General features: G+C 44.3%; 5 long non-coding RNA genes and 2 pseudogenes across 13 annotated transcripts; 4 read left to right on the top strand and 3 right to left on the bottom strand.

Moving 5' to 3' along the window:
- Window positions 1-61,323: 61,323 nt before the first annotated feature.
- On the bottom strand, window positions 61,324-64,102 carry Gm34150. Of its 4 annotated transcripts, none has more exons than XR_383933.4 (4): window positions 63,379-64,102; window positions 62,989-63,253; window positions 62,228-62,403; window positions 61,324-61,783 (listed from the first exon to the last, which is right to left on the bottom strand). It is a non-coding gene; the product is annotated as a predicted gene, 34150 (long non-coding RNA). The 4 variants fall into 4 exon arrangements; XR_383935.4 differs by having other exon boundaries at window positions 63,786-64,102; XR_383934.4 differs by lacking the exon at window positions 62,989-63,253.
- Window positions 64,103-69,926: 5,824 nt separating this feature from the next.
- Window positions 69,927-96,493, top strand: Gm33936. 2 transcript variants are annotated; one of them, XR_383927.2, is made up of 8 exons: window positions 69,927-71,485; window positions 83,300-83,529; window positions 84,046-84,290; window positions 84,746-84,834; window positions 88,737-88,877; window positions 91,888-91,993; window positions 95,613-95,732; window positions 96,035-96,493. It is a non-coding gene; the product is annotated as a predicted gene, 33936 (long non-coding RNA). The 2 variants fall into 2 exon arrangements; XR_383926.2 differs by lacking the exon at window positions 84,046-84,290.
- Window positions 96,494-97,527: 1,034 nt separating this feature from the next.
- Window positions 97,528-116,353, bottom strand: Gm38600. Of its 4 annotated transcripts, XR_875142.3 has the most exons (6): window positions 114,784-116,353; window positions 113,840-113,946; window positions 111,862-111,969; window positions 108,207-108,292; window positions 104,328-104,408; window positions 102,346-103,992 (listed from the first exon to the last, which is right to left on the bottom strand). It is a non-coding gene; the product is annotated as a predicted gene, 38600 (long non-coding RNA). The 4 variants fall into 4 exon arrangements; XR_875141.3 differs by lacking the exons at window positions 102,346-103,992; window positions 104,328-104,408 and adding an exon at window positions 97,528-98,235; XR_875144.3 differs by lacking the exons at window positions 102,346-103,992; window positions 104,328-104,408 and adding an exon at window positions 97,528-97,870.
- Gm33826 lies at window positions 107,548-113,973 on the top strand. 2 transcript variants are annotated; one of them, XR_875139.2, is made up of 3 exons: window positions 107,548-108,437; window positions 111,314-111,590; window positions 113,857-113,973. It is a non-coding gene; the product is annotated as a predicted gene, 33826 (long non-coding RNA). The 2 variants fall into 2 exon arrangements; XR_383925.3 differs by lacking the exon at window positions 107,548-108,437 and adding an exon at window positions 109,995-110,023.
- A 3,109-nt stretch (window positions 116,354-119,462) lies between the features above and the next one.
- On the top strand, window positions 119,463-121,058 carry Gm41294. Its single transcript, XR_875138.2, has 3 exons — window positions 119,463-119,741; window positions 120,558-120,696; window positions 120,801-121,058. It is a non-coding gene; the product is annotated as a predicted gene, 41294 (long non-coding RNA).
- Window positions 129,489-130,352, top strand: Rpl7a-ps3 (ribosomal protein L7A, pseudogene 3; annotated as a pseudogene).
- Window positions 137,979-138,830, bottom strand: Gm9501 (predicted gene 9501; annotated as a pseudogene).

Raw genomic sequence — 144,179 nt, 5'->3', positions numbered from 1 at the left:
CTAGGTGTAATTCATGGTGTATGTCACAAAGCTCAAGTCTCAAGTGTAGTCAATGACTGTGGGAGCAGACCTGGTTACTCATGTACAAGTCAGAAAAAACTGTTGTATCCTGAGAGAAATGGAATCCAGGTCCCTGGAACTTCAGGGGCAAGGGCAGAAATCCTGAGAGAACTCTGACCACAGGTTGGTGACCTCTATGTAGTCCTGACTGCCTCAGACTCATAGAGATCCTCCTGCCTCTGCTCCTGAGTGCTGGGATTAAAGACATGAGCTACTACGTTTAGCTTTCAGAAAACAACCTTAATTGAAGGTGGTGTCATAGGGTGAGGACTCTGATGGCACACATATGGTCTCTTTACTCTAGGTCCTGTGTTGTCCTATATTGGGGTCTGAGCAGCTATGTGTAGCAGGACTACAGTTTAAAGAAAGGGAGAGCTTGCTTCAGGGCACAGTGCAGGGGTTTTGGTCCATGGTGGTGGGAGGATGCAGTGGGGTAGAGCAGTTAACACGTGGGCTGGAAACAGAATAGGTCTGCTCTAGCTGCTGTCGACTCTTTCACGTTGCGTTCCTTCCTTCTGGGTTCCTGAACTTTGGGGATCATACCACCGGCATTGAGAACAGATCTCCCAGTGCCTAGTTAATTCTCGCTCTGGAACTGGCCTCTCACACTCAGAAATGGCAGTACTATTCACACCACTCCATCCCGAGTTCTTCCCTTTTCACAAGACCCAGTATTGGCTTCCTGTTGTCACAGTAACACATTTCACAAACTTGATGGGATTAAAAATAAATGTATTTCTGTCAGAGTTCTGGAGGCCAGAAATCTTGAGGTTGGTTTGAGTGGACCAAACCAAGGCTGCCAGGATGCTCCTTCTGGAGTCCCTGGGAGAAAATCTATTGGCTTCTCAGGTGGGCTGTACTCCCTGCTTGAATTTCCTTGCTCCTTTGTTACCACACAACACTTCGATCTCTGCATTTGAGGCTGACTTTCCTTCTCTTTTGCTCTAGACAGATCCTTTCCTTCTTCCCTTATGATGTGTATGTGTGTCCCAGCCCCATTGTGTGTGCATGTATGTGAGCATGTGTGTGAACATGTGTGTGCACATATATGAGTATGAGCATTTGTGTGACAATGTGCTTGTATGAACATATGTATGAGTGTGTGAGCACATGAGTGTGTGAGCATGTGTGTGACTATTGTGAGTTTGTGTGTGCATGTGAATATGTATGTGAGAGTGTGCATATGTGAATGTGTGAGCATAAGTGCATGAGTGTGTGCATGAATGATGCACACACAAGCATGTGCATGTGTGTGTGTGTTTTTATTGAATTTTGCATCACAGTAACAAAAATACCTGACAGAGGGGCTAGAGACATGGCTCTGGGTGTTCTTCCAGACAACCTGGGTCTGTGTTCACAGGCCAGCTCACAGCTGCCCCTGAGGGACTAGACTCCTGCTTCTGGCTTCTGTAGACATTAGGCACTTGTATGGTGCACAGACAGACATGCAAGTTAAACACTCATATACATAAAATGATGATAGTGATGAAGAAGAAGGAGCAGGGGAAAAAACTGACAGAAAGAATGGAGGGAGGTGTTGCGGATAGCTCTAGGACTAATTGTATTTGATGTTAATTCTGTTCTCCTGTGAGGGGATTCGAACAAGGAATAAGTCAACACTCAGGTGATTTCCTGTAAACCTCCTTCCCACCTTAAATTATAAATAAAGGCTAGAGCCAGTGATTGGGGAGAGAAAGAGGAAGGGAAGGTGGAGCTGAGAGTTGGGAGAGAGAGAGGACGGAGAAGGAGATGGAAGAAAAGTGGAGCAGAAGCACGTGGCCTGGAGAAACTGCAAGCCGTAAGGGGTCTCATAGATGGGGAAGATGGCAGTGTAGGGGTAGATCTGCCCACTCTAGGCTCACAGCATGTATTCATATTAAGTGGGTTGTGTTTTCATTGCCAGGGCCTGTTTGGTTGGAGATTTACCGCAACAGGGAGGAGGTTTATTTTACCTCATGGTTCCAGCTCATCATGGTGGTAAAGACAAGACAGAGTTCCTGGCAGTGCCCGAGGCTCCCCACATCACAGGGGACCAGTGAGTAGAATTGTTAGGACCAAGGACTAGGCTACAGCATTCAGTGTCCCACACCTAGCAACCCACCTAGCAACTGCCTATCAACTAAGCCTGTCTCCTTAAAGTTCCAAAGCCTTAAAGACAGCACCATTGATGGCAGCATAGAGAACCAGTGTTCAAAGCACAAGGCTGTGGGGACAGTTCAGCTCTAACCCGTGACACTGTAGTTACACTAAAGAGACGTTGGATAGTCCAGGATAGCCTCTCATTTCATTTAACCACACCATCAAAATCCTGCAACCTAGTCACTACATAGGTCTTCGTGTCTTTGGAAACCAGTATTCGGCACAACCACACCCCTAACCTGGCAAACCCCCATCTCCTCTTTTTCTTTTTAATCCTGTGTAACCCTGGTTGTCTTAGGACTCCTTCTGTAGGGCCTTCCTAACCTCCATGGCTGTGCTGGTCCATCTTCTCTCTCTCACAGGCTCCTATGCAGATCCTGTTGTAGCAGGGTTGTAATTAATTTCCCTGTCTTGCCCTTTTCTTGACTAGAATCGGCAACTGAGGACTGGGATTTCACAGAACCCCCCCTCTCCCCACTTGCTCAAGGTCAGATACATTTGGACACATTTGCAGGGGTGTCTCTGGTCATGTGATCTCCCTATGGTTGGACTCTAACTCTTGGCAAAATGAGGGACAGACAACCAGCGACAGCCCCAGGGTCCTTCTGGCCACTTTCACAGTTCACTGTAATGTTCCTATTGCTCTATTCAGAGACCTGGCCCTTGGGGACGAGACTTTGGAGTCTAACCTTTCCCTTCACTGTGGTGGGCTGTAGCTAGCCCTCTAGACATTGATTAACTTTTTCTGGGAAACACAATCATTAGGCAAATTCCATAACCTATCCAGGAAGATATAAACAGATGCAAACATTAACCTGAACCTGTAGCCTTACAACCCCCATTTGCCCTTGGGGACTGGCAATGGCTACTTGCCTTTAGTTAGGCAGCTGCTTGGTTGAAGGGAATAAAAGGCACAATAAAAAGCTTCCAGTTTGTGCCAGCAGAGATGGAACGTGACCCCTGGAGTGTGGACTTATGCACCAGCAAGGTTTATGAATCAGCAAGAGATGCAAACAGTCATACCTCCCAAGGTTGTATGCCTACCTCTGATGAGGTTAACCTGGTTTAAATCATTTACACTAAACCTTAGAAGCTGCTCACATTCCTGCAGAGCGGGATACAGAGGAAGGGGAGCTGAGAGCTGGGTACGGAGGGCAGTCTTTCTTGACGTTTGCTGCCCACAGGCTTGGTGTCTCCTGGGGTGTCCCCTTGCTGTGTGGTTGAGGTGGACTGGGTATTGGAGGTGCCTGTGCTTCTGTTGGGTGGTTAAGGGCGGAAACAAGCTAAGGTGGGTTTAACCAGTCTGCGAAGAGCTTAGAGTCTTTATAACTGCAAATGCCAAGACAGTGTATTCTGACCCAGGCCTGCATGGGGTCCTCAGCTCTCCCTTCCTCTGAAGGCAGTGCTGATTGTTGGATAGTCTCTAAGTCACCGTCAAAGCAATGGTCCCACCTCATTAACCGGTTCTCTCTGGTCCCCTGTGTCCCCTTACAGAGTCCTCCACCCTTCCCATTGTCCTTCACTTCCCCCCACTCTGACTTTCTGCCCTGGAGTTGTGTCCCACCAAAGCTTGAGCAGGGGAGGAGGAGCAACTGGAAATGAATGAGAACCAGCACTTGATTACAGGATGCCATGTGGCTACTGTTGGTTGGAAAGCTTAGAATTCTGGGGGCCAAAGAGTGGTTCAGAGTTTGCTGCTCTTGCAGAGGACCCAAGTACAGTTCCCAGCATCTTCCTCACTGCTTCACAGCAGATCACAACAACTTCAGCCACAGGGGACTCTGACAGCCTCTTCTGGCCCCTTCAGGCAGCTGAGCTTGTTTGCATACACCCTAAACACAGACACAAACACACATACCATAAATAAGAATAAAAATTTTAATTAATAAATAAAACATAGGATTTTTTTTCTCACTATCATCAACTCTGATTTGACAGGTAATTTTGGGCCAGAAGTAAGAACATGGGTTTTGAGTGAGATAAAATGGACTACAGCTGGCTCTGCCATCTATAAACTGCCTGCAGTTTGGCAAGCTATTTTACCTATCATCTTCTTACTTCCTCCATCTGTAAAATGAAATTACAGTGATGTCTAACTCACAGTCATGAGAGTGGTCATGAGGTCATATGTGTGAGAAGCACCACAGTTCCTGCATACATGATCAATAAATATTAGCTGTTGTTATTATTGACAATAATAAGTGGCAGAGGAGGGCTGGGCATATAGCTCAATGGTAGTAGGATTGCCTGGTATGATTAAGGCCCTGGGTTTGCTCTTCAGCACCACATAAACCTGATGTGATGGTGTTCTTCGGTAACTACATCACTCAGGGTATGGAGGCAGGAGGATGGTATATTCAAGACCATGCTGGACAGACTACCTTGAAGGCCATCTAGGATGAATAAGTGAGAGAGCTTGTTTTGAAAAGCAAATATATATATACACACACACACACACACACACACACACACACACACACACACACACATACACATACACATACACATATATATATATATATATATATATATATATATATATATACATACATATATATGGATCATGTATATGTTGAGATGAGAACAATATGTAGGAAACTTAGTTAGAGAAAGTTGCTGGAGTACCAGCCAACTGTATGCTGTCTTCATCTTTCAGGCAGGGTAGACCTTCCCAGGCATTCCTAAGAGATCTGGCCTATATTGATGGAATTCTAGAATCCTACCCCCAGATGCCTCTTGGGTCTCTAAGCAAATGGAAAGAATCATATTCTGTGCCTGAATTGTTTTTGTTGCATACCTAGCCCTAAGAAAAGCATTTTAGTAGAAATGGTCATAACTATGTTTCCCACTGCAAAGGAGCCAGCCGCCAAACTCTACGTGTAGCACAAGAAAAAGAAGGAAATAAATTATGGACAGCTTTGACTTGGTAAGCCTAACAATACTTCCTGGTCCAACAATACTTCCAACAATATTTCCTGGTCCAACAGTACTTCCTGGAGATCTCAGGTTAAATAGGAACTGTCCAGGGCTGAAGTAACTGGAGACAGTTCCAAGGGATTTGGGTGGTGGGTTGTGTTTGTTTTGCATTATGTCCGGATTCCTAGATTGTAAGACACACACTGCTAGCATCAAACAGTGTTGAGCTTTTTGGTCTTAGTTGAGCTTCATCACTGGGTTAGGTACAGACAAATTGAAATGAGATCAAATCAAAATCCCCACCCTTGTAAGGCAGGGATGGGGTCAGTCCCAAGTTTCAAAGACCAATGCAATCAGATGAGCAGGCAGGACTTGCCCAGTGTTCTTGGCTACTTTTCAACTGCAGGCAAGTGCTAAGTTGTACACATGGCAAAGTTGTCATGGCTGTTCCTAAGCCCTGGTTTCCTAGAGGAGCTCAGGACAGAGAGAAGCCCCTCCCCAGAGACAGGTGGCTGGACGTTTAAGGAGACATCCTGATGATCTCACCTTGCCCATATGGAAGGCGAATATCCACTCCTCAGAACTGACCTTGGCTGTGCTGCAGTGTCCTTTGCTGGCCTTTCTATAGAAGGTACGCATTAATATCATCTATTTGGCACGACTTCCTGTTCTGGCAAAGAACACACACTCTGGTGTTGTCTACAACCTCAAGTCTGTATTTTTAGGTTTGACTTTGAGTATCAGGACAGGGCACAAAAGCTCCAATATCCGATCAAGTCAGGACGATAATAGCTTTGCTTCTTGGATTTGTGTTCTGTGGATTGTTCTAAAGAATAAGATCTCCACAGAAGCCATTCCTGTGAGCAGAAGAAGGTGGAGGCAAGAGACTTTCAGATAGGAGCCTTCATCACCTAACTTGAGCTCAGGAAAGGGTAGCCTGGCCCTCAGAGTGGAGATACACTGGAGGAGTCTGAAAACCCTTGTATCGGCAGCAGCTTAGCATCAGTTCTAAGATGATAACGACCAAGAGGCCATTATCTTAGCTTGATGAACAATGGGGAAAGGAGTTGGAAAACAGAGGTGAAAATTCACCAAAAATGGATCCAGCAGTACTTGGAGCAGCTTGAGACAACAGGATAGGCGCTAGGCTTGAGGATGGTAGAATACCTGCCCACCATGAAGGAAGCTCTCTGTTCAGTCACATACAAACTGGGTGAAAGGACACACGCCTGTAATCCCAGTCACATACAAACTGGGTGAAAGGACACAGGCCTGTAATTCCAGTATTTGAGGTTGGGGGTTGGAGGATCAGAAGTTCAAGGTCATGCTAGATTGTGTAGGGAATTTGGGGACAGCCTGGGCTAGATAACCTCTTTTGGGGGAGAAAATACAGAAGAAAGAAAAACAAAACAAAACTAAGATAAACAGAAGCAAGCACACAAACAATAAAATTAGAAAAACAAAGAGAAAAAGCAAAGGATATTTGACCCAAAAGATAAGATAGGAAATTGTTTATTTTCTTTTTTTTTTAAATTAGGTATTTTCTTCATTTACATTTCCAATGCTATCCCAAAAGTCCCCTATGCCCTCCCCCTCACTCTCCCCCCCCCCCACTCCCACTTCTTGGTCCTGGTATTCCCCTGTACTTAGTCATATAAAGTTTGCAAGACCAATGGGCCTCTCTTTCCACTGATGGCCAACTAGGCCATCTTCTGCTACATATGCAGCTAGAGACACGAGCTCTGGGGGTCCTGGTTAGTTCATATTGTTGTTCATATTGTTATAGGGTTGCAGACCCCTTTAGCTCCTTGGGTACTTTCTCTAGCTCCTCCGTTGAGGGCCCTGTGTTCCATCCAATAGCTGACTGTGAGCATCCACTTCTGTGTTTGCTAGGCCCAAGAATAGCCTCACAAGCGACAGCTATATCAGGGTCCTTTCAGCAAAATCTTGCTAGTGTATGCAATTATGTCAGCGTTTGGAGGCTGATTATGGGATGGATTTCCGGATATGGCAGTCTCTAGATGGTCCATCCATGTTTATTTTCTCTTGACAGAACACACAGAGAATCTTCTAGAGATACTTGGTTACAACGTATAGTCAAGACTGATGGCATGCATCGCTCCAAACTCATGTATCTAAGGGGCTATAATTTGCTTTCCTTTCTCTTTTCTTTAAAAGAAAAGGAGACAAGACAAGAAAAAAGATTTTCTCTGAAGGTTAAATTATGTATATGTGTTTGTACCTATGTGTAAGTATGTGTGTCTATGTGTCCATGAGAGCCAGAAGGGAGTGCTGGATTTACAGGTGGCTGGGAGTTGTTAGATTATGGATTCTAGAAGCAGAACCAAGGTTCTCTTTGAGAACAGAAGGTGTCTTTAACATCCTTCCATGTCCCCTACCTACAGCCAACTTCCAGCCCCACAGTTTGCTTTCTTTATGATGTAGATTTGAGCATCTGGGAGGGCTGAGACAGGAAATGAGTTCCAGGCCAACCTCAGTGGTTTAGTGACATCCTGGCATTTTTTGTGTTATTGGCATTATTGTTTATGTGAAGGTGGCATGGTAAGCAATGGCTGTGCCCTGGGCTGCTTAATTCTCACAGTACCTCTCATTGACTCAGAGCTGGGGATGGCTAACTGGGGGTGCAATGCACCTTTATTACTTTCTCCTAAATACAAAGCTCAGGCATCCGTGCCCTGCCACCTGCGGGATGGCCTCTGGTTCAGCTAGACCAAGTTAGAATCTTGGCTCTGCATCCACCATCAAGTACTATAATGTCTTGTATCCCCCACCCCTTTCCATGTCTATTCAAGTGAGATTATCATGTGGCTAGCACCTTTCTAAGTCCTTAAAGGATACATGAGGTGGTATGGGAAAAAGCTGACCATGACATTAGCCACAGACTAAAATAAACTTGGCAGAAGAGACCCTCTATATCTCTTGAAAGGCAAAGGCGAAAAGTGCACTATCTGTCAAAGACCACATGTTGCCCTCATTACAAGGCTTGTTTTTAATCTATACAGACATTAATAACCATACTCACAGAGACATAAAACTGTAGGGGAATTGTCCCCTAATTAATTGATTCGATAATAAAGACAACAAGAAGCCAATCACTGGGTGAAAAGGAGGAGGCGGTCATTCCAGGTCGGAGAGAGGAAGGGGGGAAGTAGTAGGAAGTAACGGCCCTGTTTTAAAATGGCAAGGCAGGGAGCGAGAGGAAGCAAGATGTAGACCAGGAACTGTTAGACCGTGTGGCAGCTTCCACTACCAGAAGATTTCCAACATAGAAAAGCTGATGAGTTTAGGACGATAGATTCTGTGCTCAACGGTTATGTCATCTGTTGATTTTAAACTAAGATTTTCTGGTGTTTTCCATTCTCGGAGACTCAGATGGGCTGTAGAGAAAGAACACAGCTGGGGCAGAATTTAGTGCGGCTTTCAAATGAGAAGATTGTGCAAGGATGGAGCTCCAGGGAAGAGGTAACCACAGCGGAGCACAGGCTGGTGAGAGCGCACCTGTAGCTGGGTTCCAGGACCGAGAGGGAGTGATCTTGGAGCTCTGGAGAGACAAAGCCAGCATTTGTGGGAGAAACATTGGCTAAGAGAAATACACGGTCTCAGTTTTGAGCTATACACTGGGCTAGGAACAGAGACCTCTGATGCCGGGTACTTAGCCGGTTTAGCACGGATTTTTTTTTGTGATAAAACACCACAACCAAAAGCAATTTGGTGAGGAAAGGGTTCATTTCACTCACAGTTCTATGTAACGGTTCATCATCAAAAGCAATACTGGCAGGAACTCAAGCAGGGCAGGAACCTGGAGGCAGGAGCTGATGCAGAGGGATGCTGCTTACTGACTTGCTGCCTACTGGCTTGCTCCTCGGGGCTTGCTCAGTTTGCTTCCTTAGAGAAACCAGGACTACCAGCCCAGGGATGGCTCCACCCACAATGGGCTGGGCTACCCCCCATTGATCACTAATTAAGAAAGGTCTTAGAGTGGGATCTTCTAAGATCCCATTAATGGAGGCATCTCCTCAGTTGATTTTCTCCTCTTTCAGATGACTCTAGCGAGTGTCAAGATGAGATGAGACTAACCAGGACAGATATCAATGCAGCTGCCACTTCAGTTTTTTCAAGATTGTAAATGTCGATGATGCTACATAAAACTAAACCATTTCAAATGTCAAAAAATTCTAACTGTATCTAATACATCAAATATATAATGCTCAACTACCTCAAAGAGGTTATTGAACTTTATCCAATAAGGCCTTAAACAGGTCTCTCTGTGGCCACAGGCTTCTGGAACAAATGGATAGAAACGTATAATTTTAAGTTAAAAGACATTTTTAGAAGATTTATTTATTTTATGTGTATGAGTATTTACCCATTTGTGTGAATATGTACCACAAGCATGGCTGGTGTCCTGGGGGTGAGGAGAGTGTCCGGTGCCCTGGAAGTGGAATTAAGGATGGTTGTTGGCCACTCTGTGAGTGCTGGGGCTGAGCATCTCTGCAGAAGCTGCAAATGCTTTTAACCACTGAGCCAAACTCTGCAGCTCTGAAAGTCTCATGACACAAACATTCCAAAGTCATGATGTTCGTTCTTCTCTCGGTAAGTTTTAGGCTGTTACCTATCAGAGAGTCTACAATTAAAATAACCTCACACATGCAGTCAGACTTTCTCAATACTGGTTTATTTTAGTGCCCACTATGGGGGGGGGGTGGTCTGTCCTTGTAGATTTCAGTGTTATAAGTTCTCTATCTGAGCTTGGGGTGGTGGCGTAGGCCTTTAATCCCAGCACATGGGTATCAGAGGCAGGTGGATCTTTGTGAGTTCAAGGCCAGCCTCAAACTATTTAGTCTGGTCTATTTTGTGAGTTCCAGGATAGCCAGGGATATACCAAGAAACCTTGTCTCAAAACAAAACAACGAGACAACAACAACAACAAACAAACAAACAAAAAACACCACAACCACCGCTACCACCACCAAAAACCTACAAACAGACAAACAGGCAAGTACATTACTTACAGAACATTTTCTTGGGCGCTGTCTTTATGTCGTTTGCTCTGCTTATGGCAGCCTCTAGTGCACGGCAAGGCCAGCATTTACCACGGTCAGACACACGACTACAATCACGTTTTCCTCCCCAATAACTCTGCTTTCCTAAAGGCAAGCTAAAAAGATCCTTCCTCTACCCGAAGTGGGGCAAATCACACTCGGGACTAGTGAGACTTCAGGGACAAAGCAGACTGAAAAAAAAAAAACAAAGACTTTTCAGCTTTGATTGACAAGTGCATGGTGTAAAACTTCTGGGGAGCAATTACTTGGTGGTTAAGGAATTACTGAGTACCCAGTGAACGTGTGCCCTTTTGAGCTAACTTACCTCTTAGTGCAGTGCAGGAAAGAGGAGCTGTCCCAGAGCTCTCTCCCACTCCCTGTCACAGGACACAGGGCTTGGGTGTGAAAACTGGTAGCCTCTTCAGACAGTCTCACGATGCATTTGGTTATCCTAAAGGCAGCTGTGGCCTTTGAACTTCTAGTCTGGGCTTTGTGGGCCAGACAGCTAGGCTGTTATGCTCTCTGTCAAGGCCCAGAATCCCACAGTTCCTTCCTGCCGGCTTTTTCCTGTTAGCTGATCTCTAGAAAAGGATTATCAACTGTGGAGGGATGCTCACTCTTCTCTCTGCTTTAATATCCTGGCAGATGAGGAAGTCCCTTGTCAATGGCTTCCTGGGGCCCACAGCTTGAGGTTCAAAGGAGGCTGAAGTGCCACTTATAGTCTCCCAGGAACAGCAAACAGACAAGTACTAAAAGCTGGTTCTGTGCTAAAATTCAGTCCACATTCTCCCATTCCATTCTCCCCGCTCCCACCAGAGCACCTTTCGCTGAAGAATGTTTGCATTTTATAGAAGAAAACTTAAGCCACAGGAGCAGGTTTCTTGCTGTGAAATAGTAACACGCAGCCCCACCCCACCCATCCCCTCACCCCACTAGGCCCTCTGCTAAGGACTACTGAGGATTTCAGGGTTTCCTATGAAGACATTTGCAGGTGGCAGGACAGTCTCAGATGCACACTGCTTCCCACAGCAGTGAAAGGGCAGCACGCACACACCTCACTGAGCCTCCACACTGCCTGCCGGTGCTCAGAGACACCAGGTAACTCCTCGTTGGTCAGCCTGTGTTGAAGGATGGTACTCTACAGGATAGAGGGAGTTCATGACCAGTGTGGTATCCGACCCCAATTGATACATCAACACCCCTATGCCTAAGGTTCAGGGAAGACCATGGAAGAAAGAGTAGGAAGACAGTCAGAGCCAGGGGATCAGGATGTCCGTTGAGAGACAAACAGACATGCCAGTGTGGATGACGATAATCTCTCAAGGTCCTACCTCAGGGGAACAGTTACAGGCAATAAATGGATGAAGAGAGAGGGAGAGGGAGAAGAAGAGGGAGAAGGAGAGGGAGGGAGAGGGGGAGAGGGAGAGGGGGAGGGAGGAGAAGGGGAGTGGAGAGGGAGAAGAGGGAGAGGGAGAGGGGGAGGGGACAGGGAGGGGGAGAGGGAGAGGGAGAGTAAACCCCCTGAGAAATTGTTTAATTCCAAGTAGCCAGCCTAAACACACATGCATACCAGTAACACTAAATGGACTCAGTGGTGTGTGTGTGTGTATGTGTATATATGTGGTGTCTATGTTCATGTATGTATGTATGTATGTATACATGCAGGTGTGTATGTATGTGTATGTCTTTGTGAGTATATGTGTGTATGTATGTGTGTTTCTGTATGTGGTGTGTATATGTATGTATGTATGTGTGTGTTTATATATATATAAACATGTGATATATATATATATATGTATGTGTGTGTGTTTATATATATAAACACAAACATATATATGACAATAATTAAAGGAGAAGAGGTCATGAATTTAAATGGAAGTTGGAGGAGAGGGAAGAAGATGGAAGGAAGAGAGGGAGAGGCTGTGGTGTGAATTTAGCATACAGTACTGATGATTGTGATTCTTAAATAAATAAATAAATTAAAAAAGAAAATCGGAGGAGTGTCGTGGTGTTTAAATCCTCTGTGATCCGAGCCTCTGTCACTGAGGAGCCTTGCAAACAGACCAGTCAGGGGCTCATAGTTGTGAACTGATCTGGATTCTCATCAGAACCTGAAATGGGGCCGACAGTTCTCAGACTTGGCATCACTCACGGGGACATCTGTCTTGTGTCATCTGTTCATCCTACCCACTCAGCATTCGACAGGGTCGACACCAGGGTACAGTGCTGTGCTTGTATCTTGGAATGCCCTAGTCTGGCCTACTGTTCTTGTGCCCTGTCACCTCTACCTCCAGGGTTCCCTGGTCCTGTCACAAGGGAATAAATGCTGCTGGGTGAACATCGCTTTTAAAAATAAGCTTCTGAATCTGATAATAGAGCGAATATTTACATAGGCAAAATGTATATGTATAATATATGCCGTCTGTCCTTACTCAGAGGAAGCTCTGGGAAGACACAGGAGGCTGGTCCGCTTACAGGGAAGCAGTTGAAACGACTTATGTTCTGTTGAGACAGACCTCACTACGCAGCACTTGGCTTAGAACTTGCTGAATAAACCAGCTGGCCTTCATCTCAGATATTCACCTGCTTCTTCTTTGTCCCTTCCTTCCTTCTTTCCTTCTTCCTTTCTTTTTTCTCCTTCTCAATCTTTGCGTGTCTGTATATATGCATGCATGTGTACAGTATGTTTGTGTTCATGTGTATGAAAGTGGACACTTGCATGCCGTGGTGCATGTGTGGAGGTCAGAGGACAACCTCAAATGTTCTTACTTTCTACCTTGTTTGAGATAGAGTCTCCTATGTTTTCCACTGAAAAGGTCAAGCTCGCCAGCCGATTCTCCTCCCCACCCTGCATCTCCCCATGGGAGAGTGTGGGTTACGGACCTGTGCACTGCCAGCTTCACGTGGCTTCTGGAGACCAACACAGAAAATGCTTTCCTCACAGAACTGTTTCTTCAGCCCCACTTTGTACTTTACACCAGCTGCCAATTAGTGTCCACAGGGAATCTCCTCCAGGATGTCCTGTCCTTCACGGACACCAAACCCAAGAGCCATCAAAGTCCTTATATAAAATGGCTCTTTGCCTGTGACCCGTCAGAGCCTCCTTTTCATTTTGTCACCTCTAGATTACTTATGGGACATCATGGAATGTTATGCCAACAGTTGTCATAGCTTGTTGCTTTGGGAATAACAACAAGGTAAGAAGTCTGCGCAGGAAGGGCTGAGGCACTGTTATTCTCTCTCGTCCTTTCTGTCTGAGCTCAGCTGAGGCTGCAGATGCGGAGCCTGTGAGTCCAGAGGGCTGATTATCTACCACCAGCTGGACATACATCTCATGACCCCTCTCCTCTTCCTTCCATTCCTTGTTACCCAACAAATGCTCTGAATTCCTGGAGAGTCCTCTCTGTACTGGTCTAGGTGGTTCTTAACGTTCTATCCTGGGGTTTTCAGCAATATCAAAGCACTTGAGTATGGGCCAGTGACACCAAGCCTTGTGGGGAACTAGTAGGAACAGAGCTGGCACATCAACACATGATGGCTCACCAGCAATCATGCAGGCTCAGATCCATCCACAGTATCTTTCTGAAACAGACCTGCACATTTCAAGACAGTTGTAATACCTCAGATAAATACTAGAAGGTGGAGGACGGAGAACAAAGGAGCATGGCCTCTTCTGAAAGGAAGCCGCTATGGATTATTGGCTGGAATTACTGAAGAGAGAAGGAGGAGTGGGCAGGCCATGTGCCGATTGGCTGTTGCCAGTGTGGACACTTGTTATACTGGCCCAGTAGTTCCTATAGGCAATGTTACCAACATGTACCACGCTGATCGCCTGCTGCTTTACACCGAATCTGCCTTCTAGCTTCACCGTCAGGCTGGGAGATGTTCTCCCTGGATTACCGAGTGGAAGCTTAAAGCGCAGAGAGGAGTCGTTAGCTCAAGGACTCATGTCAGTCAGTGGTGACGTTGGCATCTGGACTCTGACTCAAACACAAAGCTTTCCACTTCTACTTGTGCTCACAGCCTCTTCACAAAGAGAGGCTTGACAGGGAGGGTAGGAGACACACACCCAGAGGGATTCAGGCAAAGCCACAGGGAAGGAACATAGAGGACTGGAGTGCTCTGCTGAGATGGGAGAGTCCCTCCTGGGAACATGGTGAACTGGAGTGCGCTGCAGAGATGGGAGAGTCCCTCCTGGTGAGATGCACAGCCTGGTATCACTGAGCAGGCATGACTCAGTCAACCCAGGCAAATGCTACAACAAACAGCTTTTCTGTCCCAACAGCTGAATTACAGGCCTTATTCCCTGTACACACAGACTTGAACCAGACAATTCTGGTCTGACAGTCCTCCTGGACTCCTTTTCTACACAGTGACTTAGGGGCCCAGGTTCCCTGTCCCTTAGTGACACAAGGTGGGGAAGAAAAAAAGATGAGACAAGGTAGATACAGGCCACCTCAGCTAAAAAGTAAAATAGTACCCAGCTCTAACTTCACTGGTCCATACCAATAATGGGGTATGGGGCCGGAAAGATAGACCCCCAGAAGTCAATAGCCAGAGCAAGTCTATGCTCTGGAGATCAGAGAGGGAAGGTACTCATGACCCTTCAGTGGTCAGCTAGACATTTACATCATAATCACACTTGAGATGGAGTGGAAAGTCACATGATAGCCTAGCTGAGGCTGGGGAATAGCATATAGGTGTTGGGCTGGACTTAGACCAACACTCTCCTACAGAGCAGATTCTACAAGTCAAGCCCGGTCCCCAGGCATCTGTGACCAGCTGAGTCTTGGCATAAGTACATCGACTGGGGTCTCTTCAATGGCACTGAAATCTTATCTAAAGTTGAACCAGGTCTCTAAGATCTGGTCTTTGATAACAAGGGCATCCTTCCTGGGGCTTTAGCAAAGATCAGCTATGTTTGGTCATGTGACTTATTGAGCGAGCATCTGTTGACTGGCTGGGCCGTATAGTTCAGGCGAGGAGTATAGAATCTCAGTGTCTAAGTCTGCAGACTTAGACATTTACAGAGAGAATTTGAATAAATGTGGCAGTTAGAACAAAGAAGGGGCCAAGAAGGTAGAAGGGTTCTGAGCAAGAGAGAAGCCATGAGTCTGTTCTCTGGGTCATGTTTCAAATTTCAAGTTTTTATGGGCTTTTTTCCCCCCAATTGACATTAATTATGGATTGTGTGGCTCTTGGGTACTTGCTAATGTTCTTAGCTTTGGAACGGCATTTCCTGCTTCCTCTCCATCCTTGGCTGTTTATTTAGTCAGCTGGCTTTCATGTCTGAGTGTAGGCTCAGTGATCCAGCTGAAGGACTGCGGTCTAAAATATCCCAAACAAGGCTCAAATAAAGACAAGACTGACTTGTGTTTTCCAGGAGTGGATGAAGACAGCATTCATCCTTGCGGACTAACCTGGCCTCTCTTTAGGAAAATGCCATTTGAGCTCCATCTGAGCTGCATATTTTCTGAAGAGCCACAATCTCCTGATTGTGTGATGCTGTTTATGGAAAATGGCTTGTACTTCCCCTTTGGAATGTTCCTCAGAGAGAAGCTGAAAAAGTTCTTGTGGTTCCCAGATGAAGAGACAGAATGGCCACAGAGGGCATGAAACGTTGCCACTCTGACTTCTGGCTTCCAGACAAGCCCCATTTCGTGGACCCTCTTTCCCCACTCAGTGGACAGGTGTGATGTTATCAATGCCCCCCCCCCCATATTAGACTCACACCGGCCAGCAGAAGACAATTGAGGGGCATTTCCACTTGACATCAGGGTTGGGGCCTTCATTGCTTAAACAATCCCATTTAGAAGTGTCTCCAAAGCCACACTTGACTTTTACATCTCTTGTGTACCTTCCATCCAGTGCTCCATTTGCCTCCTCTTCACCACCTTCCACCTTCCCGTATTTCTTGGGTTAGCATCCTAGCTCCCCTGGTTGACTCCCTGAGGCTTCCCTGCCCATGAAAACTCTTCAACTAACCTGTCTCCCTGTCTGAAAAGTCAAAGCAGGCCTGAGTACTCTAAATTGAGGCCAGGAATGGTCTTAGGAGCACAAACTCCAAGTGTGTGTTTTAGCCCAGATGTGGACCAACTGGGTGAGACTGGCATCAGCTACTTCAGCATTTCAGTGGGACACAGCTAAGGCTAGGGTGACAGGACATTGTAGGTCAGGATGAAGGGGCAAGTGGAAGGCTGAAATGCCATGAAAGGGAGACTCTGCTCCAGGATAGGCTCCTGCACCTGAGGTGGACTGCTTGCTATGACATAACACCACGTAGTAGGATCCCACATTAGAGCAATAAGGAAGAGTACTTGGGCAAGCAGCCTTGCTGTAGGACAGCGAGTCTCACAGAAGCTTATTCAGTCTCACGAGACCCAGCTCATTCCCAAGAGACCGAACCTCATCTCTCAAGAAAGGCATGAATGTATACACAGAGGTAAATCCCTCATGCCTCAGATGCCTCCTAAAGGCCTCGCCTCCTGACACTGCAGTACAGGGAAATGAAGACTCAATGTGAGTTTTGCTGGGGACAACCCCTATCCCACCGTAGCGGGAAGTTGCCCACTATCAGCTAACACTCACATAGTACCAGACCATGGCGGGATCCGTTCTGAGCACACTCAGATGCTAACTTACTCCAGCCTCACTCTGACAGTTTTTTAACTTGCTTGCCCAAACTCTCAAAGCTGGCAGTGGCTCAGCTGGAGTTTGAACGCTGGCAGTCTGGCACCACCATCTCATAGGGTTGGTATGAGACAATCTTTGTAGAGATCCTAGCTCAGAGTCAATGCTCTAAAATAAGATATTGAAAAACAAGAGACTTGGTGCGGAAGGTAGACAGAAAAGGGGTCAACAAGAGAGGTTCACAGAGTGGCACGTGTTCAAAGCTGGACAGAGACAAGAAGAAACTGCACGGACAAACTGGGTGGGTATCCAGGGTTTAAACAGCACCAGATCTCGGCTTCCCTGTCTTCCCTCCACAAAGCTATTGTTGGTCTTGTGTGTCTGATTTAGGTAGTCCTCTCTTAGAACATGGCCCATACTGTACAGAGCAAGACATCATCCTCTTCATACTGCATTGTCGTTATGTTTGCTTTGTCCCCACTCCCTGCCCATATCAAAGGTAATGCCAGGCTCTTCTAGTTCTGTCCCCAGGGCCTGGCACCCAACCCAAGTTACAGCAATACATTGTAGTAGCTGCATTTATGTAAATGAATGTTACAGCTGGACAGTAACATCCCTGCCTGGGATGTAAGCATTTCTACACCTGCAGCTCTGAGTCCTAGTGGAAGCATGCCCAACCTTCATTCACACTCCAGATATGCGTAGATCATGGTGCAGACCTGCAGGGGTCTGTGAGGATGACAACAGTTAGACCACCCCAGGGCCTGAGGAACTGCTATGGAAGTCTCACCTCCAGCTCCGTCTCCTTGGCCACCTGCAGCCTAGACCTTGGCAGTCGCCTTCTGTAGCCCACAAGGAAACCACCCATGTGGAGCAGGCTTTCCTCCTGCTAAGACCTCTAGATCTCAAAAGTAAGTTTCCATGAGGTCTAGAACAGAGCCCCACAAAAAGCCCCTTTTCAGGTAACAGCTTTTCTTCCCCAGATGCATCCAAGGCAGGTTCCTGAGGTCACCCAGCCCCAACTCCAATGGAGCCATCCCTAAGACACTTCTCTCTTCAGTTCCTGATCAGAGATGCTCACACAGGGAGGCCCAGGGAACCTCCAGGGGGGATTCCAAGCCCACAGGACAGCCTGCCATCTGGACCTGACTCCTCCAGCAGTTGCTTAAGAATGTTGGCACTCAGACTGGGGTGGGGGTAGGGTGGGGTTCATCATAAAAACCCCTATATTTGTTTGAGTTTCTATCCCTAACACTGTCATCCTGGCCAAACCCCAGGAGTCAGAAATTAGCTTGGTTGTGTAAGCTGGAAGCAGGCAGACCAAAGTATAAAATGTTCTAGCCACAAGTAGAAGATCAATATGTGAAATGGCTGGCCAGCCCAAGGTCATCTTGTCTTCTAAGTCGAAGGTCCGTCAGGCAAGCTGCTTTTGTGAAGCAAAGACAGAGGCAGCTCGGTCGAGAGCAGGGCTCTGGGCACCATGTGGCACTGGGAAAACGCTGTGCTCTTGGCTTGTATCTCTCACCTGCATTCCGCATACCTTTCCTGTGTGCAAGCGAGAGCAAGAAACCCAGCCAATGCTATCTTTGTGCCAGAAAGTCAGATAACTCCTGGTGACAGAAAGTAAGGGAATTTCTGCTAATCCATTCTCTGGAAAGGGCAGTACCCAGAACATTCCAGGTACCCTGCAGATCTCCAGCAATAGTAGAAACTCTCCACGAATGGAATTGTTTGTGCGAGATAGAAGAGGCAGTGAGCCAGAGGTTGGCCCAGCTGTCTGTGCATGCTAAGTTTGCTGAACGTGTCCCGTTTTCCCAATGCTTTGATTCATCAGGCCCGCCCGCCCATGGCTCCCTTGAGTGGGCAGCTGCCTCCTAAGCCGTGACCTAAGGGACAAGGTACAGGATGGTACTCAGAAGATTTGGGAAGCCCAGCCTACTTTCCCAGGACCTCAGCAAGACACCGAGCAGAGTAAAGGGAGGCTTCAACAGTGCTGGCTCAAACTCTCAGGGTTGTGCGAGGTTGAAACCAAGAGGCAGAGCGTGTTAGTTGGTGGCTAGTAGGCCAGCACTTCTCAGCTTTGACCCCCTCTCTCCACTGTGTTGCTGGGACACGGGTATGCACCAGCCTTCTTGCTAGCTGGTCCCTGTTAAATGCTGGCAGTCACAGGAAGGAGGAAATCCCCCGGGATGTCAAACTCCTGGAAGCAGCAACTCACTTGAAAATGTCAAGATTAGGAGTAAGTGCCATCCCTTCTTACCTTCATTTTTTTTTCCTTTTTTCAATTTTTATTAGGTATTTTCTTCATTTACATTTCAAATGCTATCCCAAAAAATTTACAGCACAAATCTCACGTTACACTCCACTCACATAGAGACCCAGAGATAGAAACCCGACAGGCAGCTCAAGGAGAGGTGCGCTGAGAACCGCAGTTCCAGAGCTGTCCTTGGCTCAAATGCTCTGGTTTCTTGTCTCTGCCTAAATGAGCACCCTTGCCTAGAGGCTCTGTGTGAAGGTGGGGACTGGAACTCCAGTGCAGACATCAGTCATTCGGGTAAAAATCTTTGGAGCTGGATCTCCCTCTTGATTTTCATAAAACATGAGTTCTATTAAGTTCCAATTTCACCCCATCTCTTAAATGATTTTAGGTTTACCTTTTCAGTAGGGAGTGGTCATAGTAAGGAATGGAATCCACCTTCAGGTGGAGAGAAGCCATTGTCTTTTGCAGTAAAAGTTAATCCAGTTGGACAGGTCAATTACCTTTACTGCCACCCAGGAAGATGGGCCCATCTTAAACCATGCTAAAGAGTTGGTAGGAATAACTGTTCTTTCAATAAGATAATATACTTCTCTTTCCCAGAATCCCCTCTGCTCCCGAAGTATCTACAAGCTGCTGTGCAATTCTGTTGGGTCTGCCCACCTTTCTGTCCCTATTCCTTTTTCTTTTCCATCTGTTTTTCAGTTGCCAGTCAGAGTCCACGTGTGTTTTATTTTTTGGTACTTTTAGTTTCTCTAAGGTTCCCCTCTGTGCCATAGGCCTTCTTGTTTGCTGTGTGGCTGACCTCCATGCCACTTAACTCAAACTTATGACTTTTTTCCATCTTTTCTTCATTTTCCTCCTCCAAGTAGCTGTCAAGATTTATAACATCCCTGCCCTGAGATTTTGCTTTTAAATTAACCCAATTGTCCTTAAGCCTCCACTTATAGCCCACATTTAAAATTCTTTTAATCATGAGACTAAGAACTTCAAGAGAGGACCCCATTTCCCTGGTAATAGAACCTCTATGATGGTTGTTCAGTGATTTCAGTCTTTGTGTTCCCTCCAATGACAACAGATACAGAATTTTATTCTAGAAGGAAAAGTCAGGGCGTCATGTTGGCAGCAGAAATGTCAGAGGAAGTGAGAGGAAGGGGAGGGCTCGTTCCTTGTCTCCAGGACTGATGTGCCTGGACTGAATGAAGAAAAGAAAAAAGTGACTCCTGTCTGTGGCTTCCAGAGCTTGCCTGTCCCTCAGCCCAGCCAGGGACAGTTGAAATGAGGGAAAGTTACACAAAGGGTGACTGAGTAGCCAGGAAGAATGGCCTTGTAGACAACAGTGACAGTGTAAATTGCCGAGAAGAAAAGGTCCCTAGGAGTGGTCTGTCAGTTGCAATTTGTGTGGCAACTGTCACCCCCATACCCGCTTCAGTGAAATCATGACCCTGTCTGGCGTTAGGAAGAGAAAGTCTATAGACTTTAATGTTTAATGTGTTTAGTGTTTAATGATTTTGTTCCTGTGACACTAAATGAACAAGCATGTTTACCTCTGCCTGGAGGAAAGCACAAATATTCTAGCTGTGATATTTAAATATAAACTCCCTCTGATTGACGGCTGCCTCTCTTACTCAGTGCTCTAACTGGTACTGACAGGACAGGCTCTAAGTCCTTAGCCTGTTGATATTAGCTCTGGGGCATGTTAGCTATGCCACCCACCACATGATCTTTTCGTCTGTATTCCATCTAAGGCTCCACTCCTGCTCGCCAAACCCCACAGATGGCAGCTTAGGGACAGAGAACAGAACATGCAGCTTAGAGTTATTTTTTTTCCTCATGCAAGAAATTGGTAGAAACAGACCAAAGGCAGTAGCCTACAGGAACATTCCTTATCTTACAGTGTTTAACATGCAATTTAGAAATAAACTCTTTCTGTCCCTTACACTCTCTTTTTAAGGACTGCTGTAGTAGAATACCACAGACTAGGTGGCTTAAACACCAACAATTTATATTTTATATTTCCAGAGCTTGGAAGTCCACATTCAGTTTATCAGAACCTTGATGCCCTTCTCCTAATCTTGAGGTTAGACACAGCTCTCCGAGTGTCTTCCTGCGGTTTTCCTTCATACGTGTCTATATCCCAATCTTGTTTAATAGGGATGCCAGCTACAGGAAATGAGGATCTAGCCCTAAACACCCCATGTTACCATGACCACCCCCGAAAGTTGTTATCTCCAAATACGGTCACATTCTGAGTTATGTGAGTTTTAAACATCAGAAGATGGAGGAGCCCACATCTTAGCGGTTTAGCAGGGGACGGTGATGATGACTGTCTGATGGGTTTCATACCACGTGGGCTTCGTGAGCATTTGACTTTGGACTGAACACTCAACTTGAACTTAAGTCCTAAACCTAACCCCACATGACGGTCACCGTCCTTTTTTCACCCTATGAACTAGTAACAAAGGCTTTGGGGGTTAAGTGACTTGCTTAAGGTTGCACAACTATGGAGGAGAAGGTTGGAAATACAAACCATGACACAATTTGAATTCAGGTCTGTCCAACTCCAAAGAGACCCAGGCACTGGAAACTCCTGTAGCCGTTTTCCTTCCTAGAAAATGTTGTTCCAACTCTCAGCATATGGACAGAGGAGAATGAGGGGAATATGTCTGGAGAAGAAAGGCTGCCTTAGCTACTCAGGTTCCAAAGGAAGAACGTGAAATGTGTCGTTCCTCGGATAGGCCTATTTTTACAATTATAAAGCAATCTTCAGATGAGGCTAAAGGAGAAGAGAAGCAATGAATAATTAAACTTTGTTACCGATGTTCTTGGCACTGTGTTAGCGAGCCAACAATGACTCTCCATTTTGGAGAAAACCCCAGCTTTCAAGAACACATTTTGTGCTAAGAAATTTGAGCTTTACACAAAGACAGGACTGTGAGCTAGACTGCGTTAGTAATAATCATCTATCTTGCCCCTTCTCTGTTGAGTACACAGTCACATAATTTCTTCTTACTGATAGATTGGACCTGTCACTAGAGTATTTGGCCTATTTACTTCGTTTTCAGTAGATATTTCCTAATTCCTGTTTATTCAAAACGGTGTATCCATTACCCCAGCCCCCTTCTGCACACCCCTCCTATGCTAGGAATCAAATTCAGGCCTTGCACATACCAGACAAGTGTTCCACTACTGAGCTACATAGCTACCTTTGAGGCAGCGTCTAGTTTGTAGTGTAGGCTGGCTTGGAACTCGTGGTTTTCCTGCCTCTGCCCCTCGAGGAGGGAGTTGTAGGTGTGCAGCATACAGCATGCAGCACTGTAGTTAGCACCTCTAGTGTCTGCCTGGTCTTTCTTCTAGGCTACTCCACTTACCTCAGCCAGGTAATCTCAACAGGAAGCAGAATAAGCAACCACAATTTGAAATGATTCCTAAGCTAGACATTTAAAAAGTTCCAGATGAACATAGACTCCTGCCTTCTCCACAACAGAAGACTGTAGTTTGAATTAATTAGTTAATATTAGCCATAATTCTGAAGTTAGCAGCAATGAAAATGTCACTATTATCATAAAAAGATGTACTTCCAGCTTCTCCTTTAAACAGTTTCATCAAAGTCATAATGAAACTTGACAGCATGCCAGCTGTGGGTGTTTACTTTGTGCCTTTAAAGATGCGATCGATATATTAAGAACAATCATCTAGGCTTTTTTTGTTTGTTTGTTTTTGTTTTTTTTTTTATTATGGTTAAAACCTCAAACTGTCATAAACTAATGTTAACTGGGAACTTTTAAATTAACCACAAAGAGTGGCTGATAGTCATACAGAAAATACACACCATTTTAAACACAAGCCTTCAATCTAATCTCAACATAAATCCACTTAACACCAAGTTTCTGAACCCATAATTCATATAGTTAACAAAAGCATTTGATGCAAGGATTTGATGACCAAGATCAGCAATGACTCTATTGAAACCTAATTGCAATAAATGAAAATCAACAAAGTAAGTCCAAGGAAAGATAGTTCCTCCATAATAAAAATCAATAGTGCATAAATAATGCAAAGCAGGGCCAGTGCCAACAGCAAATTTCCCATAATGATATCAGGCTCACAATTTTAACCACAAAATAGCATCTTGTACCGCTTCTACTGGTAGATGAGGCATCCTGCCGCTGAGATTGGCTTTTAGGAGTGCCCTGCGGTGTACTGTGTGCCTCCTTGGCACCCTCTGACTTGCAGAAGCCCTTCCTCAATCACACTCCCATCTCCAGACTCTCTCCCAGTGTCAGTTTCTCCTTCTGCATGCTGCGATTCCCTCATACCCGTTATATTTTCCTCATATTTGGGTTATCCTAGCTCCTTGTGGACACAATGAGCTTTAGGGAAGCCAGTAGCAGATATTTTGTTAGCTTTTCTAGCTGTATAATTTAGCGTTATAATAATTTCATACATATTTGCCTAATAAATGAGCAATGATACATTCACATGTCATGGGGAGCCGTGTGGTGGTGCCCAATCCTTCCACTCTGTTGTTAAAGGCTGCATCTCTATGTGTATGTGTGATTTCTCTCCTTGGTAACAAAACAAAATATATTTCCAAAATGCATTATACACAGCTACTTTATGGAATATAGCCTTGTAATGGTTAATAGTGCTTGTTAACTTGACTAAAATAAATTGAAGAGACAAAGGCTCTGCGCATGACTTCAAGAGATCATCTATATGAAATTAATTGAGGTGGAAAAACCTATCCTAAATGTGCATGGCACCATTTCCTGGACTGAAGAGATGGCTTAGAAGCTGAGCAGACCTGGCTTCAGTTCTCAGCACCCACATGGTGGCTCAAAAAACTCTGTAACTCCAGTTTCAGGGGATCTGATGCCTTCTTCTGATCTCCATGGGAACCAGACGCACACAACACATATAATTCATGTAAGCACTCATACACATAACATAAAATACATTCTATTTCATTTTAAAGAAAGCAAGCAAATGTTTCTCTGTCTGTCTGTCTGTCCTCTCTCTCTCTCTCTCTCTCTCTCTGCTTTCTGACTGTGACTATGGTGTGGCCAACTCCCATGGCCTTGCTTCCCAGTCCATGACGGACTGAGAGCCCAAGTAAACCTTTTCTCCCTTAAGTTGCCTTTGTCAGGGTGTTAACCACAACGACAGGAAAGAAAATTAATGCAAGTGTGGATTAAAGCAAGACACAAGCTAAGTTAGCTGCTTTCCATCATCTAGGGTACTGAACTCTAGTGTCTAAAGAAAGCAAATCAGCAAATGTTCTTTGTAATTTTTAAAGATGATTTGGGGACGCACTTGCTGAACTATTTATATTGTATCTGACCATGTGACTCAGAGTGTAGGAACAAAGTGAAAGAGTAAGAAAGACTGTCATCTGGAAATTCTTCACAATGCAACTCTCTCTGTTTCCAGAGCTGTGCCCAGCCAAGCAAGCTTGATGGCAGAGCCATGACTGCCTCCGGTCAGCTATGCCGCCTTTGGTTAGCTCTGCTGCAGTGTGGCATAGAGCAGTGCCCAGCCAAGCAAGCTTGATAGCAGAGCCATGACTGCCTCCGGTCAGCTATGCCACCTTTGGTTAGCTATGTTCCAGCCCAGGTGGATGACCCTGCGACTCTAAGACAACAAGGGCTGCAAATACACTTTCAGTCAGCTCAGAAATTCTTTCATTTCCATCCTTGGAGAGTACACAGTGCTTTCTTGCTGGTGAATTTTCTATTTGAAGTAAAAGGAGATGTACTTGCAAGATGGGAGACCACAGGCTATCTGACCTTCCGCTCTTAATGTTCAGAAAACAGGATGCTTGTTCTGTGCTTGAGTGCTTGTTGTTTTTCTTTTGTATCCAGGTGAGGAATCCTGAATGCATGGTCAGCTACGACTCATGCCTTTTCTCTGCCAGAATCCTAAAGGGTAGATCTTAGATGTTGGACTCCTAGGGACTGAGTTGTCAAGTTGTCTGCATTCCCAAAAGCTGTTTTGAATAATTCTCCAAGAAGCCAGAAAGTTTATGTGCACATACCTCCACACAGATACACATGCACACATAAAATCAAAAATAAAATAAATCTTAAAAAAAAAGTTTAAGTGTGGAATGATGTCAGCAATATGGTGGGGTAGCTAGCTCCAAATAAGATAATGTGCAGGCAAGATACACACACACACACACACACACACACACACACACACACACACTCACACGCACAGAGCTGAAAAATTTAGAATTCTGATAGTTAAAGGTTTAAGGCAACCCTGTGAACACTGAATCAAATCAAGGCAACTTGAAAACGGGAAAGCCCTGTGACAGGTTTACTTGTCTCTGTCCCACCCCTCTCAGCTTGGTAACAATCTTGACGCAGAAACAGCATGTGTTTCTAGGGTAGGACTCTGGTCCTTGGTTCTGAGGTAGCAAAGCAGACCACACTCCCACATTATATCACATGTGTCCAAAAGGTTACCCAAAAGCCTGATGTAAGATGATGGCTTTAATTTTCCTAAGACCTTAATACAAAGAAGCAGAGGGCATTGTCCAAAAAACACATAGGAGGAATTGACAACCCGCCAGGGCCTGGAGGGAAGAGTCTGACACAGGCATTCAATAGACTGTCCACGAGGGAAGCTGGAGCAAACTCTCTGTGACATTACACCTGGCAGGCAGAGGCATCTGAGCTATGCTCAACGCCAAGTGCATCCTGAGCAAAGACCCAAGAAGACCTCATGGTGCTTTGAGAGGTGACTGGTTCACAAGGACACCAATGAGTTCTCATGGAACGGGCTGTGAGCAGGTGGGACCTGGATGGAGAAAGCAGACCGTGCTATCAACTGCTCAGCTCCCCAGATGCCATGACGATGGCACCTTAGCTCTGCCCTGTGACTCCTTCACGATGCTTTAGCCTCACCCCAGGCTCACAGCAATGGAGTCAGCCAACCAGGGATGGAAACTTCCAAAGTGCATCTTTCCTCCTGTCAGTGGCTTTTCTTGAGTATTCTGTTGTTCTGAGGAGAAACAGCTAAGGGCATTTGGCAAAGGCTGAGGGTTTCCTTGATGAGCTACCAGCAAGCCCTACAAGAACTGTTAACGGGAGTCCTTCCAGCTAAACAGAAGAACCCAAGGCAACAGCATGAGTCATTATGAAGAAATACAGATGAACATAAAAAGAAGCTACATCCCACTCTGCAGCATCTGGAAAGTCAACTTAAAGTGGATCTGGGAGCTAACCTCAGGAGCCAGCACTATATTTCAGCTAGAGGAAAACACAGCAGAGACTTTTACGACAGGTTTGACTGTAGTTTTACGGTTGGGCCTCCAAAAGACAAAGCAACATCAATAAAAAAACAGACAACAAGATCTTCAAAAGTAAGAGCACTTGTGCAACAAAGAGCATTCTTAATGAAAAGAAAAGGAGGCTTAAATAACGACAACAAATATCTGCAAACCATATCCGATGAGAAATTAACGTTGCGCACGCACATATGTACCCCACGTAGTGACTCCCAACAATGACAAGAACAAACACTCTAAAGTATGATGACAGGGTAGTGGGGGGTGCATGGGGGTAGGTATGGTGTAATTCCAGAATCTGAGATGTTGAAGCATTTCTGCATCATTCAGGAGTTCAAAGATAGCCTTAGCTACATAGTGAGTTCAAGGTCAATCTGAGCCACACGAGACCCTGACAAACAAAATAAACCAGAGAAATAAAGGAGGGGCAGCGAATTAAATATTTCTAAAGAAAGTACACAGTGGGCTGGAGAGGTGGCTCAGCAGTTAAGAGCGCTTGCTGCTCTTCCCAAGGACCCTGTACCTGCCTATTCCTCCAGCTTGAACTGGTGGAAACTTCTTTTAACAGGGTAAACAGCTACATTCACATATACACACAACTTAGATTAAAATCTCGAAAAAGCGGCAGGGCGGTGGTGGCACATGCCTTTAATCCCAGCACTTGGGAGGCAGAGGCAGGTGGATGTCTGAATTCGAGGCCAGCCTGGTCTAAAGAGTGAGTTCCAGGACAACCAGGGCTACACAGAGAAACCATGTCTCAAAAAAAACAAAAACAAAAACAAAAACAAAATCTTGAAAAGGACACACACAAAAGCCAATATACATATGACTTTCTCAACTTAAATGAATGAAAATCAAACCCCCAATGAGATAGCCCTTCACATGCATTGGGACAGCTAATAATAGGTTTTGTTTGTTTGTTTGTTTGTTTTAAAAATTTTTATGGCTTTTCCCTTATTTATTTATTTATTTTTAATTTATTTATATTTCAAGTGTTATCCCCTTACCCAGTTTTCTCCCTCCTGGAAACCCCCTATCCCATCCCTCGTCCCCCTGCTTCTATGAGGGTGTTCCTCCACCCCACCCACCCACCCACTCCTACCTCCTCACCCTCGATTTCCCTACACTGGGGCATCTATTGAGCTTTCATAGGACCAAGGACCTCTCCTCCCATTGATACCTGACAAGGCCGTCCTCTGCTACATATGCAGCTGGAGCCATGGGTCCCTTCATGTGTACTCCTTGTTTGATGACTTAGTCCCTGGGAGCTCGGGGGGCGGGGGTTCTGGTTGGTTAATATTGTTGTTCTTCCTATGGGGTTGCAAACCCCTTCAGCTCTTTCAGTTCTTTCTCTAATAGTTTTTGAAAAGCAAATAATATGAATTAACAAGAACATGGTGAAATCAAACCCCCCACCCATTGGCTAGTTGAATGGAAGTATATACCCCAGTTATTTACAGATCTTTGTTATGCACTTCCATATATGGGTCAGTTGTTTTCAGCTCTGGGCTGCTGTGAGCATTGGTGTTTAAGTATCTGAGTCTTGATTTCAGCTCTTTGGGGCACATTCCCCCGAGTGAGGGGCACCTGGGTGTATTAAGATCCTATCAAAAAAAGTAGGCCCTAAAACTTAGCAGCCATATCAGAGGAAAGGTGTAACTCCCTCTTCTGAGCTCCGTTTTGGGATGAACACCTAATTCTCCGATGTCGTGGATAGCAGCCTGTCCCCTGATACCTGTCCTGTGCATGGTAAAGGCTGAAGCTCCCTGGCTGTTCCCTGCACTTTGGCTCTGCTCAGTCCCCTGCTGCTGCGACCCACTCACTTGCCTTTCTATCTACCTGCTCATCTATTTGAACCGGCTGTTTCCTGCTCTTGACTTAACTTGACTTTTCATCTAACAGCTCAGCTCTACAGCTTCTCTCAAACCCAGCTTCAACAACCCCAACACGGCCCAAGCAGCAATTCCCTAGATTCCCTGTACATCATGTTATATGAAAGTTGATGTTAATAATTAAGATTGGCATAAAAGAACTCGAATTCACCAAAGTAGGCAGATTATGTCATTGAAGCCATCAAACAGTGTGAATGTGTTGTTATTCAATCATCTCTGACATTGTGGACAGATGTGCTTGCCTAAGTTTCTGGCCTAGTGTACTCACGTCAATAATCCCCACATTAGTGAGTGGGTCAAAGAAGGCCTGGCAGCTTCTGCTTTCCAGTCAAGAAAAGCAAAGATCAAAGAGAGGGTAGGGATATTGTCCAGGCAGACATCTAGGAAGTGGATTTGCTCCAGAGAACTAAGACTCCAGCTGCAAGAGAAGGTGGACAGTCACCTGCCAGGGAAACACAGAAGTTCTGCAACATTTTGTCCCCGACCCTTGCTGGATTGAGGGGTCTCACATGGAGGAAGAGCCATTACTGGTGGCTTCACAATAGCTACCACTACCTGTGAGCTTTGGGTAAGGTGGTTTCTTAATTCTTTTACACACCCCACGCCGCTTTTATTTTTTGAGATAGTGTTTCTCTAGGTAGCCTTGGTTGTCCTGGAACTCAATCATGTAGTCCAGCCTGGTCTCAAACTCACAGAGATCTGCCTGCCTCTCCCTCCTGAGTGCTGGGATTAAAGATGTGTTCCACCACTGCCCAGCTGGTTTCCCTGTCTTAACTGTAAGAATTGAGGTCAATCTGACATAGCATATAGCTAGCCGCAAAACACTCCTGCTAGGAACATATTCTCAGAGATTTTGGTAAGTCACGAGATAGAAATTCCTCCAGGCCAAGTATTCTATGCTGTTCTTTCCCTGGGTGTCTAAACAGCAGTTAAACCTGGACCACTAATATCAAAAGCAAGAAACATCTCAACACATAATCCAGACACCTGGAAAATCTCCACAAGGCCATGGACCATATGGGAGACTCCAAAGGCAGCAGTTTGCTTTTCATAATTTTTGCAATGGTTCTTGGCTTTGCTATTTTTGATGATTGCTCCCAAAGGCAACGTTATAATTTGGGGAAGGGGAGAGGGTGTTTGTTTTAAACACTAGACTAAGAGAAAGATTTTTTTTCTTGCAATCATAAACACTTGCTGGGAAGTCCCTGGATCATCTTTGTGAGAAAGTTCTTCCCCAACTAACTCTGCATATCTTCCAGGGGCCCTTAGCCTCTGTGTACAGTCTACAGAAAGGTTGCTCAGTTTCTTATGCTAGTGAAACATGCTGGCTTTGGGCGTATCTCTAATTTGTCTTTCCTCTAAAACTCTTAAAGCCACATGTGGGCACAGAAAAGATGATTTTACATTTAAAACCCACCCTTAAAAGTTGCCTTACCCATCCCATAATCAGCCACCAAATGCAGACACTATTGTACATGCCAGCAAGATTTTGCTGAAAGGACCCTGATATAGTTGTCTCCTGTGAGGCTATGCCAGTGCCTGGCAAATACAGAAGTGGATGCTCACAGTCATCTATTGGATGGAACACAGGGCCCCCAATGGAGAAGCTATAGAAAGTACCCAAGGAGCTGAAGAGGTCTGCAACCCTGTAGGTGGAACAGCAATATGAACTAGCCAGTACCCCCAGAGCTTGTGTCTCTAACTGCATATGTAGCAGAAGATGGCTTAGTCGGCCATCATTGGGAAGAGAGGCCCCTTGGTCTTGCAAACTTTATATGCCTCGGTACAGGGGAATGCCACGGCCAAGAAGTGGGAGTGGGTGGGTAGGGCAGCAGGGCGGGGGGAGGGCATAGGGGACTTTCAGGATAGCATTTGAAATATAAATGAAGAAAATATTTAATAAAAAATTGAAAAAAAGTTGCCTTACCTTTCCTGGCTCGTAGAATCACCAGTAGAGAAAAATCTAGACCTTGTAGCTACAGGTTGAGCACATACAACCCCTACTCCTTCTGCTGCAGTGGACGGGACTCTGACTAATCTTCACTGATCAGTGATTCACAGGCTCCGGAGATTTGCACAGTTTGCCGCCTCCAACACCAGAGTTCGTCCCAGAGACTCTTCTCTGGCAATGGTACCCCATTACCTGATCACCTGCCCTGCCTCCCACCTTTTCAGGGCTCAGAAGATCCAATGCATGGAGAGCACCATTCCGGGACCCACTCGGCAGGTTGTTGGTGCTAACAGACAGTAGGGTGGTGTTTTCAGAACAAGGGCCTTGGAATCAGACAGGTTATCACGCAGGGTCCGTGCACAGGTTTCTTTGTTTTTAATTTTCTCAACCCTTGTTTTTGTCACATGAAAAGTGGGGGAGATAATTCCTTAAAAGTATTGTGAGGATCAAATCACATGGGCCACATGAAGTGTGTTATACCTAGAAAGGGGCTTACAAAGGAGGTCATTATTATCAATAGTGCTGTCATTAGTGCCCGGAGACTCAGCGCCATTCAGCTTGGTGGCTGCAGCCCCCCTGTGAGCAGCCCCAGATTTGTACACAAACAACTCTCCCCAGCACATTCCTTTCTTGCCTTTGTGACTTGACATTGGCATTTCCATGTACTTAGAATCCTCTTCCTCTCTCCATACCTTTGCCTGACTATCTTCTCTTCCTTTAGATCTCAGCTTAGATGTCATATCTTGCTGAGCCTGCTCCCTCTCAGACCTATTTAGATTTCCCCAATGTTTATAAGTATTGTACCTCTCTGTAACATTGTTCACAATCACAATTAGACTCTTAGGAATTTTATTATTGTGGTGGTGTGAATGGAGATAGTCCCCATCGGCTCATATGTTTGATGTTGGTCTCTAGTTGGTGGAACTGTTCGGGAAGGATTAGGAGGTGTGGCCTTGTTGGAGGTATTGTCATTGGAGGGGGGCAGTCTTTGGGGTTTTAGAAGACTTGGGAATTCCCAGTGTACCTCTCTCTGTCTCCTACTTGTGGATCAAGATGTGAGCTCTCAGTTGTCACATGCTTTTGCTCAGATATCATGGACTCTAACCCTCTGTCTTAGTCAGGGTTTCTATTCCTGCACAAACATCATGACCAAGAAGCAAGTTGGGGAGGAAAGGGTTTATTCGGCTTACGCTTCCATTCATCACTTGAAGGAAGTCAGGACTGGAACTCACGGAGGTCAGAAAGCAGGAGCTGATGCAGAAGCCATGGAGGGATGTTCTTTACTGGCTTGCTTCCCCTGGCTTGCTTAGCCTGCTCTCTTATAGAACCAAGACTACCAGCCCAGAGATGGTCCCACCCACAAGGGGCCCTCCCCCCTTGATCACTAATTGAGAAAATGCCTTACAGTTGGATCTCATGGAGGCATTTCCTCAACTGAATCTCCTTTTTTCTTTGATAACCCCAGCTGTATCAAGTTGACACAAAACTAGCCAGTACACCCTCTAAACAGTAAGTCCAATGAAACAACATCTTTTATAAGATGCCTTGGTCATGGTGTTTTGTCACAGCAATAAGAACTCTAAGACAAGCATTATGATGTATCTACAACACAAGAATAAGAATGATATTGACCATGACAACCTCATTGCCCAGGAAATGGCTTATCAGATGAGAGTTACTGAATGAGGAGGAGAGAGGGAAAGGGAGGGAAGAAAAGGAAGGAAAAGAGAAGAGAAGGGGAGGGAGAAAAGGGAAGAAAGGGACTTGGGGGGGTCTTTATTGACCATCTAAAAACGAACCAGTGTACACTTGAGCTACACTAATTTAGCTCAGAGAAGTGGCTTCTGGATCAACTTGCTTACATAGCGTAACGTAAAGCCTCTTCCTTAATCTTGGTGAAGCCCAACGTTTACACCAAGCTCTTCCAGAGTCTTTCTTAGAAGACCTGTGGCTACTTCAGCACCAACCAGAGATTGCTTGAGATCTACTTTGTGAATCCTTGACTCTCAGCTAAGCCCTAAGCTTTAAGGACATTAGAGCAATATCCCACTGCCCAGATCTTCCTGCTGCTGAGTGATGGAGGGAGGGCCTTTGCTAGAGAAGAGCATGAGGCTCCCACCAGTACTTCTGAGATGACCTGGAAACCCACATTTCAGGGCCACACCAGGGCAACACTTCTTGTCAATTCCTACCAAATGCCTTGAATCTAATTTAAACAGTGCTAATTATTCAGGAAGTTTCTTGCTTGCTTGAGGTCTACCTACCCAAACACATATGGCCTTGACTCTTCCCGGGCTGCACTAATCACCAGGTGTAACTGTTTTTGTGGAAAAGCTCATGCCAAATTCAGAACAGTTTAAATAACAGCTTTGAAAACTCAGCCCAACATTGAAGTTCTGGTCACTTCTCACCCCATCTGCCTCCCATATCCAGGTCTCTGACATCACAGGAAAGTAGGGAGCATAAACTAAAGCCATCCCAGAGCTCTCCAAGATCATATGTAAACCAAAAATGTGGCTATTTACAGTAGCTTGTGGCTCAGCTCGTGGTGGGATAGCCACATGCTTTCTAGGACGGACAGCCTCTTACCCCAGCAGCTGGGTTGTGTGTGAGGGATGGGGAGCAGACAGGCCCAGAAGGCAAGGGAAGATGGGATTACCTTGCATCCTAGTTGATAGGGATGCCCCAGGGAAGCTAACAAAACAGAAGCTGAAAGTGGAGGGTGCAGCCACCCAGTGAGGCCACAACTTGAAAGAGGAGAATGGAAATGGGACACGGTGACAGTGGGGGTGAGGAGGGACAGGTGGACTGGCCATTGCCTGGGGAAGCACTTGGTGCTGTGTGCCAGTATGCATGTGACGATACATGCTTACTTCACCAACCTTGAAATCTTCAGTAAAGTCTGAATTGTGTTTTGGGATCATTGTTTTCATGGGCCAATGTGTTCCAGATTTCTCTAGGTAGCTACGGGGTAAACAAACAGACCTCCAAGGAGGCCTAGATGAGAGCATGTGATGCCTTATGTGTTAGTCTGTGTGGAAGGGGTCGGAGGCATTTTGATTTTTCAGAAAAGATGTGTATTGGGGGGGGGGGTGCACACTTGAGTAAGTTCAAGTATCTGAGGAGGCCAGAAGAAGATGTTGGATCCTCTGGCGTTACCTGTGGTTGGGAGTCAGATGCTACGGCTGCTGGGAGCCAAACTCTAGAAGGAATAGCAAGCACTGACAACCACAGAGCCACCTCACCAGTCTCATCAGAGACAGTCTTATTGGCACAAAAGCTGAATAAGAAAAACATGAAATCTTAACGTCAACATGACTACCATCCAGTGATCATCACTCTTCCCTTTTTATGTTTACCTGTAAAATATAGTGACTCTAGTGTGAAGCACAGCTTTAAGACCTCTCTCTATTCTAAGATGACTTAATTTTTATTTTACGTACATTGGTGTTTTGCCTCCATGTATGTCTGTGTGAGAATGTCAGACCTTGGAGTTACAGATAGTTGTGAATTGCCTTGTTGGGAATTGAATCCAGGTCCTCTGGAAGAACAGTCAGTGCTCTCAACTGCTGAGCCATCTCTCCAGCCCCATAAAGACTCCCTCATTTCATTCTCTCTCTTCACACACACACACACATACACACCTCTTTAACCTTTGTGTTATACTTTGCTTGTGGAATGTACCTCCACAGACTCGACAATTTGAATTCCTAGTCCACACATAGCCCTGCTCTTTGAGGAAGGTCTAGAAATCTGGAAATGTTTGGAGGCTGCAATTATACAAAAGGAGAAGGCTCCTGAGGGTAGGACTTGGGGTATCTTGTCTCTGCTCTCTTCCTATCTGAACTCCATTGCTTCCTGTCCACTGAGACACAAAAGACGTCTACCACCTGCTGCTTGCATCTATGCACAGGGCCAGGCCACCTTGGACTGAACCTTTAGAAACAAAAACCTTCTTCCCTTAAGTTACTTCTGTCCCATATTTGGTCACAGGGATGAGAATAAATTCTACGTTGTATATGCATATTCTTTACCTGTAACTACTCACATCTATCACCAGCTTAACCTCTTCCCCACTTTAAGCTGAGATCTGGGGAAACATCTGAGAAAAGGGAGAATCTTGGTCTTTGCTAACTCGTGCCACACCTACGGACAGCTACTGTTGCTTCCTTGTGCCTCAATGAAGGGGGAGGAGGGATGAAATGAATGATCCAGCTATTCTGAAGAATGTTTTTATGTCTTTTCTTGGGAAGACAGAGGGGTCAGAGGGAGTGTTCTGTCTTGGTGGGAGAGCCCTGGCCAGAGGCACACCCTGTGGGCTACATTCCACATTCAACCTTATAATTTAATTCAAGAAACCGAAGCTCCCAGCCAAGAATAACAGCTTGTGATTTTTAAGTGTCAAACACACCAGAAATTAGCCAGGGTACAGGGACAGATGCAGGGAAGGTATTCCTCTGTCTACAATACTGGAAGTCTCTTCCACTTTAGAACATGTGGTTTTTCTCTGCTTGGGACTGACGGCCCTGATCAGAAAAGTGAGTCTGCAGGACTTCAAGCCTGAACAACAGCCATAGTCACTTTAAAAATAAACTCTGTGACTGTAACCCTGGCTGAGTGTGTGCATTTGTGGCCTTGGACTGAAGACACTGGTGTAGCCAAGATTTGCATTCACCAAAAATAGTCATTTCAGTGTCTGGAAAGACAGCCAAGGCCAAGTTCTCACCCCATTGCGGTGTTCTTCTCTAGGAGACCAAATAGTCTTCTTGGTCCTTGGAATCTTTATTCAACAAAAACCATATTGAGGACTATTTGTGCAGCAGATTCAACAGGGAACAAAACAGACCAGATCCCTGCTCTGGAGGGCTTTATTGAGCCTCATGGCTACTCTAACAAAGGCCCATCGGAGGGTAGGTTAGAAAAAATGGCTGGGGCTAGTGATTTGGTTCAGTGGAGGTCACTGCCAACCCCAGTGACTTGTGTTTACTCTCTTGATTGTGTACGGTGGAAGGAGAAACCTGTCTTCTGAAGACTATCCTCTGATTTCCACATGGTGTACACACACAAATGCACACACCCAACATGTTTCTTTGTTTTTAAGAAATAACAGAAGACTTTGGTCTTATGGCTTGAAGAGGAGTCTGAAATCTTAGGGTCCACGGGGTTGCTCCCTCCAAATGCTCTAAGGAAGAGTCTCCCAGGCATTCTTGGTGCTCCTGCCTCCCGTCTTTGCCTCTGTCACCACATGGCCTTTCCTCTGTGTGTCTACATTTTAAATTTCTCTCTTCTGAGGACCCCAGTCATACTGACCTACCCATATCCACTGACCTCATCTTAGCTAAGTGCATCAACCAAATCTGTATTCCTTAAGGTCTTTGGAAGGTCCCAGGTGAGCATCAATTGGAGGAAGGGCTTATTCAGCCACATAGGTGAGAAACGGTAAACTGGTAAACAGGAAACAATTAGATATAGGGCAGGGTGTTATGGCAAGTATAAACATGGCTCTTTGCTATGAGTTTTCACCTCTATTCTCCTCACTGGTACTCTGGCTCAAGATACACTGAAGAAGAAACAAAGATTTAAAAAAAAAAAAAGTACCTCTCCTCTTGCTGTGGGAAGATGTTAGGCGCATGAAATGCACTGAAATTCCTTTTGTCTCTCAGAGACCAGAGAATCTGGAGCCTGAATTGAAGCATGTGAGAAGTCTGTGTACCAACTGCAACAGAGAAGAGAGAAGAAAGGCATAAAGATTCGCCAAAGGGGAGGGAGCAAGCAAGGGGAGGGGTCTGTACCCCCAGATCCCACACATAGCCCTCCATTTCATCAATAGTTCTGAGTCCTACTCAATGGCTTTGGCCAGCTCTGTGGAGACAGAGCAACAGATGGAATGAACTCAAGCCAACTGGAATGTTCCTTTGAGGTCAGGGTATGGAGGAAGCAGCACCACCATGCTATATCATGGTGAATGGTGGCAAATCATGGGTTCACTGTCTGAAATAGCAGGGTTGGGGTAAAACTTTCAAACGAGGGCTACAAAAGACCTCCCTGAAGAGGTGGCTGCAAAGATGTGGTCTGCAAGATGAGAAGGTGTGCCCAGGTAGATGGGTAAGAGTCTTCAAACTGAAGAGAGAACAGACCTGGTGGGTCTCTGGTAGGAAGGCCAATAGTCAGTCAAGTGGATACATCAGGAAGGAGCATTCATCTGGGGACTGGCGAAGTTAGTGAGTTGCCCAGACTGTTGTGTGGAAATCCCAAGTAAGCCATTGAATGGTTGGGTCCACCAAGAAAGAAGTTGGAGGCTGTTAGCAAAATGAGGGAATTCTCTCAGGGGTTCAAGAATCATAGTCAGGGTATATCCATCCCACTCGGTACATCCATCAGGGTTGGGGTATACCCATTATAGTTGGAATATACCGATCACAAGTGGGGTACACCCATCACGGTTGGGATACACCCATTACAATTGGGGTATACCCACTACAATTGGGGTATCCACATTACAGTTGGGATATACACATCACAGTTGGGTATACCCATCACAGTTAGGGTATATCCATCACAGTTGGCCAAGAAGCATGGAGGTTTTACTTCTATAAAGCAACATTTTCCCTAAAAACTAACACAAATGTTAATTTTTTAATTAACATTTTTAGAAATCCATCAGCAATGAAGAGTGGTACAATTGCACATAATGTTCTAGAAGCATGTCTCCCAGTTCTGGTCCTGCAGCAGCGCTCACAGGGTGTTTTATTCGAACTGCCACCTTGTTCTGAGTAGAGTGATAGATGGAGTTACAGTTATGGGTCAGCTGACATGAAGATGAGGATGAGGATTCTGGGTAACCCAAGAGGAGCTCCAGTACTCAGAGGAGGAGAGGGATGCAGAAGGTTGGGGCTGACATCTGAAGAAAGATCCAGAAAAACGGAGCACTGAGGAGGGAGGAAGACATAAGCCGAGGAGCGCAGGCAGCCTTCCCAAGCTGACAAAGACCCTGTGGATTTCCCTCAGAGCCCCTGGTGGAGAACACAGCCAACGCCTTAATTTTAGCCCAGTGAGCCTGGGCTGGGCTCCTGGCATTCAAATATAATTATGCATTTGTGTAAGACACTGAGTTTGTGGTAATTTAATGTAATAAGCAATACAAAAACCAACATACTTACATCATGGGTCATTGTGACATTTTCAAGGCTGATCTGTAGCAAATGGATTGTTGCTGTTATTGTTTATAGAAAGGAACCAAGAGTGATGATCTACTCAATATTAATGACACATCTGCGCCCCACCCCTGGCGGTTTGAGAGTCTGGGAATGGGGAGCAAAATTGTAGCCTTTAGAAATGACCCAAGAGATTGTTGAGTATAGCCACTCCTTTGAGGTCAGGTGATAACTTGTGGTCTCTAGCACCACAAGTTGGGGTGCTACCCTCTGGCCCCATGGTCCCTTGACCTATCCCCTGTGTCAGGCTGCCTTAGCACCCCAAAAGCACTCCACAGCCCGAGACAGCAGCCACATTGTCTGATCTGAAGATTTTTTTTTTCCTGCCAAGTGAGCTCTTTTGTTATTGTGAGTACTTTCAAAGCACAAAGGAGTGCGTTCGGGCATGCTGATAGTCCGTGCCACACTCTCAAAGCAGCTGGCAGAGCCTTAAACATGTCAGAAATGTGCCTTGTTGTCTACCATGTCCCAGCCTTGCCCAGCAGGAAACTTGGGGTGTGGCAGAAGAAATGTGCCTCTACTCCGGGGCTCATGGATGATCCCGAGCACTTTCAAGTTTGATGATCTCTGTACACTGCACTGGGCTGGGTACCGAGCATCAAATGCAGCTGGATAGGCTCCTCTCGCTGGACTAGAAATATCCTGTCTGTTCTTGATGTCCTATGGGGCAATCACGCAGAATGTAATTAAACAAATACCAAGAAAGCCCACTCTATAACAGAACTGAGAGCCTAGAGGTGGGACAGCAGAGATAATACAGGCTGGGGCTTGACCTCACTGAGCAAGCAAACAAGACCAACATTCTACGATCATTAGCCATCGATACCCTCCCAGGTTGTGAACTATAGCTTTTAAAAGTCTCACTGCTTTGGAGTCTAATTTGTACATCATTTCCCCTGGAGGTTAGCATGCAGATTCTGGGAAAGGACACTGCAGCATTTCTGATGAGCGTCCAGTGTTAGAGGCTGTTGGAATAAGGACCAAACTGAGTGAAAAGGTGACAAACCTCTTAAGGCAATTCTGTATCCATTCTAGCCTAGGATTGGAACAGGCGACAGGGCCCATCCTTCTCACAGGAGAGAAAACCTGAGACTTTGAGGGTCACAAGCAGACCTGGGCTGTCAGCCAAGGACTTCTGTGGGCCTCTCCCACTTTATCGAAGCCTGAGGCAGCTGCCTAATTATCTCTGGCTTTAAAAGCATAGACACACACAACCCATGCAGACTCCTTACACGTAAGGGAGCTCCCTCTGGTCCAGACTTCGATAGAGGAACAGCTGTCAGTCTGGGGTGCCTCTCTGTGATAAGGAAAGGGCACACTCACCTTGCTGGTGAGGGCGAGAGGGAGGTGGCTCTGGATGTTTGTAGCCCCTCTCAAGTTTCTCTTTAACAATAATGTCCTTCCAATCTCTTACAACCAAGAAGAAATGGGAAGCTGGGTTTTCTTGGATTTGTTCCAGTCTGAGCAGCTGGAATCTACTGGACATGCTCGGTCACTCTCTCCTGAGACAGGACAGCTGGGTCAGGGCAACCACTACATTGAGAAGCCTCACTCCCACCCTGCTTCCCACCTCATGTCGGGGCAGGCTCCCTGGCAAGGCAGGCCTTGCCCCCTATGCCCTGCTCCCCTTCTTGCTAAGGCTGGTATAATTTCCCAACACTTAAGAGTTTTTGGTTTCTTTGTTTGTTTGTTTTTGGAAAATCTTCACACCATATCAAACATATTAAAGGCATCCACATCAATTTTATTTTGTGTTTGGCCAATGTGAACAAGCAGTAGTTGTTAGTAATCTAGCTATAAAAAAAAATGATGTCTATAATTCTGCCTTTGAAATAATTTGTTACAAATTCATTTTATGAAGGGCTAGGCTTTCTTCATAATTGGTCAGCAAGCTGTAAAGAAAAGGACTTATTGTTTTAAGCATCATGATTTTGTTTATGAAGTCCCAACTTATTCATGAAACTAGCATGCCATTTTTTGTAGGTATTTAATTGAGTCTACTTAAATTCAATTGGGCTGTTTTCTTTCTCTGCTTTGTTTGGAGCTCCTCACAAATTTTACAGGGACCTGAAATGTTTCCTTAGACTGGCCAGGTCTAAAAAATGTCAGGCGATGCCAGAGCAGGCTGTATAGAAGCTGCCCGGGGACCCTTACCAGCCGTCTCCACACTTTGCTTCCTTCCTGCATTTTCTTACCTCCAGGGACCCAGTTTTAACCAGCAATTGGTTTCCATGGTGACAGGGAATGTCCATCTAGGGAAAAAACTTGGCAGAAACATCAGGTCTAGGAGCTTTCTTAAAATGACTAAAATTTAAATGTAGGAGGTGGAGTACATAATGAGTAAAGCAGGGAAATTATGTAGAGTAGTCAGGATTGAAGAAAGGTGTGTGTGTGTGTGTGTGTGTGTGTGTGTGTGTGTGTGTGTGTGAGAGAGAGAGAGAGAGAGAGAGAGAGAGAGAGAGAGAGAGAGAGAGAGAGAATAGATGGTGGGAGCACGGTAGCTATAGCTATACACAAGTGCCAAATGGTCCTTCCTCCCTGACAGCACTGCTCCTTATCGGGGCCCTCTGGACAAATCATTTCACATCCATGTGCCTGCATTTGGGTTGGTATTCTAGCCACTGCTAGATTAAGTTGGCTGCTTGAGTCGAGTGTTTAGCACAGGGCTTGGCACAAGTTGGACACTCAGTGTATGTGTGTGTGTGTGTGTGTGTGTGTGTGTGTCGTACATATGTGTATATGTGCACACTTGTGCCCTAGTGTGAAGGCCAGAGGAGTGTGTCAGGTGCCTATCACTGTGTTCCCTATCCCGTAAGACAAGGCCACTCACTTGACCTAAAGCTTGCTGCTTTGTTTAGACTGACTGGCCAGTAAGCTCCCAGGATCCACCTGTCTCTACTCAGAATTGGAATTACAGGTGCTTGTGGCCGTGCCCCAGTTTCTCACATGGGTGCTGGAGATTGAGCTTGTCTTCATAGTTGTCCTATAAACATGTATGTACATACATGCATATACATGTATGTATATAATACATAAATAAAACTCAGTAAGCATATATATATACATATCAAAACAACAGGTATTATTTAATTATAAAAAGCACAGGTCTAAGGTCTCCCTTGGTGTCTCTGTCTCATGAAGTATGGAATGACTGACCCTCTCTTCTGTTTGTTCTATGGGACAGTGTCTCACTATGTAGCCTAGGCTAGCCTTAGACTCACACCCACCTGTCTCGGGCTCCCAACAGCCTGAGATAATGGAGATTATAGGGATGCACCAACACGTACAGTTTTCCAAATGGTTAAGGTGAAAGTGAGAGCCCTTAGTATGCACAGCTCTCAGACACAGAGCCAGGAGCGGACACTAAAGAAAAGTTGAGGGATGCAAATAGCAGTCTGTATTGGAATGCCATCTAGGAGGCCCCAGGGCAGGTGACCATGCAGCAGTTAGAACCAATGTATTGAACTTGTCATTCTCAAACTGACCTGTGCACTGAACCCCTGCCCCAGAGTCCTCCACTAGATGCTGGAATCCCTTAAGGGACAGAGAGAGGGTAGATTACCCGAAAGATGAGTCAGGCTACGTGCGAGGTGTCAGGCACAGACATTGCTTCCAACTCTACATTGGCCTGACTTAGCACATGCAACCTCTGAATGTGAGGAACTTTGGAATGGGTACAGAAACTAGCAGGATGCTCCTAGGACCTTGCCTGTCCACCCAACACTGTCTTCACAACACTGGGGTTACAGTCAATTCTGGCCCTGCCCCTTTTTATACTGGTGTGGGGACTCAAACTCAAGTCCTCATGCTTGCGCCGTAAGAGCTCTTACCCATTGAGCCATCTTCCTAGTTCCACCCTTAAACATACAGAGACAAAATAGTAGGCACAGTCAAGTTTAAAGTCTGCTCTTCTGGGGCAAACGAGGAAGAAATAAAAGTTTCAAAACCAAAGAAAGTGACAGAGGAAGCAGAGACCATCATCTGTTCCAGTGGAAGAAAGACTGTGGGTTTACCCAGCACTATCACGCCCACCCACTCAGACGCCACAGTAGGCGGCACAGGCTCCCGCTTGCCCTTCCAAGTCTGCCCACAGTGCCTTGCTCTGGCCTCCCTTCCTGGCCCACCTATTCCCGTCTGCTGGGCTACAGGAAAGACTTTCAGTGAACTCATCTTTGACTCCCAAGTGCATAACATAGTGTCCAGCACAGAAAGAGTTGTTGGTAGAACTTGATCCAATCAGAGTTATTCTGAAACGAAGAAAATAAGAGATAGGGAAGAGAAAGCCCCCCGTGGCTGGGAGTACAGTGACTGAGTGACCTTGGACAGGTGGTAGCTTAGCCTCTCCAAACTTTCTGTTTCCTTGTCTGTGAAATGGGTACATGATTGCTCTGACCTGAAATGCTTGTTGTGAGTGTTCCCTGAGTCAAAATATTCAAATGCACTTAGACTGCCCCCATTCATAATAAGTCTAGAGGAAGTAATCTACTGCTTACCCAACGGGGCAGGAGGAGGAACCTGTTGGAGACAGGCAACTTTTGCCATGTACTGTGGCCAAGGGACTTCAAAGTCAGCAAACATCAGAGGGTGACATTTAACTTTTACAGAACAAACAGAGCATCAGGTGCTGGCCCTTTACAAGCCAGAGCAGGAAATGGGCGAGTTGACATGGTGACTTAAGAAGTCCCACAGTGGCAGGTGGAAGCTGGTGTTTTGAGGGGAAATCTGATGATCTGATGTGTGTGTTGATGTCAGGAGGCCAGGGGAAAAGTGTGGGTGGGTGTGTTTGTGGGAGAAGAGAGTAGAAATTTCTTGGTGTATCACAGAGCTGCCTTGTAGTATATGACTCAGTGTGTGAGCAAGAAGTGACTGCTTTGTTGCATTAAAGCTTCCATAATTCAAAAGATTCAGTGCAGTGGCCGTGTGGTGAGATTTCAGAGATTTAGAGGAAACTGAGATTTTTTAGTGGACAAGACCCAAAAAAACCTGCCAGATAATATCAAGAGGAGACAGACAGTGGAATGAGCTTTTTGGCTTTATCGCTCAAAGTTCATCTTCCTTTCTTATGGAAATGGAACACAGACCAGTTCTGATGGCATGAGATTGGGGGCTGACTTGTGAGTAACCTAGACCTGTGATTGGTTCTCATTAACCACTCTCAGAAGGTGGTCAAGAAGTGGAAAACAGGACAGGTTGTCAATTATGCAAATGTTATGACCGAAAGGGAAACCACTCTGGCCCGGCCCTCCCTCTAGGTGATTATAGACTTCGGTGCAGAAAGCTCAGCTCCCCTCCCTTCTGTTGGGAGTACTCTCTATAGGACCAAGACTGACTGGAACTCACTATCCCCCTGCTGCTGCCTGCCAGGCGCTGGGATCGAAGGACAGTTAAACGGCAGTAAGGGCTGCTCTCACACTCTTCCTCTCCTGGAATGCCATCCTCTCCCTGGCCTTTGCCTAGAAACTTTTCTGCCGCTCCTCAAAAACTGACTTCTGCTCCTGCTCTCTTGGTTTCTCTTGTTCTTGCTTTCCCTTCCACCTTCTCTCTCCATTCCCTTCCCCCTCTCTCGCCACGTGCTCATGGCCAGCCTCTATTACTCTTCTCTATTCTCTCTGCCTTTCTCTGCCTCTACTACCCTCTTAACTTCCCTCCATATGCCCTGAATAAACTCTATTCTATACTAAAAAACAAACAAACAAAACAAACAAAAACAAACAAACAAAAAACCCAAAGAAACAAAGAAACAATCACCTGACTCCCTAGGGCTTACTACTTGCTACTCTTCTGAGAGAAAGGGATTTTTGTCATCAGAAGGAGTCTTGTTATTGTGGGAACCACTGAGCTCTGATAGCTGACCCACAGGTATGATCAGCATTGAACGAATACTCAGTGTTGCACAATTGGTTGGGCAAGCCCTGTGGCTTGGATCAGTCTGGGTTTGTACAAATGTTCCCCAACCAGATTCTAATGCTGATGAAACCATCTTTGTGGACACAGAAGAATGTACTCAGCACTCTTGACTCATGTCCCCAGTTATCCAGCTGTGGACACATGTTCACTTTTCATCCCTTTGGCCTCAAGAGCCACGGGACCACCAAGCAAGAAGCCTCAAGAAGAAGGCATGTGAAGACAGTTAGGACCTTTTAACATTTGGGTGTTTGAGGGGATCCTTAACCAATGCTTTGTGGTGTGTCTGGAGTTCTCAAGTTAGAATCTGAGAGATGAGGAAAGAAATGAAGAGACAACTAGCCCGTGTGCTTGTTAGCATCTTTTGATCAACTTCATACAATCTGGAGTCATCTGAGAAGAAAGAAAATGCCTCCATCAGATTGGCATGTGGGCAAGTCTGTGAGGCATTTTCTTAATTTATGAGTGAAATGGAAAGACCCAGCCCACCATGAGTGATGCCTCTGGGCAGTTAGCCCTGGGATGTATACAAAAGCAAATTGAGCAAGCCAGAGGAACAAGCCAGTAGGTAGTATTCCTTCATGGCCTCTGCTTTGGTTCCTGTCTCCAGGTTCCTGCCTCGAGTTCCTGCTCTGGGTTCTCTCAAAGATGTAGAAGTGTAAGCTGAATAAATCCTTTCCTCCCCAAATTGCTTTTTGTCATGGTGCTTATCATACCAATAGAATATAAATTAGTACACCTTCTCTTGAGAAGTGTTTCCTCTTCTCTGATCCATTCAAACTTTTCACCATGTGACCCTTGAAAGCAGGAGAGGAGTCTTCTATTTGAGGTAAAAAATGCAAACCTCAGAGGTGCAGGTGTAGCTTGTGCTGAGCACTGGCCTGCCTGCCTGTCTGGCCTGCCTGCAGTTCTAGATTAAAGCCTGAGTCCCACAGAACACACGAGCAAATGAACAAATAGGAATGATCACCATGAAAATGCTTGTAAGAGCAGGTAGGAAAAAACCTCAGGAGCCAGAGGGCAGTGAACCTGCTCACCTGTCTGGGGCACTCTGGGGACCAGATTTTCACAATGCTTTCAATTTCTCAGGTATGCTCAAATACAAGAGGATTTGCAGTGTTTGGTATTGTTTTTTCTGAGATTTTGGATTTTTGTTGGAGATTGGTTCTAACGCTTTAATTTCATGGGGAATCTGTATGTCCAAATGCTGAAGGTCCTTGTCCCCAGTTGGTTTTTGATTGATCAATAAAGATGCCAGCAGCCAAGAGCTGGGCAAAGGGAGACGGGGTAGGCTAGGATGAGGGAGAGAGGAGAGAAAACTAACCAGCCATGTAAAAATTTGAGTGAGTGGCCACCGGACACTTCCCTGAGTGGGTCTTGGGTAGCAGGGTAGGCTTAGGAGTACCCAGCCTTTGAGGTAGCCAAGGAATTTTAAAACTAACTGGGGTGTGTGTATGTGTGTTCCATTCATGAATCCAGAGAGCGCCTTGTACACCTACCAGAGGTCAAAGCAGTGTAGCTAAACTCACTGCTACAGGTTTGTTGTTTTGTTTTGTTTTGTTTTGTTTTGTTTTGTTTTGTTTTGTTTTGGTTTGGTTTGGTTTGGTTTGGTTTGGTTTGTTTTGGTTTTGAGATAGATTTACTTTTTGTCTTAACTGATTTTCTAGTCTCCTAAGCAAGTGGGTTTACATACATCTCTACCATGGAAAGGTAATCCCAGCCCGACTTTATTCACTTATTAAAAGAAATTTTCACAATATTTTGACTATGTGCCCACATGTGTGGAAGCCCAAGGACAACCCACTGGACTCAGCTCTGCTCTTTCCGATACGGAGCTTCAGGAACTGAACAGCCACCAGGCTTGGGGACACTGAGATAATTCCATAGCTCCGCCTCCCAGTCCAGGGTTTTGTTTGTTTGTTTGTTTTTGTTTTTGTTTTCCTTCTGATTAAAGAAAAAAAAAAGAGCAAAGTATGGAAAAAAGCATGAAGTTGGAAAACTGTTAAAATCAATTACTAGGTTGATATATATTGACCAGTTAGTATATCCATAACAGTATTGTTTCTTTTTACATAAACAACATCCTATCTTAACTTTTTTAGAGTCATACTATGTACAAAAAATTTAGTTGGGTTTTTAAACTTATTATAGTTGTATTCCATGGTGTTTCTTGGTCTTCTTGGCTTTATTTTAACACAGAGATAACGTTCTATCTGCTAAAGAAATGTAGCTTGGCTCAATCTCTGTGTCCAGGAGGGATATGACCATTCTTTAGTATTCCATGACTATGGGGCCTATAGACAGCATGCTGTACTGTAGAGTTCAGCTCTCATCCTGAAAACAATGAGAAGGCACAGAGAGTTTAACAGGCTGGGTGATAAAATCCACTTTTTATTTGAAAAGTTCATCTGGCCCAACATGGAGAATGACATGGCTAGGGTGAAGCAGAAGGTGGGGAGACAGATCCAGCTAAAACTGGAATTGAGCCTCTCAACACCCATTTCACAGAAACCCAGAGTCTCAGCTTCTCTTTGCTTGGCATTGAGAAGTGTTTGAGAGCTATGGATATTTTGAAATCTAATTCTTCTACCCTACAGATGGCCAAACAAGGCTGGTACCTTAAGTGACTTCTGGGGTAATATACAGATAGTGGAGGGTCTCAGTCAGAATATAGCTTCTAAGCCCAATCTCCTACCCTTGTCTACAGTAGATCAGATAGCCATCCTGAAATAGTGTTAATTATATGTCCTTTGCATGCTCAGTGTTAAACTGAAGAGGGATTTATAATTGATGATGATAGTAATGACAATGGTAGTCATAGTGATTAGTGGTAATGGAGACAGTCATGGTGGTGGTGGTAATGGGACAGTCATGGTGGTGATGGTGGTGGTGATGGTAATGGGACAGTCATGGTGGTGGTGGTGGTGGTGGTGGTGGTAATGGGGCAGTTGTAGTGGTGGTGGTGGCAATGGGACAGTCATGGTGGTGGTGGTGGTAGTGGCAATGGGACAGTCATGGTGGTGGTGGTGGTAATGGGACAGTTGTAGTGGTGGTGGTGGTAATGGGACAGTCATGGTGGTGATAGTGGTGGTAATGGGACAGTTGTAGTGGTGGTGGTGGCAATGGGACAGTCATGGTGGTGGTGGTGGTAATGGGACAGTCATGGTGGTAGTGGTGGCAATCAGGACACAGTTGTGGTGGTGGTGGTGGTGGTAGTAATCAGGACAGTCATGGTGATGGTGGTAGGGGTCATTCTTCACAAATGAGAAATTCCTTTCACAACTATGATCTCATTTCTTTTTAGAACAAATTCAAAGCACAGTGAACATTAACTTATTGCCAGTTAGACATCATATAAAATTATATATGCACACACATTATTTTACTTCATTGACACTACAGTCTTATAAAATTGCCATTGCTGCTCTCCCCATTTAACAGATGGGGTGAACACTGGAATTAAAACTCAGTTTGGGAGTTTCATGGACTATTTTCCAGGATTAACCATCTAGACAATACTTAGCTTTGAAGGACAACTTAATCAAACTGCTGAAGTGCACAGCTATAGATGAAGAAAAGCAGACGACCAGTTAGTCCTGTTGAAGATGACTCTTCTACAGGACAACAGAGAGCTCCACAGGCAACAGTAAAAGTGGCCATGGCCACAGGTCACCATCAATTTGCTATTGCCACACATTATCACTAGGATGTCATCTTGGGACCTATAGATGGCTCAGGAGAGAAAGGTTCATTCCACTAAGCCCGACATCTTGGGTTTAGTCCTCATACATGTGGTAGGAGAGAAATGATTCCTGCAAGTTGCCCTCTAACACCCTGCCCTTCCCAAGATAAATAAATGTCATACATTCTTTTAAAAAGACTATCATCTCAGATGTCTCCCCACAGGTTATTGGTCAGGGAGGCTCCAGAAGGTCCCTCCCGAACAGCACAGGCTGCTGTCACTATTATTGGTTGCCCAGGGTTGCACACACACACACACACACACACACACCAATGCCATCTCATCTTGAAGAGCTCAGATGTGATAGGCACCTGTGCTGCAGAAAGTGTTTAATCCCAGCCGAGGTTACCCTGCCTTAGCTATTCAAGTTCCCAGATGAAAGACACACATAGCCTTTATATTTACAATTAAGCTTTAAACAGTACAGTAACTGAACAGCTGGCTAGCCTCTATGCTATTAGAATCAACCTTCCTATTGATACCCCAAGTTATTATTTCTTATGTTTTATCTGGGCTGCCCTTAACTCTAACCAGCCAGCCCTCAGAGCCACATTCTCTTGACTTTTAGCCCATGGGGGCTTCTCCTTCCTCCTCCTGCACTTTTCTGACCCCAAGCCTGTGAAACCTAAACCCCACCACCTATGTCTCTTCCACCCATCTATTGGCTATTGGCATCCTTATTTACCAAACAGAAATAACTTGGAGCCAATGTGTACTTGTAGACTTTCTAGTCTCTGGGACAATCAGGTCTTGGGGGACCCACACTTAGCATTACAACAGATAGCAAAAGACCAAACCTTAACAATTCTTCTTTTTTTTAGTCCAATAAAAGGCTCTTTCCTTTCAGATATAAATTGAATGCAGTTATAACAATTGCTAGAGGACAGAATTGCTTTCCAACCTTAAAACCCTCTGAATACCAATGCCCCCCCCCCCACATCCTATCAGCTTTTGAATCTCAACTGATGCTGAGAAAGGCATCAGCTTGTGCACCAACAAAGGTGCCATTTCAGATGTTCTGGAAAGGCGACAGCCAGCATTCATGATTGGCTTGCTTCAATGTGAACATACTTGGAACAGCTGCACCTGGTTCAGATCTATATTCGCAACACACGTTCCATTTGCCACCTGTAATTTTACGTGACAGTGCGGGATATCAGCAGTTTAAACATCAGACACTTGTTTCCTGCTGTGATCGTCTGACATGACTGTGTCTGAAATATGAACCCTCTTACGGGGAAGACTGGGGCAGAAGGAAAAGGGCCACTGGTAAGTAAGGTAAAGTTCTTTTTTTTTTTTTTTTTGGTAAGTTAATTTTTATTTTTAACTATTGAGAAGGCTAGGCTGATCCCATGACAGCTTCAAATAGGCAGTCAAGGAGACTAGGCCTAAGAACCGGGCAAGTCCAGGCAAGCCCAGGCAAGTCAGTTACTAATAGAAAAATCCAGGCTCCAGCCTTCATGCCCGGATAGTGTTCCAGAATGCCTGATAGAGCAAGATAAGGCCACTTACCCCAGGACTCCTCAACAACACTAGAGATAGAGCAAGATAAAGGTCATCTACCCGGAGCTCCAATGTGCTTTAAATCAGGCCTGTGAGCTCACTTGATTTCTGGTAATGAAGACCCCAACATGCTGGACTCCTGCAGAATAAAAAACACTCTTTGCTTTTACATACTATTTGAGTCTGAGGTGTCATTCTTTGGCAAATCATGGACCCTTACACTATATGTGTGTGTGTGTGTGTGTGTGTGTGTGTGTGTGTCTACGTGTGAGTACGCGTGGATGCTTGAAGGGCCACCAGAGTCACTGTTGCTAGTGTTATAGGCAGTTGTCAGCCATCTAACATGTGTGCTGAGAATCAAACTCAGATCCTCTGCAAATACAGCTAGAATAGCCACTTTTATTTTGTTTTTAATTGCTTATTTTATTTATTTACATTCCAAATGTTATCTCCAGGTTTCCCCTCTCAAAACCCCCTATCCCATCCCTCCTCCCCTGCTTCTATGAGGGTGCTCCCCCACCCACCCCATCCACTCCTGACTCACCACCCTAGCATTCCCCCATGCTGGGGCACCAAGTTTCCACAGGACAAGGGCCTTTCCTACCATTGATACTAGATAAGGCCATCCTCTGCTATGTATGCAGCTGGAGCCGTGGGTCCATCCATGTATATTCTTTGGTTGGTGGTTTAGTCGCTGGGGTGTGAGTGTGTGTGAGTGTGTGTGTGTGTGTGTGTGTGTGTGTGTGTGTGTGTGTGTGTGTATGTGTGTGTCTGGTTGGTTGATATTGCTCTTCTTTCTATGGTGCTGTAAACCCCTTCAGCTACTTCAATCCTTTCTAACTCCTCCATTGGGGTCCCCTTGATCAGTCCAATCGTTGGCTGTGAGCATCCGCGTCTGTATTTGTCAGGCACTGGCAGAGCCTCTCAGGAGACAGCTATATCAGGCTCCTGTCAGCAAGTACTTCTTGGCATCAACAATAACGTCTGGGTTTGGTGACTGTATATAGGATGGATCCCCAGGAGGGGCAGTCTCTGGATGGCCTTTCCTTCAGTCTCTGTTCCACACTTTGTTCCCATATTTTATTTAGACAGGAGCAATTTTGGGCTAAAAATTTGGAGCTGAATGTGTGACCCCATCCCCCAACTGGGGGCCTTGCCTAACCTCTGGATATGGTCTCTACAGGTTCTCTGTCCCCTGTGTTGGGTATTTCAGCTAATGTCTTCCCAATTGGGTCCTAGAAGCCTCGTGCTTCCTTGGCATCTGGGACTTTCTGGTGGCTACCCCCAGCTCCCCATCCCCCATTGCTACACACCTCTGTTCAATTTCCTGACCCTCTCTCTATCATCCCTATCTTCTTCCATACTTGATCCTGTCCCCTGTTCTCCCTCCCCCTCCCCCTCCACTCTTCCTCCAAAATCCCTCCCACCCTCTACCTCCTGTAAGTATTTTGTTTCCCTTTCTAAGAAGGACTGAAGCACCCACATTTTGCTCTTCCTTCTTCTTGAGCTTCATATGGTCTGTGAGTTGTATCATGGGCATTCTGAGCTTTTTGCCTAATACTTATATCCACTTATCAGTGAGTGCATACCATGTGTGCTCTTTTGTGACTGGGTTACCTCACTCAGGATGATATTTTCTAGTTCAAATCCATTTGCCTAAGAATTTCATCAAGTCATTGTTTTTAATAGCTGAGTAGTGCTCCATTGTGTAAGTGTACCACATTTTCTGTATCCATTCTTCTGTTGAGGGACATCTGGATTCTTTCTAGCTCCTGGCTATTATAAATAAGGCTGCTATGAATATAGTGGAGCATGTGTCCTTGTTTTATGTTGGAGCATCTTGTGGGTATATGCCCAGGAGTGGTATAGCTGGATCCTCAGGTAGTACAAGGTCCAATTTTCTGAGGAACCACCAGACTGATTTCCAGAGTGGTTGTACCAGCTTGCAATCCCACCAAACTTGTCAGAATCTGCTGTCACTTGAGTTTTTTATCTTAGTCATTCTGACTGGTGTGAGGTAGAATCTCAGGGTCGTTTTGATTTGCATTTCCCTGATGACTAAGGATGTTGAACATTTCTTTAGGTGCTTCTTGGCCATTCCATATTCCTCAGTTGAGAATTCTTTGTTTAGCTCTGTACCCCATTTTTAATAGGGTTATTTGGTTCTCTGGAGTCTAACTTCTTGAGTTCTTTGTATATATTAAATATTAGCCCTCTATCAGATGTAGGATTGGTAAAGATCTTTTTCCAACTTGTTGGTTGCTGTTTTGTCCTATTGACCGTGTCTTTTACATTACAAAAGCTTTGCAATTTCATGGGATCCCATTTGTTGATTGTTGATCTTAGAACATGAGCCATTAATATTCTGTTCAGGAAAATTTCCCCTGTATCCATGTGTTCAAGACTCTTCCCCACTTTCTTTTCTATTAGTTTCAGTGTATCTGGTTATATGTGGAGGTCCTTGATCCACTTGGACTTGAGCTTTGTACAAGAAGATGAGAATGGGTCAATTTGCACTCATCTACTGACCACCAGCTGAACAAGCACCATTTGTTGAAAAATGCTGTCTTTTTTTCCACTGGATGGTTTTAACTTCTTTGTCAAAGATCAAGTGACCATAGGTGTGTGGGTTCATTTCTGGGTCTTCAATTCCATTCCATTGATCTGTCTGCCTGTCTCTGTACCAGTACCATGCAGTTTTTATCACTATTGCTCTGCAATACAGCTTGAGGTCAGAGATGGGGATTTCCCCCAATTCTTTTATTGTTGAGAATAGTTTTCTCTATCCTGGGTTTCTGGTTATTCCAAATGAATTTGCAAATTGCTCTTTCTAACTCTGTGAAGAATTGAGTTGAAATTTTGATGGGGATTGCATTGAATCTGTAGATTGCTTTCTGCAAGATGGCCATTATTACTATGGTTAATCCTGCCAACCCACGAGCATGGCAGATCTTTCCATCTTCTGATATCTTCTTCGATTACTTTCTACAGAGACTTGAAGTTTTTGTCATACAGATTGTTCACTTGCTTGGTTAGAATCACACCAATATATATTATATTATTTGTGACTATTATAATGGGTGTCATTTACCTAATTTCTTTCTCAGCCTGTTTATCCTTTGAGTGGAGGAAGGCTACTGATTTGTTTGAGTTAATTTTATATCCAGCCAATTTGCTGAAGTTGCTTATCAGCTGTAGTTCTCTGGTGGAATTTTTGGTGTCACTTAAGTATACTATCATATCATCTGCAAACAGTGATTGTTTGACTTCTTCCTTTCCAATTTATATCCCTTTGACCTCCTTTTGCTGTCTAATTGCTCTGACTAGGACTTCTGGTACTATACTGAATAGATAATTAGAGGTGGGTAGCATTGTCTAGTTCCTGATTTTAGTGCAATAGCTTCAAGTTTCTCTCTCCATTTAGTTTAATGTTGGCTACTAGTGTTGAATTTTGTCAAATGTTTTTGTAACATCTAATGAGATGATCATGTGTTTTTTTTTTCCTTTGAGTTTGTTATATAGTGGACTATGTTGATGTATTTCCTGATATCAAGACATCCCTGCATCCCTGGGATGAAGCCTACTTGATCATAGTGAATGATCATTTTGATGTGTTATTCGATTCAGCTTGCAAGAATTTTATTAAGTATTATTGCACTGATATTCATAAGGGAAATTGGTCTGAAGTTTTCTTTCTTTGTTGGATCTTTGTATGGTTTAGGTATAACTGTAACTGTGACTTCATAGAATGAATTGGGTAGTGTTCTTTTTGTTTCTATTTTGTGGAATCGTTTGAAGAGTATTGGTATTAAGTCTTCTTTGAAGGTCTGATAAAATTTTGCACTAAAACCATCTGGCCCTGGATATTTTTTTATTTTTTTTTTTGTTTTTTTTTTTTTGGCCTGGGAGACTTTTAATGACTGCTTCTATTTCTTTAGGGGTTATGGGACTTTTTAGATGGTTTATCTGATTCTGATTTAACTTTGGTACCTGCTATCTGTCTAGAAAATTGCCCATTTTATCCAGATTTTCCAGATTTGTTGAATATAGGCTTTTGTAGTAAGATCTGATGATTTTTTAAAAATTGCTTCAGTTTCTGTTATGTCTCCCTTTTCATTTCTGAGCTTCAGTTTCTGTTATGTCTCCCTTTTCATTTCTGATTTTATTAATTTGGATACTGTCTCTGTGCCCTCTGGTTAGTCTGGATAAGGGTTTATCTATGTTGTTGATTTTTTCAAAGAACCAGCTCTTGGTTTTATTGATTCTTTGTATATAGATCTTTTTGTTTCTACTTGGTTGATTTCAGCCCTGAGTTTGATTATTTCCTGCTGTCTATTCCTCTTGGGTGTATTTGCTTCTTTTTGTTCTAGAGCTTTCAGGTGTGCTGTCAGGCTGCTAATGTATGATTTCTCCAGTTTCCTTTTGGAGGCACTCAGAGCTGAGTTTTCCTCTTTCCACTGCTTTCACTGTGTCCCATAAGTTTGGGTATGTTGTGCCTTCATTTTCAATAAATTCTAAAAAGTCTTTAATTTCTTTCTTTATTTCTCCCCTGAACCAGTTACTGAGTAGAGAGTTGTTCAGCTTCCATGTGTATATGAGCTTTCCATTGTTTTTGTTGGTTTTTAAGACCAGCCTTAGTCTGTGGTGATCTGATAGGATGCATTTTTGTTGTTAGAGGTGGAATTATGTTTGAGTGGCTATCTTTTTGGGGGGTTGTTGAAAGAAGTTTACTTTCTTGCTTTTTTTCTAGGGTGTAGTTTCCCTCCTTGTGTTGGTGTTTTCCATCTATTATCCTTTATAGGGTTGGATTTATGGAAAGATATTGTGTAAATTTGGTTTTGTCATGAAATATCTTGTTTTCTTCTATAATTTTGTTGAAGCTGGGCATAGTGGCACACACCTTTAATCCCAGCACTTGGGAGGCAGAGGCACATGGCTGAATTATGCTTAGGGCTTGCCAAGAGAAGACAAATGGCTCCCATCTTACTAGGGAAAAAGCCAGATTGTGTCTGTAAAGCCAGGACAGAAAATTAGCAACTGGCTATTAGCAACTTGCTTTTTGTTCCTCAAAGCAAGGAGCAGCCAAAATGTCACCAAGGGGCTGGAGAATGGCTCAACAGTTTAAAGCACTTGCAGAGGACCTGCGTTGGGTTCCTAGCACCCACATCAGGTGGCTCACAACCACCTGTTACTCCAGTTCCAGTGGAACCTGACACCCTCTTCTGGCTTCCCTGAGTACCAAGTATATGCGTGCTGTATAAACAAACGTGGATATGGGCACTAACATTATATACAACAACTATACACACACACACACACACACACACACACACACACACACACACATATATATTTCACAAGAAAAGAACAACAATGGGTCCCTCCACCTGCTTCACCCTACAGGACAGAGAACATAGTGATGGAATGTCTCATTTGAGACCAAGCATTTATATGAGGTATACACTTGCTCAGGACATTCAGAAAGGAGCATGCCTGCTACTTGTTCTGCCCTTCTCGGCTCTGTGTGTTTCTCTTACTCCACTCCAGCCATATGGGCATCCTTGCTAGCCCTGGAACCTGCTAACTATGTCTAGACCTCAGAGATCTAAATCTTTTATTCCTTCTGTCTGGGACATGTCGCAGACCCTCTGGGTCCCTTTGTCTGCGTGGAATGGGTCTCTGGGGCAGGTGGACAAGGAGCCGGCGGGTGACAGATCAACACTCGAGATTGTGTAAAATCTAAATGTATTGTCACAAAGTGAACACCAATCTTATATAGTACAGAAAATACAAAGGGTAACAGGCAAAATACATTAAAGTTACCTGATACAAAACAAAGGAATGACTTCAAAAAGATTTACAGGAACCAGATAGATGTTTACAGTAAAGATAAAACAGTCTTGCCTAGGGTTAGCTTAGTGACAGGTAAAAATTTCACACTCTAGTGCTATACCTTTGAACCTTGTGAAGGCTAGCACCAGGGGGTTCTGCTCTTGACAGGCCTCATAAATAATGCAATATCACAACCCCCCTATCTCTTAGACCTTGCTAAATTCTTATATGAGTGTAACTTTTAAGTAACTAGAAAATCTCCATTTGTCAAAAGAATTTACCAACTTGCTTCTAATGTGAAGCTTGTTATACCTAGCTGTAGAGAAGATCTCTGTCTCAGTGAAATTCCCTAGCTCTGTTATTCCCTTGTTTGGGTGAGATTTGCTACTGTAGTATGAGTATATGGGTAAATGAGAACGCCAAAGCTCCAGGAGGTGAGTTTCCTTGAAACTCTTTTCCTTGTGAGTGCTTTCAGACTTTTTCAGCCTGTTAAGCAGACTTGACCCGAGTGCGTGGCATTTCCCAGTGTGCGTGACAGGGACACTCTAGATGCCATTGAGACACCTTCTATGTCTTCCTTCAGGACATGGTTCAAACATCACCTTCTCTGTGAGCTCCACGATGACTTTATTTTTTAAAAGAAAGAAAGAAAGAAAGAAAGAAAGAAAGAAAGAGGGAGGGAGGGAGGGAGGGAGGAAGGAAGGAAGGAAGGAAGGAAGGAAGGAAGGAAGGGAGAGAGAGAGGAAGGAAGGAAGGAAGGAAGGAAGGAAGGAAGGAAGGGAGAGAGAGAGAGAGAGAGAGAGAGAGAGAGAGAGAAAGAAAGGCAGGCACATAATCATGGTCGATCCTCTCCACTGCTACCCAGCCTCAGAGTTCTTTCTAGCACTTTCCCTACCAGATTATTTGCTTTCTGTCTGCTCCTAGTAGTATCTAAGGTCTAGATAACAGGCTTCTGACTGTTTCTCTTAGTGTAGAAAGAGAGATTGTACCAAAGGCCACAGGTGGGTGTCATTCCTCTGCACCATTAAACTTGTTTTGGTTTCATTACTTTGTTTTTGGACAGAATCTCTTGTTGGAATCTGTGGTGGTTTGAATATACCTGGCCCATGGAAAGTGGCACTATTAGAAAGTATGGCCTTGTTGGAATATGTTTGGCCTTGTTGGAGGAATGTGTCACTGTGTAGGTGGACTTCAAGGACTCCCACTGCTAAAGCTCCACCCAGTGCAGAAAATCAAGTCTCCTCCTGGCTGCCTTCAGATCAAGTTGTAGAACTCTCAGCTCCTCCAGCACCATGTCTGCCTGCAGGCTGCCATGTTTCCTGCCCTGGTGATAATGGACTGAACCTCTGAAACTGTAAGCCAGCCCCAAATGTTTTCCTTATTAAGAGTTGCTATCTGTTCATAACTATAGAAACCCCAGCTAAGGCAGGATATGATCTCATCAGGTAGGCTAGGCTAGCTGGCCAGTGGATTCCAGGGATCTGAAATTAGAAGTGTACCACCATATTCAGCTTTTTTAAACAGGGGCTCTGAGGGTTGAACTCACATCCTCATGCTTTCAAGCAAGCACATTACTGACTAAACCATACCCACTGTCCCACCCCCAGGAAAGAACTTCCTATAAAAGAGATGTTCAGTAACTAGTGTTGAATAATCGATGTTCCCAATTTCACCACCAAATATTGTTTTCTTATTAATTTTCCTTTCAGAAATCTTAGGGCATTCTTAATGCCAGCTGGAGACCCTGAAGCAGAAACTAACTGATGTGGCCTCACTAACTTGCCATACTTCTAGCCAGGGAACTTTAACCTAGAAGACTTTAAGGCAGAAGCCTAATTCGCTTCAACCTTTCCCATCTCCATACCCAGGCACAGGCATATTCCACTGGCAACTGCTGTTGCTCAGACCTTCAATAGTACCCCCTTCTTCTCAGTGAAGGGATTCCTTCCATACACACGGTGTGGGCAAACATCCCTTCCACAGCCCAGGCACTGCCCAAGTACTGGACTCAAGAATATCCTACCTGAGAAGTGCATGCAGGGATCCCCTCTCTGCTTCTTGGTTGTAGATGTGGTATGACCAGCTGCTCCAGGTCCTTCTGCCTCCCTGTTGTTATGGACAGTACCTTGAACAGAAACTAGCAATCATTCATTCCCTGTCACCCAGGATCAGCAAAACCACTACTAACTTGCAACAACTTTCATCAGATTTGAATGTTCTGAGTCTGAGCTTTGAGACTTCTGCTCCAAGATGCATTCCAGAGGAATCTGCTATGGAGAGCTCAAAGCTAAAATGGAGCGCACAAAGAAGATAAAGCCAGGAAAGCGCCGCCTCTCCTCACCTTTTTGAGAGACAGAGTTCAGGAACCAAAGGAGAATGTTTCCTGCTTCTATCAACAGAACACAAATGACAGCTCACACTGCACGGAGGACAACTAGGGCCTGAGTATGAAGTGCACAGGCGGCTTGCTTCTGCACTCTCCGGTAGAAGTCCCCTTCCCCACCCTAAGCTCTCCCACAGCAAGCCTGGTGAGGTGTGCAGGCTCTGCGTTTTCCCTCAGAAGCTCTGCCTTCTCAACCCCTGCTCCTCTCCGCATCAATCAGCAATCATGGGAATTTCTCCCCCTCCCTGGCCACCCCAAGAGAACTTGAGAAGCCACAAGTGCCAGCTTGAGTGAGACAGATGACAGCCTCCCCAGCTCCAGAGGCACCCAGGCTAGCACTCTGATAACCGGCTGGGCGCTTCCCAGCTGCAGCTGGTGCCTGTCCTTGGGAAAAGGAGATTAGGGTCCCACGTTTAAATCATAGAAGAGATGTAATCAGGGGTCACAGACAGTTATAGCTGGCGATAAAACTAGTCCCTGATAGCCCCATAAAGATAATCCTTAGGTCGGAAGAAACCCCCTCTCAGCCTCGCCATTCCGCCCTACCAAATGGTATCGTCTGAGTCATGGCTTATCTCCCCCGCCTCCCCCATCACCCTAAGCATTCAAAGATCTCTGACTATGCTGTATATAAGTGCCAAGCCATCCAAGCTCGGGGTTACACTCCTGTCCTGCACTGTGGGAAGGTTTTTGATCCGAGTCTGACTCAAAAGTAAAAAGACTCTTATGCATGATTGCATCGGACTCGGACTCGCAGTTCTTGAGCCCCCCCCCCTGGGTTTCCCGCGGAGCCGGGGCATAACAAATAAAGTTCTAGAACCAGATGACCAGTTAATTATAAAAGTGTCTGAAGGTCAAGGAGATGAAGACATAAGGCCCCCCGAGAACCTTAGGAGACACCAAGAATCTTGAGGTCAGTCTAGAGACTTCTTGGGTTTAGAGGTGAGGAATCATCAGGTAAGGTTTTCTTTTCCAATGCTGCTGCACGCAGATTAGAGACTATTGGCAAAGCAACCTCTGACCTGTGGAGTCTGATAGTGGCAAGAGCCTGGAACCATAGCTCAGAGGTGACATTAACTGTGTTGTCCGGGAGAGACTGCATCATCTCTAATAAGCCTCAATTCCAACATCTTTCCTAGCATCATCTGAGGTTAATTAGTATCTAAAAGAGATTGTTTTCCTAAAATACATTTAGATATTAAATTCCATTATCTATTCATCTAAAAAATACTATCTCAGTATTTTGATTATCCAGTATCAGACAATTTTTTTTTTTCAGGCACCAACTAGATTCTGGCAACCTGGCAAAAACAGCCAGAGTCCTTATACTGCACAAGTTGGTATTAAATACCTACTAGAATTGAATTAAAATAGGCCTCTGGTGTCTTCAAGGACATGAATTCATGTTAGCATGTTTTAGTTTCAAGCTTCTGGAAATGGGTAGTAGAGATGTCTCACAACATTGTGAAGGTACCTACTGTTGCTAAATTCAACTATTAAAATAGTAAATTTTATGTCATGTGTATTTTATCACACCAAAACCTCCTTTTCATTCTCTCTCCTAAGTAACAAGCCTTAAAACATGTGTTTTGTGGTTCACCAAGCTGTACCTGTTTTAAGATTACTTGGTTAAATAGCAAAGAAGTTTATGCAAGGGGTTTTAGGTAGCCGAAGAATTATCAGGAAGATTGGAGAATTAGGCAAGGGGTTTTGTTTTGAGAAATAACATTCCCATCTATGCTACAGAGCTGAGTTGTCTCCAGTGCCCTCAGGGCTTCGAGATACAGTTACAGAGTTGCTACTTAAGCCAGGGTTCCTTCACAGTTCCTGCACCAGGAACTGGACTTTTCGGACAGCACTACTGCCAAAACCCCTGCATCTTTACCAGAAACTAGATTCTGGATGGCATGTTGGCATTCTTACATTGTCTACTTTCAAAGTAGGTCAATGTGAGTCCCCTTCTAGACATCTCTGGTGAGTATATTAAGGCGATGAAGAACAAACTACATGCCTGGGTTTAGCTACAAAGAAATCTTAAGAAAAAGTCACCATAATTCTACATTAGGAAGCCAGAACTCCTAAGATGGGATTTTCTCCATAGCAAAGGTTTTCAGCAGGAACCATAAGTCTAGGGAGTGACAAGGGACTTATTTTCTTCTTTTTTTTCCTCCTCTTAGTCACAGTTTCTTTTCTCCAAAGTTTCACTTATATCCTTTTTAAAAAGAAAAAACGATGTTGTTTCCTTTCATTGTGTGTGTGTATGACAGTAGGTGCCTGCAGATATCAGAAGTGTATTGTGTCCCTGGACCTGGAGTCACACAGTTGTAAGTTTCCAGTTGTGGATACTGTCAAACCAAACATGTGTCCTCTACAGAAGCCATATGTGCTTTCAATCACTGAGCCATCTCTCCAGCCCCGTACCCCATTTCTTTAGACACTAAAGTAATTTGGAGTCTCCCACAAATTTCCTGGCATTCAGTGAGGGTGCCAGGTTCACTTTGGCTGGAAGAGAATCAGAACATAGAGTGGCCTCTCTATAGGGCAAACCGAGGCCCAGCCTCCAGACAAAGGTCAGAAAATCCAGCCAGGTCACAGGATGGAGCACATGGATGTAAAGTGAGCTGCATGGCCGTCCACCCTCTTGTGGTAAATATTATTTGGAGGTTTCTACTCAACCTTAGATCATTTAGTTCTGAAATAAAAGACACAAACCTTTATATTTATAACAAGCCTTAAAGCACCAGAGCTGGGCAGGTATCAGCCCTCAGTGCTGCTTTGTCTACTTCCCTGTCAATAACCCCGAGATATCACGTGTTCTGCATGAGCCACTCCTACTCCAACAGGCAGGCCCTCATGGCCATGTTCTCACGATACATCTACCCTATGGCAACCTCTTCCTTCTTCTCTGTCCTCTTTTCCTCCTATCTCTGCCTCAGACCCCAAGACCAGCATTCGAAGCCCTGCCTACCTCCCTGCAGCCCAGCTTCAGGCTGCAGGCCTAATTAGTGGGAGAAGTTTAACCTAAGGAAATATGTATATTATAGAGTGATAAGTGGCATAAAGAGAAACAATTGAAAAAGCAAGTATAGATTGTTAGTGCTATCATCACGAAGCCCCACAGACTGGGCAGCTGAATAGAAACCATGACTTGCAGCCCTAGAGAGTGGGAGTCCAAGATCAAGGTGCCAGTGTGGTGGTTGGAATGGAAATGGCCCCCGTGGGCTCATGAGAAGGGCACAATTAGGATGTGTGGCCTTGTTGGAGAAAGTGTGTCACTGGGGAAGGGCTGTGACGTTTTGAATGCTGGAGCCAATCCCTCTCTTTCTTCCTACAGCCTTCTGATCTGGATGTAGAACGCTTGGATCCTTCTCCAGCACCATGTCTGCCAGCATGCCACCATGCTTGCTGCCATGATGACAATGAACTAAACCTCTGAACCTGTAAGTAAGCTCCAATTAAATGCCTTCCTTTATAGGAGTTGCTGTGGTCTTGGTGTCTCTTCACAGCCACAGAAACCCTAAGACAGCCCGAGATGTTGATTTTGTCTGAAGCCTCTCTGCTTAGCCTGTAGATGTCTGTCTTCTGTTTCATCACATGTTTAGTCTAAGTCTGTCTTAGTTAGGGTTTATATTGCTATGAAAAGGACCTTGATACAAATAAACTCAAAGAAGAAAGGGTTTATTTTAGCTTACACTTAATAGTCCACAGCTAGGTGGTGCGCATACTTTTATTCCCAGCACTCAGGAGGCAAAGACAGGCAGATCTCTGAGTTCAAGGCTACCCTGGTCTACAGAATGACTTCCAGGATAGCCAGGGCCACACAGAGAAATCCTGTCTTAAAAACAACAACAACAAAGCCCATTTAATATTCTACCACTGAGGGAAGCCAGAGCAGGAACCAAAGGCAGGAACCCAGGGCCAGGAACTGACACAGAGGCCATGGAAGAGTGCTGCTTACTGGCTTGCTCTCCATGGTTTGCTCAGTTTGGTTTCTATATGCTCCAGGACTACCTGTCTAGGAATGACACCACCCACGGTGGACTAGCCCCTCCCACATCAAGCACCAATCAATAAGATGCTAGGTAGACTCATCTACAGGTCAATCTGATGAAAGCCATTCCCTAACTGAGGCACAGTCTTCCAAGATGACTCCATCTTGTCACAATGACAAAACACTAACTCCACAGATCCTGATCTCTTCTTCACCAATTCTATTGTGTTATGGCCCAACCATGTGACTTGTTATGCCACAATGACCTCTTAAAAGGTTCTGTCCCTGAACATAGTGACATTCTGAGGTTGGAGGAGGTAATAGGAGTTCAAAGTATGGATAGACACTACAATGAATAAGAAAAGATTCAGGTGTTACATTTTTATTTTGATTTTTTTTATTATAAAAATGTCCAATCTGACTCAAGAATAGGAAACAAACAGAAAACCTTGAGCCAGTGCCTAGCATTAACACCAATCGACTAGTTTCTTTTCCTTACGTTTGTTTTATGCTTTTGCTTGAATGCATATTAAAGATATTCCAGAATTGTATCATCATGAATTTCAGCTAAATCTCCAAAGCAAATACTTTTATGTAACAATAATTCCATTATCTCATTCATTGAAATTACAAAAAAAAATCATTGACATTTGATAAATTTTCTCAGTTATCAAAATTAACTTTTCTGCTATCTGTTCAAATTAGGATCTGCCCAGTTCATTCACTGTGTTTGGCTCTTAGGTATCCTCCGAGGTCTCTGAGTCTGTTCTACCCTGGAGCTGACCTCTCTGCGTCTCCTCAGCAGTGACCTGGGGAAGCAGCACAGTTTCTCTTGGTTGCCCAAACCCAGCTTTCACCTGCCTTTCCTGCAAGGCCTTTAACTGTGCCTCCCGTATCCTCATCTTCTTTCGAGATCAGAGATTATTTGGCTTGGCTGTGGTTCCGGCTCAACTGTTTCTTGGCATACTCCACTCATGGGTCTGTTTCCTTGTGTGGGTTTTAACCATCTCTGTGGGGGGTGCATTGTTAACACTGTTAAAATGTCTGAAGCTGACTGGCTGATCTCACCACTGCAAACTATTACCTGTTGATAACCACTAGTCCCCTCCCAATAAAAACTGTAACACGATTATTTCCTGCAACACGATTATTTTCTGATTCTGAAGTTTCCACTAAAATTCACCCGACTCTGAATGTTGATCTATAGAAGAACATGCCTCAATCCACCTGGCTTTCAGTTATGCTGAAACCTGGTTCACGGTAAAAGGGATGACAGATTCTGCCTATTTTTAACATGGCCTTCTACCACTGTTAACTGAGTTACATTTAGAACACATTTGAGCAAATAGATTTTTTTTCATATTTTCTTGTTTGTTCATTGAGACATGGTCTCTCAACAGAGCCCTTGCTGTCTTGGAACTCACTATGTAGACCAACCTGGCCTCAAACTCACCTGCCTCTGCCTTCTGGGTGCTGGGATCAAAGGTGTGGCATGAGCAACCACTCCACTCCAAAACAAAATCTTTTTTAAACAGTTCCAAGGATGAGACTCGGGTTGTTAGTTAGGCTTAGTGCCAAATCTTTGCATTGAGCCATTGTAACAGCCTGGAAGCCAATTTGGTAGGACATCTATAATGAATATTTGAAAAAAAAATCAGATTATCTGATACCAAAACATCTTTGGTATCCTCTTAATCTGAAGATTAGCATCTTTGAAGGTCTGAAGATGCAGAGGGAAAAGAGGAGAGGGGAGGGAGAAAGGAGAGGAAGGAGGGAGAGAGAGGAGAGGGATCAATGAGGAAGAAAAGGTGGTGAGAGGAGGGGAAGACAGGAAAAGAGAGTTGGGAGGAAAGGAGAGAAGAGAGGGAGGCAGGAGAAGGAAGAGGGGAGGGGCAAGACAGTATGGGGGAGGAGGGGGAATGGGAGGGAGAGAAGAGGAGGAGGAGTCAGGAGAGGGGGAGTTCAGCCTTGGCTTCAGAGGTAGTCCCCAAATGGGAACCAGCAGCACCCTGCTTGAAGTTATTTGACCCCTCCAGAGACCACCTAGGAAGGCACTCTGAGTCCCACAAAGTCAGAGTTCTTCCAGAACAATTGGCTGCACGCTGCTCCATCCTCTGAGTCAGGAATCAACACAGAATCTTAGCAACAGAGCTGATGAGTGGGCGGACTTTATTCCTACTGGGTAGCTTTTATGACTTTGTCAACCTGTCTTACCCTATTTAGGAATCATCCCGGCTCCAGCTTTCCTTCTAGATAATCCGTAAACATCCACGCATGAATCAAGCCAAGTATTTGTTGCTATTCAAGCTATACGGTCCCCAGATTGTCTTCCAGCAGGTGAGTCACCACTCACACATGGGCCAGGTGCCAGCTTCGCCTGACTGGGCTGCTCTTCTGCACCTGAATTAATTAGCACCCCAAACCGCCTAAACTCTGCTGCGCGCCCACTCAGGCATGGCTGCGATCGAGAGTTCTAGAGCTGTTTTTAAAAAAGGAAAGAAAGAAAAGAGCAATATCTGGGAAATGAGCAAGACTGAAGACCGGAAGTCCTCCACGTTCAAGGCAGTTTCTTATCAGAAGTGCAGTAAAGAAATAGCAACTTACGCCATTTAGACAAACAGCCCTTCGGTCTAGAGTGCCTGTGGAATGCAAAGCAGCCTCACCGGGGAAGGGGAGTGGCTCCAGGGAGGCTGCTGCAGAGAAAAGGCTGCCAGGACTCAGAAAAGCAGCTGGGCATGGCGAGAGGGAAGGGAAAGCCACCCCGTGAATTCGAGATTACATTCTATGCTTTTGTGTCTCATGAATGCTCTTTTCCAGGAGCCCCAACCCTGGGCTCAGCCCCTGGAGGGGAGAAGGAACACTCACAGGAACACAGTTACTGCCTGCCTAGGCGGTGGATACAGAAAGCCAGTAAGAGCAATTTGGTAGCAATTTGATAGTACTCCATCCGGAGAATCCAGAATCCTTTCCTAGAGCAAGATACGCCGCCCGCCGAGGTCAACTTTACCAACCCAAATAGCCACAGGAGCCAACTTCTCTTCCTGTCCTCCAGGAGGTTCTGAACTATCAGGTCACTGTCACCCCCTGTGCTCTTCAGGGTCTCCATGAGCGTTCGAATTACTTCAATTTAGAATACAGCGTGTGTGGTTCAGCTACAGTGCTACTGAGACCCCAGACGCATTCCAACCATGTCAACTTCTGGAGATTCTGTTGCGTGCGCTGTGTGGCTGGGCGGCTCCAAGCTGCCCTTGTAGGTGGTGGGAAGAGAGAAAGAGAGGGTGTGGGAGAGAAGACTGGGAGGCGGGGCAGAACACAGCCAGCCTCACAGGCACTTTCTCCTAGGACCTTGGTCAGGGAGTAACCCAGAAGCAGCCCTTCCTGCCTCCAGGGAGGTTTAGCAGTGAGTCTTCCTTAATCCCCAGAGCCCTTTTAAGTTTGGTGGGCTTCTCCTTCCTTCCTCCAGCCAGGTAGAACACCGGGGTGCCAAGGCCTCGGGCTCCTGTGCCTGTGCTTTCACACTGCCTCTGCCTACATTAAAGAGAGCGGTGCATGGTCCCTCTCTGAAGAAGCTCTGGGGATTGAGGCATGCTGGGGCAGGGACCAGGCCTCTCCTTAGCATCCTGGGACTAGCCCATAGTGACTGTGGGGCTTTATCCCCAGAACCTGCTGTTAAACTTGCCTAGATGGGCTAACCTACTTCCCCCAAGGCCAGATGGGAGGAACAAAGCAAGACTGTGACAAAGTGTAGTTGAAGACAAAACCTCTCAAGGTTTTTTTTTTTTTCTTTTAATTTTGTTTTTGTTTTTGATCCTGCAAATATCCCCAGAATGTCTGTGCTGACAGGACTGTGAAGACTGCTGGCTCCATCACTGAAAAGAGAGCAGCCCCTGACCAGCAGAGGGTTTCCTGGAGTGAAGGGGAAGGAGAGAGCCTTCTGCAGTAGCCCCTAGCCTATCTATGCTCTCCAATTGCGCCAGAGCGCACTTTGTCTGGCACCAGTCCCTGCTCCTCCTGTCTGCCCTCTGTTTCCTGGAGACCTTGAGGAAGGGAGCCTTCATTTATGTGAGCCAAGATGTAGCAAATTCGCATCTGGGAGAAAATGACTCAGGGCTTTCATAAGATCCTGAATTTGATTTCCCTACTCACTGACACTTCATAATCCAACAAAACCTGCTGTTAGTAAAGTAGCATATTTTCCCTCCCTCCCTCCATCCCTCCCTTCCTCCCCCCCACTTCCTTTCCCCCCTCCTTCTCTTCTTTTCTGACAGGGTCCCACTATGTAGTGCTGGCTGTCCTGGAACTCACTATAGCAGTGTTCTCAACCTTCCTAATGATGTAACCCTTTAAATACAGTTCTTCATGTTGTTGTGACCCACAGCCACAAAATTATTTCATTGCTACTTCATAACTATAATTTTACTACTATTGTGAATTGTAATGCAAACATCTGTGTTTTCCAACAGTCATAGGCAACCTTTATAAAAGGGTCATTTGACCCCGCCTGGAGGAGATTACACCCCACAAGCTGAGAACCACTGTGCTATATAGTAGAATAGACTGATCTTCAACTCAAGCATTAACTCATAGAGATCCACCCACCTCTACCTCCAGAGAGCTGGTATTAAAGGTGTGCACCACCATGCCTGGACAATGAACATTTTCTTTTTTTTCTTTTTTTTAATTAGATATTTTCTTCATTTACATTTCAAATGCTATCCCCAAAGCCCCCTATACCCTCCCCCAGCCCTGCTCCCCAACCCACCCACTTCTGCTTCCTGGCCCTGGCATTCCCCTGTACTGGGGCATGTGATCTTAGCAATATCAAGGGCCTCTCCTCCCATTGATGGCCGACTAGGCCATCCTCTGCTACATATGCAGCTAGAGACACGAGCTCTTGGGGGGGAGGGGGTTACTGGTTAGTTCATACTGTTGTTCCTCCTATAGGGTTGCTGACCCCTTTAGCTCCTTGGGTAGTTTCTCTAGCTCCTTCATTAGGGAACCTGTGTTCCATCCAATAGATGACTGTGAGCATCCACCTCTGTATTTGCCAGGTACTGGCATAGCCTCACAAGAGAGAGCTATGTCAGGGTCCTGTCAGCAAAATCTTTCTGGCATATGCAATAGTGTCTGGGTTTGGAGGTTGTATATGGAATGGATCCTGTTCCAACTTGTGATATGAACATTTTCTTTAAGCAGCTAATAACTCACAAAGTGAAACCAGTTCCAAGGTTGGTTATCAGCAGAGTGTGTCCTAAGGCCTTTATATGCTTATTATAAGCCCAATACAGTTGCTGCCACACTGGAGGCAGAGACATTTCATATTTCCTCTGAAGGTTTGATTGTGTTAATCCAGGAAATGAACTGACTTAGGCAGAGAAATAAGAGAGGGTTACATACAACTTAATTAACATGCAGAAATGGGGTGGGTGGTAAATAGCATGTATGAGATGCTGTGGGGTATCCACCACCGAAGATTGCTCAGACATGGGTTTAAGCCAATAGGAAATCTTTATTAGCCAGCCATCGATTACACCAGGTGTTCAGGATCCCAGTGTAGCACTGAACCTTTCTCAGGGTAAGCTTTTAGGCACAAAACCAATATCTGGGTTGACATACTTCAATGAACAAGAACAGTTAACCAGAAGTAGAACTACAGAAGTCAAAAGCAAGGATAGGCTATTTAGAGACTTTCCCAGAACTATGGACTTCAATGCATTAGGCCTGTGTTTTAGTTTTGACAGGTACTGCTGTCTACATGCTGAGTCAGTTGTGCTAAGGTCTGGAGTCTTACTAGGGTTTGATGCCCTGTTACATAAGATACAGAAGGAGTGTGGGCAGTTGGAGCTCGTTAGATAGAAATGTGGGGCTTCTGGGGAGATAGCAGACAGATTACAGGTAAGAGGGGTCCTCAGATTGGGAACCTGGGCCTGCATCCTGCAATGTTTTCTCATGTATCTGTGAGGAACTGAAAGTTAGAGAGACTCCCTGCTAGGAGGAGGGGCCACAGCTCAGTAATAAAGATGCCAAACCTTCTTCCTCCACCTCCTGACTTGATGCAAAGGCCTGGCAGCTGGAAACAAAGGCCTTGCTGGCTTGGAAGGTTTCTCAGTCAGTGGGAAATCCCCTCCTTCAGCAGTGGACCTGTCCAACAAGTTCAAAGCTAGTTCAGGACATGTTTATCTCAAATTTGTGGCCCTATCAGCCTCCCTGTCTTTGTTCAAACTGACCAACCCTAAGTTAGTCAGACCTTAAGACCCACCAGCTCTTGAAGAGAAATCAGATTTCAGACTGTCTGGCTTTGCAAAGGATCTTGTTCTTGGTGTGTGCGTCTGTGTGCGCGCGCACATCTGTGTGTGTGTGTGTGTGTGTGTGTGTGTGTGTGTGCGAGTGTGTGTGTGAGTGTGTGTGTGTCTGTGTGTGTGTCTGTGTGTGTGTGTATTTCTTCACCTGAATAGAAGAAACCTTTCTTCACCTCTACACTGGATGATTCCCTGTATCTGAGATTTTCCCTGCTGCTACTTGTCACGCTTGAGATCTTTCCTGCCTTTTAATTATTTAACTGGCTGAGAAAACAAGCTTGATCAAGGAAGCTGGAAGCTCATATTCTTTGGAGTCCTTCATGTGTCAGATCTGCAGATCCTCTTAGCTAACTCAAATTATGCTAACGGAATCAATTTGGGGTAGACCTTTTGATCTCCTGGTACTCGCTCAAGGAAATGTCTGAGGTCTAAGAAAAAAGAAGGAAAAACAACAACAAAAGACAAACAACAACAACAAAACCAGATCAGATACAGCAGGTGTTAACCATTTCTTAACTAAGGCAGTGGCAGGCACTTCAAACACTTCGTACATAGACATAAAGCAAGAAAGTAAACCTTAATAGCCCCTAGTCTGCAGACCTCTGAAGTATGCAGCTATTTAGGGATTTTTTTTGCGCCCCCCCCCCCGACACATATATGTCATTTGTGTTAAAGTCAGAATACATTTTATTAATTATTTGGGAATTTAATACAATGCATTTTGATCATATAAGTTTCACTGGTTTTGTTTTTCAGAGACAGAATCTCATGTAGCCCTGAGGCTGGTATGCAAGCATCACCAACAGAATACAAGAGATAGAAGAGAGAATATCAGGGGAAGAAGATACCATAGAAAACATTGACACAACAGTCAAAGAAAATGCAAAAAGCAAAAAGCTCCTAACCCAAAACATCCAGGAAATCCAGGACACAATGAGAAGACCAAACCTAAGGATAAGAGGTATAGAAGAGAGTGGATATTCCCAACTTAAAGGGCCAGTAAATATCTTTACAATTCAACAAAATTGTAGAAGAAAACTTCCCTAACCTAAAGAGAGATATGCCCATGAACATACAAGAAGCCTACAGAACTCCAAACAGACTGAACCAGAAAAGAAATTCCACCCACCACATAATAATCAAAACACCAAATTCACAAAACAAAACAAAATTATTAAAAGTAGTAAGGGAAAAAGGTCAAGTAACATATAAAGGCAGACCTATCAGAATTACACCAGACTTCTCAACAGAGACTATGAAAGCTAGAAGATCCTGGGCAGATGTCATACAGACACTAAGAGAACACAAATGCCAAACCAGGCTACTATACCCAGCAAAACTCTCAATTACCATAGATGGAGAAAACAAAATATTCCACAACAAAACCAAATTTATACAATATTTTTCCATAAATCCAGTCTTACAAAGAATAATAGATGGAAAACACCAACACAAGGAGGGAAACTACACCCTAGAAAAAAAAGCAAGAAAGTAATCTTTCAACAAACCCCAAAGAAGATAGCCACACAACATAATTCCATCTCTAAAAACAAAAATAACAGGAAGTAACAATCACTTTTCCTTAATATCTCTTAACATCAATGGACTCAATTCCCTAATAAAAAGACGTAGACTGACAGACTGGTTACGTCAACAGGACCCAGCATTTTTCTGCATACAGGAAATGCACCTCAGTGACAAAGACAGACACTACCTCAGAGTAAAAGGCTAGAAAACAATTTTTCAAGCAAATGATCCCAAGAAACAAACTGGAGTAGCCATTCCAATATTGAATAAAATTAACTTTCAACCAAAAGTTATCCAAAAATATAAGGAAGGACACTTCATACTGGTCAAAGGAAAAATCTACCAAGATGAGCTCTCGATTCTGAACACCTATGCTCCAAATGCAAAGGCATGCATATTCATAAAAGGAACTGTACTAAAGCTCAAAGCATACATCACACTCCATATAATAATAGTGGGAGACTTCAACACCCCACTCTCAGCAATGAATGGATCATGGAAACAGAAACTAAAGAGAGACACAGTGAAACTAACAGAATTTATGAACCAAATGGATCTAACAGATATTTATTGAACATTTCATCCTAAATAAATATATATATATTCTTCTCATGGTTCCTTCTCCAAAATTGACCATATAATTCATCACAAAACAAGCCTCAACAGATACAAGAAGATTGAAATAATACCATGTTAAGGCTGGTCTTAAATCCCAACAAAAACAACAGAAAGCACACATACACATGGAAGCTGAACAACACTCTACTCAATGATAATTTGGTCAAGGAAAAAATAAAGAAAAAAATTAAAGGCTTTTTAGAATTTAATGAAATTGAAGACACATCATACCAAAACTTATGGGACACAATGAAAGCAGTGGTAAGAGGAAAACTCATAGTTCTAAGTGCCTCCAAAAAGAAACTGGAGAGAGCTCACATTAGCAGCTTGACAGCACATCTGAAAGCTCTAGAACAAAAAGAAGCAAATACACCCAAGAGGAGTAGACAGCAGGAAATAATCAAACTCAGGGCTGAAATCAACCAAATAGAAACAAAAAGATCTATATACAAAGAATCAATAAAACCAGGAGGTGGTTCTTTGAGAAAATCAACAACATAGATAAACCCTTATCCAGACTAACCAGAGGGCACAGAGACAGTATCCAAATTAATAAAATCAGAAATGAAAAGGGAGACATAACAACAAAATATATCTTAAAATAATTATTCTGTTCATTGAATATTAACAGTTGAAAATATTGAAATCATGTTCTAAAAGAAGAAGAAGAAGAAGAAGAAGAAGAAGAAGAAGAAGAAGAAGAAGAAGAAGAAGAAGAAGAAGAAGAAGAAGAAGAAGAAGAAGAAGCCAAAGCTATAGGATTTGATGTCAGTGATCTGAGGCACACACTTTGAGAAACAATGACAGAACTGGAAAACATGCTCCAGTTATAAATAGCTGCACAGATCACACAGCTGATCTGTTGTGTAACTGGGATAGACCTGGCTCTTCCCACTGCTATACAGAACATTTTCCACTCTTAGTATACGTTTATAAGCTTTGAGTGTATGCTGGTTGCCATGGGAGCACTGCAGCTTGATGATATCCTACAGCCAACTGTAGCTGTGTTTGGAGGCACATGATGACAGCCATCTTTAGAAGAATCTAACGTCATGGTTTATTATGGTTTTTATAGCTTCTACTTTCCTGTAAATTCTTTGAAAATTGTAAATATGCTTGCTGACACCATGATCATTTGTCAGAAGAAAATGCCTTGTGAGCCAGGATATGCAAATTGGTTGGAGGTAACCCTAACTGAGTAAGTCAACGAAGGAATGAGAGTTGGCCCAAAGGTGTTGCAATGTAGGAAATGTCATTCTGGCTGAGAGCACCGACTATCATTGGAAGGAATATATCAGGACTTGGGAGTTTGATCACAAAGGACCACCTCATTGAACAAAGGTGGCTCATGCAGTTTCCTAAGACAGATCTTTGTGGTAACCTGTCTGTAACGCAGCTAAGACAGAAGAATCACCATTGGCTACACAGTAAGTTCCAGGCTAGCGTGGGCTACAGAGTAAAGTACGGTGTCAAAAAACAACTGCCCAGATAACCAATGAAAGACCTGTATTACAAACAAAGCAGAAATACAAAATATCCCCAAACCAGAACTTCTTGGGCACTACTGTGGTCTGAGTGTGGAAAGTCCACTGTAGGTTCATAGGTGGGAAACTCTGGGCCCAGCTGGTTTCACTGTTTGGGAAGGTTGTGAAACCTTTAGGAAATGGAGGTTTGCTGGAGGAAGTGGGTCACTAGGGGACAGGCCTTGAGGTTACATAATCTGCTCCCATTTCTCTTTCACTCTCTGCTTCCTGGTGGTTGACTAACAAGCCTCTTGCTCCAGGCCATCACCATTATGATAAAATGTGTCATCCTGTACCTTGATGCAGAACAAATCCTTCCTTCTGCAATGGCATCTTGTGGATATTGTGTCATAGCAGGAAGAAAAGTAGCTAACAGAGACACCAAGATGATGTCACCTGTGGCAAAATCTACTGCCTGTGAAACCTTACACAGAGTTATTGAAATATATATCTACCTTCAAACTATGCTCCAGGAAGAACGTGCTGAGCCTGGGGAGCTGGAGAGGGAGAGAGGCCATTATGGCCATCACAATACCATCAACATGTCACAGTAGCCAGGTCCCTCTGCCAAGTACTCATATCTCTGCTTGGCTGAACACCAGCCTAGGCTAAGGTACAGTTAGAAAGAATAGCAGTTTCATTGGAAGGAACTGACAGAAAACAACCCTTCATGTGAGCTTCACTGGGAGAAAGACTCTGGATGACAGGCCTTCATGATTGGAATTTGAAGTGGCAGAACATTAGGTGAGACACCACACTGTGACCACGGGCAGTTACCATGGCGTCTTGAAGGGCAAGAAAGTCTTTCCTTAAAATGCCAGTATGTTAGGAGAGTTTGGACATTGTGCTTGAAATAGCATCTCTGGGTCCTGAATGGAGACAGATCCTTTAGTTCTGGAGAACAAAGGGGCTTTCTAACTTTGATAGGTTTGCAGGGATGGTAGCAAGCTTCATACCATGTGACCTAGCTTGGAACCATGGTGGTGGGCAATAGGAGGAACCGTAAACTTATCCTGCTGTGGCCAGGAGGGGGGTGTGGGAGAGGTTACAAGGCCCCATCACAGTACATGGACTCTGTCACCTGAGGGATGTGGCTTGATTTCTGGGAGAGAAAGAAAGACAAACAGAGGGGCTGTCACATATCAGATGCCAGGGCAGAATTTCCCAGGTGGTTGGTTCAGTGTAGCCAAGATGTCCTCCATCTCCCAACCATAGCTTTCCTGATACAGATGTTGTTCAGTCTCATGAGGCAGTGAGATCACTGGTTCCCATAAATTGAGTGTTGGTTTGTTTGTTTTAACAAAATCTTAATTGTTCAATTTTACCAATGAAGACTCAGGAGTCAGAAGCTAGAATGAAAGCCTGCTAGCTCAGAGAGGTACAGAAAGCACCTAGCTGACCTTCTTCTTCAGCAGATGCCCCAGGAGAAATGCCCCTCTCTCAAAAAACCTCCTTCAAACTCAATATCCTTCCTTTCTACTTCCTGTGAGTCTCTCTATCTGTCTTCCTGGCTCCCTCTTACTCTCTATGGTTTTCCTAATAATCCTGTGTCCACTCCCTGTCAACTGGTTGCTTGCTCTGCTTCTTGACCTATGGTTGACTTCATTAATCCAGTTTACAACATTCAATCAGAGAGCTCTTGTATTAAAGGTGTGTGCTAAGGCTGAGCCACACCACAGCTAAATAAGAATCTCAAGACGCACAGTGTGATCAAATAACCTGTGACAAATAAGGTGTGGGCAGATTTGCGCTTTGCAGCAAGCATATGCTTTTTGCTTTGTTGTCTTATACTTAAAAGGATGTCCTTAATCTATGAGTTTCATTAATACAAACGTGGCTAGAAACACCGTCCCCTCACTGTCCTAGTCACATACTTGGCTATGCTGCTGTGTCGCATACCTCAGTACCTGTGTCACCTCATTCAACATGTCATGGTTCATAGCCAACACATCTTCCACACAACTAGCATCAGTGATGTACCTTGGGCACTTTGACCAGGTGTCTTTATCATTTTTCTGAGTTCTCCGTTTACTTTTGAGGAGCCAAGACATTAGTTTTTTCACCCAGGGTAACAGTGAGGGTTTGGAAACTTTAGTGTGGGGGAATTCACAGCTGTAATGAAAGAACATATCCAGTTTCCTCCAAAGCAGAATTCTCACATCAGTGTTAACAGTGTCACTGTGCTGTGCGGGGTTGGAGAGCCAGTGTGAGGAAGGAAAGTTAAATCACCCAATGTTAAGCCTGGAGGTGGTGGCCATGCCTTTAATCCCAGCACTTGGGAGGCTGAAGCAGGCACATCTCCGAGTTTGAGGTCAGCCTGTTGTACATAGCAATTTCCAGAACAACCCAGAGAAACCCTGTCTGGAAAAACCAAGCCAAACAAACAAACAAACACAAATAATCCAGTGTCAGACAAGGGTCAAAGGTGTCCAGGAATCAGAGCTGAAGCTAGATCCCTTGGCAGGACAGAATTAGCCAAGCAATGGGAACCAGGCATACATTTGTAAACCCATCCCTAGAAGTTGCAGCCAGAAGGCAGTGTGGAGCAGGTGCATCACCACCCAACCATCAGGTGCTGTGTCCAACCCTTCAGTGCCAACTTTCTCTCCCATTAGTGCCTCTGAATACATGCTGTGCCCTTCCTTCTGTCTCAGCAGACACCTGGGTTTGCTAATTTCTCACTTTCTCACCTGGTGTGCCCTCTCACATCAGAGTGATCAGAGAGATGTGACTCAGACAGAAAGCCAGAGCTCATATCTGAAGGGTGTACACTAGCTTGGTGGTAATGATGGCTGAACATACCATTCCAATGACCAGTTGCACTTAGCCCCAAGATACACACACTCTATGAGAGTTCTGGGGGAACCAAGTCACCAATGCCACCCCTAAATTATTGTCAGGACCTCCCTCTCTGAGACAGAAATTTTTGTCACCCATATTATTCCCATTCTCCTCTCCTTCCCTCTTTTTTTTTTCTTTCATCATTTCTCCTTCCTTGACTGTGCTAGTCATGGAGGAAATTGTTAAATATGCTTTGGATTTCAACTTGAGGACCAGCAACGTGGCTCATCAGTACGTAAAGTCCCTGGTCACCAAGCCTGATAACTTGAGCTTCATCCCTGGGGCCCATATAGTAAAAGTCCAGAACAAATTGACTCCCAAAAGTTGTTCTCTGACCCCAACACTGCACCATGACACACACACACACACACACACACACACACACACACACACACACACACACACACCTCCTTACCACTTACAAATTAATATGATTAATTTTAACTTGGTCTTTTTATTCCTAAGTGTGTGTAAGTTGCTGGTCCGTGGCTCAGCACAGACACCTATATTCTTGCCACTTCCCCCTCTCAGCACTGTGACACTCTACTGGAAACAATCCGGGAGGCAACACCCCCAAGCTTTGTCATTCTGTCACATCTAGCTGAGGACTCATATCTTCCATCCACCCAAACAACAGACGTTTTTCCGGTTCTCTTGTGAACACTGTGTTTTACCACCAACACTAATACATTTTGGTTGCAAGTTGGGTTGCCAGAGTTAGCAAAGAAAAACACAGCCACCCGGTTGTGTTTCTGCTTCAGATAAGCCAGGACAAAGCAGTACATGTCTCATGTAATATCTGGAACATACTTAGGATTTTTTTTAATGTCATTGTTTATTTGAATTTCAAGTTTGACTGGATGCCCTGTGTTTTTCCCTAGCACCAATAGCAGCAAAACACTGTTGTTATTGGTTTAGGTAACTGAGAAGCCTAGAGGCTGCACTGCCTTTAGCATAGCCAGATTTGGGAACCTAAAAGGTGTTACCAAGAACACAGTTTTCTCCTTTCCCTCCATTAAGTTGTCCTCTGCTAAGTCCCTACATTTTTAAGATAGGGTTTAGTACTTGTAGAGCAAGACAGCTCATGTTAGTTCATTTTTAGACAAGGCCTCAATATTTAGCTTAGGCTAGCCTGGAACCCCTGACATTCTCTTGCCTCTGCTTCGGACTCCTGAGTGCTGTCATTACAGCTGTGTGCCCCACACATGGTGAAACAGATAAATGTTAAAGGACAGTAATAGATGGATAGTTGTTTGTTTGTTTGTTTGTTTGTTTGTTTGTTTGTTTGTCTTGTAGTCAAAATATCTGAAGGGTAAAGGAAAATGGTAGAGAACTTTCAGGAAATTTCTTCCATTTTCATCCTTATGCTAAATAGACTTCATTTGTAAGTTTAACTTTAGTCTAAGAGAGGTAGTTAGGACCTATTTAAGACCAGTGATGAGCTTTTAAGAGAGTAGGTTTCAGCAAGAGATGTCAACGTTGTATAATGCTTTCTTTGTTGGAAAAAGCACTCGGTATAGAGGCATAACCTATGACTCATTCCTTCCCCCAGGCCTGGAGACCCCGTCTTGCAATGCTCATTGAGAATGTGGTCTAAGCTGGATGCCCAGATTTCTAAAATGCTGAGGTTGCCCTCAAGCAGTTCATGTCCCACTGGAATAAACAGATAGACACTTGTAAGATAGTGTGGCAGGGGCTGGAGAGGTGGCTCATTAGGTAAGACCACTGGCTACTGTTCCAGAAACCTAGGATCCATTTCCAGGACCTATGTGAGGGCTCACACCTCTGTAACTCTAGTCCCAGGGAATCTGACGCCCTCTTCTGGTTTCCTTGGGCACTGCATGTATATGGCACACAGATGTATGTAGGCATTTGCACATACACACATTAAATAAATAAACAAATGTTTTAAAGACAGTGTGGCTAGTGTACTGCATTATGACCATCCAAGGTATATTCACAAAACAATCCACAACAGGAATCCACAACAGTGAAAAGTGTTATAACCATCACCACCCCCCAAAAAACATGGCACTCTTTGAAAATGTTGCTTTCATGAAGAGAATCTTAACATCAGATGGCATTATATATTTGTACATATGCCAACTGTGGCTCCACTAACATTAGCTACAACACTGCTTAAAATGAATGGAATTTGCAAATGTTGATATATCCTACATATTTTAAATGGTAATATGACTTGACCACAAATTCCTCTGAAGCAAGCATAAGAAATAGGATATTTAATGAGGAGAGGTATTTAATAGGCCAGTTATTATGTAACTCAATGCTCAAGTTAGTGAAAAATACATTAAAAAAATACAAAACAAACAAACTAGTTATTAGAAGCATCAAGTGAGTTGTTTTGGACATAGCCTGTACCACAGTGCCTGGGTCAGAGAACATTTGTGAAGCAGCGAGCCATTCTGTCACCAAGAGTTAGTGGGAACTCTTGGATTCTAGTCTTGGCTCTTTCACAAAGTAACCAAGTGCCACAGGTAGTTGATCAAACTCTCTGGGCTTTATTTCTTATCCAGTAGAATTAAAGGTAGGGCTTATTGGGGAGTTTTAACTTTATCTGATCACATTACTCATTGTTAAAATGCAGTATCACTTGGAAGCTGAACATAAAGTGAAGCAGTTTAGGCGGGTGCGTGTGCGTGTGCGTGTTCGTGTGTGTGTGCGTGTGTGTGTGCGTGTATGTGTGTGTGTGTGTGTGTAAGAGAGTGTGTGTGTAAGAGTGTGTGTGTGTGAGTGTGTGTGAGAGAGTGTGTGTGAATGTGTATGAGAGTGTGTGTGACTGTGTGTGCAAGTGTGTATGAGAGTGTGTATGTGTGTGTGTGCCCATGCGAGTGTGTGTGTGGGGCACGTGTGCATTTGTATCAGTGTTTGTGTATGTGCACACGCTTATGAACTTGCCGTGGTCAGCCTACAGTCACCTCCTTGGATCATAGAATTTGACACCTTCTGATCTAAGGCCATTTCCTGCTCTCACACGGGAAGAGCCTACCCTGCAAACCACTTGGCCATGAAATAATGCTTAGATGGAAAAAGATGAGACGCCAAGCTGGAGAGCATTAACACACCACCCTTCTTTGTCTGTGGAAAAATATGGCTTTAAAAAAGAAGTAGAACATTTTAAACTGATCAAACTTGACAGTGACTCTGCAGTCAGAAATGAAAGAGTGAACATTTCTTTGTTCTGATTCCATTGTATTGTAGAGCAATTTCCTAAGTGGACAAAAGATAAATGATGTGGAAGCAGAGCCATGCCTTCTCAAAGAACCCCAGGGGCGACATCACCACTCACAAAAGAGCTGGCTTTTCTCCTTTGGTTAAGGCTCTCAGCCAAAACATCACAGAGGAAATCCCCAGACATAGGAAAGTTGAGCTTGTTCCTGCACAGCCTGCTTTACTGATAACGTGTGTGGTTATGGTGGGAACTGAGACACCACTCCCTGACTTGAGACCTCGAGCACATTTTCCATCCTCTGCCAGTAACAGGCAAGTTTTGGCTGGGGCGAATGTTATCCCTGCTCACCCAGGGCCATTGCTTGAAGCACTCGCTGCTGAAGGGAATCTGAAGTCTCCACTTTTGAGAGTCAGAGTGATGGCCTAATGAAACTGCAACATATCCTCTTCCTAAAAGCTGTTTATGTCCGTGTCCCCGAGATGATGGTACACAGCTCCCAGAAGGGCCCCCAGTAGGCTGAGCACTGATGTGCTCAACCTTAGTAGCATCCTGACCTTAGCCATGGCCAAAACCACCTCCAAAATAGTTAGCTCCGGACATCATTTGTTAAGAGCTCGCAATAGTTCAAAACCACACACCACCTGGAAACAACTTTGAGAAATTCGCTAAGAAACTGAGCCCCCAAATTTGACCATCCCAAAGCCAGGCACCCACGACTGATCACCTTATCAATGCTTGCAGCTTTCCTGGGAAGAAGACAGCATTGAGCATGTGAAGTCTGCGGCATAAGATAGCACAGGAGTCTCATTCGCACTTCTCGATCCCAGGCCTGCACTTAATGTATGCAGCCAGCCACCACTTTGCTTGTTCTACAGAACTGACTGTAAGAAAGCCATTATCCACAGTACACATGTCACATTTTCTCCACACAGCTCTCAGGGTCTCTGGAGATTTCCTCAGAAAGCATCGAGTGTTGGTAGAAAGAAAGCTTCTTAAAGTCCATGCTTCTTAAAGTGTTTGCCTGACCCATTCTGTGAATTCTTGTTTAGACTGGAAATAAAACCTTGGCTGGAGTCATAAGCTTTCTTTTGTCTTTGTGCAAACTCCCAAGGCTGGGGTTTGCCACCCAGATAGTGTGCAACACATGGGTATTGTGTGAACTAGAGATGGGTTTAGTCATTCGGGCAGTTTCTTTAAAACACTGTGGCATGACATCACCATGTCAGACATTGTGTTAGGACATATATGTAAAACTAAAAAGAAAATTCCCAGTGGATAGAAAAAATATAGTTTTTTTTCTTTTGTATTTTCCAAAGTTTCTGGAAAAAAAAAAACCAAACCACAGATATTACTCTTTTTTTATTGGATAATTTCTTTATTTACATTTCAAATGTTGTCTCCTTTCCTAGTTTCCCCTCCAAAAATCCCCTATCCCCTCCTCCTTCCCCCTGCTCCCCAACCTACCCACTCCCATTCCTGGTCCTGGCATTCCCCTTTATTGGGGCTTAGAGCCTTCACAGGACCAAGGGTCTCTCCTCCCATTGATGACCGACTAGGCCATCCTCTGCTACATATATAGCTAGAGCCACAAATTCTACCATGTGTTTTCTTTGATTGGTGGTATAGTGTCAAGGAGCTCTGAGGGTACTGGTTAGATCAGATTGATGTTCCTCCTATGGGGCTTCAGACCCCTTCAGCTCCTTGGGTACTTTCTCTAGCTCCTTCATTGGGGACCCTGTGCTCCATCCAATGGATGATTGTGAGCATCCACTTCTGTATTTGCCAGGCACTGGCAGAGCCTCTCAGGAGACAGCTATATCAGGCTCCTGTCAGCAGGCTCTTCTTGGAGTCTGCCTAGTGTCTGGGTTTGGTGGTTGTTTATGGGGTGGATCCCCAAGTGGTGCAGTCTCTGGATGGTCATTCCTTCAAGCTCTGCTTCAAAATTTGTCTCTATAACTCCTTCCATGGTTATTTTGTCCCCCATTCTAAGAAGGAACGAAGTATCCACACTATAGTCTTCCTTCTTCTTGAGTTTCATGTGTTTGGGAAATTATATCTTGGGTATTCTAAGTTTTTTGGGCTAATATCCACTTATCAGTGAGTGCATATCATGTGTGTTCTTTTGTGATTGAGTTACCTCACTCAGGATGATATCCTCCAGATCCATCCATTTGCCTAAGAATTTCATAAATTCACTGTTTTTAATAGCTGAGTAGTACTCCATTGTGTAAATGCACCACATTTTCTGTATCCATTCTTCTGTTGAGGGACATCTGGGTTCTTTCCAGCTTCTGGCTATTATAAATAAGACTGCTATGAACATAGTGGAGCATGTGTACTTATTACAAGTTGGAACATCTTCTGGGTATATGCCCAGGAGAGGTATTGCTGGATCTTCCGGTAGTACTATGTCCAATTTTCTGAGGAACTGCCAGACTGATTTCCAGAGTGGTTGAACCAGCTTGCAATCCCACCAGCAATGGAGGAGTGTTCCTCTTTCTCCACATCCTCGCCAGCATCTGCTGTTACCTGAATTTTTGATCTTAGCCATTCTGACTGGTGTGAGGTAGAATCTCAGGGTTGTTTTGATTTATGATTAAGGATGTTGAACATTTTTTTAGGCGCTTCTCAGCCTTTGGGTATTCCTCAGTTGAGAATTCTTTGTTTAGCTCTGTACCCCTTTTTAATAGGTTTATTTGATTTTCTGGAGTCCAGCTTCTTGAGTTCTTTGTAATATTGGATAGTAGTCCCCTGTCAGATTTAGGATTAGTAAAGATCCTTTCCCAATCTGTTGGTGGCCTTTTTGTCTTATTGACAGTGTCTTTTGCCTTACAGAAGCTTTGCAATTTTATGAGGTCCCATTTGTCAATTCTCCATCTTACAGCACAAGCCATTGGTGTTCTGTTCAGGAATTTTTCCCCTGTGCCAGTATCTTTGAGGCTTTTCCCACTTTCTCCTCTATAAGTTTCAGAGTCTCTGGTTTTATGTGGAGTTCCTTGATCTACTTAGACTTGATCTTTGTACAAAGAGATAAGAATGGATCAATTCGCATTCTTCTACATGATAACTGCCAGTTGTGCCAGCACCATTTGTTGAAAATGCTCTTTTTTCCACTGGATGGTTTTAGCTCCCTTGTCAAAGATCAAGTGACCATAGGTGTGTGGGTTCATTTCTGGGTCTTCAATTCTATTCCATTGATTTACCTGTCTGTCACTGTACCCGTACCATGCAGTTTTTATCCCAATTGCTCTCTAGTACAGCTTGAAGTTAGGCATGGTGATTCCCCCAGAGGTTCTTTTACTGTTGAGAACAGTTTTTGCTATCTAAGGTTTTTTGTTTGTTTGTTTGTTTGTTTTTTTGCTATTCCACATGAATTTGCAAATTGCCCTTTCTAACTCAGTGAAGAATTGAGTTGGAATTTTGATGGGGATTACATTGACTCTTGCTTTAGGCAAGATAGCCATTTTGACTATATTAATCCTGCCAATCCATGAGCATGGGAGATCTTTCCATCTTCTGAGATCTTCTTCGATTTCTTTCTTCAGAGAATTGAAGTTCTTGTTATATGGAGTCACACCAAGATATTTTATATTATTTGTGACTATTGTGAAGGGTGCTGTTTCCCTAATTTCTTTCTCAGCCTGTTTATCCTTTGTGTAGAGAAAGGCCACTGATTTGTTTGAGTTAATTTTATATCCAGGTACTTCACTGAAGCTGTTTATCAGGTTTAGGAGTTCTCTGGTGGAATTTTTAGGGTCACTTATATATACTATCATATCATCTGCAAATAGTGATATTTTGACTTCTTCCTTTCCAATTTGTACCCCCTTGATCTCCTTTTGTTGTCTAATTGCTCTGGCTAGGACTTCGAGTACTATATTGAATAGGTAGGGAGAAAGTGGGCAGCCTTGTCTAATCCCTGATTTTAGTGGGATTGCTTCCAGCTTCTCTCCATTTAGTTTGGTGTTGGCTACTGGTTTGTTGTAGATTGCTTTTATTATGTTTAGGTATGGGCCTTGAATTCCTGATCTTTCCAAGACTTTTATCTTGAATGGGTGTTGGATTCTGTCAAATGCTTTCTCAGCATCTAACGAGATGATCATGTGTTTTTTGTCTTTGAGTTTGTTTATATAATGGATTACATTGATGGATTTCTGTATATGAAACCATCCCTGCATCCCTGGGATGAAGCCTACTTGGTCAGGATGGATGATTGTTTTGATGTGTTCTCGGTTAGCGAGAATTTCATTGAGTATTTTTGCATCGATATTCATAAGGGAAATTGGTCTGAAGTTCTCTTTCTTTGTTGGGTCTTTATGTGGTTTAGGTATCAGAATAATTGTGGCTTCATAGACTGAAGGGTAGAGTACCTTCTGTTTTTATTTTGTGGAATAGTTTGAGGAGAGTTTGAATTAGGTCTTCTTTGAAGGTCTGATAGAACTCTGCACTAAACCCATCTGGTCCTGGGCTTTTCTTGATTGGGAGAATATTAATGAATGCTTCTATTTCTTTAGGGGAAATGGGAAATTAATATTTAGATCATTAATATGATCCTGATTTAACTTTGGTACCTGGTATCTGTCTAGAAATTTTTCCATTTCATCCAGGTTTTCCAGTTTTGTTGAGTATAGCCTTTTGTAGTAGGATCTGATGATGTGTTTTGGATTTCCTCAGATTCTGTTGTTATGTCTCCCTTTTCATTTCTGATTTTGCTAATTAGGATACTGTCCCCGTGCCCTCTAGTTAGTCTGGCTAAGGGTTTATCTATCTTGTTGATTTTCTCAAAGAACCAGCTCCTGGTTTTGGTGATTCTCTGAATAGTTCTTCTTGTTTCCACTTGGTTGATTTCACCCCTGAGTTTGATTATTTCCTGCCATCTACTCCTCTTGGGTGAATTTGCTTCCTTTTGTTCTAGTGCTTTTAGATGTGCTGTCAAGCTGCTAGTGTGTGCTCTCTCTAGTTTCTTTTTGGAGGCACTCAGTGCTATGAATTTTCCTCTTAGGACTGCTTTCATTGTGTCCCATAAGTCTAAATATGTTTTGGCTTCATTTTCATTAAACTCTAAAAAGTCTTTAATTTCTTTTTTTGTTTCTTCCTTGGCCAAGTTATCATTGAGTACAGTGTTGTTCAGCTTCCACGTGAATGTTGGCTTTCTATTATTTATGTTGTTATTGAAGATAAGCCTTAGTTCATGGTGATCTGATAGAATGCATGGAATAATTTCAATATTTTTTTGTATCTGTTGAGGCCTGTTTTGTGACCAATTATATGGTCAATTTTGGAGAAGGTACCATGAGGTGCTGAGAAGAAGGCATATCCTTTTGTTTTAGAATAAAATGTTCTGTAGATATCTGTTAAATCCATTTGTTTCATAACTTCTGTTAGTTTCACTGTATCTCTGTTTAGTTTCTGTTTCCAGGATCTGTCCATTGATGAGAGTGGGGTGTTGATGTCTCCCATGATAATTGTGTGAGGTGCACAGTCCGTTAAGTTTGTGCCCAAGGTGATCCGGAGCTGGCACCGACCGGAAGGGACTTGAGCCCCTGGTCAGGCGGGTGTTCTGCTTCCCTGCTGCTGGCACAGGCCTGTCCTGATTGGATTGGAACCGATGTTGTGTTCCACTCACCAGTGATCCTAAGATCATGTGAAGAGTCCTCTGTGAACTGTGGGACCATCCACCGAGTTAGTGCTCTAGGTGACACGGAGCTGGCGCCAACCAGAAGGGACTTCCAGATATTACTCTTATAGTGGGATTGTTGAGAACAGGTGTGCATGTGTGTGCACATGCATGTGTGTGTATGAGTGTGTGTGTGTGTGTGTGTGTGTGTGTGTGCATGTGCTCGTGTGTGTAGAATGATAAGGCTTAGACAACACAGGAATTATTCTCTGGAAAGTGTAGCCCCCAAATCTGGATTGTTCAGTGAATTTTCTAGAAGACGTCCTCAGCCTATTTCCTGTTACATGGAATATTATTTACTGTCTGCTTCACCTCAGCCACGAAGTCCACTTAGGAAACATTGTTAAAGTATTAAATGCTTGGATGTCTCTACTAATTAACAGAACCAGTTAAAATGATAGGCCAACATCTTAATATTCCTTGTTATGAACATGTACGTATAAACTGGCTGTGACGTGTGCTTGCTATCACAGGGATGAACACTGCTGACACTTGGGTTTGCTCTTCTTCCTCTACTGAGCTGGTACTAAAAGTTGTCCTACTGAGCACCTGCTTGCAGAGTAGGACAGCAGAGAGGGCACGGGGAATACAGCTCTGAATCCTGGGACTGGTGCGCTGCTTTCCCAGTGGGTTGGCGAAGACCTTGGGGTTACTTTCTCAGTGCATCTGTGTGCACAGTAGAGACTCCTGGGTTTATCCTCTGCCTTCGTCCCTTTTAACTCCAAGGACAACGTTTATGTGTATAAACCGAGTAATTCTCATATCATTATTCAGGTTGTCCAAAGATAAGATGGTTTTGAGACAAAATATGAACAAATAAAGCACAACGTTTCCAATATTTTACTAGATCCGAGCTGAGACTGTAGTCAAGGACATAGCAGAAAGAAGAGGGAAGAGAAGCCAGGAGGAAATCTGGACAGCTCTGACACGGAGGACGGAGTCCTGGTGTCAGCCGCCCCAAGCCGAGAACTCGAGTCTCATGGTTAGTTGGTAGAGACAGTAAAGAGAAACTATCAAAGCTGTCCAAGACGTGACTGAGCGACCCAACACGCTTCTCAGATGGAACTTGGGAAATGGGTAAGACTTCAGCCCAAGTGTGGCAAGGTGAATTCATTCCCTTGAGGGTCTGTGGGTGGCTCCAACATACCTCCTACCGTGTAGCCCCTGCAGTGTCCTGGCTCTCTCTGTAGTCCTCAGGGAAGGGAACTTGCAAGCTAAGCAGGCAGCTCTGGTAACTCAGCATGACTACCAAGCAGGCTGGATAGACACCTCAATGACTCTGCAACTCAGATCTACATCCTCAACTGAGCTCAGCCCGACACCTGACGGGGCAAGGCTGGGGCAGATGGGAGGAGGGTTCTGAACTCTGATCAGCCTGCTGCTACTGCTCAGAAATAGAAGTCGTTTGCCTCGCGTCTCTCTTATAGGTTTGACCTGGGAAGTCCAGGTCCCACCATGGAAATTACTAATGCTACCTGTACTGGTTTGTCAATCACATTTATTTCATCTAGACTGCAGATATTCTCACTAGGTTTGCTCTGGGGGAATAATGTGCGGGAAGAGGATCCACATTACCACACTTCCCTCATGCAGTGTCTCAAGGGATCCACACAGCCTGTGAGAACTGTAACTACACACCATCACTTTGTTCTGTGAGCAGTCCAAGGACACTGAGGATGCTGGCTTGAGGAAACCTGCCCGAGCCCTCAGGAAGCAATAGCTGAAACGGCTAACCCACCATCTCTCCGTTGCCAAAGGCTGCCTGCCCAGCACTTCCACAGCAGTCTAGCTGCTCCACAGTAGCATTAAGAACCCAAAGTCTTCTCAAAACAGGCAAAGTATGCTCCTGGACTTTATGTACTTAAGAGAGAATATTTTATTCATAGGCCACCTCCCAGGGGCTATGTCTCAGGCCATTATTGTTTTCCTTCAGGAAGCAAGGGGTTCCTCTGAGGTTTCAGGAAATCTCATTCTCTCCCTGGAGCTTGCAGTAGCCACAGTCCAGTTCTGACTGCTCTGCTGGGCTACTCGGAACCTGTCTGGTCCTGTCCTAGCCTCCCTCCCCTCCCCCATCCACCTTGGCAGGAGGAGTTAGGATCTGATGTACAGAATTTTAGCTCCAGCATTAAGAACAAAAGAGCGGGGGCGGGAGGAGTTACTCTTGGGTTCCAATGCTAGACATGAAGAAATTCCTTGTAAAAAAAATCCACACATATGTGGGCATTTTTTTTATTTTTAAGATCCATGTCACGTGCTAAGTTTGACTCGAGGCTCACTCTCTCTGCTTCTTCAGGGGCTGGGTGTTGTTCCCTCAAAGTAGCTGCTGACCCCATCTTACTGACCAACAATGGAAAACAGCAAGGGGAGCTATTCAGGGAGAAGGTCTGTATTTACCTTTATGCTGAATCCTACAATGCTTTTTTAAAAGGGTTGTCAAGAAGTAGACTCATACCCAAGAATATCCATCGGGGCACTTCAGCACCTATCATAACGGTGAAGAATAGGCCAGGGAGGATGGCAGGAGCTGGTGGGAATGCAGAGAAGCCTCACAGGCACGGCCCAGAACATCGAGGCTTTTCTCAGAGGGCACGAACTGGCAATTTCCATCTGGGAAACTTAAATTTTATTTTTGTAAGATAAAAAGTTTAAAATGGTTTTATAATATCTTCATGTGAGTATAAACAGGGAAAAACAAATAAAAATTATTTTTGTGACATCCTCCAATAAATATACATAGGGAAATGTTGATATTTGTTTATTTATCTATTTGTGTGTGTGTGTGTGTGTGTGTGTGTGTGATAGATATGTGGGCATGTGGAGACTAGAAGAGAGTACTGGATGTCCTTCTCTGTCACTCTCCACTTACTCCTTTGAGGCAGGCCCTTCCTTCAACATGGGGTTCGTTGTTGATAAGCTGGAAGCTCCTAAGCCCCAGAGATCTCCCTGTCTCTGCCTTCCTCAGAGCTAGGTTACAGGTGTTAGCATTCTTTCTAGGCTCTGCCCCACAGTTACCTGGCAACAGCAGGTATAAATCACTATAAAAGGGGCTGTTTGCCCACTCCTCCATCTCTTTCTTACCCTCTTACTCTCTTACCCTCTCTGTCCCTCTCTCCCTATTCCTCTCCCCCCTCTCTCTTCATGTGTTCCTGACCTACCTCTCCCCACCACTTTCTGCCTTTCTCTGTCTCTACTACCTCCACAAATCCCCTTCCCATGCCTGAAATAACTCTGCCTTTACTAGACCCATCGTATGGCTGCTACTTCAGGGGTAAGGGATGCCTCAGCATGAGCCTGCAAAGGCAGCCCTTCCACCTCACCATATTTCACTCTACCCAACATACCTTGGTTCTTTCTTTTTTATAAAACAAAACAACAGATGTGCCCCAGATGCCTGGTTTGTTACCTGAATGCTTAGATGGTCTATACCTGTCTGACTTTATGTGCACTGTGTACATGCAGGTACCCCAAGATGCCAGAAGGCATGGGGTTCTCTGGAAGTGGAGTTGCTGCGGGCAGTTGTGAGCTGTTCCACGAGGGCACTGGGAATTGAACCCAGGTCCTCTGTAAGAGCAGCAAGCCCTCTTAACCACCGAGCCATCTCCTCAGATGCTCTAACAAAGCTTCTTAGCCACTGAGTTATCTCTGCAGCCCAGGGAGGAAAAATACTTTTTCAAAGCTAAATATTCACAGAATGAATTTAAGTCTGGATAACTCAGGCAACTGACAAAAACCTTTATTTAACTTAACCCTGGACTTAGTCGTCTTACACACACACACACACACACACACACACACACACACACACACACACACATACACACACCTCATTACAAATACTGCATGCTATTACTTTTCACACTGTGGGATTACTTTCACAATAAAATCTGAGAAGTTTACAGTTCTGTGATGCAAGCTGCAGCTTGCCAGCCTCCACTGTGCCATCGTCAGCCCTGCCTCTGCCCCAAGCAGATCTCTTGTTATTATAATTTGCTATTATGGCATTTTAGGAAGAAGGAAGTTTTCTCTAATGTCTAATTTTAGAAAGAAAGGCATAGATACTCAAAAGTATTGTCTTGGCAGTTCCTAAGCCCTTCCTGCTGTATCCCCTTCCGAGTTCTAACAGCCATTATGTAACAACCTCAGGATGAATGCTGGGGCTTTCCTTAGCCATTCATAAATTATAAACACAAATGCCAGCTCTCCCAGATGATGGTGGTGGAAGTGGGGTGGGGTTCGTGTGGGGGTGGGGTGGGGGTAGGCATGGGGGTGGGGTAGAGTTGGAGAGTAATGGGGATGGAAAACACAGGACAAAACCACAGTAGGAAATCAGAAGACAAGGAGGTGGCCCTTTCTGAATCCTCTGTAAACCCAGGGAAAGGAGTCCTGTTTGTTAGTATAATTATGCTGTTCTTTATCCACAAGGATTCCTCTAGTGATATTGAATTCACTATCATCCTTGATGATAGATCTCTTGCTATTAAGGTCTGCCTTTTGCCAGGTGCAAGTCTGAGACAGGGATGGGAGAGAATGAAGAAGATAAAGGAACAGAATCTCAAGTCCCACCAGGAGAGTACAAGGCATATGATATCCTGACCTTGGCCATTTGACCTATCCAGATACATGGGACACAAACCAACAGGATATCCTTCTGCCACTACTACTGTGGCAAACCTAGGTGACGTGTGATTTACAGATTGTGTGGAGAAGACACGTTCCCTTTTCTGGTTCTTCTGTTCTGCTGCCCTTGGACATCTGCTGAGGCTGTGCATAATGACTAAGATGGTGTGGAGGGGTCCGTTCACCTATGGAGACCAGAAAGCAAAAGAGAGACAGAGGACACTTTTCAAGCTTTTCGTATCATTTAAATAAATGTTTAAAACTGTGTGTGAATCTTGTGACTGGCCATGGCCTCAGGATTGTTACGGAGCTCTGTAGAGAAATCATATTTGTGGAACTAGAGAGGTAGCAGAGTTAGAAAAGCATTTGTCATGTAAGTATGAGGACCACGTTCAATCTCCAGCACCTGTGTACAGAACAAGATGTGGTGGAGAGCACTTTCGAGCCCAGTGATGGGGAGGCAGAAACAGGAAGAGCCCTAGATCTTCCATGTCAGCGTGACCCAATCCGTGAACTACAGAACCCAGTGAGAGATCTTGTCTGAGAAAATTAACAAAACCAAAACAAGGTGGACTGTACCTGAAGAAGCCATCCATGGATGACTATGAACACACACACACACACACACACTGGCACATGCACATGTGCACATACTCACACACATAAACTCACACACACATATAAACACACATGCACAGCCACTCACATGCACACCCACTCATACAAGCACTCACACATGGACACTTGCACACATGCACATGTGTACCTGCACACTCATGCACACACACATAAACTCACATCTACACATGAACACACATGCACACATATACTCACACATGCATATATAAGTGCATACACATGTGCACACACACGTTCACACTCACACATACATATACTCAAACATGAATACAGATATGCAAACATGCTCATGCATGTATACACACATGGGTGCGCGCGCACGCACACACACACACACAAACACCTACATGCACCTATGCACACAGACACTCATTAGATATCTGAATCAGGTTTGGTTGTTCTTAGGGAAGGAGTGGAGCAGAGAAAGGACATGGTTTGGCTCCTAGAAGCATTTAACACCAGAGATTTGCTTTCTGGAAACCCAGGGTCCCGCCTTGCCCACACAGTACTCAAATGTAGGCTCTCCATCAGCTTGCCTGCAAGGTACCCAGGACCAAGACTGTAAAGATCTGTGTGTGCAAGTTTGATCCAAAAGATGTGGATGTTATAAGCACAACAGATCTGCCAATGAGCCTTTTGAGTGTGAGCATGTGTGTGCATGTCTGTGTGCACTCATGTGTGCGTGTGTATGGCCTGACTGGGGTGGACTTAAGACCAGAGACCCTTTCTGATGTTCCTTGGATGCTGTGGTGCTCAGTGTGTTCAGGCGTCTCAGAGAGGAGAAAAAGATCCTCGAAGTGAAACTCCCCTGGCACTACCTCTACCACCTAAGGTCTTATTTCCCAGACAACCAGCTGTCATCTTGTCTCTAAGTTGCTCTAACAGTTCAGGATAGACTGTGTACATCAGTTGTATTCTAAACTCTGGAGGGCAGTTAACCGACATTTGAACTGAGCCACTATATCATCTCTACCGGAATTTGTTAACTTTTGAAAAACTAATTAAGAACTCACATTTCCTTGTTTCAGGACACCTGCAGAGTGGGGAGGGGGACCTTGTGCACATAGAAAAACACTGGAGAAGCCAGGAAAGTTACACACACAGCTTACCTCTTCAGTGGACTGGAAGGCCAGGAGTGGTGGAATCAGCCTGTGGTCCTTTGCTGTCTGGTAAGACAAACTCTGCCTCTATTGCCCAGAATCAACTTATCTCAGACCCTTTTCCCTAAACCTTGAGCTTTGCTTTTAGACCATAAAACCTATTCTTATGAGTGATGTCACGTATGCTTTAAGACAGCCTAAGTGACGTCTGTGTTATCTTAGAGCCAGGTCAATCCTGACACCCACAAGTGTTATGTTTACCTCAGACCAGCTGCCTAGACCCTAAGACCTTGGGCACTGTCTCGGAGACAACAGTACCCATTCTTGTGAAAGGAAGCCAGATGTACTTTGTAAAGCATCTCTATGTAAACGTGTCTTAAATTGTGGTACACTTGGGACTGAGTTAATTGTTATCTGAATACCTTTTTTTTTTTCCAAAATTGTGCTGTGCATAATTAAACATGGCTAAAGTAAAATGATGTAGGCCAGATGATAGAAGTCAGCACCGGTTACAATAAAATTAGACTGGCCAGAGTTTCCTTCTTACCTCACCCTGATGGTTTGTTCCCTGCCTACTGTAAGGCCTGCAGGGGACTCACCACTGACACCCTAGGCATTGATTATGAACAAACAGAGTTGGGAGAGAATTGCTCTTTGGAGAGAGAAATGAACAGTGAGAGAGCTGGGGATATGGTTCAGTTGGTAGAGAGTTGGTGTAGTGTGCACGAAGCCTTGGATTCGATCTAATCCCTAGCATCGTAAAAAGCCATGCATGATGCTACATCCCCTGGCAGTCAGGGGATGGCAGGAAGATCAGAAGATCAGGATGAACATCTTCTAACATATATAGCACACTTGAAGCCAGCCCGGGCTACATGAGATGGGGTGGTAGGGTAGACCTTGGCATCTTGAATGAACTCTCTTGACCTCACACGAACAGGTCCAGACATCAAATGGACCAGCTGTCTTTTGCCATGTCTTCGATGGTACCCAGTTCCTGTTTTACATTAGTCGTGTGCTGCTTACTGGAGGGTGTGAGCAGAAAGTTTACTCATGCCACATGTACTGCTGGTGAAACTCGCAGGCCAGCGACTTTCAAAGGCCTTAAAAGTCAGAAATCTGGGACTTTTGCCAAGCCTGCAAAGCAAGTCACATACCTGTTTGTACCTGCTTGGTAATAAATGTCTTTATGGAGCAGAATACAGTACAAAAGTCACTTCACTGACATTTGTCATTATGACTGACACCTATTTTAACTACCAAAAACCCAATAGCTCCCAACTGGAACCAGTCACAATGGACTAAGTAAGGTCTGTTCAGCACGTCTTCCAACGCAGACTGAGTCAGATTTCATTAAGAACATGACACTCCATCAGTTGCAGGACTGTCACACCCTTGTTCTAGTGACACTGCCAATGCTGACGGTTGGAGTTTCTGTTACTACCATTGTTAGAAGGGCACACCTGAAATGTCAGAGCAGCACCATACTGGAATCTCGTGTTGGTAACCCCAGCAAAGGAGTAGAAAGCACCTGTTCTGGAGGGCCCAAAGCAAATGCCCTAACTGCCTTCCCCAGTTCAAGTGGTTCTCCTGGTTGTGCCTTAAGGCACAGCTCATACCTCCATTCCTACTCAGCAGAAACAAAGCTCAGAACGGGAAGCACCCTCGGGGGAGCTAGCTCTCTGTCAAGCTGCGAATCAGAAGTAAATCCTGAAAGCTCTGACTTTATAGTCCTGTGAGAAAGAAACACCAGCAGACATCAGCCTATTGCAGACAGGATTCGGCCATTGACATAAACATAACATAAACAGGGCAAATATCATGTGGGCTGGCTGGGAGGCAGCTTTGACTTAGGGGAGAGCAGGCCTCAAGAGGATGCAGTCATGGAGAATGGAGAAAGCTTCTCTGAGCAATGAGGCTTTTCCAAGAGGAGGGAATGACCTGGAGATCACGTGAGCCAGAAGTCTGTCCCTATGTTTCCAAAGTGACAACCGGCTGTAGATTTTACACCAGTTCCGTCATGCTCCAGGAAGGAAATTCCAGCGAGTGTGGTAGAAAAGCAGAGTAAACCAGGATCTTGAACCCTCTTACCACAGTTCCTAGCTGGCACCTAGACACCTGGTCACACAGGTTTGTGGGGAATGAGAGAGCCAAACTGCAAACAGCCACATTTCAGTTTCACAAGACACCCTGGGGGCAGTGAAGCCTGGCTGTTAACAGTTCTCAGTGGTGTTCCAAGGAATCTGGACTTCCTTCTGTAGACAGTGGGAAGGCAATGAGGATTTTTGAGGTTTGAAGAGAAAAGAAAAAAAGAAAAAATAGGAGGATAAGAAAAAATGAATATTATAATTCTTTTCTTTCTTGCATTCTCTGTTCACAAAAGCCTCTGGAAGGCTTTTTAAAATTTGTTATTACATTTATTTATTTTATGGTGTGTGTGTGCAACTTGCAGAGTTTCTTTCTCTTCTTCTACCATGTGGGTCTCCGGAGTTAGACAGGACAGCAAGCTTGGCAGCGAGCTTCTTAACTGCTGACCGTGTCATCAGCTCTGGAAGACAAATGCGCTAACCCATGAATACATAAATCCACGACAGCAGTTGACTCTTTTTAAGAGCCCCACCAGATGGGTGGGTAGGGGAGTGGGGGTGGGTGGGTATGGGGGACTTTTGGTATAGCATTGGAAATGTAAATGAGCTAAATACCTAATAAAAAATGGAAAAAAAAAAACCTTTAAAAAAAAAAAAGAGCCCCACCAGAGGCCCAGCCTCGCCCTCTGAACATATCCTAGAATTCCGACTCTGATTCTGTGTCTGTGTGGGTTACCAATCTAGAACGTGTTTGGGTGCTGGAATTAAAAAGGTAAGATAGAAACACATTTTTTACACATACAGAATCTAAGAGTGGAAAGAGAAACTCATATTTTGCCTGGAGTGTTTTAGACATTCTCCCTTTTCCCATTTATAACCCAAACCTTTGTTGTGTTTTTCCTAAGAAGATAAAGCTGTAAAACAGAGGCAGTCAGGCTGAGGCTATGAGCACATTGCCCCTTTCAAGGCTGATGGACCCCCATTTGTTTCAGTTTTAAGGTCTCAGTAATCTGAAAGCTGCTGGAAACATCGGGCTCCCAGCAGTGAAGAGATGCTGGCCTCCTGGGTACAGACCAAGTTTCCATTTCTGTGAAAACGGTAAGGAGTGGCAATCTCAGTGCAGGATATTTCTGTAGAGGATGCTTGTCCACCCCTGTTATAGTGCTTGCCCATGTTGGGACAAAGGCAAGGCATCCAGATCCAAGTCTGGCAAGCAGGGTGTGGGGAGTGGAGGATGCCAAGGGAACATAAAAAGAACAAATATCAGAGTCATCAAACAACAACGTAAGGTTTCTCTAATCTACGTGGTTTATTTACAGAACAGGAAGCTGCGGCCAGGAGAGGCCGGCTAACTTAGCAGTTAGCTACCTTCTTGATCTCAAGCCTTATGCTTTCTCTGTCCCTCTGTCTGGTGTCACTGAATGTGGGCTCTTCTAGTGCCTGTGAATCTGTGCATTTGATTTTTCAGTAATCATCCTCCTAAGCCAGGAGACTCCCTGTCTCAAAGTTCAAGGCTAGCCTTGGCACCATAAGGAGAACACTTATGGCTAGGTGTTGACTTTAATCCAAGCTCTTGAGAGGCAGATCATTGTGAGTTCAAGGCCATCCTAGTCATATCAAGTTCCAGATAGTGAGACCCTGTCTCAAACAAACAAACAAACAAACAAACAAGCAAACAAACAACAACAACAAAACAGAAAGGGCATGTGCTGCTCATTATACTCGCTGTCCTATGGCTGTCGCCACTGTCCAATTCCAGAATGTTTTTATCATCTAATGAGATACCATGTTCTAAGCAAAAGAGGCCAGTCACAGAAAGACAAATACTCCACTCACATGAGCTGCCAAGGTCATCAGGGTTGGTGAGAAAAAGAGAGGGGGTTGCTGGGGTAGAATCAGAACAGAGTGGGCTGGTCAGAACGGAGGCGGAGTGGATCAGCACTGAGTGTTGGTTAAAAGGGGATACAGCCACAATTTCACACACTCACTAAGACCGTTGCTAAGGTGGGTGGTGGTGACGGATGCACAATACAGTGAAGATAATTCTGCTGAAGTGTATACTTAAAAATGGTTCCACTGGCTTGGTGCCATGGCTTGATGCCATGTGCCTATTGTATCCAGTGCTTAAAAAGATGAGGCAGGAGAATTGTAAGGTTGAGACCAGCTGAGGTTGTATAGCAAGACTCTGTTTCAAACACATTAACAATAAATAAATAGCTAAGATAGTAAATCTTACACTTTTTAAAAATTAGAACATTGTATATGGTTTAGATATATTTTTTTAAAGATTTATTTAATGTATGAGTACACTGTAGCTGTCTTCAGACACACCAGAAGAGGGCATTGGATCCCATTAGAGATGGTTGTGAGCCACCATGTGGTTGCTGGGAATTAAACTCAGAACCTCTGGAAGAGCAGCCAGTGCTCTTAACCACTGAGCCATCTCTCCAGCTCCTACGTCTTACATTTTATTAGAGTAAAAAAAATTGAAAAAATCTTGTGTATTACATCATTGCATTGTTTGTGTTAATCATGTTCATTTGTTCAATGAACACATTTGAAACAGCAAGTACTAAAGAAAGAACTATCTTACCATGAGTTACCCATAGTCATTCTAAGTAACACATACCCACTACCATACCCACTACTGGGTAACTATAGTCACTACCAAGTACCCACGCCCAGTCTGAGGTGCCCACCCCACTAGCAGCTACCCACACCCACTAGCAATCCCCTTGAATGCTTTCCTTCTCTCGTGCCCTGGTGACCATGGATCCACTGTCCATCTTTTATGATCTGTCTCTCCCAGCAAGCCACATGAGCAGGACTGAATGGCATGTGGCTTTTGTATCTGGTTTCTTTTACTGAATATAATAGTCTCAAGGCCCTGTGTCCTGTAGCAGGCATCAGGGACTCTGTGTGTGTGTGTGTGTGTGTGTGTGTGTGTGTGTGTGTGTGTACCTTTTAAAGTGGGTTCCAGCTTGAAAGACAAGAATCTTTTTCCCCTTCAGATTTTTTTCTTGGGGGAAGAACACATTTAGCTTGGAGTATGCAATCTTTTCTAGAAGGCTTCCTTCTACACAACAGGCCACATGTGCCTGATTTCTGCCTCTCTACTGTTACTCCCGCTCCTTCTTCCAGCCTGAGAGACACCTAGGACAGTGAGGACTGATTTCAGGCAGGCTGCCATGACACCACTACACAGAGATGTTCTGGAGCTAGGGGCTGCTCTGTCACTCATTCCCTTGCTTAACTATCACAGTATGTCACAAAACAGACACTCTGCTGGACAGCCTGCTGACTGCTGCCAAATGTGACTGTGATTACAAACAAACACACCTTGCTTCTCAGCAGCTTTGGTGTGTGTGTGTGTGTGTGTGTGTGTGTGTGTGTGTGTGTCTGAGAAGGGAGGCAGGCCTGTTCCAGCCAAGTTTCCACTCCTGATCATTTACTGCTCTGAGATAGGTGGGGTAGGGGTTGTGGGTGGCAATCCACCTTCTTTTTCTGATCAGGATACAAGTGTGTTTTCCTTGGATTACAGTTGAATCCAAGTTTGGGCCAAGAAGATGGCGTGGTATGTAAAGCACTTGCTGGCAAGCATGAGGCTCCAAAGTCAGCGTCCTAAGCCCATGTAAAGCCAGATGTGGTGTGCATCAGCAAGCCCAGCACTCTGTGGCTCTTATGGGAGCTGAAACAGAAAAACCTCTGGAGGCTCTAAGGCCAGATGTCTTAGCATTCACAGTGCTAAACAAGAGATCCTGTGTCAAGCAAGGTGGAAGACAATGGCTGACACACACTCAAAGTTGTCCTCTGACCTCAACACCAGAGCCTGCCTACCACACCACACCTCACAAGCACACACACATACACACAGTATACATACATATGTACCACATACACACTATACATATATACCACAAACACACACATCCAATACACACTCATATACACAACTCACACACACATACATACAACACACACCACACACACATACAACTCACACACACACTCAGACACTCACACACACACAACACACACAGTCAGATACTCACACATACACATGTCATACACATACCCACACAAAGTGCACACACATGCAGCACACACTCACACATACTTATAGACACATACACACCACTCTCTCACACACACATCATATACACACATCACATATGCACGTACACAGATTTAAAAATAATAATGAAATGCAATCCAAGCTAGAGGTTCTCCGGCTAGGAAAGCAGTGACCATTGTCTGCTTGGACCATTGTAGACCTGCGGGATGAAGAAACCCGCAGGATTTTCTTCATCCAGGTTTATGGACAATGGGGAGTGTTTTCCTATGCCATTTAGGCAAGTCTTTTCTGGGACCATTTGAAGGTTTGAGCGGGGAGAATGGGAAAGCAGAGGATTATTTTTATCTACTACATAAAGTTCTAGTCATGGCTTTTTAGTGAACACAGGCTGAGAAAAGATGCTGGACGGCATGATTTAGCATCAAGAATCCCTTGTGATAAAAGCAGCGTGGCCTGAGGAGGTCCATCTGTCTTGTCGGATCACCCTTGAATGGCTACACCAACCATACCCTTTTGGTTCTCACATGGAAAGTCCAGTCCCTAAACACTCTCTGGTGACCAGGAAAGACACAGAGAAAGTTTTGCTTACTGACAGCAGGGGCAAATGTTGGCGCGGCAGCCCCTTCTCTTCTCTCCCTAAAGATGGTGTGATCCCTGGAGCTGTAGCAGCTTGCTTGAGGCAGCCCTCCCATTAACCAGAAAGTACCAGGAGACTGCGGTGATAAGGAGACCCACCACCAACTGCTTCCTTCTAGCCTTGAGGTGAGAAGTCTGTTAGTCAGGTTCTGCTTCGAACAAACACTTCCAAGCAATACGACACCTGGAAGGAAGGATTTCATTCTGGCCTGTGTTCTGGTTTACTGTCCCTAATCTGTGCCACCAAATTCCCTCCCGGGCACCCCACATTGCCTGAAGTCCCCCCCCTTAAAAATCATCCTTATGTTCTTTTTGTGAAAACTTATCAGAAGTTTAAGTTTGACGTGGGGAAGGGGCAGATAAATTCATGTTAAAAGAAATACATTCATCAATTTTATTCTCAAAACCTGCTGCATGTCACTCCACAGAGATGAAAAGGCTTCCTGAAGCATCTGATGCCCACGAGCCGAGCCGAGCCGCGGGACCCAGTTGCTGTGGGAGAAGAAAGGGTGATGTGGGCATGGCTCTAGTGTTTTCCTGAAGACAGCACTAAAACAAACCGAACAAAACAAACAAACTAAACTAAAAACCTATAGCAATCTTAAAAGCCAAGACAGAGCTAAATGACAAGGCAGTGTTTGGTTTCAGGCCCCGGTACAAGGGACTGAGGTGCACAGTTAACACAGCAAAGCAGATCAGGCCTCTAGGCCCACCTAGCATCCCTCAGTCCCCGTGTGCCTTACCTGGACCCCAACCCTAAACTTTCCAGCCCAGGGGCTGGGATGCCCTTCCCCCAGGGGCTCCTCCCTATATAATCCCCTCCTAGAGGCTCTTCCCCCTAATCCAGACATTTTGTGCTCTCTCTCTCTCTCTCTCTCTCTCTCTCTCTCTCTCTCTCTCTCTCTTTCTCTCTCTCTCTCTCCCTCCCTCTCTCCCTCCCTCCCTCCCTGTCTCCCTCTCCCTGTTGCTCCTTCTCTCCCTCCCTCTCTCTCTCTCCCTTCCCATGGAGACATCCCTGGCCTCCTTTCTTGGTACCAGTGAACTCACCCAAGAGCAGCTTCCCACTAAACCTACGTTTAGTATAATCTAATCTGGTTTGAATTGTCTCATTTCATCATTGGAGAAATAACCTATCAGGAAGCATGGAAGAAAAAAACTAAACAAAACTAGAGGCCTCAAGAATTTTATTCTTTTTAAAGGAAAACTGAGACATCAATGCTTCCAAATGAACATACCTGCAGCCTCTTCAAGAACAGCTGGGTGGCTGACGTTGTCTGTCAGGAATATGGCCTTGGAGTTTCTCACTTGTCAGAACCTTGGGGATTTTAGAACCTTGGATTTATTTTTACCTCATGAATACTGTAAGTCCACTCGGGATTGGAATGACAGGTGACTGAGCTGCCTCGTGTTGGTGCTGGAAACCCAACCCAGGTCCCCTGAAAAAACACTAAGTACTCACAACAACTGAACTATCTCTCCAACCCCAACTAAATATAGTTTTAAGCAGGATTTGAATATTCATGAGAACTCAATTTGTTACATATAAGAGCCAAGTTTGTTACAAGCGTTACTTCAGCTATAGAAAGATTTTTTTTCCTCCTAGATTTGAAAACATTGCCTTATCAGGCATTTCAAAAAATAAAAGGTAATAATTTCTAATGACTGTTTGAAGACATTTTTAGAAAAATAAGCTACAAATATATAATTAGTTGTTTGAAGAAATTACATCTTTTTAAACAAACATCTTTATAAACAAACTGAATCAAACAAATAATCCTCATTTTTATATAAAAATCACTATATTTACAAATAAAATAACTAGATTTGCAGGTTAAATCTGAAAGCTTAAAACTAAACTTTAAAATATTCAACTTGGACAAATTAAATATTAGATAGTCTACAAAGAAAAGGGACAGTAACATTATTTAATTTCATTTTATTTAATATTTAACAAATTTATTTCAATGTGTGCTATAAAACTAGAAATTGGCTCATGTAATCTGGGAGGGAAAAGATAGAATCTTCAAGTATCATAACACTTTAAAAATATAGAGGGGTGGTTATAGGATCAACATCCAACTCTTGAAACATCATCTCTAAGCGTGATTAGACTCAATGTGTGCGTGTGCGCATGTGTACAAGAAGACAACCTCCATTGTCTTTCACCAGGTGTCATCCATATTTTTTTTTTTGAGATAGGGTCTTCTTTATTGACCAAGGCAAGCCGCAAGGATCCATCTGCCTCTTTCCTTCAGCTATGGTTTCTGCAGATCAGAGAGGTTATTTTGAGGCAAACTGGGGAGCACTGAGGAGACTTGTAGAGGAGGTAAAAGTGAGGCAGGAGTGCAGGTTCTGAGGGGCCAAAGCTTGAACTGGGGCCCTGCTTCCTCACAGAGCAGGATACTAAAGGCTGTGGGGGAGAAGCGGTGAGTTGACAGAGTCAGGGTCCTCCCATGCATTCTGCTCAGAGCCTGGCAGAGAAAAGCAGGAACAAAACCCAATCACGAGAAGCCATCTGCCCAAGATCCAAGGTAGGTCCAAGGTCCTGTGATGACTCAGTGATCCTGGGAGCACGGAGAGGACAGAGGAGTGATGGGTCATAATGGAAATGACCACCTGGTGTTGAGCTCTAGAATAGAAGAGACGCTAAATATAGCCAGCACCTCCTCTAACCAAGGGACAGCAGAAAGGACAGAGAGGACCACAGTGAAGAGGATGCTCTGCCTGAACAGATGGCACTGATACTCAGTGCCTGATGCCTTGGCATCTGCTATAGTAATTACCACCATCTTAACTGTGAATCAGGTGAAGAAGGGCGGGGCAGCTTATGGGGGAGACCTGAGGTCTCCAGGTAACAGCACAGGGCTGCCACACTGCAGGTGTGATGGGAGAAGCCGCCTTTGTCTGCAGCACCTCCTAGGTGACAGCAATGCCCTATACCCCAAGCTGTGCCAGGGAACAGACTCAGCCATGAATAAGGGCCACTACTCTAGAACAGAAGCTCTGAGGAGAGGGGAGCTTGTTCTTCAGTAGCTCCACGTTAGTGAGCTGCAAGCCATCAGCACACAATCAGTACCACCGACTAGATGGACAGAAGCATGAACGAGAGAATGACTTCCGGATAGAGGCAGCTGTGGAGTCGGTTACCTTACATAATATTCTACATTATATTAACCATTATAATCCATTATAAAGATGGATCAATGGTTAGGAGTCCTTGCAGAGGACCCATATTTAGTTTCTACGATCCACATGGTGGCTTACAATCATTTATAACTCTAGTTCCAGGGAATCAAACATCTTCATTACTCCAAGGTACCATGTACTCCTGTTGTGCACACACATATGTGCAGGCAAAACACTTGTACACACACCCAAAAAAATTAAATTAAAAATATTTAGGTAGACATAGTGCCACATGTCTTTAATTCCAGCACACAGGAAGCATAGGCAGGCAGATCTCTACAGAGTGAGACCAGGCAGGTCAGGGCTATAGAGGGAGACCTTGTCTCAAAACACAACAAACGAAAGATAAATAAATTAAGTAAATAAATAAAGCCTAAAAAGCAGTTGATATAAGTGAGATACCCCAGTACAGCGAAGAGACAATGGTTTGCTTGCACTTCTAACCCCTGTCCCCCTTTTTAAAGATTTATTTATGCACAGGATTGCTCTGTTTTCATGTATACCAGAGAAGGGAATCGGATTCCATTACGATGGCTGTGAGCCACTGTGTGGGTGCTGGAAATTGAACTCAGGACCTCAGAAATAGTAGCCAGTGTTCTTAACTGCTGAGCCATCTCTCTAACCCCTCCTCCAAACCCTTATTGGTTGTCCACCCTTACTTTATCCATGTGGTAGTAGTGAGCATATGTTTATCCTTATCAGTAAGACTGCAGTTGTGGTACTCTCTGGTGTTCTTAACATTCCAGCTGGAAACTGGCTTCTGTTTAAATACAAAGCTCTGTCATATCACTTAGGTGAATGGACCAACCACAGAGATAGAAACAGAAGACAGAGGCCAGAAAGGGAGAGGGAAGGTACAGAATACCCTTCATATTTGCCTCCCACAAGCCAGAAATCAATGACAGCAGCTCCGGGGATGAGAGTTTGAGGCCAGAACGAGGAGTTGTTTTAAGGAAGAACTGGAGGTATAGCTTAGTGGTAGGGTCCTGCCTACAACACAGAAAGCCCCACATTCTGTCCCCAGGACCCCAAACAAACAACCTAACAAATGAAAGGAGCACACACAGGACACGTTAGCCACCGGTGGAGCACAGTAACTGTTGTCTCAGCAGAGGCTTAGGAAGGTGCTTCAGGCTGTGGTGGGCAGGGTACCCCATGGAGGGAGACCACTGGGACGTCTCTAATGTAGAGGAGCCAGGGACCTTAGCTGCTTCATCAAAAAAAAAACAAGAATAATAAAGGCTGGAAATTGCTCTCTGGGCTGGGGATCTCTGTATTGAACAACATATGGTAATGGAATTTATTCTCCATTTAAGAGAAGCTCAGAGGAAGGGTTACCAAGGTAGGGTCATGAAGACCTGGGCACACCAACCCTCTTAGCAGCATGGGTAGCCTTGGCTACTTGATGCGAAGCACTTGTCTGTAAGGTGATTTTGCTTCAAGGGTAATTAGCTTAGAAACAAGATTCTAGGATGGAAAACTCGATTTGAAAATTCTTTTTTACGAAGGTCCAGAGAATAATTAGCTGCCACTATGATTACAGACTCTTATCCTTCCTCTTTAGATTTGATGATGGAATTCCTTACTGGTCTTCCTTTCCCAGTCAGTGACAGCATCCATGGCTGGGAATATAGATACAAGGTGCTTCATTTCCCAGGTGCCCTTGCCGGATGTGGCCATTTTGTTAAGCTCTGAGATGAGTATGCTGTGAACCCTGGTTCAATTCTCTGCCCTCTCATTTCTTTCTTGCTCCCCCATCTTGCTTTCTGGTACAGACATTGACTGCCCAGGCAGAGCCCAGAGCTCTTGGGCCTTGAGGATTCTGTAGAACAAGTAGCTGGCTCCAGACTTCCTAACTGAACCTTCACAGGAGACAGAAATAATTCTGTTTGCTTAAGTCTGGAAGCTTTCTCCTACTTGATGTAAAAACCAATCCACAGCAGTAGAACACACTTCTGTTCCATTTGCTTTCATATGCCCAGTTACGATACTGCCTAAGTTCTCTCTCATCCATCTTCTCCACCCTGCACGCCGTGAGAGTCCTTCTCCTCTTCTGCAAGCCAAAGCAAACCTCTGTACCCTGGTGCTGCTTTGAGTCTGCTCTAGCAGAGCTCTTGTATTAAGATAATTCACACTGTAAGGTATAAAAAAGGCACAGACGTGAGCTGGAGGGATGACTTAGCTCTGATAACCGGATCATGATCTCCAGGACCACAGGTGAAAAGAAGGAACTGACTCCTGCCAGCTGTCCTTTGACCTCCACACACACGTCATGCCACATGCTCCAAAATATATAAGTGCAGACTGGGGACTCCATGATAGAACATCTTTTAAAAAGGAGACCAAAAGAGCCGTGCATATGTTTCCTACCGCTTAGTGTGTAGAGTTCTTCGCCAGCTGAGGACTATGCTAACTAGAAGGCTAAAAGCTAGGTATGGTGCACCCCCTCCAATCCAGCACTCAGGAGACTGAAGGAAGAGACTCATGCTATTCTGGACTATAGTGAATTCAAGGCACAGGAAAGCTTCATGAGAGCCAGTTTCATGGGGGGCGGGGAGGAGAGGGAGGGGGCGAGGGAGAGGAAGTGGGGGGGGTGGAGAATGCCACAACAGATGCTGGTTTTCATCTGCCAAAGCAAACCTACTTTCCTCATGAAGTTACCTAGTCTCAGATGTCTCAGTCCAGTGATGAAAACAGATTAAATCCTCTAGTGTGGAGAATCTGAGATTTCCCTCCACTCTCCTGTCTCAGCTCTCTCACCAAGCCCTCCATGCTTGTCTTAGATGGACTCTCCTCTTGAAATGCTGCTAATCCCTACACCTGACTGTCAGCTCTCCATGTCTTTCTAGATCCACATCAAACATTCCTTTTTCTAGTTAAGATGGGCTGTAACCCCATGTCCAGCCATGTCCGTAGACTCTGTCTCTCAGGGGGAGTTCGACCTGTTGGGGTCTCTCCACTCACTACTCTGCCTCCATCTACTCCTGTCACACAGGAAGTTTTGGGTTACTTTGCCTTTATCTCGTCTCCCTTGATACCAGGACTATGAGTGCATTTTGTTTCCTCTCTCTTCCTCATCCCACATCTGACCTCTTATCCTTCTTAGCTCCATGTCACACTCACAGAATCATTCCAAGCTCCTCTTGAGTAATACATGAAGCTCAGGTGCCTCTTTCTCACACTGTTAACATTGTCTTTTACTAAATCTGTTTTTCCTTTTCACCCATAAGGCCTATGACTGTTCAAAGTGAAACTAATATAGATTCAGATCTGCTTATTCTCTGCTCTTATTTGTTTGTTGTCTGTTTGTTTATCTTGATGTTGAAAGTTAAATCCAGGGCACTGTACAATTTAGAGTAGCTCTATCACCGTTCCCACATTGGGTCATCTCATTTTCTGTCTGACTTTTTGTTTGGGATTAGTTGATTGTTTGTTTGTTTGTTTTGCTTTGAGACAGGGTCTTAGGAAGCAAACGCTGGCCTTGAACTGTTAATCCTTCTGCCTCCACCTCCCTCCCATGTGTTGGGATTACAGCATGTGCCACCATGTCCCTGTCTGGCTCCTTTTCCAATTTTAAACTTTTAAATTATCCCCAGGAAACATGGACTTGGGAAGTGGTACCCTGACAACATTTCCTGCAGATCTTCCCACGATCTCTACCCACTGGGAGGATTTATGTTCTAAAGACCAAATTGTCTCCTGATAACAGCTCTTCCCACCTCCTCCCTCTAGCATCCCTTCTTGATGGTGCCTGGGCTAGTTCAGTCTTATCCAGTGGTGAACATCCCAGATGCATAGATGCCAATTACTTAAAGGTGGGTTCATAACTGACAGGGATTTTCCTTAGATTGCATTCTTCCATCCTCAGCCAGCTGAGAGTCCTTTGCTTTATGTTTTTTGTCACTGGGGAGTGAAGTTCTCTTGTCTGGGTCTGTAGCTTGGCTGGCAGTTAGGCCAGACTACATTTGACTTTGAGATCAAAGTAGCAATCCTCCCCTAGTGTTATAAACAAGTCTACTTGTGTTAGTTTCCCACCATTTGTGTGAGGTACACTAATCACATTTCTGGTATTGTGATGAATGTCTGTGACAGATCAACTTATGAAGAGTAGCCATTTATTTGGGTACACAGTTTGGAAGGCTTCTGCCAATTGATTCCAGTCGTTTGTAAACTACACTAGACTCTGAGAGAGAGAGAGAGAGAGAGAGAGAGAGAGAGAGAGAGAGAGAGAGAGAGAGAGAGAGAGAGAGGAGATTCTTGTGCTGTTTTGAAAAAAGTGAAATTAGGATCTGGGGCATGTGAACCATGAAGTAATAAGTATGCCCTATTGCTTCACTGGAGTTGTGCTATCCAGCTAGCTTGCATTTCTAGGTGGTAAAGGTCACCACCAGGAATGAAAACATGTTAGGACGGGGTATACCAGATGTCCTAAGAAAATCTAGACAGTGGGTGGGAAGAAAGCTATAACAATACAATACAAGTCTTTAAAAGTTATATTTGCTTTGTTTTGCTCTGGCCTTATTTTCATGCTGTTCCAAGCTTTGCTGCCTAGCATCCACCTAGAAGGAATGTCTGTCGTTCTTCCAACTTACCATGTCTCTAGTCAACCTCCACACTGTGCCACTATGGTGAGCCTTCCTCATGATCACCCAGCTTTGAGATATTTTGTTATACTTTAAAGTATTCTCTCCGAGTTTGAACTATACTACAGAGATAGCTGTGAACTTAGCCTAAGGTGATGCAACACTAGGCAGTGGCTGGAGCCATAGAGCAGCACCAGGAAAGACGTCCAAGGAAGAACTGATGGGAATCTGTGTTCATTTCTTGAGCCAAATGCTATGCTGCTTTCTGTGCAGCAATCATGTCATTTATCTCTCCCAGAAACAAGGTCGCCTTGCTAGCAAGTGCTGGTACTAAAACTCATCCCCAGGCAGCCTGCCCTGCCACACTGATGTACTGCAAGCCTGTGTGATTTGGAAGGCCGTTCCTCAATGTCATGTGCAGTACAATTAGACACGATTGAATCATTCCCTCCTGAATCACTCGTGAATATTGCAATCTGGGGGGAGGAGTCCCCCAAGACCACAGAGATTGTGTGACATGAAATCAACTTCTTTTAAAAGGAAGTCCTGAGGAGCAAATGCTTCGGTCAGGCTGCTCCTCTCTGGTGAACATCCTGGCAGGAAACTTCCAAGACTGCCTGCGGTAAGCACAAGAGACTTAGGAAGGAATTGGTTGCCCTTGACTCTCATTGGGTTTCCTGTTTTGCCTTCCAACATTTGCACAGATTACAAAATATTTTTAGGAACAAAATTTTTGTTGTTGATGTTGCTTTTTCTCTTGCATGAGGTAAGATCTATGTTGGCAAGTGATCAGTTATGGGAATGACTGAGCTACCTGAAGCCAAACAATACTCTTCCCTTTTGAAGCCTGCTCTTTGCCTGTTCTCTATTCACTTCTAATCCCCACCCCTCCCTTCTTGCTCCCACTCTGCCTATTCTTGAAATGCTTTATCAGTCTTATTTGCATATATACCTGACTCTTGACCAGACTGACAGCTTCCTGTTTATCGAGGTGTTTCCATGGCTCTCAACCCACAGCAGCCACTCACAGGAGCTAATGGAATGAATGAAAACAGATTGGCAATTAACTGCTGGAAGTCTGTCAGCACTGAGAGAGAACCTACCTGAGGAGCTGGGCTCATCCTGTCTCAGAGCTGCTGTTGCTGCTGAGCAGGTCCACAAGTCCTTACTCTTAAGCAGATTAGGGGCTCAGGGAGCTATGTGATTCATCTAAGGTGACACAGGTTGTAACGAGCCATGAACCAAGCTCAAATAACCCTTTCCTCAAAATTGGCAGATAAAGAAAACCAGCAGCTTGGAGGGTTTTCCGATCCTCATGACTTCTGGTGACTTTAAAAGCTTTCTTCTGTGTGGTATGGTAGAGTGAAGTTGTGGAGACACTAGTCACTTTACTTCTTTGTGATCTTTCCTAGAGAAAGCAGCATGGTGGAGAAGGAAGGTGGCTGGATATCTTCCAGGGCAGAGTTCAAGTCCTGGTTCCTGACACCATCGCCAACATCCCTCTATTTGTCCTAGAGGGGCAATCACTCTCATAGCCTTTGAAGGAGAAAGTAAATCACACACACCCAGTGGAGCGGCAGGCATCCTGTTTGGTCAAGGTAGTCAAAGGGCAGGTGTTTGAACAGCAGGATGCCTGTGAGCTCTGCTGGCTCAGAGCCCTGGGATACCTTTTCTTCCTGCTTTATCCAGGTCCCAAACCTCACACACAGTCTCTCTCAAAGCTCCTGATCCTCAGCCTGGAGAGCGACTTCTCACCTACCCAGATGAGTTTTGTTTTGTTTTGTGACAGGGAGTCACTATGTATCTCTGACTGTCCTGGGATTCATTATGTAGATCAGGCTGGCCTTGAATTCACAGAGATCTACCTACCTCAGCCTCCCAAGTGTTGGGATTAAAAGCATGCTCCACTATACCCAGCCCATAAATCAAATTTAATTGAACCAAAGCCAGGCTCATTCATTGACATGTTATTGACATGTTATTGACAGCTGCTTCTCCAAGACAAAGGCAACAGTACCTGCAGTAAAGATTATGTGAACTGGGCCTGAGCAGATGGATCAACAGTTAAGAACACTTGCTGCTCTTCCGGAGGACCTGAACTCTGTCCCCAGCCACCCATGTCAGCAGCTCACTGCCACTTGTAATTCAAGTCCAAGAGATTGGATACCTTCTTTTCACCTCTTTGGGTGAATACATACATGCCAGACCCATACATGTACACACACACACACACACACACACACACACACACACACACACACACACAATGCACACACACATGCACATAAATAAATAAAAACAAAAAATTTTTAAATAATAAACGGTCATATGGACTGAAAAGTCTAAGACAGTTCCTATCTGACCAAAAACAAACAAACAAACAAACAAACAAACAAACAAATTGTGAGCCCCACTGTGAGAAAATAAGACTCCTCTTCACACATGCCCAACAAAGCCCCGCCTCTTTCCTGTCTTCATCCAATCGGCAAGTACAGCATCAGGTCAGGAAACTCTTGGGTTAGCCAAGCACAAATGTTCTGAGGAGTTTGGGGTTTCACACCATTCTCTGCACTTCCATTTTAATAGGCAAAACCATGCCTGGGCCCAGCAGAAGAGAAGGAAAAAGGAAGACAGAATGAGACAAAGGAAAAGAAAAGAAAAAAGAAAAGAAAAGGAAAGAAAAGAAAAGAAAAGGAGGAGAGTATCATTTCTTTTAAAGTAAAAAGAAATGAAAGGGGTGTTGGTAGATTGCTGCTCTTTGATTCTAAATCAAAACAAAAGCAAAAACCTAGACTAAACACATTAAATGTTTCTTTACTCTGACCTCCCAGAAGTTTTTGCTGTCCCATGCTAACACTAACCACCCAAGAGTCAATACAGAACTCACTTTCAAATGTACATGACAAGGAAGTTCCTCCATGGCAAGTCGCTGCTTGGGACTAGCTTCCCCCACAAGTTACTTAAAACAAAACCAACTAACAAACGGAAAACTCATTATTTAGGGACAGCAGCACATGCACGTTGAGATCCAAGAACGCCTTCTCATAGTAAATTTTCTCCTTCCATCTCAAGGGGTCAGGGATTGTGAGCTCAGGTTGGCTAGAAGTGCCTTTACTGACTGAGCCGTCTCGTCAGCCTCTACCCTCCACTTAGATTCTTTTGGAAACCAGTGGCTTATGCAACCTTTAAGCAGGGGTGAGGGTGTTGGGAGGATGGGAACTGAACATGGGGGTGGGGGGACAACTAGAATAGCTGCTGAAGGAATGACCTGATAGAACAAAGTCAAAACAAGCACAATAAAAAACAATTGAATTATCCATTATCACGTCTTAACTGGTTGCTTCAAGGATCTTAAAAGCAAGAAATGCCACCAGCCCAATAGCTGGGAAGTCTCATTAGCTGCCAGAGGCTTTGAAGAAGTGTCCAGTGGGCTGTGCCCTGAGACAACTGGATGAGGAGACTAGTAGCACTAGGCTCACTTGGTGCCTTCCGCTCTCCAACAAAAGACATTTGTATCTCAAGCTCTTAAAAACTTACACAAATTTGGGGGCGGGCAGTGAATATGCAGCTGAGATGGGTTAATGCAGAGATGAATAAGTCCTTCTCATTCCTAGGAACAAAGACACCCTAGTGGCTCTCAAATGGCTGGAATATTGAGAAGCTGTATATGAAAAATTGTACATTTTATTCCTTTAGACATGCAACTTTCTCAAGACTGAATTTCATTTTAATTTAATCATTTCAGCATCTGTATCTCTTCAGCTGAGATTAAAATAGCAGGCTGCAACGAGGCCAAGCTTTCTGGCAAATCTGTTCTAAAATGTAGTAGAAGAGATCAGACTCAAATCTCCACAACAAAGCTTTGTTAAAGGGCATGCCCATAGCACTTTTATCAACCACTGATCACTTCTGGCACAGGAAGATAGATGTCCCTTTGGGTGTTTAAAATAGCAGAAAAAAATGGTCAGTGCAGAAACAGAAGGCCTGAGAAAATAGAGTACGGAATCGGCACATAGAAAAGGCACAGGCAGGACTCACAGACCCACCCTTGACAACTCAGTAGACTCAGTAGTCTGGGGCTCAGCTTTCTCGGCTAAGAATGGAGACATTCTCGCCGTCTTTTGTTGTTGCTTGCCTTGTTTTAGTGAGATGTATGTATGCACACTATGTAGCATTGATTCAGAGAGGGTGAATAGACAGTGCTTCCCATAGCACCTTCTTCAGAAGGTGATGGAACTGTGTAGGTTCAGAGCTGTTGGGTTAAACAAAGTTAACTACTTCCTAGGCTTTTGAAAATAGCTCATGTGCATAATGAACATACACAAATAGTGAAAGTTCAAGAAGTAAAGAGAAGCATGAAATGAAAAGACTTTTCCCCTATCTTTGGTTTATTACCACCACCACCACCCAGCCCCATTCTTTAGCGGTTTGGGAACTGGTTTCTCACACTTTGGTCCCCAGCTGTTGCACACATCTAAGTATTTTGGCTCATCACGATAGAGCAGCCACAGGCAAGTGCCCGACATGAGCGGCAGCGTGCTTCACACATGCCTGCACCTTGCTCCATGCAGATCTTGGGAAAATACCAGTTATTTAGGTTAGTGGTTCTCAGCTGGGGGTGAGTAGAGACATTTTTGGTTGTTTTAATGGAGCGTGGTAGTGAGGGTGTTACTGGCAGATGGTGCCTAGGATTCAGAGATGCTGCTGAAATCCTATGTCGTGCAGGCAGCTTCCAAAAGGAGTGTCTAACCTGACTTGTCAGATATTTAGCAGCCTTTAAACAGATAGGGAGACCCTTACCTTGGTCAGCAGTAACATTGATGGAACTTACATTTGCTGGCCACTATCATCACCAAATGTGTTCGTCGGGATTCCTTTCCTTCTACGTGAATGAAACCAGAGCAGCTCAAACCATGGCTGAAAATGAACAAAAACCGTATTAAATCTGGGAACGTCTTTGGTCTGAGCCACTTGCCATAGTCCCGGGCTCAGAAGTGCTAGAGAAGAGCTGTCTCATCACCTACTCCTGAGTCACAGTGATGCTATGACCTGTAACCATGAGGTGAGCTTAAAGCCGGTAGTGATGAACCTGAGGGACACAGCTTATACACTCTTGTGACAGGTGAATATACAGAGTAGTTCAATAACCTGGGCGCAACCTGACATGTTTATAAAACCATTTTAGGATATGTGTCTTTTGGTGATGAGATTATACTGATCTTATAGAAATTGATCTATGAAAACCTTTCAGGACCACATGAGAATATATGTTCTAAAATATCGGTCACATGCCTGTCAATCTATCCATTTTTGAGGCAAGGTCTGACTTTGTCTAGGGCTGTCTGGCCCCAGCTGGCCTCATGGGGCCCTCTTGCTTCTGCCTCTCCAGTGCTGGGGTGATAGGCATGAAACACATACCATTTTGCCAAAAGATGGTGTTGGACTCTCTGGAGTAGGGGTTATAGGTAGTTGTGAGTTACTGGACATGGATGTTGGAAACTGAACTGTGGTCCTTTGCAAGAGCAGAAAGTATTCCCAAGTTCTAAGCCATCTCTCCAGTACCCTAGATTTGTATTTTTATTTTTAATAATGCAACAAGAAAAAAGTATAATTTACAGAATAGTTTAACTTTATTTATATCAATATCTTGAAAAAGTGTGTTTTCAGTTTGTACAGTTGTGATGGATAAACTGTAACTTAATATATAAAAAATTATAATGAGGGAGATGTGAGAGTAAATATGATTTAAATAACTTGTTTATAAAGCACTTGGGAGCCAGAGGGCAGTAGGTATTGAGTTTAAGGCTAGCCTGGCCTACATATGTAAGAACCAAAGTTAACCTGTAAGCCCCTCTTGCCCAAGGACAGATAACATTCAGGAATGCTAGGGGCTGTGGTTCTTGGGAAATAACAAGCAGCATGTTTCCATCCCTCTAAACAAGTTTGGTTGCACTGAAAGTGCTTGGTTGGATGTGGGTGAGAGGTACAAAGGCAGGAAATACATCAGGATTGATTGGACCTGATGGAGAATACAGTGGTCTTGTGGTTTTGCCTTTTTAAGCCTCTGTAAAATGTGATGTGTGGTCATTTCCTGGGAACCCCAGAATGGATCTGGCCAGATTCCATCATCCTGGCCAGTATTTAATTAAAGCTTGCTTCACATTTGGCTCAAAATTATGGAACTTGTTTTCTTGAGATTCTCAGGTTTCAAGGCTAGTAAGACCCTAATGCAAATAAACAAAAAAGAAACAAAATAAAACCACTATTAAAAATATATGATGGGAATCAGTGGGATGAAAGAGTTAAGAGTCAGTTTAAAAAAGATGCGCTGAAGGTTTACTAGACATTTCACTAGACTAGATATAGAAACGGTAAAAAATAAAAATAAAAAATATGCATAATCTTTAGTTCCTAAAGAAATTCTAATCGAAGCCCTGGGGTGACAACCCTTCTCACCCACCAGGGTCACAGGAAGAACATGAACAGCAGCAAGCATTGATTCAATGTGGTGAACTGGATGGAACCTGGTTTCATTTTGGTTAAGAATGTAAATCAGAAGCTGGGCGTGGTGGCGCACGCCTTTAATCCCAGAACTCCGGAGGCAGAGGCAGGTGGATTTCTGAGTTTGAGGCCAGCCTGGTCTACAAAGTGAGTTCCAGGACAGCCAGGGCTATACAGAGAAACCCAGTCTCGGGGGGGGGGGGGGGGATGTGAATCAGAGCAGGCTTGGCCACTGGGTCAGGAGGTTAAGTATCTTTGGCAGAAAAGGAATTTATTTTAAAATTAGATATTGATGGTTGTTGAAGAATTTGTGAATATGCTAACAAGTGACTTTCACAACACGTGACTTATACAACCTATCAGTAAACAGGTTATTCCTAAGAGACTAGAAACTGCCCATAATAGCTCTACCACAAGGTCGTTAAGAAAAACCCAAACCTCTTGTTTACACTTGGTGAATGCTTATTATGGACTACATTTTTTTGAATTATTGTATTCTCTATAGCTCATTTGATCTTTCAATAATGCTGTATAATAAGTACTCTTAGCTCCAGTTTGCCTTACACTTGGTGAATGCTTATTATGGACTACATTTTTTTGAATTATTGTATTCTCTATAGCTCATTTGATCTTTCAATAATGCTGTATAATAAGTACTCTTAGCTCCAGTTTGCCTGTATTCACAAGATAGTCCAGGGCCGAAATGGAATCTGAGCTTAGATCAGACCCCAGATCCCACCTCATTTAAATATTCACTAGACCACTCTACTTCCACAGGTAGATGGAGTCACCACTAGAACCCAAATGTGTGAAAACTCAGGGCAGAACTCAACACTTTAGACAAAGAACTACAGTACAAAAGGAACTTGATAAATTCCACTCTAAATATACATCTGCATACTTTAGCACAACTAAAACAATGTACTCAAAAAGATGGAATGGGGGTGTCTCAGCTGGTGAAATGCTTGCCTTGCTGGATTCCCCCACATACATAAAAATCCAGGCTTGGTAGTGCACACTTGTAACCTTTGCGCTGGGGAAGAAGAGACAAGGGATCCTTAGGGTTCAAGTCTAACCTCACTGGTGAACTCCAGGCCAGTGGGAGACCATATCTCAAAGGAAGTGAAGAGTGTTCTTGAGGGTGACGCCGGAAGTTGTTCTACAGCCTCCACATGTGTATACACATGCACCCTCCCTCTAAAAACATGGACCTAAGAACATACATGCCCACACACAAAGACACATTTTAAAAAGAGTGGAAGAGTGTATAACTAATGCCTAGATTTCTAGAATATGAGTGGTACCCCAACTGCCTTAGTTTCCACTGAGCCCTCCCTGGAGGTATCCCAACTCACCGACAGAAACCTCTTCTTGAGGCTCCAAGCCCTTCAGTCAATACAACATGAGATTTGACCCAAACTGCTTTAAATGCTCCAGGGATGCCAGAGACTCCTCACTGCTTCCAGACTTGTGACTAGATCTATGTAAGGAGGCATCGGGCACAGTTGCTGGACTCCCGGTGAAAGGGACCCTTCCTGGTGCTGCCTAACCTCTCCCACAGCCCTCAAGGTGGACTGTATTGTGGCCTGGGTTCACACTTCCCATGTGAAACCTGCAGATGCCCCACTCCCCAGACACCCCTGCTGGACAGTACAGAAGATGGACAATCTGCTCAAGCTCAAGATCACTCGACCTTGATCATGACCGCCTGGTGGTACCTTTGGATTCTAGTTCCTTCCCCCATCCTATGTGCCTGTCCACCAAGCCTGTTACAGCACTCACTGTCTCCCTTCTGTTGGGGTTAGGGGAGTCCAGGGCAGCCACTGAGAGCTCCACTTTGGTCTTACAAGGAAAAAAGTATGACAGTCTGAGGGCAGCCATTGATTTAGATATAGAGAGAATAGAAACTTCCATCAGTCACCTTCAAGAATCATTGACTTCATTATCAGAAGTAGTACTACAGAATAGGAGGGGATTAGACTTACCTTTTCCTCCAGCAAGGAGGGCTATGTGCTATCTTAGCTGAGGAGTGTTGCTTTTATATAAACCGTTCTCGGGATGTTAAAGATTCAATGGCCAAGGTGAGAGAAGGGCTAGCCAATCGAAAGAGTGAAAGAGAACAGAGTCAGGGCTGGTTGAGTCTTGGTTTAACTCCTCCCCTTATTTAACCATCCACCTCGTTAGGACCCCTAGTTGAACTCCTGCTATTGTTGACCTTTGGACCCTGCATATTGAACAAGCTTAGGGCCTTCATGAAAGAGAGGACAGGAACAGTAGAGCTGATGGCCCTGGGTCAACATGAGACCCTGAGGACAGAACCTGAAGAATATGAGTTGGTTACCAGAGACTCCTAAGCATAGCTCCAGGATTGGAGCTTGTACAAGAAAGGGGGGGAAATGAAGGGCCCTAGGGGTTTTTGCCAGACTTACACTCACCCACCTAGGGTCAAGGCTAAGCAAAGTTCCATTCTCCAACCACAGGAACATTCTTGAGTAAAAAAATTCTCAGAATATAATAACTGATAGATACCTGACCCTCTGAAAAAGTCCCAGGTAGAGTTCAAATATGTGTCATGCTTGCTAGCCAATAGACTTAAAAGTCAATATGCTTAGCCAATAAGTTTGAACTGTAACCTTGCTGATGTAGCCTATGCCCCTAAAAAGTATAAAAACTGTTTGTAATAGCCATTCGGGGTCACCTTCTCATCACTTGCCTAGAGGGACTGATTGAAGGTTGACCCCTACGCCCCGGAAAATAAACCTCTTGTTTTTGCATCGATCTGCGTCTCCTGCCCGAGGGTCAGGTCTTACAAGCAATCTGTCTCTGGTAACCAATTGTCACTCAGTCAGCTGTTGTGAACCTCCTAAGGCTGAGGTTGCCAGGACACCTGCTCTAGCTACTCTTCAGTAAGAGAGAATGAACTCTCTCTGTTGCATGCTTCCAGGCCACATGAATCCAACTGAACTTTGATTCACACCGTCCGTCCGCCATCCTCCTTTCGAAGAGACACAGAGTAGTTGTCTCTCAGAAGTAATCATTGTCCTATCCAACTTTGGCCCAAAGAAGAAGCATCCCCTAAAGTGCAGTGCTTTTAATGCCATGCAGTAACTGTAGGGTTAATGAGTTAAAGCTCTAGATGCAGTGGACAAGAAGACAAGATTAGAGCCACCGATGGACCAGCCTGACTGTATCTTAAGATTAAAAACCATCTTGTTACAAGTTCAAAGCAAGTTCGTTCCTGTTTTCTGTAATACTTGGATTTAACCAGGTCTGCCAAATAATTTGGAGAAGTTCAACCGAGTTCTTACATAACCAAAATCCCTCTGGAAATTCCCTGACCCTTGAGAACCCCTAGTCATGAAGTCTCTGCGCTATAAGCCTTACTGCCTCCTATATCCAATGCTATTTTCTCACACCTCACTTTGGGGAGATAGCCCTGTCTGACAGAAAATTTGATCAAATAATTTAGATAAATTTGCCCCTGTTTGGTGGGATTAACACCTTGATCTCATGACATCTCAGGCAAGTTACAAGTTGAAAGTGAGAAGGCTAGGCTGACTCCATGACAGGCTTCAAATTGGCAGTTCAGGAGACTAAGGCCTGAATCTCTGTTTCCAAAATCTGAACAAGTCCAGGCAAGCCCTTGTAAGTCACTTACTGAAAAACAAAACAAAACAAAAAAAAAACCCCAGGCTTCAGGCAACTAGCCCTGCCATCAGAAGCTGCCTCGCCACCTGGCCTGAGGCAAGAGTCAGCAACAGTTTCCAGACCCTCATGCCCCAGTAATGCTTCTAGAATGTCCCTAGAGAGAAAGCCAACAGATTAAGATAAAAGTCACCTACCCCAGAATTCCCCTAATGGGCTTTATATCAAGCCTGGGAGCTCACTTGGTTGTCTCCATCTTGGTAATGGGAGACCCCAGCATGCTGGACTTCTGCAGAATAAAATGCTCTTTGCTTTTACCTTCTATTTGATTCCAGGGTATCATTCTTCAGTGAATATGGACCCTTAAAAAGGTTTCATATCCTCATCTTTGAGATGGAAATTCTGGAACCCACTTTTGGAAATTTCTTGTGAGGCAAAATAAGAGACTGACTGGGTAAGAAGAACTTTGGAAATTTGGAAATTATAAAAGCACACACACACACATCTACCTCCTGTTGGCCTTCTTCCAGTTCACCTTGCCTAAAGCTCTACAGAGCTTTCCTAAATCTAATTCCACATGAGTGACTCAGATCTTGGATCTCTGCCCTTTAATATTAAAATTTTAAATCAAACTTCATTGAAGAAATTCATCATCACCCCCTCTGTAGTCAGTCATTCCTACACACACACACACTCACACACACACACACCACACCACACACACCACACCACACACACACACACACACACACACACCACAACACACACACACACCACACCACAACACACACACACACACACACCACAACACACACACACACACCACAACACACACACACACACCACACCACACACACCACACCACACACACACACACACACACACACACACACACACCAGCCGTCCAGTCTCAGAGACTTAAATTTCTGAGACTTCCATTTGCTGAGCCTGCTTTGTTCTGTCAGCCGGAAGGTCTCGTGACACCCTGGACTACTTCTCCTCCAGTTCTGTGCTAACACTAAAGTGTGAGTTCTCTCCTGCTCCAGGTTCCTCCTCAGTATTCCTTTTCTAATTTTTCTCCTATTAATTGTAGAATTCTTCATTGTCCTGTCAGTCTGTCTGTCTTCTCTCATTTCCATCCCCTCAAGTGAGCTCATCATAACTTTAGTGACTGTTGCTGAGCAGACCCCTCCCCCATCATTAGCTCTAAGCCAGCCTGTCCTGTGCTCTGCTAGGTTCGCCCATCATCAGCTTTCCCATACCATGTCAAACACAAAACTTAATCATCTTCCCTCCAAACTGGCTCTTCCTTCTGCTTCTCCTCTCATTGGTCCATGTGTTTCCAGTTCTCCACTTCTGACAGGTCCTATTTATGATGTCTCCTCTTGTTGAAGCACTGGTACTTTACAGGGAGCTGATAAGAGCTAGATACATCTTTTTTAAACCAAGTGAGCTTTTCTCACTGACAACAGGTGAGGGAACTGCAGATGTTGATGTGTAGTTTAATTATAGAACTTTTAACTGTATGGACAATGCTCAAGTAACAGATTCTATTGAATGTTTTCATATAGTCACAGGAATAGGATTTTGAATTGACAAGTCACATTAAATGGCAGAAAATAAAGTAGTTTATGTAACAGATGCCTCTCAGACCAATAGACAGGATGACACAGATTCCCAACAAATATTCATGGTACAGTTTTTCCAGGGTTACAAACTGCTACCCAATCCAAACAGGCCTTCCTGTTAAAGTTAGACTCTCAGTGTCTGGCCCTGAAGGTAGGGCTGGCTTTCCACCCCAGTGCCTGGAGACTAGGCACCTTCCTTGAGAAGAGGCCCAGCTGTGTGTTCTGCCCCACCCACCCATGCTGATGCCCTTGCCTAGCAAAGATACCAAGGCCAGTGAAGCATTTATTCTTTCTCTGCTCACCCCACCTGACTGTTTCTCTGCTGTGTCTCAACTTGTAGTTGTTACTGTTGCGGTCAGATTTCACCTTCTGCCCCAGCGCCAAGGGCCCTACCTTCCACTCAGAGACTTCAATCTAGAAGACCCTAGATGGTGTCCAGTGCTTTGATTTGGTCATTTTGAGTCTGTCATTAAAAACAACAATTCCTGAGATCCATATCTTAACACATACCTTTCTTTTGTAGATTTAGAGGGTGAATCACACTGCCCCTTTTATTATGGGCAGATGATGAAACTCCACCTCCATCCTCATTCCTGAAGCCCTAAATCACCTCAGTATGCTGCTCCTGTCTTCACAGAAGTCCAGGTTTCACCTGAAACCCCTGCCTAAGCCGAAGTCTAAACTTAAGTCGTCTTACTTGATTTGTTCACCACTAGTCCCCTTCCCCCATCAATTCCAAAATTCCATCATCTTCTTTGCCCACTTTTAATGTCCCCTGCCTTCCTCTGTTCCCCAAAGAACCTTCCTGAGCTCCAGTAACAAATCCAGCTCTGTAGCACCAACTCACCTCCCTTCTGAATCTCCTTACATTGTACATAGCCTCAGCTCCCTCAATAAAATCATTCAGAGAATAAAAACACACAAACAAGTGACCGGAACACCACCATATTCCTGTTAGTTTGCTCCAGGAGTCCTTGCCAGCAAACTGCAGAAGTAATGGAGAATTCTGTCTGTTCCTAGACTATTGGTCCACTACAGTCTCCGGCTGGCTTTTCGTTTCAAACAACAGAGATAACTACCCAAGACCCACAACACTGAGACTAACTTATCTGCCAGGCACAAATGAGGCTCCTAGGAAGGGAAGATAAACAAGCAGGGAAAGAAGCCTGGACCCTGCCTTGCTTCCCCACAGACATTATCTGAGTCACAGATTGGCGTCTCCTCCATTGTGGAGTATACACTATGGCACTCACAGGCCACAGCTCCTGGCAAAGCAGCTCATAGGGACGCATGTGCCCCAGATGCTATTTGAAACAGTGTCCTAAGGTGGGGTGAGTTCAGCGCCCTGGTTTCCTGGTTCCCTCTTCTACCTGGCCTCTAGCCCCCTCATCACACAGGACCTGTGCTGCATTAAAATTAAAATACCACAAGAAGGTACACACCACTTCTCATAGGTCAACTCTGTTTAAAAGTGAGTCCATTGTCTCTTCTCAACTTTCCAAAGAGCAACTTTTAAGAAAGGAAAGAGAGCAGGTATGTGGGAAATATCAAGGGAGCAGGTGAAGGTTTGTGAAGGTCATGGGAGACTGCTAGTCTGCCGGCCACCTCACTCTCCAGCCAAAGTGAGCTTATGTCATTCTTATTTCTATTTCTGCTGCATCTCCTCAGCCTTGTGTAGCATCTAAGCTCACTAAACTAGTCAGTAAGAAATGAGAGGAAGTGGATTGCAGGTGGGAGCCAATGGGGGGCAGTGGGAGGGGAGGGGAAGAGGGAGAGGGGGTAGGAGGGAGGAGGGATTCAGTGCTTCTGGTGAGAAGGGTTTACCTTTTTTTTTTCCTTTTTGAGAAAAAGTCTCATGTAGCCCAGGCTGGCCTTGAACTCACTATGTAGCTAAGGATAGTCTTGAATTTTTGATCCCCCTGACTCCACTTTCCAAGTGCTGGAATTACAATCATATGCTACACATCTGGTTCACAAAGTGCTGGGGAATCCCATCCAGGGCTTCATGTTCACTAGAAATTGCTCTATCAACTAAGTGCACCCCTATCCAAATTATTTTCTTCTTAGTCAACTATCAGCTCAAACTCATGCCATCAGTGATCTTTGCCATCAGTGACAAGCACTCACTAATACACGCCCAAAATAGCAGCTTCTGCTGTGTGATAAGAGAATTAACCGTGGAAATGTTGACTGTTTTATTTGCTTGTTTTTTGTATATATATTGACCCACATGTCTTCAAAATATGAATAAAAACCAGTCATATCAAAGATTAGGCAAATTTAATCTTAGCTGTATGACCTACAGGGTCAGCTGGCACCAGTCACATATTTGTAGGTCCTAAAATTTCAGAATATTCTTAAAAAATTCAGACTATTCTAAAATATCTGCAGAAGCAAATTAAAACAGATATTCCTTTTAAGCATAGGTCCATATAATTTTTAATCCATGAGGATGGTTTGGAGCTATCTAATCATTCAAATATGAACCATAAATACACTTCTAACATAGAGATAGTGTCTATCTGACTCAAGGATGCAAAATTCTCTGTTTAAAAATAAGACCATGCCAGGTATGTTGGTGTACACCTTTAATCCCAGCACTTGGAAAGCCGAAGCAGACAGATCTCTGTGTGTTCAAGCCCAGCCTGGCCTTCATGGTGAGTTCCAGACCATCCAGGGGTACATAGTGAAACCCTGACTCAAATACATAGACAGACAGAAAGACAGGCAAGTGGATGGACAGACAGACAGATCTGTAGATGGGCAGACAGAGAGACAGACAGATGGGTAGAAAGACAGTGGACAGATGGATGGCTAGATGAACAATCAGACAGACAGACAGATAGACAGACAGACAGACAGACAATGGTCAGTCTTTGGAGCTGGTCAGATGGCTCAGGGGGTAAAAGTGCTTACTGTGGAAAGCTTACAGCCTGAGTTCCATTCCCAGACCCACAGCTAACTCCCTCTGACCTCTACACAAGTGCCCTGGCATGTGCACATCTGCACTTACACACCATGCACACACCCCACATTAATAATAAAAACAAAAAATAAACAAATAAAACCTTTATGAGAGGAGAAGTTTAGACAAAATCACCCAGGCTCAGAGCAGAAACTGATAAAGATTAATTAGAGAAGAAAGACAAACAAACAAAGAAAACCAAACAAACAAACAAACAGGTAGAAGGGTACTGAGAAAACCTGAACACACTTTTTAAACTATTTACTCAAAAAAAAACCCAAAGAATTGTTTCCTTTAAAAATGTCTTAGTCTGTTTCCTGTTGCTATAAAATAATACTTGAGATTGGATAACTTATTTTTTTTGCAATTTGTTTTATTATTTATTTAATAAATATTTTAATAAATATTTTATCAATTATTTGGGAATTTTATACAATATATTTTGATCATACTCACCCTAAATCCTCTCCTTAATTCTTCCAAGATCCATTCTCATCCCATTAACCTTGCCAATTTGCATCTTTTTTCTTTAATTTAATAACCCATCCATTGAGACTGGATAACTTATTAAGGAAAGTAGTTTACTTTGACTCCCAGTTTGGGGAGTCTAGGAGCACAGCACTGACAGGGCTCCTGGTGAAAACCAGAACAAATGATCCACGTGGAGATAAAAAGGAGGGATGCTGAACTGCTGTAGTACTCAATCTATTCCCATGAGAAAAGTGGCAATCTAGTCTCAAGGGCTGCAGCCCCATAGCCCACTAGGTCCTATGTCTCAACAAGTAACGGTGGTAATCAGATTTCAACTGTCAGAGGAAACAAGCCATATTCAAACTAACAATATACTTGTATGTTGAGCCTAGGGAGACAGAACTGAACAAGAGAGTCAACACTCCATAAAGTTCTGAAATCAAATTATCTAAGTTTAAAATATCCTTCTATTGTGATGTCAAGGATAATCTAATGCTGTGACACTAAACCAGTTGCTGTGAGCAATAAACCTTCTTTGAAAGGCCCAACATTGAAGGGAAATTGATTTAGTTAAGTTCAAGTTCCTCCCAAAACAAAATCTGAGTGTGAGTAACTCAAAGTATGGTAGGTGGGCGAGGATAAGATGAGCAAATGTACCATGCTGAGCAGTGGGGCAAAGCAGTGATTGCCATGGTCTTATTCAAGCAGACCAATGGCCTTGGCTGATTAATCATGGTCTTCTCAGAGGTGAAATAGGTAGGAAGCCTACTAAATTATTTCTTGATCTGTATAAGCAGAAAACTTGGTTTCTTCCTAGAGAACAAATATCTTTCTTGAATCATGACCCTCAGCCAGCTTCCAGTCTTGAGCCAGTTTATAAACCCACAACCCCTAGAATAGAAGGGAGGCCAGGTTGCCTTGAGGACGGTTGCTGGTACACTACCAAACAGTTACACAGTTAAACTTTCTCCATTTTCCCCTAAGGACTCATAGCCCTTGTTTTTCTTTTCAGGATAAATCCACACTGGGGAAAAGGAAAGAAGACCCAAGACCCAACCTTTCCTAGCATGTGGGACACCAGTTTCAAGCATGTGTTGACTTGGGGAGATCACAAACAGAGTCACTGTGTTCCAGTTAAAGTTGGGGGCTGATAAAGGTCAGATGTTCATTGTGGTTTTAGCCATGGTCCAACTCACAATGGATCCACTGGGTCCCTGCTCTATGGTTACTTCCCAGGATCCACAACTGAGATAAATTCAATCACAGTTGGCAGAGCCCCACAGTGCTTTTCTATGTCTTATGAAGTGGAGGCTGTTGAGGAAGAGCATCAGGGATTCCTCTGTCTGAGAAAATCAAAACAAACAAACAAAAAAATTGCATCCCCAGAGAGGTTGCAGAGCTTGAAAGAAACCTGACTGGTAGTTCTTACCATCTAGCTCTTTGGCCTTTGCAGAAGCCAGATGGTCTGCCATTAGGTTAGTCGAGTAGTGACTCCAACTGCACCACTTACCAGATGTGATTTCTTTGCTTGAGCAGATTAATAATACATCTCCTAGGATCTGTATGTAGTTAGTAATCTAGCAACTGTTTTTCCTCTCTGTACCTGCCCATAGAGCCCACCTGAAGCAGTTTGTTTTTATCTAGGAAGATCAGTAAAAAGCCTGTTTTCATTCTACCTCAGAGGTCAATCACATTATTTCACAGGACCTTGATCATTTATCCCTTCCACAAAATACTACCCTGCTCTGTTGCACTGTAACAAGCTGATGATTGGATCAGGTGAATGATAATGACATCTATCCTGGAATTGCTGGCAAAGCGACTATCTGTCAGATGATAGGAAATAAGTTCAACTAAAATTCAAGGGATTCCCATCTCAGGGAAATTTTTAGGAGTGTAGTGGTTTAGGATATGTCAAGCACAACACCCCATGTAACCATTTGAATATTGAGGCAACACATTTTTCTCTCAGGTATGTTATACAACCCATATCTGAATGACTGGAAAAGCTGCCTTTGGGCCCAGAATGGAAGGGAAGACTCTACAGTAGATCCAGGATGGTATGCAGGCTTCTTTGTCTCTTAGACACAGCAGACCCAGTAAGACTTGAGGTGTGTGAGACATAGGTGTTGTTTGGAGTCTTTGGCAGGCTCCCATGGGTGACTCATAGGAAAGACCCTTGGGATTTTTGAGTAATACTTTGTTGTTGTTGCAGACAACTCTTCTTCCTTTGAGAGACAGATTTTGACCTGCTATTGAGCCCTACAGGAAACTAAATGCCTGACCTTGGATCAGAACTGGCTGTGATCTCACCACCAAGCTATAAAGTTGGGTGTGCACAGCAGTAATCCACCATCAAATAGAAATAGTGCTTGCATAATTGGGCCTGAGCAAGTCCTGAAGGGTCAAATAAGTTATTAAAGAAATGGTCCTAAACTCGTATGTCTCCTGCTGCAATGTCTTTGGCCTCAGTGTATGCCTATAATCAGTTGACAGAGGAAGAAAAGACTCTGGATAGGCCTTAGATTATAGATGGTTCTACATGTTATACAAATACTGCCTGAAAGAGGACAACTCTTGCATTATAGGACCTTTGTAGACATCCCTGAGGATGGTGGTGATGGGGAATCTTCACAATGGACAGAACAGTAGGACATGCACTTGGTCATAAGTTGCTCTTGGAGAGGAAAACAGCCAAGTGTATGACTTTGTACCCAGCCATGGGCTACAGAAAATGGTTTAGGGAGAGGGACAGGGACTTGGGATTGGCTGAAAAATTGGCGACAAAAGACATTTGGGGAAGAAGTGTGTGTCAGAGCTACTCCACAATGGAATTAGGGAAGAGTGTGTCTGGTGTGTGTGAGGGGGACACGTGTACCCCTGGATGAATGAGCATTCACAATATACACACATGGTCATGCCAAGACCCCCAGGGCTTCAGACTCATGGGAAGGACAAGGCTTTCCCCAGATGAGACAAGGATGCTGATTGACAAAAGATTGACCTTCAGCTAAAACAGTTCATGCAGAATGCTGACCACAGCTTTCTCCTCCCAGATGTCTACCCGATCACACCTCCTACTGAGACTATTTCTTACAGAGACCTCCTCCACAGTGATATTAGGTATCCCACCTCTTCACCTGTGCTGTGCATAATACACTCACCAAGCTGCTGATATGTCTGCATATAAGCTCACAGCCCACCCAGTCCCACTACTTTCAGTTAGGTTTCCAGGATCCATCCATTTAGGCCATAGCAATTTTGAGTACAGGAGACCATCTACTAGTGTTACCAAGCCATTATTAAAATTAATGGGAAACTTCAATATTCAAATCAAATCCAGGCAGGATGGCAAATGTCTCAGACCTTTTCGGACTTGATGGATTGTCCCTCCAGGTAAAGGACCCAAACTTGCTGAGGTATTTGCTGAACGCAGAAGTACAGAATGTGTACTAGAGAAAGATACTTATAAATCCTGGCCACACCCACGTGACCAGTTACTCACAAGGCAACTGTAACTGTTATGTCTTCCATTTTAAGAAAGTATGAGTTTGCACACACATAAAATATATTAAAGAGATGTCTTCGTCTCCATCGTAGTCTTGCCATGTAACACATTGCTGACTTGCTGTACTGGCACCTGAGCACTGGCAGCTTTACCTTATAGTGTGTACATTCTGAGATGCCAGCCGGGGAAGAGCACGAACCGCAGGGAACTTCACCTTCTAGGGCAAGAATGCATTTTCAGTCACAGGCAGACTAGTTAGATCACATTAGGCAAAATTACGACTTCGTGATGCTGTTTATTGGGAGATTAAGCATGGTTTGAGATGTGTTTGGGAGATGAGTGGACAGAGGACAGGCTCGGAAGAGCAAGCGGTTGGATTGAAAGACACCCAGCAAGGTAGTCAGGAACGCTTCCAAAATGTGTCTGTGAGGGTGTTTCTAGAGACAACCGGCATGTGGCGGGTGGGCTGAGGGAGCAAACCGACCTGAGCGTAGGTTCAGGTCCCTATTCAGTAGGCCAGGACCCCAAGTGGAACAGTAAGTAGAAGAAAGCCCTCAGAATGTCAAAACTCGATTTTTTTCTTGAATAGATGCATTGTCCCCTGCCCCCAGACCATAGGCAGACATCATACTACAGTGTCTTTGATCCTTAAGTGGAGACCCACACCTCTGACTGTCTAGGAGGTCTAGGAGGACTACCTTGACCAGATTGGCCTTGTGGCCATGTCTATAAGATATTTACTAAAAGTGATGTAGGAAGGACCAGCCACTTGGGGATGTTGCCATCTCTAAGCAGATGGGTTTGGGCTGTGGTGGACTCCAGAAAATCAAATAACCCCATTTAAAAATGGGGCTCAGAGCTGAACAAAGAATTCTCACCTAAGGAATACCGAATGGCTGAGAAGCACCTGAAAAAATGTTCAACATCCTTAATCATCAGGGAAATGCAAATCAAAACAACACTGAGATTCCACTTCACTCCAGTCAGAATGGCTAAGATCAAAAACTCAGGTGACAGCAGATGCTGGCGAGGATGTGGAGAAAGAGGAACACTCCTCCATTGTTGGTGGGATTGCAGGCTTGTACAACCACTCTGGAAATCAGTCTGGCGGTTCCTCAGAAAATTGGACATAGTACTACCGGAGGATCCAGCAATACCTCTCCTGGGCATATATCCAGAAGATGTCCCAACCAGTAAGAAGGACACATGCTCCACTATGTTCATAGCAGCCTTATTTATAATAGCCAGAAGCTGGAAAGAACCCAGATGCCCCTCAACAGAGGAATGGATACAGAAAATGTGGTACATTTACACAATGGAATACTACTCAGCTATTTAAAAAAATGAATTTATGAAATTCCTAGGCAAATGGATGGACCTGGAGGACATCATCCTGAGTGAGGTAACCCAATCACAAAGGAACTCACACAATATGTACTCACTGATAAGTGGATATTAGCCCAGAAACTTAGGATACCCAAGATATAAGATACAACTTGCTAAACGCATGAAATTCAAGAAGAAGGAAGACCAAAGTATGGACACTTTACCCCTTCCTAGAAATAGGAACAAAACACCCATGGAAGGAGTTACAGAAACAAAATTTGGAGCTGTGACAAAAAGATGGACCACCTAGTGATTCAGGGATCCATCCCATAGTCAGCTTCCAAATGCTGACACCATTGCACACACTAGCAAAATTTTGCTGAAAGGACCCAGATATAGCTCTCTCTTGTGAGACTATGCTGGGGCCTAGCAAATACAGAAGTGGATGATCACAGTCAGCTATTGGATGGGTCACACAGCCCCCAATGGAGGAGCTAGAGAAATTACCCAAGGAGCTAAAGGGAACTGCAACCCTATAGGTGGAACAACATTATGAACTAACCAGTACCCCGGAGCTCTTGACTCTAGCTGCATATGTATCAAAAGATGGCCTAGTCGGCCATCACTGCAAAGAGAGGCCCATTGGACTTGCAAACTTTATATGCCCCAGTACAGGGGAACGCCAGGGCCAAAAAGGGGGAGTGGGTGGGTAGGGGATTAGGGGGGTGGATATGGGGGACCTTTGGGATAGCATTGAAAATGTAAACGAGGAAAATACCAAAAAAAAAAAAAAATGGAAGCTAAATGTGAACCTAGGAGTAAGCTAGTAAGTAAGATCCCTCCAGGATTTCTAGTTCAGGCTCTTGCTTTAAGTTCCTGAAGTAGCTTTCCTCAATAATGGACTGTAACCTGTAAGATGAAATGAAGTCTTTCCTCCCAAGTTACTTTGGTTTTGGTGTTTAGCATAACAAGTCAGAACAGATATATCAATGATAGATAGATAATTGATAGATAGATAGATAGATAGATAGATGCATAGGCATATCTATGTAATTCGGTTACTTTGTTCCACTAGAGAACCCTGACTTATATATGATAGAAGGTCTGTCTCAGGACAGGTTATTAAGCATACCTAACTTTACTTTGACAAAGAACGGGATGAGGGCATTGAGAATTAGTCTTCCTAATGTCAGCAAACTGTGTATCTCCTTGTAGTCAAAAGGTAATGTCAGATCGTTTCATCACATTTACATTTCTGTTATCATATTTGGGAACTATTTGTGCTTATTAATAGCATGTAACAGAATCTCACCTTCTTCCTTCTCCTGCGAATGATTTTTATAGACTTTTTACATGCCGGGGAGGTGGGCAGAGCAGCTGTTATTTGCCCCATTTAGAGAGTTAATTTATGGCGTTTGAGACTATCGAGTACATAAGAACATCAGTTAATACTCTGGAGACTCCTACAGACGTTGATAAAGGAGTAATAGTCTCTGGAAAAGCAAGAGGGTAAGAGGGTAACATGGGTTTTTTTTTTTCCCATCAGTTTCCTGAAATCTAATCATTAATCCTTGATGACTTTGAGCTCAAGCATGATAACCTTAAATGGCTCTGTAGCTTAGAAACTGCTGCTGTTCTGAGTAACATACTACTTCACATAAGGTAAGGGACTGGAACTCACAAGAAACATCTAAAACAAACAGAACAGACCTGGAATGGCATGTCAGCATCCTCTCTGAAGTACAGTCTCTCCTGTGTGGAAATGAACACATTTGCTTAATCACAAATTAGAATTCCCCCTGACTTTATAGAATATATGGACCATGTCTTGGTTTCTTTCCTATTGCTTTGATAAAACACCGTAACAAAGGAAAGCCATTTGGGTTCACACTTCCAGAAGGATATGAGTCCATCATGAGGAAGCAGCAGGCATGGTGGCAAGCAAGGCCACACGTCCTATGCCTTCCCAAACAGTGACACCAACTAGAGGTTAAATATTCAAATGTCTGAAACTATGGGAGAATATTCAAAGCACCAGAGAGCAGAACAAATAATCTTCACTCTGGCAATGCATAATCGCATCCCAGTAAAACTCACAGTCTTCTCTCTGTGCTCATTATGTTAATATAGTCTGGAGTCTTAAGAAAATGTCTGACAGCAGTTAAAGCAGACATATTAAAATGTGGCTTTGACAATAGGTGTAGACTCATGGGATAGATATTAATATATAGAACTAATCATGCATTCTAGGCAAGAATTCATTTGTTGCTAAATCTTATTTGATACGTTCAGAACAAGTGAATTGTATCAATTCATGACTAAAAGCAATTCCTTTCTTATTTCTGAGAGAAGGCAAGAGATAGATATCCTTGTTGATTGAGAAGAATGATGGAGCCACATCTTGGCACAATGATAGGAAGTAAACAGATGGGAAGTAGGAGAAAGGCCACACAGGCAGGAAAAGCCGTGAGTTTTCAGCATATAACTAAAATATAAAAGAGAGTTCTCCTGGGAACCCATGGGTCACTTAGTCCAAGAACAGTGATTTATTTTCCACTCAGCAAGTGTTCTAAACTTTGGGGACAGAGGGAGTCTTATGACATATGGCTGTGACAGGGGAAAATGACTGCTAATAAAATAATTCTGACTCAGATAATAAGGTCCTTAGCTGGCTGCATCTAATAGCTTCACAGGAAATTTTAGGATGGAAGTCAGCCAACAAACTGATCTTCATTCACTCTTTCCCTTTGGTTAGCACAGGCATTTGACATTTATTTTATAAAGATAATTTTTAAGGTAATTTTTTTAAAAATGCAATGGAGTTATTTCTCAGGAGTCCACCTCCCCCCAAATTATGTTTCAAACTTGGTCAAAAGATTTAAAATAGCTGCTTTTCTTGCTGGCATATTCCATTGCAATCCCATCATTGTTGTTTTATGCTGGGGATTATGTTATACTACCCAGGGCAGAAGAACCAATCAATAATGTCCTTAAGAGCATCTTCTTTGCCTTTAGTGCAGGATTCAGTCCAGGGTCTCATTTGTATTTGATTATATTTCCCTAGTCTGCCAAAATCTCGAACAAGTCATTGGCTTTGATGACACTGACATTTTTTGGAAAGCTCAAGTCAGTTACTGATAGGTGGTTTCTTAGCCTTGGTTTGTGTGATGTTTCCTTGTGATTCGATTCAGACCATGCACATCCAGATGGAACATTACATCAGTAAGTGTTGTCCTGGAGGCCACATCTGGAGGCCACATGATGTGACCACCTGCTCCTCATTGGGTATGTTAATCCAGTGCAGTTTCTGTTTTCCTCCGTGCTACTACCATAAGCAGGCGGAGGGCAAATACTTTAAAGCCATGAAAATGCTCAGCTCCTCAGCCAACGTTCTCAGCTGAGGCTTGTTCAGACCAGTCTTTACCATAAGGCTCACAGAACTGAGGTCTTGCAGGTCTGCCGTCCGCTGGGACTTCTATTTTTAGCTGGATGCATGTCTACCCATCTTAGTCTATTTTCTGCAGCTGAAACAGAACACCTGGGTCTGGGTTACTTAGAAAATAAACACATTTCCCACAGCTCTGGAGCCTGTAAAGTGCAAGGTTAAAAGGGCTGACGTCTGGCGAAGGACTTCTAGCTGCATCACCCCATGGCAGAAGGGAAGAACAAGAGAGAGAACAAGAGAGGATGCAGACTCACTCTTGTATCCAAAACCCACGACAACAACAGCTCCCTCCCTCCATAGTGACAGTTAACGCATTGGTGAAGGCAAAGCCCAGCCCCTAAGTCTTACCCCTCCACAGAAAGCTTTGGCAGTTACATTTTCAACATATGAATTTGGGAGACCGTCAAACAATTGTGTTATGTGAAGTACGGGTCTAAGAATCCCAGTGCACTTGTGGCTTTGTGACTAAATTCCAATGCAAATAAGTATTTGTGAGACTTTTAAGAAGTCTCCTTAAAAGCATGAAGTTTCAGTTGGACATGGTGGCCCAGGTCTGTATTCTCAGCACTGGGGACACTAAGACAAGAGGATGACCAATCCAAAGATGACCTTGGGCTATGTAGTCAGTTCAAGGGCATCCTGGGCTACAAGAAAGAGGTTGTCTCCAAAAAGACCAAGAAAAATGCATAGAAATCAATAGAAAAATGGGTAGGTTATCACCTCCAAGGGGAAAACATAGTAGAAAAGAAAAGGAAAAAAAAAGAGACTAAGAATTAGGACCCTGTTAGATACTAGAAGCTGGTGAATGCCAGGAGTAGCCTGCACAAAAGCCTGTGAGAAGCCAAACATCAGCTAGAGCAATACCTCCAGAATGAAGGTGGTCATGAATGCCACGGAGGATGGAGCGAACAGTTCAGCTACCAGGAAGAGACTACAGGAAGAACTGAACAGCCTCAACTGAACTAGCAAGAAGGCTTTGGCAGCCCACCAAAAAGAATTCTACCAAATGGAAGGGACACTTGAACTTCACCAAACTGAGGCCAAACAGAAGACAAAAGATCAGCCTCAAGTCTAGATGACCCCTCCCTGAAGATTTTTGAAAGATGAGGGAATGGCCAACCAATGACTGGCCAATCTTGAGATCCATCCAATGAGAGAGAGCTAACTCCTGACATGATTCATGATACCCTATTATGCTTGTAGACAAGAGCCTGGCATACTGACTCTTGAGAGGCAGTGGATGGAAACAGATGCAGAGACCCACAGCCAAACATCAAGCCAAGCTCAGGGAGTTGTGTGAAAGAGTGGGGCATAGGATTGAGCTAGCCAGAGAGGACACCACAGGAAGACCGACAGAGTCAACTAACCTGGGGCCATGAGGACTCACAGACACTGAACCACCAACCAAATACCATGCAGCAGATGTGCAGCTTGGTGCTCATGTGGGTCCCCTAACATTTGAAGCAGGGGCTGTCTCTGACTCTGTGCCTGCGGTTAGAGCCCCTTCCCCTAACTGGAGTGCCTGGTCGGCCCTCAGTGGGAGAAGATGCATTTAGTTCTGCTGCAAATTGATGTCCCAGGGTAGGCTGGTACCCAAGGGAGGCTTCTCCTTCTCTGAGGAGAAGGGGAGGGGTGGTAGGGACAGGGATTGGTGGAGGTGAACTGGGAGGAGAAGAGGGAGGGGGCCTTGATTGGGATGTGAAGTGACTAAACAAATAAATAAATAAGATTCTAGAGAGAAATGGGGTTGGGTTCTAATTAGCTCTTAGGCTGTATATTGAGTGAGAGAAAACTGTCCCATTTACCTTGAATTTCTGGAAATGAATAGCCCATGACAAACAATGAGTAAATATTAGCGGAGTGAAAACCAGACTGAAGAGCTTCCCTCCCACAGAGACCTCACAGTCCAGTAAGCACCGAAGAGAGCAGGATGCAATTTGGGAGGTATGGCTCTTTAGGATAGGAGATTTTGTTTTAAAAGATTTTATATTAGCTTTATAGCTCCATGAGTCTTTTTTGTTTGTTTGCTTGTTTGTTTGTTTTTTGTTTTGTTTTTGTTTTTCGAGACAGGGTTTCTCTGTGTAGCCCTGGCTGTCCTGGAACTCACTCTGTAGACCAGGCTGGCCTCAAACTCAGAAATCCGCCTGCCTCTGCCTCTCAAGTGCTGGGATTAAAGGCATGCGCCACCACTGCTGGCGTTCCATGAGTCTTGAGGGAGAGCCACATGCAACCCAACAGATTATCCAGCAGTCTCATCATCTATCAACATTCCCCCTCTTAACCTTGGTCCTCTTACCCACTGATTTCTGTTTCTGTAGTGTTGACTTTTTCAGAATGTTATAACAATGTCATTCAAGCTGAAAGCTTTTTGCTTGATAGCCAAGCCTTTGTGTTTGGCTTATTTCGTTTAACACAATTCTTTTGAGATTTCCTCCCACCCCCAAGCCACTGTGTGCAGCTCATTCTGCTTGGTCAGTGAGAAGCATTTCATTGTACAGCTGCATCACGATTCATTTCCTATTTGATGAATATTCAGATTGCTTCCAGTTTGGGAACAGTTTTTATTAGTGTGTGGGTCTCTGTGTGGGCATACATTTCATTTCTATTAGAAAGTCCTGGGGAGCTTTCTCCAGCAGCCAAGCAAGATGCCCAAAGGGAAGAAGGCCAAGGGGAAGAAGGTGGCCCCGACCCCCGCCGTCGTCAAGAAGCAGGAGGCCAAGAAGGTGGTCAACCCTCTGTTCGAGAAGAGGCCCAAGAACTTCGGCATTGGACAGGACATCCAGCCCAAAAGAGATTTAACGCGCTTCGTCAAATGGCCCCGCTACATCAGGCTGCAGCGGCAAAGAGCCATCCTCTACAAGCGGCTCAAAGTCCCTCCTGCCATTAACCAGTTCACCCAGGCCCTGGACAGGCAGACAGCTACTCAGCTGCTTAAGCTTGCCCACAAGTACAGGCCAGAGACAAAGCAAGAGAAGAAGCAAAGGCTACTGGCCCGTGCTGAGAAGAAAGCTGCTGGCAAAGGCGACGTCCCAACTAAGAGGCCACCTGTCCTCCGAGCAGGAGTCAATACAGTCACCACCTTGGTGGAGAACAAGAAGGCTCAGCTGGTGGTGATTGCCCATGATGTAGACCCCATTGAGCTGGTGGTTTTCCTACCTGCCCTGTGTCGAAAGATAGGGGTGCCCTACTGCATCATCAAGGGAAAGGCCAGGCTGGGGCACCTGGTCCACAGGAAGACATGCACCACTGTTGCCTTCACACAGGTTAACTCGGAAGACAAGGGTGCTCTGGCTAAGCTGGTGGAAGCTATTAGGACCAATTATAATGACAGATACGACGAGATCCGTCGCCACTGGGGAGGCAACGTCCTGGGTCCTAAGTCTGTGGCTCGAATTGCCAAGCTGGAAAATGCAAAGGCTAAAGAACTCACCACTAACTTGGGTTAAATGTACACTGAATTTTCTGTACCTAAATATAATTACAAAATTATCTTGGAAAAAAAGAAAGTCCTGGGGAGTGGGGCTGCTGGACACACACTGAACTTCATAAGAAAGTTGCCAATGTTTTTCCAAGTAGAACACACACACATATCCAAGATGTGTATATATATATGTGTGTGTGTGTGTGTGTGTGTATGTATATATATTGAACAGTTTGTCTCTGCCTTCACTAATATATGACGTTCCTTGCTTTGTATTTCTCACTTAATATTACCATTTTTTAAAGTTTAGCTTTTGACTTTAGGTGACAGGTAATTGATACTTAGTAGAAACTGAACTCTGCGTTTTTAATTTGGATCTTCTGGGCTAGCAAATATAGTATGAGAGTCGGTCACAATCCAGGAGCCTCAGCTGTGAGATCATGGTCAGTGTTCTACACTGTACTGTGCTGTTCTTTTCTGTATACACGTTTGATAAATTACATGAGCTGTGGGACAGGAGAGATGGCTCAGTGGTTAAGAGCACTGACTGCTCTTCCAGAGGTCCTGAGTTCAATTCCCAGCAACCACATGGTGGCTCACAACCATCTGTAATGGGATCTGATGCCCTCTTCTGGTGTGTCTGAAGAAAGCTACAGTGTGCTGTATAGAGAACATAAATCTTTTTAAAAAGATATTTATTTTTAAAAATTCATGAGCTGTTCTGTATAAAATGAGCTTGTGTTAGTTTTAACCAACCATAGTCTCACACAAGTGTTTTGAGCATTCTTAAGATGAATCAGGATAAGCTATGGTGTCTGGCAGGTTGAGAATATTAATTTTGACTTACAGTTTGGCTGGGACATGATACCTGTAACTGGAGCATTACCTGCTACATGTGCATTCTGCCAAGTAAAAGGAGGGTTTCTTCATCTGTTTGCTTGCCCTTTATACCTGCTCTGTGCAAAAGTGTCTGCTCAAATCTTTAGCTTTTTTAAGGATGGTGTTTTGTTCTTATTGGATTGTGAGAGTCTTTAGGAAAAATTATTTTTGAATTTTTGTTTATGAGTGCTTTGCCTTCATGTATGCATTTGCATTGCATACATACCTGTTGCCTACAGACATTTGCAAGCCATCATGTTGGTGCTGGGACTCCAGCCTGGGTCTTCTGAAAGAGCAAGTGTTCTTAACCACTGAGCCATCTCTCCAACTCCCAATTGTGAGAATCTTTACACGTTCTGAATTATATTTTTTAATCAACATTTTCCTCAGTCTGTGGCTTGACTTTTTGTTTTCTCTAGTGTCTTTTGAATAATTTCATTGACATCTAATGGATCCCTCTTACTCTTATGATTCATGCTTTTGCATTCCATCTCAAACCATTGCCTGATGCCTGACTCTCTGATTTTTCCCTAAAAGGTTTGTGGTTTTGTGTTTTACATTTAGGTCTGTGGTACATTTGATGTCTATGCAAAGAGGTTACAAGATTAGAAAGCATTTCTATCGAGGTAAACAGAGAGCAGTTGAAGAGACACACTGTAGAGATGGGTTGCAGGAGAAGCAGAGAGATTGAGATTCACCATGAGAGAACGAATCCTTCTCACACTGAACCAAAGGGAAGAAACAGAGTAGAAGTTAAGTGGTGTTCCCAGAAAAGGAGGAGGAATGAGGCTGGGAAAGAGCTTGGAACACACGGAAAGCAAATAAATGGAAGGCAGGTGATGCTAAAGACCCCAGACGTGGGAAATCCTGGAGCTGCAATCACTGCACTGCAAAGGATGTAGGCATCACATCTCTAGCACAGCAGTGAGGGAACCCAACCGAGGAGGGACCCAGAGGATGCTGAGAAGCAGGGAGGTTTCAGACCCAATGAGCCAAGGAGCATGGACTTGAGCATGGAAACTGTTAAGAAAGGACTTGGGAATCAGAGGCCTGGGTGAAGTTCCGGGACAAACCTCCGATCCAATTATTAATCTGTGCTTTTGATTCATAGGATCAAACTACATAATCTATATGTCTATGTGCATTTGCATAGAAGCAAAATAATTTAATGTATGTAAATAGAAGTGGCTTCAACAATAGAGATTGGTTTGGCATATTTCTTTCAAAGCAAGAAACCAAGAAGTGAGAAGCTCTGTGGATGGTAAAGCAGATGTTATATTTGCTACGCCAGGATTCTGAAGCATGGTATCTGCTATTGTCTTGAGTTAGTTTCACTATTACAAAGTGGCCATGAACATGCCAGGCATTGTATCTTTTAATTAATTAATTAATTAATTAGTTAATTAATTCTTCTGCATTGTATCTTTTACTGGCCAAGTACAAAATATCTGACATGTCACCATCTGTTTTGAAATCACACTGGTCAAACAGTCCATCACTTCATCCCTGTCAAATAGTTCTCTGGGTCATCCTGCTTGCAGACTGACAGGTTCCTTGAGTAATAGAGCCTTTCCCTGCTCTGCTTCCTGACTGACTAATCTAACCAGGGACAGACACTCAACCCAAACCAGGGCAAACATAGTCTCATACACAAGGGCTGAATTGGGCAGTGCTGACATTGAAGATATAAGGTCATGAGTTGAATTTGGGCTAAGATTATGCATAGTATGAAGAGTTGACCTACTCAGAAACGTGACAGCCCAAGTCTAAGGGTATAGCTCAGTTGATAAACTATTGCCTAGTTAGTATGTGTGTGCAGCCTTGGGTTGAAGCCCCAGCACTGCATAAACCAGGTATACTGGTACACACTTGCAATTCCATCACCAAGGAGCTGGAGTCAGGAGGATCAGAAGTTCAAGGCCACCCTTAACTATAGGGAGAGTTTTAAGTCCAACTTGGGCTGCATGAGACCTTGTCTCATAAATAAACTACAACAACGCCCCAAAAAAAAAAAACCATTTTGCAGAGATATAGAATAATCTATAAGAGGGAAATGAAACAAGAGATCAGGAAAGCAAGGGGAGAAGACAGACAAGCTGTCTGAGCACATGCAGTTTCTCTCCTTAGGTTGTTTGATCTCTTAACATGAATTTCCTCCCCATTACTTGGGCTGGCTCCACTGCATTTGACTCCTCAGAACCAAAGGATGCTTTGGAAAAGTCATTCATGGCTTGGATTAGAGCCCAGAGTAAAAAGTAAACAAGGTTAGAGGCTGAGCTGTCAGACTGAATTTTCAAAATATTATAGGCTAACTGTCACGTGACACTAGACATCTGTTATCATTCATTTAACTTTTATAACAACTGCATTGAGATAATTTACATGCTCTGGAAATTCAGCCTTCCCACTTTACCTATTTACCTTTACTTAAAAACAACAAAACAAAACGAAAAAAATCGAGCTCCCATCAACTTCCAGACTTAGTGTCCAAGACCCTGGGCAGCTTTTACAAAGAGTGGACAGCAGAAACCAGCATACCATAGCAGTCAAAAGTGACAGTCGATAGCCTAGCACAAAGGGGAAAATCAAAACTATAAATAGGGGCATAGTAATTCTGAAGGGGTGTACTACCACGTCTGCGCTTCTAAGAGTGTTTTCCTGAGGCTTTTTTGGTTCTGAGGGACAGCTCAAGTTACATCTAATATTAGGGAAGGAGCCATAAACACGGATTGAAACGGGGCTCTAGGCTCCACGGGTCCTTCTGGAATCCAGCAAATTCAGCACGCAGCAGGAAGAGCCTCCTGACTCGATGTCATCAGGAACCCCAGGTTACCTCGGGATTTCAGCGGCAGGATTCACCTTAGGAGCTGTTTGGTTTTGTTCCTCAGCTTCCCCTGCCCTCTCCTTTCTGGCTTGTCAGTGTCTTTCAAAAGGTTCTCTGTCTGCCCCCAGCCGGCTGCCTCATTCACTTTCCATCAAGCAGATAAGCAGCTCACAGGACCACTTCAACCTGCTCTGTAACTAGCCTGTATAGTGTTCTGCTGCAGCTTTGCAAAGCTCTGGGCTGTTGCCACGCCCCATTGTCGGTCCCCACACTCTCCTCTCTTTAGATTGCTAGTCCCACTACTGAAGGAATCTGGGTGTGTGACCTCTATCTCTACCCCACAGCTTTTAAGCCTCAGAATATTTAGTTTCGCATCATTATGATTGTTCTACCCCCACTGGCTGTCTCTGTGCATCAAAACAAAACCTCGGTGGTGATTTGAATAGGAATGGCCTCCATAGTCTCCTGTTTGAATTCTTGGTTCATAGGGAGTGGCACTATTAGGAGGTGTGGCCTTGTTGGAGGAAGTGTGTCACTGTGGGGGCGGGCTTTGGGGTCTTATATGTGTTCAGGCTAGGTCCAGTGTGGTACACAGTCTCCTTCTGCTGTCCAAGGATCGAGATGTAGAACTCTCAGCTCCTTCTCCAGCTGCATGTCTGCCTGCATGCTGCCACACTTCCCGCCATGATGATAGTGTACTAAACCTCTGAAACTGTAAGCCCGGACACGGTGACTCTTCACAACAACACCACACAACTCTCAGCAACCACATCAGACAGCTCACGGCTTCCTGGAACTCCAGCTCCTCCGATCTCCTCAGGCACCTGCATTCACATTCACACACCTACACACCGACACATACATGTAACCAAAAACCATGAAATAAGTCTGTTTTAAATAACAAAGGGGAATATAGGATTGTCTAGCTGTCATTTTTCAGCTAGCAAATATCTTAGTGATTTGATTCACTTGGCAGTAAAATGAGGATGATAATACATGCACCCATCCAGGTTGTCAAATTGAGAAAACACATGAAGGCTATCAAGGTGATTCAGCTGCTAAAGGAGATCGCTGCCAGGTCTGGGCACCTGAGTTCAGTCCCAAAGGTTGTCCTTTGACCTACACACACACACACACACACACACACACACACACACACACACACACGTAAATAAATAAATGCAACTCAATAAAGAGAATATCCCAATGAAACTTTAGGAACAGGTACCTGGTTCTTAGTGAAGGGCTCACTGGATACATTTGTAATGTTGGTTCAGGTTTACTGCCCTTGGCATATTTGTTGTTCTGGCATAAAAATGGAGCTATGTGTTATATACTACCAGACTCTGTATAATCCTGATAATGGTGGAGATTTCCCTGTTTCTATGTGTCCTCTCTGAACACAAGTTGAGTATTTCATTTCCAAAGCAAGAAAATTGCTTCAATTAAGCTATTTTACTGTAGGATCACAGTTTGTTGGGCATGGGGGGGGGGGGGGTTGGGTCTCCCAAGCTTGTGAGAATTGTTCACTTATATTGGTGCCTCACATAAAGGCAATCCTCAATGCAGACAGTTGTCAGTGTGACAGTAAACACCTTTGAAAAACAACACAGGCTGTAGCTGCTGCCAAGACGGATCTAAGACAGCCTCTGGAGATTCTGGCTAGCTCTGGGGTGACTTCCTGCCTAGAAATAAGACAGGAAAGTGCTGGCTCATAGAACTGGGGTCTGAAAGCAGTGGGACTCAGGGAAACAATCAGAATCATACAGGACGTTTTAGAACAAGCTGAAGGCAGGGCTCACCTTAGACCAGTGGTTCTCAACCTGTGAGTCCTGACCCCTTTGGACAAGGTTTGCCTAGAACCATCAGAAAACATAGATTTTACATTATGATTTATAATAGTAGCAAAATTACAGCTACGAGATAAAAAGGAAAATAACATTATACTTGGGGTCACCACAACAAGTGGAACTGTATTAAAGAGTCACAGTGTCAGGAAGGTTGGGAGAACCACTGGCTTAGACTGAGTAAATGCTGAGACTCAGATATGGGGCCAGGGAATGAAGATGGCAAGCAGGGCGTTTAAAAGCTCCCCAAACCTTACAGTGGACAGCCTAGACTGAGAACCCTACTTTTCTAGGGTTTTCTGTAATTTGCTTCTGTACCAGGCACCTCTTCAAAGACAGACCATCAGGTGAGGCAGAGGAAGGAAAATGACACTGCTCCCTGCACCCCATGCCAAAGTGTGTGTGTGTGTGTGTGTGTGTACACGTTACTGTAGGTGTCCACGAAGGCTGAGGGATCCCCTGGAGCCAGGAGACTGGTTCCGTGTGGATCCTGGGACTGAGACTCTTGTCTTTTGCAGAAGCGGAACACACTCTTTCCCATGGAGCCATCTTTCCCACCTTCCAGCTCATGTTTGTTTCTTACTGAGGCAAGAAAGATCTCTCTCCAAACTCAGCCCCAGGGGCCCTCTAGTCTCTGACTCCCCAGTGCTGGAATTAGTAGCTCACAAGGCCATATACCCAGATTCATTTAAACAGAAGTACTGGAGTCCAAATTTATCTCCTGCTTACACAGCAAGCTTTTACCACCCAAGCTAGCCCCAGGGCCTGCATTTCTGTTTGGCTGTTGGTTTGATTGCAGGATTTTTCTTAGACTACACAATACAGGAACAGTATAAACTTGGAGAAAGAACAGAAGAATAAAAAAATAGGAGATAATATATGTAATCCCTAAACACAAGCACCTCCAGCTTTGACATATTCCTATTGTCTTCATGTATCTTTGGAGCTGTAATCTCTCTGCATGAGGAGTTTGGTATCCTGCCTTTAGTATAATGTACACATTTTCCTTTTTACTGATAGTTTGAATCTGTTTTTCTGTGGCCTTCCTGGTAGGAAGGAATACACGTCTTACTTAGAAGACAATAGCTTTCAAATAGCTTTCCAAATAGGCTCTTTCAATTTCCCCAGCTATAATAGTATTTATCTGTGTGCATTAATCTTTGTCTATTTTGATGGTTACACCCATAGGATGGATTTCTAGAAGTGCCATTAATGGATAAAGATTTAAAAACCTTAGTCTCTTAAGAACTTGCTTGCTGGAGGTATTGATCTAGTTTGCACCTGTTATCAACACAGCATAACAGTAACAGTTTCTCAGAACTGCTAATTTTCTGGAATAAAAGATGAAATCTAAGTAAACAATCTCAAGAACAATTTTATTATAATTAGGGAAAGGTAAATTGTTAATCTCGGAGTTGCCTGGAAGGGGAAGATTGAGAGGAGAGAGAGAAGAAGAGGAAGAGAGAGGGGGTTTCCCTTTTTTGAGTTAGGCTTGGGGGATTCTGCATGCAATTGGAATGGAAAAAAAGGGAGATAGCCGGGCCAGACATGGTGCCCAGCATTTTGGAAGCAGAGGCAGGCAGATTCTAGCCTGATCTACATAGTAACTTAGGCTAGGTAGGACTGCGTAGTAAGAACCAATTGCAAAACAAACAAAGAAGCTTCAGGAAAAAAAAGAAAAAGTTTACAAAGTCCAGAGTGTTGGCAAGTATTGGAAAAGAGGAAAAAGAACAAAAGAAGAGCTCTATTTTAATGACTAGTGCAGAGCCTCAAGTTACATAGTTACATTGTTACATAGCTGCCACAGCACCGCACCTGCCTTAAACTCTTTTGTTTTGTTTGTTTGTAAACTCATGTAGGTCAGGATATTTGCTATTCTCCTGCCTTAGTCTCCAGAGGTCTGGGATTATAGGTGTATACTACAACACATGACTGAGGTTGAACTTTTAATGTGTTTATTAAACATGTGTATTTCTCACTTACTATTCAGTTTTCCTTTCTAATTCATAAAAGTAGTAAGAAGGAAGCCAGGCTTGATGGTACATGCTTGTAATCTTAATTCTTGGAAGACTTAGGCAGGATCGTTGCTACAAATTTGAGACTAGCCTGAGCTACATAGTGAGGTCAGTGCTAATATGGGCAACAGCTCTTTTTGGATTCTCTAGAGTGTAACTGCATGCCTCTTCAGGAGGGGCTCCTCTTCAGGAGTCAGAGTCACCTTCACAACATCTGAGGTTCCATTTTGTCCAAGGACACGGGGGACACTAAGGAAGACTTCTTCCTTTATTCCCTAGAAACCCTTAATTGTGGTGAAAATGGGATGTATGCACTTAAGAGTATGTTTTGCTCTTGGCCAAGTCAGCCACAGAGAGGCCAATGGCCCAAGACATATAACCTTTCAGTTTGATCACCTCATAGGCACTGTCAGCCACCTGCATATGGACCTCCTTCCACTGCTCCTTGTCTGCATCAGTAACCAGTTCTGGGTTCGGATTCCTCAGGGAGACTCCACACAGGCTCACACTGGAGTCCCCACACTCCCCCAGGACACATCCATGACAGCTCAGCAGGTGAACTCCCAGCCTTTCTCCAATCAGGCAACAGAACCCAGCTGAATCCAGATTGCAACCACCCCTGATAACTCTGTTTGGGGAAAACCACTTATTTTCCAAGGCACATAGGTCAAGATATCTGGGTTTGAAGCAAGAAGCAGCTTGCAGTTTGCACTGTACTTCCCAATGCTGGGAGTGAAGAACTTGAAGATTTTCACATTTCACTGGGCCAAATGGAGCCCTGCTCTCTCCCTCTTGCTGATGGCCGGCTGTGGAAATGGCCAGCTTGGGGTTGGCAGTCATGCCATAGCCTTTGCCAGGGAAACTTTTTGGTGCTCTAAGGAAAAGGCTGCCGTGCTGGAGATCCATCATCTTCCCCTGTAGCTTGCTTCCATGACATCAGCAAGGGCAAGCTCAGCTGCCATGTCCTTCATTTAGATACTGGTGGTCCTTGGAGGTTGCCATTTTGGACCAGGAACCAAAAGGGACCACAGGTGCACAATGGGTGATATCAGGTGCCCAGTGGCACGGTCCAGGTTCCATGGCAATGGTGCCAGATAAAAGATTTTTTAAGATTTATTTATTTACTTAAAGTATGTGAGAACTCTGCTGCTCTCTTCAGACAGACCAGAAGAGGCATCTGATCAGATGTGACAGATGGTTGTGAGCCACCATGTGGTTGCTGGAATTTGAACTCAGGACCTTCAGAAGAGCATCCAGTGCTCTTAACTACTGAGCCATTCCAGCCCTAGCCAAAAGATTTTTGAAGTAGTAGATTTCTCACTATACTGTTGAACATAGTGTAACCATTAAAAATAATACTTTTTTTCCAGATTATTATTGTTCCTTTTTTTAAAGATAGTATCTGATGCAACCCAGAGTGACCTCAAACTCACTATGTAGTCACGAATGACCTTTACTTCTGGTCCCTTTGCTTTTGACTCCTAAATACGGGGACTGTAGGCATATACAGCAATACCCAGCTTCCAGGGGCTATTCCTCAGTAGAAGGAGAAGAGCGAAGGTCAGCCCTATGTAAGAAGAACAGGATGGGGAGGACTCATATTCGTGTTCTTGGGTATGGACAGACTTGCTTTGGGTTGGGACATACAACACTGATAGTTATCATGTGCCTCGGGATACAGGCTGCTGAGTGGGGTCTGCGGAATAGAGCAGTACAGAGACCCACCTGCCCTATTTGCTCCATGTGGATTTTGTCCTGTCTTTCTTTCTTCTATTCTAAATAAGATGTCTCAGAAGATGCTACAGTGAGCATGTGTGGCTAGGAACAGAGCTGAAGGAGTTAGAAGCTTGGTGCTCCCGGAAGACTCACGTTAAAGGATTGCCCATTCTGGGTGCTGCCAGAACGTGATAGAGCCTCTAAGAGGGAACCTTTCAGAGTCTTTGGGTCATGTGAGGGTATGCCTTTGAAGGGGCAATAGGGTCTCAGTCTCTGCTTCATTCTTGGTCCCTGGCTATAAGGGAAATGATTTGTCCCCCCTAAAACATGTTATCTCATCGCAGGTTCAAAGCAATGAAGCTAACCCTATCATGGACCAGAACCATGAAAACCAGAATCAAACAATCTTTTATGTCTCCAGCATCTCGTTCCAGTGACAGAATGCACCCATCCCATGGAGATGATGGTCTTCTCCACGATGTGAACTCAGGGTTCAGAGAAGCAGCCGCCATCTGAATTCTTCCCAAGGATTCGTGGTTTAGGACAACTCCATCACTTAGGGTCCTGTCCCTCTGAGATTCTAAGTCCAAATGGCAGGAGCTGCGAATGTGGGCTCTTGGGGGGGGGGGGCGCTTAGTAAGTATGACTTACATGACTTCGGGGATCCAAATCCTAAGAAGAAAAAGATGAGCACACTTCAGACAGGACAGGGAGGTGTGAAAGGAGGACTCAGGGGCCAAAGCATTTAGGAGTGAAATGTTTCGTGAAAGTGTGTTGGAAGATGTGTCAGTCTTCAGAAGGCAGACACAGAAAGCCAGGCTCTGGGCCTTGCAGTCACCCTGTGCACTAATCTACAGCCAGAGAAACCAAAGGGCTGTGGAAAGAAGCTGTGCTGGAGAGACACATAGCACACGCATGCCATGGCACTTTTATAGAAGTCAAAAGACAGCTTTGGAGAATCAGTTCTCTTCTCTTCTGTCTGTTTTTGAATTCAGATCATTAGGCTTAGTACCAAGTGCCTTTACTTGCTGAGCATCTCACTGGCCCAAGACTCTAGTTCTAAAGACCAAGATGCTGAACAGGTGAAAAGGGCCAACAGTCTATTATGAGTGAGAACAAAAGGTGATTATTCCTTTACAAATAAAAAAGGCCAGGCATGTTTATTGGGGCATGTCATCAGAATAGTCTTTCTCTTTCTCTTTCTCCTACCTTTAATCCCCAAACTAAGAAGGCAGATCTCTGAGTTTGAGGCCAGCCTGGACTATGTAGTGAGTTCCAGGACAGCTAGGATTACATAGAGAGACCCCATCTTAAACAAACAAACAAACAAAAATCCTTAAAGGGAGAAAACGTTCAAATAACAGAGAAGTGGGAGAGACTGGGGACAAACAGTGGAAGGGACAGAAAGTGACACTGTTGGACATTCTACTTGGCAGACCATCTGACCCAGTCCCCACCTCTGCTGTTCTACCTCCCCAGTGGCCCCACAAACCCTACACCATGGAATTCCTTACAAAGCCATTCTAAACTTGCTGGGATGTACTCAGCAGAGGCTGCTCCTGGGTGTAGGAGTACTGTGTCATCAGGCAGGTTTGATTCTTTAAATGACTGCTTTTCATTAAGCCCAAGTCCAGTTCTCAGCTTGCCCCCGGGATAACTATAAATCCATCGCTTTCATCACACGATCCTTTGTGCAGCCACAGCTCATTTCTGCCCAGTCTTTTCTCTTTCAGCCAAGCACAACCAGTTCTTTGACCACATGTCTGGTGACATAGTTTCCAGATTCTTCTGTGACCTATTTATCTTTCTCGAGATTCATGCTCCCACCGCCCCCCTGTATGTGGGTGGGAGTAGAGACTTTGGTGTACATGTGTCAGCACACGCACAAACAGAGGCCAGAGAAGGACATCCGGGCTCATGCTCTACCACTATTGGCCTTAGTCCTTTGAGACAGAGAATCTTACTGAGCCTGCAGCTAGGCTACAGTGACCATCTTGTCTCTGCCCACTGGGGTTGCAGTCATGTGTGACCTGGGGATTTGAATTCAAGCATGTCCTCATGTTAGGCTAGCAAGTGCTTTCAGTCTATTCAGTCTGAAATGGGGGGGGGCACGTGGAGAGGGCTGGGTCTCACTCTCTATCCAAAGCTAGCCTGGACTAACTATATAGCACAGGCTGGCCTTACACACATAACTCTCCTACCTTAGCATCTCAAATGTTGAGATTACAGGCAGGTGCCTAGTTTATGTCTATCTTCAAAATCTGTTTAAATAAAAGGTTGAGCTGCTGGCTGTGGCGGGACAGTCACTCTGTCACTTGAACACCATGCTTTGCCAACACGGTTTAAGATTCCACAGACTTTTTCTTTGCTACTGTGTCACAGTTCTCTCATTTTTGAGCTACCAAAATGCAGATCTTTTTCCTTAGGAGTGGCTGCCAAGTCAGACCTTTTGTAACTATGCAAATTGTGTATTTCGAGCCAAATGGGACTTTCTACTTTTTCTTTCAAATCTCTTCTTGTTACTTTTGGACTTCATCTAGTCACTTGTCTTGCCCAAATATGACTTTATAAGCAGGAAGTCTTTGCACCTTGTTGTACACAGAAATGTTTTTATCCCCTCAGCTCTAACTTAGCTCGCATGCCTGCTTCCCAAAAAATATGGTGGCTATCCTTGTTAATAATGGGTTGTGTGTTGCAGTCTCACTAGCCAGCTTGCTCTCTGCCCCCATCTCTGTGTCTGTGTGTGTATGTGAGCATGCACATGTGTACCTGAACTTTGACCTGTCGTTTCAATTAGTCACTGTCAACCTTTGCTTCCATTTTTGCTTAGTGCCAGCTGTTCTGGACAGACAAACACTTTGTCTGCCTTTCTCCTGTGTACATTAAGAGATAGAAGCTGGGGCAGCTCCAGAGGGGTCCTGAAATGCTAATGCCTCTGTCCCTAAGCTCTCTCCCACCCACTGGCCCAAGAGCACCAGAGTGGACCTTTCACGTGTAGATACACATTAAAGTAATTAGAATTCGCTGTCCCTGGTACTTCATGATTTCCACTATTGATCTCTCCCTGACAGACTTGATTTACTTAGTCCCTAGGGCCATCTCAGCCCCGACACCACCCTTCTAGCCACTCAAGCCTGCTTCCACACCAAAAACTTCCTAAGAAGAGCTAGAGAAATGGCTCAGTGGTTCGGTGTGTGCAGTGCTTGTGCAGAGGACCTGAGTATGGTGCCCAGGATCCTGGCAGGAGTCGCACACTGCCTGTGATGCTGGCTCCAGATGTGCTGACCTCTGCTTACCGCTGAGGGCACCTGCACTTTTAGACACATACGCATACACCGACATATACACATGTATTTAAAACAAATATAGAAATGAATATGAAAAGACTCATCTTTCTGAGTGCGAGAATTATAGCATGCACCACCACACCCAACAAGAAAGTACTAAAGATGTAGGTCTCATTGAAAATAAAAATTCTAAGTACTTTAGGGTTCTAGAAAAGTTCCAATTATGATCCAGAATGAGAATATTCAACTGCGATACTTGAAGGCCTGACAGAAAGTGAAGGCAAAACAAAGCCTCCGTATCTGAGGGAGACGTATCCAAGGGAGTGCCATCTTGCCTGGGACAGCAGTTGCCCTTTCATTCGATTCTCTTAACGCATGCCTTCATCAGTGGAAACGACCTCTCTTACCAAAGAACCACGTGCTCACTCTCACCCCTCCATGGCTTGTGGCGCCTGCCTGCCCGCCTGCCAGGATGGATTTCTCAGTTCTTCAGAGACTAACAATCACTCAGCCTGTGTCAACACCTCAAGCAGTGTCAGATATCACTGCCTTTTGCTCATGCCCCTGAAGGGCAGTAGTGAGTCGGAACTGTCCAGGCACTTTGGAGTCTCCTCATTCTTGTTTTGTGAAATAACCTTTTTGTCTTAGTTAAAAAGAGGAACCAAATGTTTTCCAAAGGAGGGCTAATACTCATTTGAAAAGAAAAGGAAAAAACACTAGTACCACTGGGATCACCTTGTCCAGATCCCCCCAGATGATGACCATAGCGAAATGAGATCCATGGGGTGTCTTATAAAGATTTCCAGATTCCAAAACTCCCTTCCTTACTGGCCACAAAAATGGAAGCCCTTTCTTTACATTTCTTAGCTAGGCTAAAATGAGTTACAAGAAGAAAACCTAGATGGGTGGGGCTTTTCCCAGTGCAGTAGAAAGTACCTAGAAGACAATCCAAATAAAATCCCTTTAAAAAAAACCTGACACGATTTCTGAGAAACCATTTGGAAGAATGTGTAATCTGGATCCAAGGGCATCAATCTATTGGCTCCCGTCCTGATCATTTGAGGTTAGACACAAATTTCAAAAGGATTAAAGTACAAGATGGTTCTCAAGGGAACTGCCAAAACGACACTTGAAGATGGTAACAAACGTATTCAGTATTTCTTTGGTGGGTTTGTGTACAGTGCAGGCTGTTTCAAGGGTAAAAATAAGAGTATCAGGTATTTCAGAGTAATAAATACTGAAAACCATGAGGAGGGAGCACACGGAGGAGGCATGAATTCAAGAACCGCTGAGAAGAAAATGGGTCAGCTCTTCTGAAACAGGAGG

The sequence above is a fragment of the Mus musculus genome, chromosome 15, assembly GCF_000001635.26.
Source record: "Mus musculus strain C57BL/6J chromosome 15, GRCm38.p6 C57BL/6J".
Classification (NCBI taxonomy): Eukaryota; Metazoa; Chordata; class Mammalia; order Rodentia; family Muridae; genus Mus; species Mus musculus.
The sequence above is the reverse complement of the archived record's forward strand: the minus strand, read 5'-3'. Positions and strand labels throughout refer to the sequence as shown.